At 47.8% G+C, this 115,548-nt stretch overlaps 2 protein-coding genes across 12 annotated transcripts; one reads left to right on the top strand and one right to left on the bottom strand.

The window, feature by feature from the left end:
* Positions 1–45,907: 45,907 nt before the first annotated feature.
* Positions 45,908–83,784, bottom strand: SCARA3 (scavenger receptor class A member 3). 5 transcript variants are annotated; one of them, XM_032634066.1, is made up of 7 exons: positions 82,907–83,706; positions 71,120–71,187; positions 62,827–62,928; positions 61,483–61,602; positions 60,074–60,172; positions 58,054–59,097; positions 45,908–47,583 (listed from the first exon to the last, which is right to left on the bottom strand). In XM_032634066.1, the coding sequence occupies exons 2-7, from the start codon at positions 71,136–71,138 to the stop codon at positions 47,132–47,134; spliced, it is 1,836 nt and encodes a 611-aa protein (XP_032489957.1). In that variant the 5' UTR covers positions 71,139–71,187; positions 82,907–83,706; the 3' UTR covers positions 45,908–47,131. The 5 variants fall into 5 exon arrangements, with proteins under 5 accessions (XP_032489957.1, XP_032489959.1, XP_032489956.1 ...); XM_032634068.1 differs by lacking the exon at positions 71,120–71,187 and adding an exon at positions 64,291–64,348 and having other exon boundaries at positions 82,907–83,703; XM_032634065.1 differs by lacking the exon at positions 71,120–71,187 and having other exon boundaries at positions 82,907–83,784.
* Positions 82,413–113,060, top strand: CLU (clusterin). 7 transcript variants are annotated; one of them, XM_032634072.1, is made up of 12 exons: positions 82,413–82,522; positions 82,613–82,673; positions 84,826–85,138; positions 97,508–98,153; positions 101,606–101,722; positions 103,043–103,191; positions 105,493–105,663; positions 107,165–107,576; positions 108,641–108,745; positions 111,446–111,675; positions 112,393–112,562; positions 112,814–113,058. In XM_032634072.1, exons 5-12 carry the CDS (start codon positions 101,644–101,646, stop codon positions 112,821–112,823), a joined length of 1,326 nt encoding a protein of 441 aa, XP_032489963.1. In that variant the 5' UTR covers positions 82,413–82,522; positions 82,613–82,673; positions 84,826–85,138; positions 97,508–98,153; positions 101,606–101,643; the 3' UTR covers positions 112,824–113,058. The 7 variants fall into 7 exon arrangements, with proteins under 7 accessions (XP_032489963.1, XP_032489965.1, XP_032489962.1 ...); XM_032634074.1 differs by lacking the exon at positions 97,508–98,153 and having other exon boundaries at positions 82,443–82,522; XM_032634076.1 differs by lacking the exons at positions 82,413–82,522; positions 82,613–82,673; positions 84,826–85,138 and having other exon boundaries at positions 97,997–98,153; positions 103,043–103,060; positions 103,169–103,191.
* The last annotated feature ends 2,488 nt before the right edge of the window (positions 113,061–115,548 follow it).

Genomic DNA, 115,548 nt, shown 5'->3' with positions numbered 1-115,548 from the left:
CTGTCTGGACACAGAGGTGCAGGACAGGTTCTCTCTCAGTAACCTCCCGAGTTCCAGTTAAAATCTGAGTGCAGTGGAGAAGGAACAAAGGAAAAGAAAACTGCTTACTTTCATCTCAGTTTGTGCTTGGGGGTGGAGAGGGGGTGGGAACAGGACTGGTCTCAGGCAACTCGGGATGTCAGCACCCCAGCCCCCCTTCGGTTCTGTCTCCCCACCCCAGCTTGCTACCTTAGCTACCCTGCATCCCAGCGCCTCTTCTTACTATGGCAGAAAGGGCGGGAGAGAAGATCTAGCGTGGGTGAGGATATGCCCGTAGCATGAAGGAACTGGAGCTGTACACCATTTTCACCCTAGATTTTACCTTTAGGAGTGTACATTTTAGGATGTAACTCAGCTCCTTTACTATGTGACTTAACGACAAGTCACTTGACCCCTCTGGGCCTCCTCTTGCCCACTGGAGAAAGGAATAGGACTAGAGGAAGGATTATAAATCCCAATGCTACGGGGGGGCAGGCTGGTGATGGGAATGAGGGCCCGTGAGGCGAGGTGGGCAAGCGTGTGCGCACCACGTGTGGGTAGCTCTTCTAAAGGGGGCAGCTGCCGCTGAGCTCCAGCTGCGAATTGCTCCAGGGAAATCAAGTTCCATAGGACAAGCCAATGAATAACATTCTTCGAAGGAGCTGAACTTGACAGGACGGGAAAAAGAAGAGCGTTTTAATTTCACCTTCCTTCCCTACCCTTGGATGACATGTTGGATGAATAGGTCAGATTCCATGAGTTTCTGACCGCTTCCCAGGATAGGAACAGTTACATTTTTAGATTACAGTTTCCTTTTATGTATTAAAAATTCCAGTCATATAGAATGGATAAACAACAAGGTCCTACTGTATATAGCACAGGGAACTATGTTCAATATCCTGTGATAAATCATAATGGAAAAGAATAGGAAAAAGAAAATATGTATGTTTAACTGAGTCACTTTGCTAAACAGCAGTAATTAACACAACATTGTAATTCAACTATATTTCAATAAAAAAGAAATTTAAAAAAAATTCCAGTATCATTTAAATCCAAACTTTAACCACAAATAGGATTCCAAACTTCAACCCACCTTCTGGTTCAGGTCTGATTCTTCACTCTGCCTCTTCCAGCTCTCCCTGGGCTCCCCTTGCCCCCCAGCAGCTGGCTCCTCTAGGGGTGGGGCAGAGGCTAGAAAGGTAGGTTTAAGGAGGGTTACCACTTGGTCCTCCTTTACAAGAGCCAATGGGAGGGGTCCGTTGGGATAAGCACTGTTGATCTGGCTGTTGGTGTGTCTTGCAGGTAGAATGTGGATATACTCAACTACTTACTGCTCTCAGTTTTGAGACTTCACGAATATCTGATAGCAAATTACATTACAAATCTGGCTTTTAAGTCAAATTTCCAAATGTGTATATGGTAGCTCAAAATTATTCAGCACTGCTAGATCCAATCAGACCTGTCCATGGGCTGTCCATCGCCCATGGGCTATCAGTTTGAGGGCTCTGGGTCAGAAGAGTTCTGAGGTCTCTTCCAGTCATTGTCATCTGTGAATTTATGCTTTTTCTAGATTTAGTAAGAACCACTGAAGTCCTCCAAGCTTTTCCCCTTATAGGAAGGGTCCCTCCCGTCTAGGAATTCTGGGTGGCAGAGGCCTCCTGGAAATGTTTTATCCTGAGTAGACACCTCCAGCATTCTGAAGAAGCAGGAGATGAAGGGAAGGGCCAGAAGGTGGCAGGAGAGAACAGCATGAGTCAGCTTCCATTCGGTTGTAGTTCCAGGTGTCCCTCTGAGCCCATATTGCATTCCTGCAGTTGGATGGGAGGTTGACACAGGACCCCAGGGACCCCTCCAGCGCCAAGAATCTTGAAGCACATCAGGAAAAGAGATGCTTCTATTGGTGGGGGTGGGGTCCCAAAGCTCTTGGCCATTGAATTCTCAGAAATGCGGGGTAGAAGGTGCCCGAACCTTCTAAACCAATGCCATGTATCGATCTAAAAAGAAGCTGGGGGAATTCCCTGGTGGTCCAATAGTTAAAACTCCACATTTCCACAGCAGGGGACGCGGGTTCGATCCCTGTTTGAGATGCCGCATGCCACGTGGTGCAGCCAAAAAAAAAAAAGTTGTCAAAACATAAGGCTTATATTTGAAAACAAATCTCTCTTGTTTCAGAATCAGCCTCTCGCTTTCCTTCCCAGGCATAATGCACAGGTTGCACTGAATCGTGGAATTTCATAGAACCGTAGCCCGTGGAGGTTGCAAGGGACCTGAAAGATTATTTAAACCAATCGTACTCTTCTTTGTCCTTTCCAACCACCCATAACAGAGCTCCTCCATTCTCGGCGTGAATGCATCCAGAGACGGGAAGCTCATGAATTTTTAAAGCCATTTGACTATTAGAAAATTACTTGATTGCGTCCCCCGCACCGGTAGGTGGACTCTCAACCACTGCGCCACCAGGGAAGCCCCTAAAGGGAATCTTATTGTGATTTTTTTTCTATGACTTGCCTCTTTCACTCAACATTATGTGTTTAATTAATTTTCCCTGTTAAAGATACCTTGTTAGAGTTGAGTTAATTCTGGCTTTAATTATCTCCTCTAACCCTTTATAAATATTATCTACATATTTCTAAGTATTCCTTCTATATTATCATCCAAAAAATTTTGGGCAATGTTGAATGGGTAAATCTCAGGGTAGTACCTTCAGCAAACTTCTAGAAACATCCCTTCTGACTGAGATTAATGGATTATTTAGCACTCTTTGGGCACAGTCACCCAGTAACTAGTTCTCCTAGTTTTACTTTAATTCAGACGGTATTTTCCTACTTGCTCACATGATTATCAAAAAACACCTTGCTACTATATATAAAATAGATAAACAACAAGGACCTACTATATAGCACAGGGAACTATATTCTGGAAAAGAATCTAAAAAGGAATATATATATATATATATGTATAGCTGAATCACTTTGCTGTATACCTGAAACTAACACAACATTGTAAATCAACTGTATTTTAGTATTAAAACCCCCCCACACAAAACCTTGCTTGAAATCCAGATAAACTATATTTATGGCATTTTCCTGATCTACCAGTCCAGCAGACTTGTCAAAATGAGGCTTAGAGAACGTGTATTGGCTCCAAGTAATTGCTCTACTGTTTTTTAAAGAGCATAAAGCAGCCTTTTGGTTTCCATGATTTTGTCGGAGATTGAGGGCAAGCTCACCAAGCCTATAGTTGTGGGAAATCGCCTTCGACCTTTGAAAAATCAGAACTATGTTTTCTGACCTGTTGCTTTCCATGATTTCTCATAGTTATCAAACAGCATTGAGAGACCCCCCCCCCCCTTCGCAAGTTTTCAATACCTGGAGTGTCCTTGATCTGGACCAGGAAGGTAGGACTTGGAGGAGGACAAAGCTCTTAAAGATTGGCTTCCAGAAAGTGGTAGGTGAAGTAATTTTAAGAAATTGGCAATAGGCGCGGTATTAAGAATTTGAGAGCGGAAGGCCAAGGTTGAGATAGTCCCTGGAGTAATGAAAAGCGTGCTATTACGGGAAAAGGGATCAGATTGCCGAAGAAGTGGCAGAGTTAGAATGATTTCGTAGTCGGTCCATTTAGCATGGAATGATAACTTTCTCCACCAGCCAACTCCCAGCCAAGGAACAGGAGAGGAGAGAGAAGACAGGACAGTCTGGGGCAGAGGGGTAAATTGAGAAGAGTTGAGGCCATTGGCAAGGGCAGCATCTAAAGGGCTGAGGGGCTCCAGCCCTCAGGGGAAGGAAATCAGATGGCATGAAAGTGGAGTGGGCAGGGGAGACGGGACAGGTGATGTGACTGGGGGTCTGCGGAGAGCTGAGTGGGTTATGGTTATGGTAGGAAAGGGAAGCCACCGAGCATGAGGCCGGGAGGATGGACACAGAGTAGGGTGATGACGTGGCCTGGGGAAGGGGTGCTGTGTGCTGCTGAAGACGGACCCAGGGGTGATGTCAGGGTGGGAGCAGGCTCAGGGGGGGCATCCCCAGGCAGGCGAGCACCACGGACCACGTCAGGGCGCCAGGCCCACATTAGGTGCCCGAGCCACTGGAGTTGAAGAGGAAAGTGCCAGAAACAGATGAACTTCAAAGGAGGAGCGGGGGATGGTGATGCGTTCGTGGCCTGGAGGTCTCAGCAGGGAACGAGGCAGAGTTCCCTGCATGGCCATAGAGTGTGACGGCAGTGGGAGATGACCCCGTGGGACAGGGGAGAGCCACTTTGGCTAAGGAGGAGGGTGAAGGAGGGAAAGGGTTTGAGAGTGAACGAAAATTCGCTTTGACCAAGCTGGAAGGTCGGGGCTTCGTGACAGCAGTTCCAGGAGTCAGCCTTTCAGGAGGGGGGCGGAGGCCGGTTGGTGAGTTGCAGGATGTAGCAGGGGAGCTGATGGATGGTTTTTCAAAGAGAGCTTTGTGGATAATAGAGCTGAAGGCACCAAGAGTTGGGAGGCCTGAGACTTCCCTGGTGGTCCAGTGGTTAACACTTCGCCTTCCAATACAGGGTGTGTGTGTTCGATCCCTGGTCGGGGAGCTAAGATCCCTCATGGCCGAAAAACCAAAACATAAGACAGAAACAATATTATAATAAATTCAATAAAGACTTTAAAAATGGTCCACATCAAAAAAAAAAAAACCTTTAAAAAAGAGTTGGCAGGCCTCTGTGAGGGCCAGGAATGACCTTGCTGAAACCTCAAACTGCTCGATGGGGTAGTTCATGAATACAATCTCCCTTTTAGAGATGTGAAGTCCAGGGTAGATGTGAACAAAAACAATGGGCGCCCTGCACCCAGGGCCTGCCTGTGTCTTTATTCAATTTCACGACCAAAGAGCACCTGCCCCAATGGGAGGAGGTCATTACCAGGGCAGGTCACCCATTCAGCACAGTTCCTGCCAGCTTTCCCAGGGCAGACGAAATGTCTAAGACCTTTAAAAGCATGGATGGGCTACCAAATTCAAATAGAAACCAGCACACAAATACATGTTCAACTACTGTCTACAAATGTAATAGTAGTCTGCCATCCTTATGCTTAGATTTAGCATAGAAACATTTCACTTCAAACTTCTAAGTTAGCAATGCATATTGATTATTGAGAAATTGTACTCATTTGTAAACTATTTGAGTTAATCAAAGCCAAAGAACCGCTGAATCATCCCTGAATTAAGGTTGAGCTCCAGAGTCCTGAGTATTCCTGGCAAGACACCCAGTCTCAGTGACTTTTGTCTCATCAGAGGCCACCACTAATCCCAATTGTCTTTCATCAGTCATTGCCAAAGGTCAGAACTGACCACCAAACTCCAGGGCCTTTATGAGCAATAAGCCAGCCCTATCCCCATCCGTGCTTTATTTTTTAATTTATTTTTTGCTTTTTTTTTTTTTTTTAATCTCTTGCTTTATTTTTCTCCACAGCACTTATCACCATCTGCCACACTATCTATTTTTTGTATCTGTTTCTTGGGCCCCAGCCCACATAGGCTCCATAAGGGCCAATATCTAGAACAGGACCTGACTCAGAGTGGGCATGCAATGCATATTTGCTGAATGAATGACACTTCCCAAAGTGAAGTTTAAAAACAGCTTCCAAATTTTACAGCAAATCCAAATATATATTTAATGGGTTTATGTTTAATTAAATACATTTTACTGCATTTAGGAAATTTCCTGGACGTCCAGTGGTTAGGGCTCTGCGTTTCCACTGCAGGGGTCATGAGTTCAGTCCTTGGTTGGGGAACTAAGATCCCATAAGCCACGTGGCATGGCCAAAAAAAAAATTTATTGCATTTAATGTAAGATGGGCTGGAGCTTCCAAAAAAGGTAACAGGGACTTGGATGGTTTTTAAGTGGCCTTGTTTATGAAGCTGGGAAGTACCTTAGAGGTCAGCCAGAACAGAGATATGCCCTGATTTGATTATCCAGGGCAGAGGCTGGACTGAATCAGGGTCCTAGGCCTGTACTCTTTCTGCAGCCCACCCCCACTCCCAAAGCGGGTGGAGGATGTGGTGAGTGTCTTAGAGGGCTTGCCATGAAACCAATGATGCTTAATGTGTAGGGTCACCTCACTTGCACAGACCCCCTTCCAAGGTCTGTGTCTAATTTTGCATTTGTAATGTTATGCACCTTTTCCTAAAGAGGGCCTCCTGGTAAATGGTATCAGCTTCAGGCTGCCCCAAACTGGGAGCTACCCAGTCGTAGGCACAAACAGAATGGCCTACCCTCACCCCCCCTGCCACACACATCCATACATGACTGACCTGCCTCCCAGGCCCACCAGGCCCCAAACTTGGAGAACAAGACAAGATTCCCAACCAGGGCTTAGGAAGGACCTGCAACGACCTGATTGGAGAGGTTGAAAATGGGCCTGTCTTGGGGGAGAAATCCCTCCTCTTCCCAGAGGTTTGGCGCGGCGGGCGGGGGCGGGCGGTGACGACCTTTGGCCTTGCTGGAGAGATCCAGGAAGGGGCAGGACCTGACTAGGGCTGGGATTGAGACAGGAGGGAAGTGGGCAGGGCACAACCTTTAAAAGAATGACATATGAATAAACTGTTGAGAACTGAATAGGCGCAAGGTGGCGGAAGATTCGACTTCCAGTAGACCTTGAGCCTCATTATACGCTATCGTAATACATTAGCATATGCTAAGTGACACACCCAAGGGCGCTGTGACAATTCCAAGGCCTACCATTAAAGGCCAAAAAGTGGGCGGTGGCCCAATTCCTGGAAATTCCTATCCCTTCTTCAAGGTAGTTGGAATAATCCTCCCACTCATTAGCCTATGAAATTACCCAGCCCATAAAAACTAACCACCCTGGGCTTCCCTGGTGGCGCAGTGGTTGAGAGTCCGCCTGCCGATGCAAGGGACACGGGTTCGTGCCCCGGTCCGGGAAGATCCCACATGCCGCGGAGCGGCTGGGCCCATGAGCCATGGCCGCTGAGCCTGCGTGTCTGGAGCCTGTGCTCTGCAACGGGAGAGGCCACAACAGTGAGAGGCTCGCATACCGCAAAATAAAACTAACCATCCCATATTTCAGGGCCTCTCTCACCTTCTAAGATGACCCACACTCTGTCTATGGGGCATATATATCTCTCGATAAATCTACTTCTTATCACTTTACCTCTCAGTGAATTCCTTCTGCGACAAGACATAAAGAAACTGAGCTTCATTAAGTCCTGAGACCAGGTGTGCAGTTTCAGCTGGGAGATTGTGAGTTTGAGTCCCAGTCTGGGGTGTGCAGTTTCAGGATGGTGGGGAGAGAACAGGGTCCTGCCCAGGGTGCCTATTCCCTCCATACACACCCCAAAAAAGGGTCTGGGAAGACCTGGGCCCGGAGAGCGTGTGCACGGCTCTGGCTCCACCCAGTTCCTGCTACTTCTCATCCTTCAACCTCACTGGACTCTTCTGCTGCCTTGGGCAAGGCTGGAGCCTGGGCCTCCAACATCAGGACCGTCTGGCCCTTCTTGATTCTCAATTGACAGAGAGGGTTAGGTGTCCTTCCTTACCCAGCTGAAGCTCAGCCTTTGAGCACCAAGTGTCTCCTGTCACCTCCATAACCTCCCCAGCTGCTGCTCTCTCCTGGGGAAGAGCCCTGGCCCCTCCCTTCCTTTGACCTGGCTGACTCCTGCTTATCCTTGAAGACTTAGCTCAAATAGCTCCAGGAAGCCATCTTTAGGCTGAGTCACCTGCTTTTCCTCTCTATTCCCTGGTTCTTTGCAATGACCTGTATGTTTCCACTTCTCAAAGTAAATTGTAAGCAATTACTCGTTCCTAGAGAGTAAGGACTGTGTCTTTTATCTTTTATCTCCCAAGACATTTTGATGGCAGAAATCCTAAATAAGTGAGGAGGGTTGGCTATTTAAAGGCAGCTGGGAATGGAGACAATTAGTTTGTAATTGACTACATTTGCTTCTCCAATTGCAAAGAGAAGCTACTTCACCTGCAAGAAGAAATGCACATTGTTCCATTCTGGGAGATTTTTAGGACATGGAGTTTTTGAAGACAGAAACGGGAATAAACAACATTTACTAAGCACCTCCTATATGTAGTGCCAGATATAGTGTTGTTTAATCCTTAAGGCCCCTTTGCTATTATGCACATTAAACAGATGAGCAAACTGAGACCTTCAGAAGTAAAGTGGTTTGCTCAGCATCACCCAGCCTAGGCCTCATCTCTGTTCTGAGGAGTATCATCATTACCCCTCCCGTCTCTCCCTGTGTGGATAGGATCAAGCTTGCTGCTGTCTCTGTCTTTAAAAACTCCACGTCCTGAAAATCTCCCAGATTTTCAAATTCCCAAAAAGTATTTGAGGGTTATGGGACAGAAGTGTTTTATACTTCTTAAATTTGGTTTATTTCTCGAGTAGTTAATACTATCGCATGGTTTGAAATAAAAATTACGTTAAAAGATCTACATTGAAAAGTCTTATCCTCTTGCCTGACTGCATCTATTCTTTCTCCCATGCCCAGCTGCCCTAGGTTACCCCTTTTATTAGTTGTTTTTTTATGGGGGGGCGGTATCATTCTAGTGTTTATCTATATATCCATCTACATCTCTATACCTGTATCTGTGTCTACATCTCTATGGAGCTCTGTAATTTTATCTTGGACCACTTTCAACCTTGCAGAAAGGTTGCAACAGTACTACAGAGAACGCACATGTACCTCTTCATCTCCGTTTATTTTTTTTATCTATTTATCTTCCATCTATCTATCTGTCTGTCTGTCTATCTACCTATCTTTCTATCTACCCACCTACCTATCTATCTATCAAACCATGAATTCACACTGATACTTCAATTTCAATCCGTACTACAGGATTTATTCTTGCATTTCCCATTTTCATATTTACACCTACTTTCTCTGTCAGTGAGAAACCTGACTCCCATTACCATCGATTTATTTACTTATTTGCTCAGTCTTATGCATATAAGCAGCCACTGGGTTTTCCCTGCCATCTGCTCTAAATACCATTTTTGTGCGACTCACCATTACTGGCCATCTCAGCCAGTGTACACACACACACACACGTAAATATTTTTATATTTCTTTTTAAGGAATTGGCTCATACAATTGTGAGGGTTGGTTGGCAAGTTTGAAGTCTGCAGGGCAGTCTGGCAGGCTGGAGATCCAGGCAAGAGTTGAAGTTGCAATCTTGAGTCAGAAGGAGACAAGTTGGTAGAGGGGGTGGGGTGAGGGAGACGGTGAGACTAACTGGCCAGATGGTGTTGCTAGGAATGTAATACGTTTCCTATTTTTTGTGAGGTTTGGGCTAATTTGGGGAAAGTGTGTGTATGGAGTGGAGGTGAGGGAGCGGAACCCTAGAATGGAATTGGTTGGGAAGCTGCGTTACTTACCATTCACCTTATCGTGCCTGTCTACTATTATCTTTTGAACTATAAAAACCAAATTATGTCATAAAGTAAATAAGACGGGCTTATCTTGTTCCCAAAGGCGATATGGAGCTCCCCCAAATCAGGATGTCAAGAAGGACATTAAGGGGACAGAAAACAAAAAATACAAGTGACCATGAAACATATAAAGAGCTGATCAACTTTACTCATAATATAAGAAATGAACATTTAAGCTGCACAGAGGAATCATTTCTGTTCCACAGAAAAAAAGCCAGAAGTTTGACCACATTTTTTTTTTTTTTTCTTTTGCGGTACGCGGGCCTCTCACTGTTGTGGCCTCTCCCGTTGCGGAGCACAGGCTCCGGACGCGCAAGCCCAGTGGCCATGGCTCACGGGCCCAGCCGCTCCGCGGCATGTGGGATCCTCCCGGACCAGGGCACAAACCCGCGTCCCCTGCATCAGCAGGCGGACCCTCAACCACTGTGCCACCAGGGAAGCCCTGACCACATTTTTTAATTCTAATAATTCTAGAAGACAAAGCGTAGAATATACAAAAAGGCAGATCTTATCTCAACCCCTGAGTTAGATTTTGGATCCCAGGAGACTTTGCATCAAGCACACTAGAACGTGGTGGGCTGGCTGGGAGAGGAAAACCTGCTCACTTAGTGTCCTTTCTGTGCCCTGCATGGTTTTCTGTTCCTGCGTCTCTCTGTCAGTGCTACTCTTTCTCCCCCACCTTGCTACCTTATTCATTTATCAGTATATTGATAAATATTTATTGATCACCTACTGTGTGCCAAGCACCATTTTAAGTGTTTGAGATACTCCAGCAACTAAAACTGAGAACGATTCCTGCCTGGCCTCATGAAGCTTCTAGTCAAATTGATTCTTTTCTCCTCCCTCTCTCTCTTTCTCCCTCGTAAATTCTGTTTCCTCATGGTTTCTGCTTCCTCAAACTCTGGTTTATCAGGCCCCTTCACGGCCCTATGTCCTCATGAGTCTCTCAACATCCTGATGGATGTTAGTGTTATCCCTAATCTTCTACTGTTACAAATAGTGCTGCATTGAACAGCCTTGAACACGTTATCTTTTCATATTTATGCCAGTGTGTCTTTGGGATAGATCCCTAGAAATGGGGCTGCTGAGTCAAATGTTTTTACATACAGACTTACATGCTAAGTCTACAGTAAGTGATAAATATTACATGGTAGTAAAGTATCAAATGTATGTTGGTAGATATTGCCGAGTTGCTCTCCAAAGAGGTTATATGATTTTGGGGCTTTTCGGTCCTCTTCTATGACCCTCTCATAACTTTTTGGACCTCTCCCCTCTATCCTCCACCCATCCTGAACTAGTCTCCTTCAGAGTGTTCTTTCTGCCAAAATTTATTACCAACTCGAATCTCTTTTCTCTCTCTAGTTATCCTGAAAATACAAAAGCAAAATGAAACCTAATATACAACTGCATTTTGAGTTGGAGGCTTAACCACACTGAGAGTAATTATTTTAAATGACCTAAACATAGTAATTTGACTGTACACCCTTAGTGGGGAATACCTTAGGATAAAAAGAACTCTAAAAGATCTTAAACTCTTTTCACCAATCATATTGTTTGCAATAGTATTGGTTTTGTTAGTCTGAAGCTATTAAACATATAGTAAGGTAGAGTAAATAATCATTTTGATGTGGTTAGGAATCAAGATCTTTAGCTTAAGAGAAAAAGGATAAAAATATGAAATCAAAGAAATTGAGTAAAATTATATACTTCTAAATTTGGATTGGAAGTATATATACTCCAGAAGTTTTTCCTCTCTGTTAAAAACAAACAAACAAACAAAACGTAACTGTTCTTTCTTTCTTGTCCTCTCTTTCCTTTGTCTTCTTTTCTCTTGTTCAACAATTCATCCCTGAGGCCATGAGGTACAGCTGAGGAAGAGGTGCACGCTTGGGGGGGATCAGGATAGGGGAGCCCTGGGGTGCAGAGGGTGTCCCTGCGGAAGAGTGAGCTGCCAGTGTGTGGTCAGAGCCAACTGGCACGAGGATGGTGCCTGTGTGGAGGAGCAGCCTGGCGCTGGGTGTTGGAGCGTGGGCAGATGAAGAGGGTGCCCACGGGGACAGTCAGTGGCTGCAGCCTGGAACGGGTGTCAGAGCCCCAGTAGGGTGGGGAGAGGGCTTGCCATAGGAGAGGAGGTGGCAGCAGCTATGGGACGCTGTGGGGAATTGGCCAAATGAGTAAACATATTATGGATAATGGGAGTGATTGCCTAACCCCCCGGAGAAAGATGTTACAAATACAGAAGGAGAGAAAGCAGAATGGACCCTGTAGTGTTGGACTGGAATTGAACTCATTATTTCCCACAAATAGATATAGATATAGAGACAAATATAGATGTGTGTGTATGTGTACAAGTTTAATCTCCCCGAGCTATGTCCACTGATAGAAGTCCTGAGAATGAAGATGCCCCATAAAGCAATAAGCTGTTTTAGCATCCTGATCTTGGTTTCTAAGTATTATTCTACAATAAAGGAAACTGTGTTCTTTGGAGAAATGACTTATTTCACAGCTGGGACTGGCAAAGTACAAGATGAGCCTGGAATACAATGGGTACAAGTCAGAGAGACACAGAAGCTAGTCTGAAGGGGCACGTACTGGCCATATCTGGGACAATTTGAGCATCAAAGTCAACAGTGATCACAATGGATAATAACCCATGGAATAAAATAGGAAATCTAGAGTCCATATTGATATAACTATGTAAATGAAAGAATTGAAAGTTTGGCAAAGAATAGGGTATTTACATAGTTTCAAAGTACTTTTCCAAGAAATACTTAGTAATTACAAAGACGGAAAGAATTATTTTACAATGGAGAAGCCTAGCAGCTACCACCTTAATCAAGCGATCAAGATGAACATCATTTGTAATGCAACAAACTGAAGTTGTGTGTCACCTAATAAGATGCAATGGGAACCCAGCCTCACTTCCATGATGTTTTTGCCCTGGATGCACAACCTGAATCTAATCATAAGGAAGCATTAGACAAACACAAACTGTAGGACATTCCACAAAGCAGCTGCCCTATAGTTTTCAAAAATTCCAGAGGCCTGAATTTTGCGGAAAGATGGGGAACTGCTCTAGACGGAAGGAGACTAAAGAAACATGAGAGCTAAATGCAACGCGTAATTCTAACCTGGATCTTTTTGTTTAACCCTGGTAAAACAACTTGAATGTGGTATGAACACGGCATGGTAGTAAAGATCAACGTGCATTTCCTCATTTTGATGGTTGTACTGTGCATATGGAGGAAAATGTTTTTGTTTGTTGGAAATACCAACAAAAAGTATTTGAGGGTTATGGGACATTCGTGGTAACAATTTACTCTCAAAAGGTTTTTGCTGGGGGGTGGGGAGTTCTTTCTACTTCACTTGCAACTTTTTCATAAGTTTGATTTGTTTTCAAAAACTAAAACAAGATAGCACATATATAATAAATGCATAATATGTATATGTGTGTGCATATATATATAAATATATATATATACATATACATATATATATTTCCTAGTTCTACCCATTAAAGAGACTCAGAAGCAAAGCTCCACCAGTAGCAGTGAGTGCCTCCTGTGTGCAGATTATGAATTCTAAATACCATTTTCCACCAACAGGAATCAGAGTTCCTAAAAGAGTGTTGGATTACAGATCCAAGACAGGAAATATACAAGATAAGCCAAGAACATTTTATCATTCCTGAAAGCAAGGAAACTATCAAAGATTACTGAAGTTGGGGCAGAAGAATTCAGGAACTAAGCTGGGGAGGCCCAAAATGGGACCATTTGAGCACAAGTAAGAGTAAAAAGTGCAATAGATTGAAACACATCAAAATTGTTACAACCCATGAGTTCATGATAATAATAGGAATAATAAAAAGAACTCACAGATCATTTTTGGGGGATATAGTGGGGGAACCAATTCATTCTGAAAACATAAAAGGAAGGAGATCAAGAATTCCATCTGCCTTTCCTATAGGAACTATACCTCCAGGTAATCATTATTTGAGGAGAAAAAAATTCTCTCTGAAAGAATCCAGCTGGTAAGTGAAGATGCAGTATTAGAATCATGACTCTGCAAAGCCCTTATGAGCCGATGGACCTACTCATCAGTGTTCAGTCACATCACAGCAAGAGAAGCCGGGAGACATTACATATCTCCTAATGGCACAACATCACCTCCGAAGTATTCTTGCTTAAAAATCGCACCTTGTGGGCTTCCCTGGTGGCACAGTGGTTGGGAGTCCGCCTGCCAATGCAGGGGACACGGGTTCGTGCCCCAGTCCGGAAAGATCCCACATGCCGCGGAGCGGCTGAGCCCATGAGCCATGGCCGCTGAGCCTGCGCGTCCAGAGCCTGTGCTCCGCAACGGGAGAGGCCACAACAGTGAGAGGCCCGCGTACCGAAAAAAAAAAAAAAAAAAATCGCACCTTGCATCTATAGATCTATCAATTTACAAGAAATAACTGGAGCAGAGGAATGATTTTTAAAAATATGACCAGCATAATCCATAATGTGGGAAACCCTATAGGAAAAATGACCTGGCTTCTTCAACAAAGAACGTTTACAAGGAAAAAGAAGGAGCAGGAACCTATAGATTCAAAGAGACTTAGGAGACATGTCAATCAAACGCTACAGGCACATTTGGGGGAAATTTGAACACTGACTGAATATTTGGTGATACTATGGATTTGCTTCAAAACGATCCATTTGTGGGGATGAAAGAAGTGTGGCCATGAGTCAAGTTTTTTAAAAGGTCTGGATGATCAGGTCTGAGTAGTAGTTCATTGCTCTCTACTTTTGTTATGGTTTAAATTTTCACTGTAAATATTTCTAAATGTCACTAAACTCCATAGTTTCTGCCTAGGTTGTTCTGGCTCTGGTCCCTCCCCTAGCCTGCCGCCTACCACATCCAAGGAGAGCAGGAGGTCCTCTGTGTCAGTAGTGTCTCCTTTAACAGAAAACCTTCCTCTCCCTCCGTCCAATGATAAATGAGCAGAAACAAGAGAAGAGGTGGATGAGGTGGGTAGTGTAGGGTCTTGAACTTAGAGCCTCCAATAGCAAACATGGGGTGGGGGATAAATTGGGAATTTGGGATTAACAGATACACGCTACTACATATAAAATAGATAGGCAACAAGGACCTACTGTACAGCACAGGGAACTATATTCAGTACCTTGTAATAACCTATAACGGAAAACAATCTGAAAAAGAATAGATATATGCAACTGAATATATATATATATGTATAACGGAATCACTTTGCTATATACCTGAAACACTGTAAATCAACTATACTTCAATAAAAACAATTTAAAATAAATAAATATAGCGTTAACTGCTCCCCCCTCCCCCTGCCAAAAAAAAAGTAAAGAGTGCTTGTGAGGCTCAAATGTCTGAAAAATTACATACGAAAGAGCCTGTATGTAGAAAATGATATGCAAATGTAAGGCGAGATTGTTTTTATTTTCAATTCCTTCTCCTAAACAGAATTTTTCTTGGCCACATGCTATAGAAATATAGGAACAGGAGGATGGGGGAGTTGTTCAGGCCTAAGAAAAGGCTCTCTTCGATTTTCTGCAATCACATACCACTGAATTTGCTGACCTGGGGATCCTGGCATCTGTGTCCTAGGGTGGAGCTGCCTGGACCAGCCCATCAACCACGGGCAGGGAGAGAGACCTGGAAGGAGGAGAGGAAGTGGGGGCAGGGGGTGGGATCTTGTCCGAGTGATGAAGTATGTGAATCAGAGTTGGCTGGAACCAGGCGTCAGCACTAGGTTGGCCACGCCATTGACGCAGCTGGACTCTGTGGCTCTAGCCCTGCGCCAGCACCCCACGCCTCTAGGCACATTTTGGAGGGCATTTTGGGAAGCCGAGCGGCTGCCCACCTGACAAAAGTGCTCCACTGCTCCTCTGGGTCTGGGGGAATCCGAGGTCAGGCAGGTGAGTCTGAGCTGGCCTCCGTGGGACTCGAAGCACCCCCTGCCCCAGCACTGAATCTCAGCACTGTCCAAAGAGGTACATGGTTGGAGCTTCTTGGACCCAATGGGGTACCTTGAAGAGAAAACCGGGGTGGCGTGCAGCCCAAGTGGGTGTGTGGAGGCCACAGCACCTGGGCAGGAGGCCAGGCCCTTGTCCAGTCCTGCTTCTTCCTGGCCTGGTCACTTATTCCGCTTCCCTGGGCCCCAGTTACTCTAGGTCTTGAATAGGGTCCAGAAACCTTTTGTAAAATCTTCTCAGGTGACTCTGACGATCACACAGGTTAGAAACCACGAACTCATCCAAATGGTCAATAATCTTCTGACTTTGGTTTTTGGAATCTGTTCCTGATCTTTTGCTTTTCTCTGAACTGTGTTCATTAAAAAAAAAAAAAGTGTGTATATATGGATATATATATCCACCTATATATATGTAGATGGATAGGAAGTGTTCATTCAAGGGGGGAAGAAAGGAAAACTGACATCTCTTGAGGAGAGAGTCTGTTCTGTGCTGGGTACTTTACCAACGTCATCTCTGTGTTGCCTGCCCAGAAGACAACTGTAGACTATAGACGTACTTTCAAGCAACTTGCCTTTCTCCCTTCTCCTGACTCTGAAATTCAAGGGCTACTCCGCTAGGGATCTCCTCGCATTCTAAGAGGGGGAAATGAGAATGGGAACTCACATCTAGTTTTTAGTCTTTTATTAACATTTAATTTTTTTATGCTAAAACAATGTATAAAATGAATATCTGTATGTGTTTTTTTAAGTCTGCAATGAAAAATAGTGAGAGTTTATCTCTCGCCACATTCCAAAAATTGTCCCCCTACCCATTGCCCAGACAACCGCTTTCACCCACTTCTTTTGGTAGTTATCCTTATAATATAAAACGTATATGCTAACACTGCATTTTTCTCAATGTATCAGTTTTAGGCATAGTGTATCTACTGACTTTTCTGTTATGATAGTATGTGAAGTATTACCTTTCTCATTGCCACCTCCACCTGTTGTCTCCCCGTCCTCTCCATATGGTTGAATCACTATTTTTTTTTAATTTTTAAAAATTAATTAATTTTATTTTTGGCTGTGTTGAGTCTTCATTGCTGCGTGCAGGCTTCTCATTGCGGTGGCTTCTCTTGTTGCAGAGCACGGGCTCTAGGCACTCGGGCTTCAGTAGTTGTGATGCATGGCTTATTTGCTCAGTGGCATGTGGGATCTGCCTGGACTAGGGCTCAAACCCATGTCCCCTGCATTGGCAGGAGGATTCTTAACCACTGTGCCACCAGGAAAGCCCTGCCATTTTTAAACTTTATATCTGTAATCAGGGTTTACATCATTAAGACTTATATAAATATTGTTTATGACAAAAGTCAGGTGGCACACTATGAATGCATTCTCTTTCCTGTATAGTTTTTCATTTTTCCTGGAGTTATTAATTGCTCTTCTTTTTATTTCCCTTCAACTGTATGTTTTATTTTATCTGTTAATTTCCAAGAACTCTTTCTTGTTAAATGATTGTTCCTTTTTCATAGCACCTTGTTCTTGTTCCATGGCCTCTCATATTTCTGTGAAGATATGAGATTAGTTGCCTGTTCATATTTAAGAATGAGGAACTACAAGAGTTGATTGGAAGCTCTGTGTTGCTTATCACTTTAAAGTGACTGGGATGAGACTTTGCCATTTCTTTGGAAGACCACTTGCCCTGAATATTAGTATCTGGAAGATTTTTCCTTGGGAACTATTCAGTTTCTCTAAAGAATCCTATTTTCCTGTTGGAGAAAAGATGTGCAGCAGCAGGTAAGGCAAGAGGAAGGGGCTCCCTGCCTGCTCCATAGTCAGACTTTCAACTGATACTTCCTTTTTAGCCCTGAATCTCACCCCCACTATTTGGTGCCTGGAGCCCCCACGTCCATCACCTCTTCTGTTCTCTTTCTCCTAAGAATAAACCCTGCCTCCTGCCTAAGGAGTAAGAATCTGGTGCTAGTATTCTGAAGGTAGATAGGTTTCCTACTTATGTCCTCATTTTCCTCCCATGCCTCACCCTACCCTCCTCCCTTCCTGGTGCCTTCACATTCTGAGCCTCTTCAGGGTCTACAGCATGGATCGGCTCTTTTCTCATAGATACCATTCTCAACTCGCACATTTCTCCTTGGTGCTAAAATCGTTACCACTCCTCCCAGCATCGACGCCTTGTCTTCTCCTGCGAGACCCGTTGAATCTCCACGTTCCACTGCTTCTTCGTCTCATCACCTCTCACACTCACCTGCTCTCCCCTTCTCTGCCTTCACTTCACCTCCACAGTCAGACCCCTGTTGTCTCGTGCCTGGCTCATGGCAACATCCTTCATCTCACAGTCTCTTTAAGCTCCTTCAGTCAGTTCTGCATCCCGTGGCCACACAAGGCTGATCATCTCTCTCCCCTCCATTGAAGTGCAGACTTAGGATAAAATCTCAACTTGAGCATGAATACTCAGCCTCCACTGCTCTCTTCAACCTCTCCCTCCTGGATCTTCTTCCCACTGCACACGCCCTCTCCAGCCATACTGAATCCCTCTGCTAAGCCATGCTCCTGCTTAATGCCAAGCCCACGCCCATGTTGCTTTTTTGCTTTTGTTTTTCTTTTCAAGAACTCCTACTTAGACCCTGCCAGTCTCAGCTTAGATGTCATTTCCTCTGGATAGGTTTTCCTGGCCCCAAGACTAGTAGCTTCTCCTCTATACATCCCTAGGGTAATGCCACTTGTCTTCATTAAGCTACCAGCTCCTCCTCCTGAGTCGTCAAGCATAGTTTGATGAATATTGCTTCCCCAGTGCCTAGCACAGTGCCTGACACATAGTAGATACTCAATAAATACTTGTCAAACAAATGAATATATGAATAAATGGTTGGATTCCCACGTTCAGATGCAGAAAGTGAGGTGGGAGAGGCCAAACGAATTACTGAAGGTCATCCAGCAGGGATCTGCACAGAGGTCCCTCTGGCTTCAAAGCCTATTGAATGATGGGCACCTCGTCCTTCAAGTGCCCTTGCTTTCCTAGTCCCAGGCCTCTGACTCAGAGATGTCAGCCTTGGCGCCCCTGGGGATTAAATTTCCAGGGCCCTCTGGGGTGGTTTACCGTCGGCTGATCTCCAGCATCTCCTGCCTGGGTCTACCAAGGTCCTGCAGAGGTCCCTGCCTGCCAAGTGCCTGTGATAAAAGACAGCAGCCCCAGAGGGAGGCGGGTGGGGACCTCCGGTTCAGCTCCAGGCTCCTTGGACCTGCCCTCCTTCCCCCTCCTCTCCTTATCCCCCTCAACGCTCGTTTTCTCTGGCCCTGGTACCCGGAGAAACTCAGACTGCGAGGATTTTCATGGGGGATGCGGTGGCGCCCTCACTAACTGCTCCCTTAACGAGCAGAGGAGTGAGTTCCATTTTGGCCCAATTCAGAGGACACTGCCCTCCGGGGACCAGTCCGGGCTGAAAGTTCAGACTATTTTGCAGCTTTTGAAGCAAACATCCACTCCAAAAACATGATGTCACCAGAGAAGGCTTGACTACCCTGTGGGGTGCTGGCAGCAAAGACACCCCTCTCCCATCTCCAGCACGTCCTCCCTCAGGGGAGAGACAAGAACACTCATTTCAAAGCAGGACTGGTGCTTCTGAGGGGAGTTGGCCCGGTGTCGTGGGTGTGTGTGTGTGTGTGTGTGTGTGTGGGTGGGTGAGAGAGAGAGAGAGAGAGCGAGAGAGAGAGAGAGAGAGAGAGAGACACCCAGAAACCAGAGATGGGAAACAAAGCCTATGCAGGAGTTCTGAAAGGCTTTGATGAACTGTCTCTGCAGCTCTAAGCACAGCTAGTTCCGGAAGTTTCCCTCTAGTCCAGCTCAGGCTAGGGTCTTTACTATTGACCTGGAAAGTGAAGGGGGCTCCAGCTAATATTTCTTCTGCTCCCCTAATGCCTTCCTCTTTGAGAGGCCAGCACTGAGCCCCAGGAATCTGCAAGGTGAACATGAACCCCTCATGTCCACACGTTTTCCCTTCCTCCCTTCCTTCATTCACTCCTTTTCGTTTTGCTTCTATTCTTTCCTCATTCTGCATGTTCCTCCTTTTCCTTTTTCCTTTCCTCTGCTTTCTCTTCTCATCTTCTTTTCACGTTAAGCTAATAACATCTAACCTTTATATATCCATGATGAGAGGCCAGCCCCTCATTTATCTAAACATCTTATGGGTAGTGTGTCATTTCATAAAAATTTTTTCCTTTAAGTGTTTTACAAGAGTAATCTTGCTTGTTGTAAAAAAAAAAAAAAAAATTAGAAAGTACAGGTGAGCTGAAACCGAACAAAAAACAACAAAAAGTTAAAGTCCCACCATAATCACATCTTTGACATTGTGGTGTACGTTTTCCCAGATTTCGCTTAAGAATGGACCCTTCCAAATCTACTAGGAGATTCTTTAGAAGTCAGGAGTCCTGGGTCTGCAGTTGAAGCTCGGCCTTGAGCAAATCACAGCCCCTCGGCATGTCCCTGGGCGGCACCTGCATTGCAGGAAGAGGCCTGCCCCTGCCAGCTGGTAGCACGCCCAGGTCAAGAGACCAGATTATTTTGCTCTCAAGAAAGCCCCAGCCCGTTGCCTTTTGCCACCATCCCGAGAATCAGAGCCGGATTCCGGGCATGGCCACACACCTCTTCACATCCCCTTGGGCCCACCCCGACTTCTCAGCTTTCACTGTTTCTGCCAATGCGTTGGAAATGGCAGGGCTCCTGTGTTTCCTCCACCTGCACTAACAGAGGAAAAGTGCTGCCCCAGCACCCCTTCCATGTGCTCAGCATCCTCTGCCAGGCCCAGGTGCCCCACAGATGCAGGTGCCCCCCGGAGGCTTCTCTCCTGGATGGCTTGGGGCTGTTTCTTCCCTGGAGCGTCATGGCCAAGTTTCCGTGGCCCTGCATGCGGGGACCCTGGGCCAAGGCTGTGGGTGTGGGCAGCTTTGGGTTCCATGTGGGTTCTGAACAGGAAGGGCTTTCATGTGGGTGCCATCTGGACTCCTGGGCCTGGCCCCGGCCCTGGCAGTGCCCAACGAGGGGGAGCTGCAGTGAGAAAAACATTTTGTGTTTGGGAGCCTGTTGGTGGGATGGGAGGACGGCAGGGCAAAGCGTTCGTGCAGGATGAGAGGACAAAGACCAGTGTGACCCTGTGGAAATGAGACGAGAAAGCCTCTTCCACCTAAGAAGCAGCCTCGGCAGAGACACCGGGAAGAAGAGTCCATCGGGTGGTGATGGAAAACAATTTTTCGAGCCTGCCTTTGCTCTCTCCCTCTCTACAGGCTCACTGAGCCTAATCAGGTCAAGCGTCCAGCTCCCGCTGCCAGACATGGTGGCATTGTTTCAATCCCCCGCCATCCCCTCCACCCCTGAGAACCGAGTTCTGACAAAGGAAGCCCTGAGGGACGGGCCTGGGAGGACAGAGGCCAAGGGCTGGGGAGGCAGGGTCACTCCTTCTCTACTCCCTCCTGCTGGCTATTTTTCTCCCTGGGACTTGAGGGAGAAAACAAGGCTGCCTCTGGAAGACCCGAAGGCTGTTTTTGTTTACATAAAGGCACTTTCTGAGCAAACTGCTCCCTGAAAGGTCAGCACTCATCCCAAGCAGCGCTGGGACCCAGGCGGGTTTGGGAGATGTGGGGAGAAAGGAAACCGCAGGCCACTTGAGGTCAGATGCCTTCACCGGAGAGGGGAGGGGAGCTTCCTGGAAACGGGACTCTGGGAGACTCTTGCTGCTCCATAGAACTCGAATAGGGCTTGTTTATCTGTCTTCCAGAACACCCCACAGCGTGGCAGAAAGGCCAGAGCCATGGGCAGGACACAAGGGAGCTTGGCATCTGGGCCCGTATCCCACAGCCTCTGCCTTCACCTCCCTAGGCCTGAGTTTGCATGAGGGCACCAAGTAGAAGAACCTTGAGAACCCCCCAACCCATATATTCTAGGTGTTCAGCAAACATTTTCTGAGCAAACACCCTGCACCTGGTATGATACTAAACCCAGGGGCCCGGGTAAGGTGACCGATAGCCCTGGTTTGCCTGGGATTCTCCCACTTTTAGTACTGAGCACCTGGATGTTAGGTCAGGCCAGCCCCAGACCTCAAGCAGCTCAGGATCTGGAAACAATAGCAGCTGTATAATAGCATGTGATGAGCGGCCTAATAGAGGGTATACAAAGGCATGGAACGTGAGAGACGCAGAGACTAGCTCTTGGGAGGAGAGCTGGGAAATTGCACTACGGTGACACCTGTTAGCAATGAGGAGCTATGGCTGGATTTCTTTTTTTTTTTTTTTTTTTTTTTTGCGCTACGCGGGCCTCTCACTGTTGTGGCCTCTCCCGTTGCGGAGCACAGGCTCCGGACGCGCAGGCTCAGCGGCCATGGCTCACGGGCCCAGCCGCTCCGCGGCATGTGGGATCTTCCCGGACCGGGGCACGAACCCACGTCCCCTGCATCGGCAGGCGGACTCTCAACCACTGCGCCACCAGGGAAGCCCTTACCACAATTTTTTTATCCATTTACTTATTGATGAACATCTGAGTCCTTTCCAGTTTTTTTGCTATGATGAATAATGCTGTATGAATATTACATACAGATCTTTGTGTCTCTTGGGTAAATGCCTAGATGTAGAATTGCTGGATCATTTGTTAAGTAAATGTTCAAATTTATAGAAAATTCCCTGACTTTTCCAAAGTGGTTGTGCCATTTTACAGTCACACTGTCAACGTCTAAGAGTTCCAGTTGCTCCACATCCTCCCCAACATTTAGTTTTGTAAGTTTAAACAATTTTAGCCATTCTAGCAATATCTCATCATAGTTTAAATTGCGTTTCCCTGGTGATTAATGAAGGTGAATACTTTTCATGTACTTACATATCATTCATATATATCTTTTTGCAAAATGTCTGTTCAAGTCTCTTACCCATTTTTAAGTCGGGCTATATGTCTTTTTAAAATTGAATTGTAGGAGTTCTTTATATATCCTGAATACATATCCTTCGTCTGATACATACATTGCAAATATTTTCTCCCAGTCTGTGGTTTGCCTTTTTATTTTTTTAAAGGTATAGTTTGAAGAAGAGAGGGTTTTAACTTTGATAACATCCAACTTATCAAGAATTTTTCTTTTATGGCTGTGACTTTCATATACTAAGAAATCTTTGCCTACCACAAGGTTGTGAAAATTATCTCTTATATTTCCTTCTAGAAGTTTTATAGATTTAGTTCTTACATTTAGGTCTGTGGTCAATATCAGATAAATATTTTGTGGAAAAAAATCATTTCTGTTGAAAAGATTTTCAGAATTCCCTGTCTGTCCAGTGGTTAGGACTTAGCAGTTTTACTGCCAGGGACCCAGATTCTGCAAGCCCACACAGCCAAAAAAAAAAGACTTTTCTTTACTTATTGAAATTCTTTGGTGCCTTTGAGGAAATTCAGTTGATAGTATATGAGTGGCTCTATTTGTGCATTCCCTGTTTGGTTCACTTGATCTATATATTTATCTTTACACCATTATCACACTGTCTTGATTACTGTTACTTTAAAGTAAGTCTTTTTAAAAAAAAATCTTTTTTCGATTCTATACATTTTTTAAGTAATAGAAACGTCTTTATTTTATTTATAAAATTTATTTATTTTTGGCTGCATTGGGTCTTCGTTGCTGCATGCAGGCTTTCCCTAGTTATGGTGAGCGGGGGCCAGCGCGCAGGCTTCTCATCACGGTGGCTTCTCTTGTTGTGGGGCATGGGCTCAGTAGTTGTGGCTCACGGGCTCTGGAGCGCAGTCTCAGTAGTTGTGCTGCAATGGCTTAGGTGCTCCGCAGCATGTGGGATCTTCCCTGACCAGGGCTTGAACCCAGGCCCCCTGCATTAGCAGGTGGATTCTTAACCACTGCACCACCAGGGAAGTCCCTAGAGTAAGTCTTGAAATCAAGTAGTATAAGCCCTCCAACTTCACTCTTCTTCAAAATTCTGTTGGCTTTTTAGGTCCTTTGCATTTGAACACACATTTTTGTCATCAGTTTATCAATTTCTACCAAAACAATCCTCTGCAATTGTGTTGGGAATGTATAGAATCTACAGATAAATATAAGGAGAATGGACATCTTAATATTGTCTTCTTATACATGAAAATAATATATATTTCCCTTTGTAAAGATTCTATAAAATTTCTCTCAGCAATGTTTTGTAGTTTTTCAGCATAGAAGTCATGCACATGTTTTATTCAATTCTTCCTATGTATTCTATGTTTTTATACTATTACTGGATTTTTTTTTTTTTTTTTTTGCGGTACACGGGCCTCTCACTGTTGTGGCCTCTCCCGTTGCGGAGCGCAGGCTCAGCGGCCACGGCTCACGGGCCCAGCCGCTCCGCGGCATGTGGGATCTTCCTGGACCGGGGCACGAACCCGTGTCCCCTGCATCGGCAGGCGGACTCTCAACCACTGCGCCACCAGGGAAGCCCCTCTTTATTCTTTAGTTTGGATAATTTCTATTGATTTGTCATCAGGCAAATCATTGCTAATGTGCTGTTAATTCCATCCAGTGAATACTTTATTTCAGTTATTGAAATTTTCAGTTTTAAAATTTCCATTTGTTCTTTTTTTTATAGCTTCCACTTCTCTGTTGAGATTCTCTGTGTTGTCATTCATCATGACCATATTTTCCTTTAGTTATTTGAACATGTTTATTATCATATTTTTAGTCTTTGATCTGCTAACATTTGGGTAACCTCTGAGTCAGTTTCTATTGCCTAATTTTTTTCTTGACAATTGTCACATTTTTCTGGGTTTTGCTGGGCTTTTTTTTTTTTTTGCAGGGGTGGGACACATCTAGTAATTTTAAATTCTCTATTGGACATTGTTGATGACATATTTTAGAGACTATGGAATCTGTTATTTTCCTTAGAAGAGTGTTGAGAGACTGGATTTTTGTTCTAGCAAACAGTTTGATCACTGGTTGATACCCTTAAACTTGGCTTGACTTGATTTTATTGCTTTGTTATGGTAAGTCTGTAAAGAGCCCAAGTTATTTTCTAAGCCCTCTAACTTCATAGGACTCAACCTCCAAACTCTGTCTCTTAGACATTTTTTAGAGTTTGGCTTTAGTTTTTTTTAGGGTGTGCCTATGAGAGGCCTTCCCCTAGGGTATAGTCCTTACTCCTAAAACACAGATTTTCTTATATCTCAGCCTGATGTCCAAGATGTTAACAGGGTGTTAATGACATCTCTCCACTCTGGCTGGTATGGATTTCTAATACCTCTAAGACTTTCTGACCTCTTATATCTCTGTTCTATTTTTAAGCCCCTATCAACCTCACAGGTAATTCTTTGTAGTCTTGATCTGTGCAGGTACAGTCCTCATCCAAGGACTCATGGGTGACCCAAGCACAATTTTGGGGTCTCTTATATGCACGTGTCTCTCTTATTCAATGCCTGGCTCTGCAGATTCCAGTTGCTTCAGCTGCTGCAAACTCTGAACCCTGACTCCTCAGCTCAGCAAAACTTCTATGCTTAGGTTAGACTTCAGCCCTCTGCCTTCAGTTACAAAACTGTCTCCAGGGTGATCATGGTGTCTACCTCGTGGGTTTTCTTTCTCTCGGAAACCATAGTCTGAGATTTCCTGTTATCCACTATCTGAACACAGTTGTGTCATATAATTTTTCTAGTTTTATGGTTGTTTATGATGGAAAGACTATACCTGTTATCCTGTGATATCCAGAAGTGGAAGTCACCCAGTGGATTTCAGACAGGCAAGTCTCAAAATCACTTCAATTTGTATCATATGGTAAGGTGTTGAGGGAGACCACTTAGGAAACTCTACCTCATTTTCTACTCCCTTTACATTCCTTCCTTTCTCTGTATCTTTTTTTTCCAGTTATAGCCCTGCCCTCTGATGATTTGATCCTGCTGGGACCTGAAGTGATAAACAGATGTGTTTAATTCCTTTGGGTCAGTATTATGTCCTGGCAGTTCATAAATCGGCACAAGTCTCTCTCTTTTGTGGATAGCTTGCATTCCTCCTCCATGTCACGTTCACAAATTAGATCATGAATAACCTGTACTGACCAAACTATCAGGGAGGTAAGCTTCTTATTGATCAGAGCCCCATTTACTTCTTCCCACACATCCCTCCCCTTCTCCTTCTGAGAGGATCATTTCCTCGATTATCTGCTCATTCGTTTCTTATTCTATATGTGTTTTTCCTCTCTCTACATTATTTCTTATTAAAAAAGTTTTTTCTGGGGTCATATGAATATGTATATATCTTTGTATAAACTCATATACATATATGTGATTTACACAACCTGATGGGGGATGTTCATGCATATGTTAGTGAGAATGTGTGTGGCATAATTTCTGTGGAATGAAGTTCACAAGGTGAGGCTGGAGAACATCCAGAGGAAGAGAACTATTTATTTACTAAGCATTGGCTCTGAGTCAAGGCACTAAAATATACCCTAAGCTGGGGTTCAATGAGGTAAATGTAACTTGCCTCAGACACAGCTGGTAAACAACAGAGCAAGGAGCTAAATCAGTGTTTCTCTGGCTCACATCTGGGCTCTTTTCACTATACAGTGCTTTCTCCCTAGAAAGATGTCTGTTAAAAAAAGGGATCAAAGGGCGTGTAGTTCCCTGACTTGTGAGGGTGGAATGAAGGGAAGAAGATGTACGGGGAAGTAGACCTGTGGTCCAGTATTGCCTTGATGGAAATGGTCAGATCTTAGGGATCCTCTCTAATAATCTCCCACCTGGAATCAGAGTGATCTGCGAGGGTTTGTGATCAGGCACTGGCGAATGAAGAGGGTGGGAGAACTTAGCCGAGGGGATCAGAGATTTAAGTATTTGAAAACTGCAGAAAAGGAATCATAGGATTCACAAGGAAATGGGTCCAAAATCTAGGAGGAGAAGGGATTGAGGATGAGGTCAGAAGGAGAACGGAACCCTCAGGTGACAAAAAGGTCATTCTGCCCTGAAACTTACAGGAATCCACGGGGGCAGGATTAATGAAGCCGACAGACAGCCTTCCCAGAAGTCACTCACACATGAAGAGACAGGAACTGGGTGAGTGCAACCAGCCTCCCCTGGTCTCAGCAAGGGGTGCCAACATCATTTATTAGATAATCAGGATGAAACGGGTGGTCTAGTTAGAAACCTTAGCATGTTATGAAAGTATATTGAAATGAAGCATAATGTCATGACAAATGCAAGAAGAAGGGAAGGAGTCAGAGAGTTTGAAAAAGAGAAGAAAGTAAAGGAATGTAAGGATTGCTCAGAGATTCTGCCACCCTGGCCAAGGGAGACAGACTGAACTGGGTGGCGTTCAAAAACGGGGTGGCTAGAAAGCTGTGCTCTGATGAATCCTGATGATTTGCTAAGTTCTCCCCAGTCTCAATTAGATGTAAACACTCCTTGCTTTGGAAAGGCAGCGTGACATCTTTACTTTTCCATATTTTAAAATAAAAATAATTGATTAACACATTCACAAAATCCAAAAGGTGCAAAAGAATATACAGGGAAATGTAGGTCTCCCCTGACCTCTGTCTCCCACTTCCCCAGCCCTCCTTTCCAGAGGAACTCCTACTATCAGGCTTACGTGGTTCCTTCCAAAGAGATTTGCAGCATTTAAAACCAGCTGTGAGTATATTGATAGCTTTCACAAAACGATAGCACACTGTACATGTTCTTTTGCACTTTGCTTTTTATAAATTTTAACTTTTTGAATATTTTTTGGAAATTATTCCTTATCAGTAACCTAGACGACTGCCTTATTACTTTTTAAGAGCCACGTACTTTTTCATTGTAGAAGCTGTATCATAATTTAACTAGTTTCCTACTGATGGGAATTCAGGTTAACTTCCAATCTTTCGCTATTACATACTGCATACTCGGCAATAAACATCCTTGAACATACATCCCGGTGCGTGCGTGTGTGTGCGTGTGCGTGTGTGTGTGTGTGCGTGTGTGGTATGAGGGAGCAGGGAGGACCTAGGAGTGGAGGTGCAGTGTCAGAGGATACGTGCATTTTGAACAATGGAGAATGGTTGTCTCCCTTTTTAAAATGAGTGCTGGCTGCTCATTTGTGAAACCACCTGCCTGATGGGAGGAAATCGATCAGATATACCACTACATATGCTCTTTGTTTCAGTTCTTCCAACAATGCCGTGAAGTACAGAGGCAAGTCATTCCTATATTTTGTCCAAGAAAGTCAAGCTCAGCAAGGTGCTGGCAATCCCAATGTAACCTGGCAACTTCTGATCAGTCTCTTGGGTACCCTAACACTGGGAAAGGTTGCAACTCTCTGGATAAAGGATAGAGATGCTAGGTCTCTAGAACTATGTGTCTTTCATGATAAATAACTGAAATCAGCTTTCTGGTCCAAACCAGTCTTAGCTGTGGGCCTGGGGTCTTCTGCTGCATCCAGCTTAGCTTGAGCAGAGCTAAGAGAGCACAACTGGGCCTGCTCCCAACCCACCAGGTTCTGTGATGTCTTGGGGTCCTGAGACAACGTGGCCGGGCCACCCCCAGACACAGGATTCCCCAGATCCTAGAGCATTTAGATGCCGTTTTAGTGTCCGCATACCCACATCCAAACACAAGAGGACTTTTGTTCTGAAATGGGGCCTTGGGGAGCCTGCCCTAGCCACCCGAACCCCTCCTCTGCGATGTGGGAAGAAGATGAGCTATAAACAAGATGCGGCGCAGTGCGTTACTAGCATCGCTTTGGGTCACTTGGTTTAGCTTGGAACCACCACAGAAAAATCACACTTTTGATGGGCAGCCCCATTTCACTTCCTTGTTCCTAGGGAGTTTCTACCCCCAGCCTGGCCTATAGCCCTTTCCCTCTTAGCTTTCCAGGTTTTGAGGGAAAAAAAGCTCTTCCCAGTGTCCCCCCAAGTCAACCCCTTGGTTGGAACTGGGGTGTCTACAAGACGCCCCACCCCGCCAAGCCCAGAGAATGTCTCCCCTGGGCACTGCCAGAACTGGTTTATGAAATTTCTCTCTTGGACCTTTCGAGTTGCCTGGGCGCACACTCCTCTCAGATGCTGTTTCTGATTTCAGGTCTTTTCTGACTGACTGGTTCGGTCCTAACGTTTTCAGAGTATTTCCCAAGGAATTCCAAGTTCTAAGGAAGGGCCTTGGGGCTGCTCAGGAAAGCCTCTTTAACTAAAGAGTTCCCCACCCCCTTTTAAAAAATTGTGAACTATATCATACTTTCAGAAAAGTACAAAAACATATATGTACAGTTTAAAAATAAAATGAAAGCCAACACCCATGGAACCATCACCAGGTACAGACATGGAATATTGCCAGTACTCTAGAAGCCCCCTTTGTGGCCCTCCCTAATCTATTTGATACGTTGAAATTCAGGTGAGAGTTCTCCTTCTAAGCAAGTCTGAAAAACAATGAGTTACTGTCCTGGAATGCCCCTCCAGCTATACTCACAGCAACCACTCACACACAGTGCTGTCTTCTCCCGGGCCTATGAAGCTCTAGAACTTTGCTCACACCCAGCCCTGCCTCCCAGCCCACCAATGGGTTAGGAAGAAATATTAGTAGGTAAAAAACTTCACAAATGAATGTATTCGTGAGGGAGAAGTGGCTTTTTACGGTCAATCTTCCTTTGCCTTTTCTTTGTTTTGAAAGTCTTTTTGGGAGGTTGGTTTGTTTTAGGACGCTATCAAGGACTTTGGTGGTTCTTTCCCCTTCACCCTGTGTCTTTTCTATCGCTTTCCTTCCTTCCTCGTCGTTAGTCATCACTGACCATCAGTCATCGTGGGCACAACAAAACATTCCCTCCTGTAGATGGAGAGTACAAACCACGCATAGGTCACTAATTACAGGTACAATTACTGGTCACAGAATCAAGTTCTGTCCATCATTTTTAGTTAGAATCCCTGAAGGACAGGAATTCAATAAATATTTTTAAACCAATGAAAGTTTCCTGGGTTGCTGTATCATTCGGGATCCACTCAGAAGTAGAAATCACACCAGTTATTCAGATAGAGAGTATTTAATACAAAGAAGTGTGGACTGGGGTAAAGTGGTCCATCAGAGAAAAGGCAAGGAGGGAACCCTCAGGGATCACAGAGGCAGGAAGCAGTCACCACCCCTAGGGCCAGTAGAACAAAGGGTCAAGACTGAATTATTGAAACTCAGAAACTTGGAAGAGGGGCCCACAAGGCTGAAACTCAGAGGTCTGAGGAGGGGCCTCGGCTCAGCTGACCCTGGTATCTCCGAGCTCGGAGAGGGGGATCAAGCCCTGTGATGAGAGGCATCAGCCATCTGGTATCAGTGTTTCCAACGGGGCGGGGGCGGGGGCGGGGGGCGTGCAATCAGGCTACTTCTGTGTTTGACGAACTTCGAACTGGATTCAGCTGCTGTTATAGGTGAAGAAGGGAGGTTGGGGTGATGCTCACAAGAAACAAAAGCCCACAGGAAGCAGATGGGAAGGAGTGAGTCTCTCCTCCTCCTCCTGGCTTCAATCTCTGTCTACTAACCTGTCTGGGCAGAGCGTAACCGGAAGGCAGGTGAGTGAGAGAGTCCTGGCATCACGAAGCAGTCATTGAGCAGAGTGCAGAGTTTGGGACAGAGAGACAGTAGCTTAATAACTGACCCAGTAGGTCTGACAGGTAACCCAGGACTGGCTCCCCTGAGACCACGAGCCAGGGGCTGTATTTAGTCCGTTTCCGCTCACAGGGTTGGAGCACTTGATTCTGGAGAAGCAAAGATAAGCGTATGAAACACAGCGCCTGCCATCAGGAACTCACAGACTGGTGGGAGAGCACGTATGCCTACAGGTTATTACAGGGTGAACAGTATGTGTGAAATGCTTCCTATTTACAGTTCCCCCACCATCACCTATTTATTTATCCTCCTACTTGCAAAGAGATGATCAGGGAAGGCCCCCCTGGGGAGGTGACATTGAGTGGAGTTCTGAAGGATGAGGCAGCAGCCATATGAAGGTCATGGGGAAGAGAGTTCCAGGCGGTGATATCTACGGTGTTCACACCCTGAGGCTGGCACCTGTCTGTTCTGTTTGAGGAAAATCAAGGCCACCATGCTTGGAGGCAGGTGGGGGGCAGAGGGACAGTTAGAGGAGCCAGCAGGGAGCAGAGCAGGGGAACCTCCTGAACCTTGTTAAAGAGTTGGGATTTTATTCTAAGTGCAGTGGGAAACTATTGGAAGGATTTTAGGCAGGGAATAGATGAGATCTGATTTATGCTGAAACAAAACGAAAAACTCTGGTTTCTTTAAGGAGAACAGCATCAAGGATGGAAGCAATCTACAGATTCGGGGCAATCCCTATGGAAACACCAATGGCATTTTTCACAGAACTGGAACAAATAGTTCTAAAAGTTATGTGGCAAGTGAAATAAGTCAGAGCAAGACAAATACTGTATGATTTCACTTATACGGGGAATCTAAAAAACAAGACAAATGAACAAATGGAACCAAACAGAGACAGAGTCCATATAGAGGCCAAACGGTTGGTTGCCAGGGGGTGGGGGTCAGGGGGAGGAGAGGAAAAGTTGAGGGAGCTTCAGAGGTACTAACTTTCAGTCACAGAATAAATGAGGGCCAGGTATGGAATGTACAGCATGGGGAATAAGTCGATAATTATGTAATATCTTTGTATGGTGACACATGGTAACTAGACTTATGGTGATGATAATTTTGAAATGTACAGAAATAATCGAATCACTATACTGTGTACCAGGAACTAACATGGCATTTTAGGTCAATTATACTTATATTAAACCATCAAACTCATAGAAAAAGAGATCAGATTTGTGGTAACCAGTGGTGGAGGTGGGGGAGGGTGGATTGTATGGAGGTGGTGGAAAGGTACAAACTTCCAGTTATAAGGTAAGTAAGTACCAGGAATGTGATGTACACCATGATAAGTATAATTAACACGGCTGCATGTTATATGTGAAACTTAAGAGAGTAAATCCTAAGAGTTCTCATCACAAGGAACAAATATTTTTTTCTATTTCTCTAATGTTGTATCTGTATGGCATGATGGATATTCACTAAGTTTATTGCGATAATCACTTCACTGGTGTACGTAAGACGAATCGTTATACTGTACACCTTCAACACACACAGTGCTGCGCGTCAGTTATATCGCAATAAAACTGGGGTGGGGGGGAGGATGGAAGCAGAAAGACCAGAGTGTGCTGGAAAGTGTGCTGTGGACCTTCACACACGGTATCTCATTTAGATGGCTCAACAACCCCATGGAGAGCTATTATTATCGTCACTTGATAGATGAGGAAAGTGAGGCTTAGAAAGTCACATGGCTTATTGGAGCTGAGATTCAGATCTGAACAGCAGGCACGTGCTTTTTCCACACCCCTGCCACGCTGCAGCCTGCTTCTGCTGCTGCCCGTTCAGTAGGGAAGAGAAGGGGTAAAGAACACCTCCTCCAAGTTATTGTGGAGGTGAGGCGTCCGTGGGAGGAGGGCTAATAATCCTCTGACTGAAGGGCATATAATCACGGGGAAGCCAGATTATTAAACTGAGGGCGAAAATAAAGGGTGCTGATGGAATTAGCACATCGTTATAGAAAGTAAGAGGAGAAAAAAAATCTCAGACACCATATGCCTTTTACCATTTATTACCATATGTCAGCCCCTTATGCCTTTTACCATTTATTTCTATGTCTCACTTCATTGAAATTTACAGGATCACCAATTCCTTGTTGAATACAAGTAATGACAGCAGTATCATCTCTCGTTCTTGATCCTAAAGCGAATGCACTCTCTCGCCCTCTCCCCACCCCCTTCTCTCTCCTCCCTCTTTCTCTCCCACTTCTCAGCAAAAGGGTATTTGGCTCATTAATGCGCAGGAGGAGTGCAGGGGGTGGGAGGAGAGACTGCTTTGACGGCAGGGAGTGTGGCTCTGTTCAGGGATTTTGACGTTGTCGCCAGGCTCTGAGTCTCTGCTGTCTTACGGTGGCTTCTTTCCTAGGCAGAGTCTTCTCTCAGTGTTAGGCAAACGCCCAGCCATTCCAGGCGTTTCGGTCTTCTGACCTTGCTACCCCATAAAGAGGAAGTGTCTCTTTTCTCATATTTCCAGCACAAATCTGGGCGCTGATGCTCTTTGGTGAATGAGTCCCGCCTGGGTAACACGTCCATTCCGGCAGAGGGTGTGGCCAGAGCAGTGGTATTCTCACTGGTCACCCCTGAGTCACTGGTCCACTCTGGGGGAACGTGAGTGGTGAGGTCAACACTATTTGAGCCGCATGAAGTGGTTAAAGATATTTATGCAAAGGAAAATACGGGTGTTGTTACCCGAAGAAGAGACAGTGATTGCTGGGGAAACTAACACAGCAGCTATCGCTGTAGGCAGCACGGGTGCTGAGTTTGCAGGACTGAAGCCGACAGATACCAGCAGGAAGGGAATTCTGGGAGAAAGAAACGGTACAAGAATCAGCCGTGGAGGTGGGCTGGAGACAGTTTATGCAGCAGCCTGGGCCCCCAGGGGGTCCCATGATGGCCAAGGAGGAGACGGCCCTCTTGCCCTCTGTTTTCTTTTTAAAGTAACAGTTTTCATCATCATCATCATCATCATTATTTGTCCTTTAAGTTTTGATTATCGAAGATTTCCTATTACTTATCCATAAAAAAGAAGGAAATAATGCCATTTGCAGCAACATGGATGGACCTAGAGATTGTCATACTAGGTAAGTCAGACAGGGAAAGACAACTATCATATATCACTTACATGTGGAATCTAAAAAACTGATACAAATGAACTTATTTACAAAACACAAATAGACTCACAGACATAGAAAACAAACTTATGGTTATCAAGAAGTTTGGATAAATTAGGAATTTGGGATTAAAATATACATACTACTGTATATAAAATAGATAACCAACAAGGACCTACTGTATAGCACAGGGAACTCTACTCAATGTCTTGTAATAACCTACAATGGAAAAGAATCTAAAAAAGATTCTATATATAACCGAATCACTTTGCTGTACACCTGAAACTAACAGAACATTGGAAATCAATTTTTCAAGAATTTTTTTTTTAAATTAAGTAAAAGAGAAAATTTCCAACATACACAACGGTAAAGTGACTGGATAACGAACCCCATGTCCCCATCATCCAGTTTTACAATTATCAATGTTTTGCCAGTTGTGTTTGATTTGTCATGGAGTACTTTAAAGCAAATCCCAGACATCAAATCATTTCCCCTCTAAACATTTCAGGTGTGTATCTCTAACATATAGAGGCTTTCAAAAAACCATAATCACAATATGTTATCACACTTAATTTCTAAAATGGTCTAATCATAAATCTGTGTTCAAGTTTCTAAGATTTTCTCAAAAATGTCTTTATAAGTTGGTTAGTCTGAATTAAAGTCCAAAGTTCACACGTTGCATTTGGTTGATATGTCTCTTGAGTTTCTCTCTTCAATACACTTTGACTTGAAGATGAATTTTAGGTCTCTTTTAATCTATAACATTCCCTCTTCTTTTTGCTTTTCCCATGCTATTTATTTGCTGAGTCATTCTGGGTTTGACCAGCCGACACCTCAAGCTCATGCAGATGGTATTAACATGTTTCTTTGGAGCCAGTGTATGTCAACTGGAAGACAGATCTAGGGGCTGGTTTACAGTCAGTGTCAATTTTCTTTTCTTTCTTTCTTTTTTTTCGGGGGGGGGGGAAGTTTACTTACTAGGTGGAACTAGGTACTTTCTATTGCCTCATATCAGGAGGTATGTAATGTCTGGTTCTCTTAAAGGAAATAATTTCTCTTTTTAAAATTTTTATTGGAGTACAGTTGATTTACAATGTTATGTTAGTTTCAGGTGTACAGCAAAGTGAATCAATTGTACATATACTAAAGGGAATAATTTCAATTCACCTCAATGAAAGATTTTGCTGTGGACTTTTGGGGTAGATAATATATTTCAGGTTTAAAAGTTCCCTTTTATTCCTAGTTGGAAAAGATTTCTTAAGAGTCATGAATGGATGCTTCATTTACTAAATGCTTTTTCTGCATCTGTCTATGTATTTTCTTTTCTGGTTTTGGTAACAAGATTTTCTCTCACAGGATAAGTTGGGGAATGCTCCCTATTTTTTTCTGTTCTCTGGAGGAGTTTGTGTTGGATTAGAATTGCTGTTCTTTGAACGTTTTCGTAGAATTTGCCTTTAAGTCTTTCTGCATGGGCCTGGTGTTTCTCTTGTGGGGCTATTTTTAATCACTGATTTAATTTCTTTAATGGTTTCTAAATATTCAGGTTTTAGACTTCTTGAGTCAGTTTTGGTGACTGCACTTTCCTATGAATTTCTTTGTTTCATCTAAGTTTTCAAATGTATTGGCATCAAATGTTCATATTATTTCCTCTTAATGTCAACTTTTTCATTCCTAATGTTCTTTATTTATGCCTGCTTTCATTTCTTTTTTGATCAATATTGCCTGAAGTTTATCAGTTTTATTAGGCTTTTAAAAGAACCAGCTTCTGGCTTTTTTGATCCTCTCTATTCAAAACGTTCTTTTTCCCATTTCATTAATTTTTGTGCTTTATTATTTCCTTCTTCTATTTTCTTTATATGTGTTCCTCCTGTTCACTTCCTCAAACTTTTTAAGTTGGACACTTACCTCATGAATTTTAGCCTTTCTTTTTTTCTAATTAATATGAGTGTTTAAGGTTATTAATTTTCTCTCCAAGTATGCCTCAGCTACACTGCTCAACTTCTGAGACTTAGTCTTTTCATTATAATATAATTTTTTTTTTTTTTTTTTTTTTGTGATACGCGGACCTCTCACTGTTGTGGCCTCTCCCGTTGCGGAGCCCAGGCTCCGGACGCGCAGGCTCAGCAGCCATGGCTCACGGGCCCAGCCGCTCCGCGGCATGTGGGATCTTCCCGGACCGGGGCACGAACCCGCGTCCCCTGCATCGGCAGGTGGACTCTCAACCACTGCGCCACCAGGGAAGCCCCGTTATAAGATAATTTAAAAATACTTTCTATATCTATTTCAGCCTAATTTTTATTATAATTTCTGACTCACAAGTTTTGGGAAGTGAATTTCTACTTTATGATTTAAAAAAAATTGAGTGTTAGTTTATATTCAGTGAAACACCCAGATCATGTGTATAGTTTGAGTTTTACCAAATGCATAACTCTGTATAAATCACATCTATCAATACGTAGATAGTTGCATTATGCTCTTTCCATCAACCCCTACTCTTCTTCTGCACAGTCTAAGGCAGCAACTATTCTGATCCTGAGCATCACAGAGTAACTTTGCCTCTTCTAAAATTTACTATAAATGGAATCATACTGTATGTATCCGTTCGTGTCTAGCTTCTTTCTCCAGTATAGCGGTTTTCAGTGCTGTTGCGTGTATCTTTTGTTTTTCTCTTCCTTCCTCCTCTTCTTCATCCTCCTGCCACTCCTTCTCCCCGCTCCCTCTTTTGAGTAGTTCATATTCCATTGCACAAAAATACCGCAATTTATTCATCCAGTCCCCTGTTGATGGATAGTTGGGCTGCCTCCAATTTTCAGCGATTATGATGAAAGCGGCTGTGAATGTTTTTGTGTAAGTCTTTTCTGTGGAATATGTTTTTATTTCTCTTGGGTGAATACCTAGGAGTGGAGGTGCTGAGTCATAGGGTGAGTGTTGTTTACCTTTACAAGAAACGGCCAAAGACTTTCCCAAAGACGTTCCACCATGTTCACACACCACGAACATCCTCACTAACACTGGACATTTTAAGTCTTGTGTTTTTTTTTTAAGTCTTTTTAATTTTAATTATTTTAGTGAGGAAGCTGTGGTATCCTAGTTCTTTTTTAAAAATCAATTTTACTGATGTATGATTTACATACAATAAAATGCACACATTTTAAATATATAATTTGGTGGGTTTTGACAAATGTCTACCACTGTGTCACCACCAATCCTAATCAAGATATAGAACATTTCCATCACCTCACAAAATTCCCTCATGCTCCTTCACAGCAGATTACACCCTACTTCTGCCCCAGGTAACCATTAAACTTATTCCTACCACTTTTGATTTGTTTTGCCTGTTCTAGAATTTCATATAAATGGACTCATACATGAGATACTTTTTGTTTTTTTGGTATGGCTTCTTTCACGCAGCATAATTATTTTCTTTTTTATGGCTGAGTGGCATTCCATTGTATGGATGTGCCACAACTTGTCTATCCAGTCTCCTGAGGGTGGGTATTTGATTTGTTTTTACTTTTTGGCTATTATGAATAAATCTTCTATGAATATTCTTGTACAAATTTTTTTGAATATATGTTTTTATTTTTCTTGGATAAATTCCTAGGAGTGGAATGACTGAACCATATGACAGGTGTATGCTTAAATTTTTAAGAAACTACCAACCTGTTTTCCAAAGAGGTTGTATCATTTTACATTTCCACCAGTGGTGTAATTGAGTTTCAATTGCTTCTCATCCTAACACTTGGCATGGTCTGTCTTTTTTTTTAAAATAAATTTATTTATTCATTCTTGGCTGTGATGGGTCTTAGTTGCTGCGTGCGGGCTTTCTCTAGTTGTGTCGAGCAGGGGCTACTCTTCGTTGTGGTGCGCAGACTTCTCATTGCAGTGGCTTCTCTTGTTGCAGAGCATGAGCTCTAGGCGCCCAGGCTGCAGTGGTTGTGGCACGCGGGCTCAGTAGTTGTGGCTCGCGGGCTCTAGAGCGCAGGCTCAGTAGTTGTGGCGCACGGGCTTAGTTGCTCAGCAGCATGTGGGATCTTCCCAGACCAGGGCTCGAACCCATGTTCCCTGCATTGGCAGGAGGATTCTTAACCACTGTGTCACCAGGGAAGCCCTGGTCTGTTTTTTTAATTTTAGCTATTCTAACAGGTGTGTAGTTGTATCTCATGGTGGTTTTAATTTGTCTTTTCCTAATCACTAATGATGTTGATCATCTTTTCATGCGCTAGTATATTTTGTGAAGTGTCTGTTCAAGCATTTCACCTATTTTTCTGGGTTATTTATCTTCTAGTTACTGAGTTGCAAGAGATATTTATATATTCTATATATAAATTATTTGTCAAATATTTTCTCCCAATGTGTGATATGCCTTATCATTTACTTAACTGGCTCTCTTAATGTGCAGATTTTAATTTTATGAAATCTACTTTATTATATTTTTCTTTTATGGTTAATGCTATTCTTGTTTCAGCTGAGAAATCTTTGCCAGTCCAGGATCATGAAGGTATTTTTCTGCATTTTATTCAGAAGCTCTATATTTTAATTTTTAAGTTTAGGTCTTGACCCATCTTGAATTGACTTTTGTGTATAGTATGAAGTAGGGGTCAAGATATATATTTTTTCCTGTTTAGATATTCAATTGTTCCAGTACCATTTTTAAAGAATCTTTCTTTTTCTCATTGATTTCTTTTGATGCCTTTGTGAAAAACAATCAGTTGACCATTTAGTATTGAACTTTTTTCTGACTCTGCTCTGTTCCATTTGTCTATCTTTGTGCCAATACCATACTGTCTTCATTAATATATCTTCTTATTAACCACTGAAATCAGGCAATGTAAGTCCTCCAAATTCGTTCTTTTTTCCAATAATTTTTTTCTTTTCTCTTTTTCTATTCTATGTCATTTATATTTCCATGTATCTTTTAGCATCAGCTTCTCCATTTCTACAAAAAAACATGCAAGAACTTTGTTTGGGACCGCACTGACTATATATCAGTTTGGGAAGAATACACGATATTGAGTCTTCCAGTCCATGAACATGTGTATCTCTCCATTTATTCTGGTCTTTCAAAATGTCTCTGAGCAGCATTTTATAATTTTATATGTAGAGATTTTATTCCAATTTTGTTAAATTTATTCCCAAGTATTTTATGTTCTTTGATTGAAAAAGCTTTCTTCTTTCTTAATATCGTCGTTTAAAGCTCTATACTTCCTTCTAAGCACTGCTTTATCTGCATCCAACAAACGTTGGTATGTCGTGCTTATGATATCAGTTTAGAATGAATATTCAACCGTTGCTGGGTGCAGTGTTCTCACATCATTAGGTCAAATCGGTTGCCAGTATTGTTCAAATTTCTATATCCTCATGGCTTTTCTGCTTACTTATTCTGTTTCAAATACTGAGAGAGGGGTGTTGTTTTTAGGCCTTGTTGCTGTTGGTCTAGAATTAGTTCAGAGTCAGTTCACAGGCCTGCACAGATTCTTGCCCTGTATATTTCAGCCAACCACTCAGGGGAGCTCTATGCAGATTTCTGGGGATCCACCTCTGCACAGCTCCCTCCTGCCCAGTACCCTGTCCGGTACCCAATTCCAGCTGCCTTGGCAGCCCTAAACTCTGACCTCTATTCCTTCCAACCCGTGGGACCAATGATCTCTGAGTGAACAAACTCAGTGGGATGCCCACACTGCCTATTCAGTTTTTAAATGTTTCTATGTCCAGAAGAAGGTTGTTTTGTGAAGCTGAAGTAAGAACAACGATGGATGATGGGGAGCAAGCAAGTTCCAAATTATAAACTTGTGGGTCAGGCTTGTTGGAGGCATTTAGAGGTTTGGGGAGTTCAGAAAAAGAAGCAACCATCAGGTTATAAATCTGGTTAAAATCATCAAGTGGAGATTCTTTCTTCCTTTCACATGGGGGAACTCTGCTTTATCACAAGGGACAATGTCAGAAGAAACAGAGTTGGCTTAGGGCAGTGGTGTTCAAATTTTTTGTTGTTGTTGTTTTGTTTTTTTGCGGTACGTGGGCCTCTCACTGTTGCGGCCTTTCCCATTGCGGAGCACAGGCTCCGGACGTGCAGGCTCAGCGGCCATGGATCACGGGCCCAGCCGCTCCGTGGCATGTGGGATCTTCCCGGACCGGGGCATGAACCCGTGTCCCCTGCATCGGCAGGCGGACTCTCAACCACTGCGCCACCAGGGAAGCCCTCAAATGTTTTGATCACAACCCCCATTCATAAAAAAAAATTGGGGGATTATTTCTTTGATCTCCTAATATATGTAAATTTATTTATGAATTACTTTCTGTGTTTCTATTATCGGTTAGTGTCTTAAAGCAAAATTGCACTTAGAATGATGTTGATCATGAAGGATAATAAATATAAATCTATTTTCAAGTCATATTTTTGATCAGTCCACACTTTTTTGGCTGACTTCATGTCAGATCCGATTATGTGAAAACAAAGTGTGACCTTGCATGAATAAAACACAACAGGAAGATGTTTTAATATTTAAAAGTTTGTTCCTCCCCGCTGCACAGTTTGGCTGGGCACCCGTTTTGGAGACCTTGGGTCTGGGGAGAAGGACGTAGGGAGGTTAGCAGCCTGGCTAAAGGTCGGCCGGCATCTGGCTTCCTTGTGGAAGCCTCCAACTTTCACAGCAGGAAGCGCACTCCTGTCTCCAAGTCCTGCACTGTTCTCACTAGTCCATCGTCATGTTTAGTGATGAGGCAGCCAGGATGGGGAAGTCTGGTAGCCCTGAGACTTGGGGCCTTGTCACAACTTTGTCACTAGCTTGCTTTGGGACTTTGAGCAAGTCTGTTTCTGTGTATCTCGGTTTTCTCAGGCCCCATTGAATTCCCAATCCCACCGTTCTGGAAGAAGTAACTCTGAGACAGGCTGGGACCTGGGGCCCTTTGCTACAATGCTTACACCTGGACAAACATCTCCCTGAGCAACAAAATACAAAGAAGCTATAAGGGACTAAAAATAACTGCATGCCTACGCAGTTGGGGCAAATTCTGGACAAAAAGGTACAAAAAGACCAAAAAAACCCCCAACTGCCACTTCTGAAGAACAAGGAGCAAAAGCAGGGTACTGTGCATGCCACCTGCATCCAGCACCACCTAAGGGGTGGGCAAAACTCCTAAGCCACCCCTCCGGCCTGACCCCCGGACACATCCCTACCCTCACCCCATATAAGGGACCAGCTCGTGCCCCTCCTTGGGGAGCAGGGGCTCCAATAAACACTTGCCTGAATTTCTTGTCTGGCCTCTTATCAATTTCTATTGACTGGGGAAGGCCAAGAACCCTGGTCAGCGTTAGCTCGGCATAGCTGGCTTCCATTAATCCTGGGTTCAAATCCACATAATATCTACATGGCCTTGAGCAACTTACTGTTTTGAGCCTTGTTTTCTGACCTATAAAATGTAAATACATTTAGTTCATGAGGATTAAATGAGATACTATACATAAATCGAAAAAAATATTTTCCTTTCTCTGTCTCTTATGCCTGTGGTTCTCAAGTTTTACATGGGGCGTTGGAATTCCCTGGGGAATTCTCCCCCTCACTCCTCCTGTCCCACCCCATCTCTGTGGTCCTGAAGCAGTGGGTCTGCGGTGCAGGCCCGCAGTCTGAATTTTTGTGGGTTCCTGGGTGGTTGCCCTGCTGAGGGCACTGCACCAGCCTTTACACCTCTCCCGTTACATCAGACACAGAGCCTTGCCCTTCGAAGCATTCAAAAGAAAACAAAAGGACTGGACAGGTGAAGGCAAGGAAAACAAATCCCCAGGGAGGTTGCTCAGTGCACCGCCAGCCTATGTGTCCAGGCAGCTCCTTGTCAGCCCGGCCCGCCCTATTGGAAAGCACAGCATGGTCAGAATATATTTGTCAGTTCTTCACTCTCCTCTCCTGTGGCTCTGTTTTGACAGGTGTGTCCAGGGCTGGCATGGCAGGTGTTGCCAGCTCAGCCCTGGCTGGGGAAAAGGAGCAGGAAGAAGGCGTGGAGGTTCTGCCCAGCTCACTGTCCTGCCCCAGCTGGCAGGGCACTGAGGCTGCTGGGGAGGAAGGGTGGGCAGGTTGGGGGTCGTTAGAGGTGCTCAAGGACGTGCCCCAGGCCTGTGACCTCCAGGAAGCCCCTTGCTCTGCTTAGAAGAAGGCTCAGGAGCTCCTCAAGATTTTGCACATCTGGTGGAGATGAACACAACCCAACAGCGAAGGCCATGATCCTAAGCCACTGACTGCATCCCGCTGCTGTCACCTCTCAGTCTGGATTCAGACTTTCCTGCCTTGGCCCTGGCCGATTCCAGGAAAGCCACCAAGCAGGGCAGGAGGAAGAGCACTTGGTTAGAATTGTAGGACAGAGGGGTCGGGCACATCCGATGACTCCCACATGGAGTCAAGACCAGACCACTCTCTTTGTTTCCTGATGAAGAATGTAAAGGTTAGAGAGGGCGGTGCTGGGCCGACTTTGCCCCGATAAATGGAGGACCCAGCAGGGAGCAAGAACGACGCATCCCTATTCCATGTCCACCGAGGGTCTCTATCGTGAAGCCCACCCGATCTCCCCACTGGATGCGGGTTGGATCCATTTCCCAAAGTTTATGCACAGAACAAGATACTGATTCACAGAGTTTGCTGCAAACTTTACAATTCTGACTGCCGGCCCTGCTAACCCCTGTGGTCAGCTCTCAGGATTTTCGGCAATACCTACAATGGTCCAGATGCCCTGAAGGGCTGTGTTAGTACCAGGAGTGTTTGATGACATGAGACAGAGAGCGGGATTGCAGGGGGAGTACTTTCTGGGGAACGTGCAGCGGTTGGTGCCCGTTGGTCCTAACCAATAGCAAACTGAAATTGCGGCAAAACCAGAGACATGAGAAATTGCTTTGCCCAGGAACCGAGACACCAGAGTTCTGGTCCTGGTTGGTCAACGAGCCCTTCAGCCCCTCTCAGCCTTTGGTTTCTTACCTGTAAAGAGGTTGAGCTGGGTGAGTCACAGCTTGTTCCAGGCTCTAACCATGCAGGGAATGTGGGTGGGAGTGTGCAGGACCTGGAGTTCTGGCCACTCATCTCCAGAGGAAAGTGGTGAGTAATTGTTGCCACCCAGGAAGCCTGGGTCTGTAGGATAAACACCACCATGATGATGCCTGATGTTTACGGGATGGTAACCCTTGCCGGGCACCAGACACCGAATTGTGTCCCCAGAAAATCCATATGTTGAGGCCCTAACCCTCAGTGTGACTGTATCTGAAGATAGGGTCTTACGAGGTAATGAAGGTTAAATGAGGTCATAAGGGTGGGGCCCCGATCTGATAGGACTGTGGCCTTCCAAGAAGAGGAAGAGAGCCTTCCCTCTGCCTCTCTCTCTCTGTCTCTCTCTCCGCTTCCCCCACACTTCCTCTCCCCCTACCATGTGAGGGCAGGGCCAGAAGGCAGCCATCTGTAAGCCAGGAAGAGCTGGTGCCTTGATCTTGGACTTCCAGCCTCCAGAACTCTGAGAAAATAAGTTTCTGTTGTCTGAGCCATCCAATCTGTGGTATTTTGTTATGGCAGCCTGGGCTGACTAAGACACTGGGAAACTGGCCAAGAGCATCATCTTACTTAATCCCCTCAGCAACCTCATTTGGTAGGTCCAGTTGTAATCCCTATTTTACAGGGGAGGAAACAGAAGCACAGAGAAGGTAAATCACCCAAGACTGAGGTTCAATAGAGAGACGTCTAAAAACTCATTATCGGACTTCTCTGGCGGTCCAGCGGTTAAGACGCTGCGCTCCCAATGCAGGAGGCCTGGGTTCAATCCCTGGTCAGGGAAGATCCTGCATGTTGCACGGCATGGCCCAAAAAAATAGAAAAAAGAAAAGTGGGATTGTATAAATAAGTAAATAAATAAAGTGTCCCAGATTTGACCAGTGGGAACCCCTTTAGGCTGGCTCCTGTGTCCTCTAAAAACAAACAAACAAAAAGACACAAAAACAACAACAACAACTCACTATCTATGTGACTTTGAGAAGTTAATCTCTTCAAGCCTTAGTTTCCCCATCTACATAGTGGGAATAATAATAATATATGTAGCTACAGTATAGAGAGACATTATAGATTTATAGACATTATGGCTGCATTACAAATTGTAGTGAGGATTAAATGAATAAATATATGAAAAGCGCTTAGAACGGTCTTCTGTTGCATAGTAGCTCTCCCATGGGTGTTTGCTATTATCATTACTGTTGAGGTTATCCTCCCGTTCCTCTGTTGCCAAACACAGAGTCTGTGGCCAGCTTTGCTCATCGTTGCTCTGGCTCTCGTGCCTCTAATTTTTTACCACGTGATCCCTCTCCCTCCGCCTCTTCCTCTGTGGTCACAGCCCAGTGGATCAGGGTAGACCCCTGACCCACAGGGTGAGCGATCAGATTGCTCTCCTAGGGCTGGGAACTAGAGATTGTAGGACCGGGTCCTTTGGTGGTCAGCCGTCGCCCTGTCATGCTGGGCCTCGTGCAAACAGAAGATGCTGGTCAACAGAAAGGGTACAAAGAGTAGCAGGAAGGGGAGGTCAGGGGCCCCTGAGAGAAGAGAGATAGGAGACTGGCTGGTGCTCTGGAGTGAAGACGGATGCTTGAGACGCTGGCAGCTTTCCACGTTTAGTCACCCTGAGATGGAGTTGTACTTCAAGTTTCCATAGCCTTGATTTTCCCCGCTGCATCCTTGTCATGACTGCCCCCTCCTGATCTCCTTGCTAGAGCTTGAGAGGGCTTCTGTGACCAGGGAAACCAGAGGTGGTGGTGGCTGCCTGGATGGACCCCAAGGGCCCGTCTCCACCCTGTGCCTGCAAATCAAGCTGATCCCCCAAAACCACATGGTCAGGGATGTGTTGGTGGCCATTGTCCAGGACCCAAGAGTTTTTCTTATGTGTGTTTGCTTATGTTCTGAAATCAACTCAGTTTTCCATCCTTGCAGCCTTGTCTCTCATTCTGGCCCCCAACTCATTCCTTGGAATTCATCCCAGACCTAACTTTTCTGGATTTGGACTCTGGGACGTTGGCTTGCTCCGACGTCCTGCTCTTGTTTCCCTGGCCCAGCTCTCTGGGTACCTGCGCCCATGCCGGCCCCTCCCACCCAGGGGTACCCCTGCCAGGCCTGTCATCCATCCCACACGGGACAGTGAGTAGTGAGAGTTTCCTGGGGACCCAGACTGTGAAATGACACCACTGGATGGTCCTCACTGCCTCCCCCAAGGCCCATTACCTCTGTGCCACGACCCCTTCTTCTCCAGCCCCCACCCTGCCCCACACGAGGCGGAGACGTATCTTTCACTACTGCCCCCTCCTCTATGAGAGGCGAGCCCCCAGGCAAGGCGGCTTCAGCCCTGTAACCCCGCAGTACCTAACTCACTGCCCAGCACATCTCAGTTGTTGATGGGAGCAGGTGGGGCAGGGACCCTGAGCCACCACGGGGAGTAAGGAAGTGGTGGGCGCCTCGTGCCATGGTCCCTGGGGCCCCATCCCCATCCTTCCACCTCTCTGCTTGCTTCCTCTACCAAACACCCTATGAGGCTTAATTTCAAGTGCTGACTTGACCAGGCCATGGGATACTCAGATGTCGGATTAAACATTATTTCTAGGCGTTATCAGTGAAAGTGTTTCCAGAAGAGATGAGCATTCGAATTAAGTGAGCATTTGAATGGGTGCACTGAGTAGAGAAGATGGCCCTTCACTAAAGCAGATGGGCAGCCTTTCAGTCTGTTGAGGGCCTGAATAGGACAAAAAGGTGGAGGAAGGGAGAATTCTCTCTGCCTGACTGTGTGAGCTGGGACATCTGTCTTCTGCCCTAGGGCTGGAACCATACCATTGACTCTCCTGGGCCTCCAGCTTGGGGATGGCAGATCATGGCACTTCTCAGCCTTCCTTTCTCTGGAGAATTCTGACTAATGCTCCCCACAACCCCTGCCCCCCCCTAAAAAAAGTAAAAAAGCAAAACAAGGCACAGGGCTTTCACTAGGCCATGTTTTACTGACGAATGCGGTTACTATGCTACCATAGTCTGAATGTTCATGTCCACCCCCCAAATTTCTATATTGAAATCTAACCCCCAGTGTGATGGGTTCAGGAAGGGGGGGCCTTTGGGAGGGGATTAGGTCACGAGGGTGGATGACCCTCATCATTTATGTTGTTTCTGCTGTTTAGAAGCCACCCAGTCTGTGGTGTTCTGTTACAGCAGCCTGAACGGACTAAGACATATGCCTTGAAAGCCAGCCGAGGGCACAGCCCCTTCACGCACCCCTGATTCCTGGAACAGGCCCAGCTGATTCACAGAGGACCCAGCTGTCCTTTGTTTCCTGTGGACCCTGGAGGGCCAGGTCCTTTGGGGCAGGTCTGGTCTCCTCCCCCTTTTCTGTTTTATCTCCTTGTGTTAGGGACAAGACGGGGGAGCAGGGGGTATCACTCAGGTGTCCTGTCTTATTCTCCAATCTCATTCTAGCCCAAGAGCTCTAGGGCCCTGCTGCGAGATTAGTAGGCTCACCTTGCTTCCCCTGGGTTCCTGCTCACTGTGGGTAATCCCTCAGCCACGCTTGGTCCCTGGCCCCTGCAGGACCACTGGGAACTCCCAGCAGAACTCAGTGTTTCCAGAGTGAAGGGCCAGGGGGTCCGACCTGGACTCCACAGTGGGACTGAATATCTAAGGGACCCCTTGTGCACTGGTTCCCCTTCAAAGGCCAGGTGAGGTGGAGCCCTTGAAGACATCACAGTCCCGGTCAAGCACAAAGGACCAGAAGACACCTCCCTCCTGGAAACAGCTCTTTACTGAGTCGGTGATACTACGTGGCATGATATCATATGTAGACAGGAGAACTACACGGCAGTGAGGGCAGCGGGAGTGCAAGCCAGTTGCACACCTGTTACAAGAAGGGGGAAGGCTTCTGGAATGGGAGGGGCCGGTCTCTGGGTCGGGCTGGGGAGGGGACAGCTGTAAGCCCCCATCCCAGGGGTGGTCGTTATCTGTTAGAACACAAAGGAGGGGCAGCTTCACTGGGGATGTCCCAGTCCTCCTGGCTGCTGGCTGTGCAGGAGGATGAAGGTGGGTGAGGGGTGACATCAAAGGGAGCTGGGGCCCCTCCCCCTCATCTGGTCCAGCTGCGCCTGCAGAGAGGCCTGGGGCCATTCTGGGTCACGGTGGGGTGAGGTCAGGAGGAGAGCAGGCGCGGGGAAGGGAGAGCAGCCCGGCGGTCAGCCCTCCCCCAGTTGCCACAAAGCGGTCACCCCCCGGCTCGGAACGGGGCCTTCTACTTTGGCAGAACATTCCAGGGCCTGGAGAGTGTCCCGGTGCAGATGAAGCTCCTGCTTGGATTCCTTCTGGGATGCTCCTGAGAGGTGGACGCAAGGATGAAGCAAGGAATTTTCTGGAGATGTGGAAAAAAATGCTGAACTCCTGGGGGCACAGTGCTCAGGGCCCAGGTGTGTCCCGTGTGAGTTCCCGGGACTCTGCTCCCATGGTTACAGGGAAGGTCTTGTGGTTGCCAAATCCACCTCGTCCCTCGAGTTTGAACCATAATCCCCTGCAAAGCTTTTCCTGGGTCTTTCCAACCCCTGGGAGCCTCAGGGAACTGCCAGCCAGCTAGGATGGGTGTGAAGATGCTAGAAAGACTAGTGCTGGTCACCAACTCAGAGCCAGAATTAAGACCGCTGCCCCAAGGTAGCCACTTCCCCGGCAGGCTCAGCCACAGGCGAGGGGGCTTCTCCTGCCCTCTCCTCCCGCCCAGCCACGGAAACCCAGTCAGCCCCCCGGCCAGCAGGGAAATGTGGGTGTGCATGTGTGTGTGTGTATACGGGGCTGCCTTCTATGGTATAGTCACTACTGGGAAGCCCGGAGGTGCAGGGGCAGGCCTGGGAGAACGCTCTTCGGGACCGAAGGACCACAATGTCTGCAGGTACGGCTTTTCAGGGGTCTCTCCTCACCCAAGCACCCTTCCCCACCTTCTGCGTGGCAGTGTCTGGGACCGGGCCACTCCTTAATAGCGGCTCTGGCTTCCTGGTGGGCCTGGGGGCCCAGGGAGGCCAGGGGGACCCTGGATTCCTGGTTCGCCCTTTGGCCCCATGGGCCCCCGCTGGCCTGGTGACCCTATCTTCCCAGCGATCCCTGGTTTTCCCTGAGGCCCCTCTGGCCCTGGAGACCCTGGGGGCCCCTCTGGCCCTGGGGGCCCCACGTCCCCTTTGGGGCCTGGCTGTCCTCTTGGGCCTCCAGTTCCAAAGCTGCCCTTCAAGCCTTTGAGGCCTGGGAAACCTCGCAGGCCAACCGGCCCCCTTTCTCCTACAGGCCCAGTGTCCCCTGGCTGCCCTTGAGGACCCTGAGGTCCTGGGGGGCCCAAGCTGCCGAGGTCTCCTTTTGGTCCTCTGCTGCCAACAGGCCCTTTCACGCCCACATCTCCCTTGAGTCCTCTCGGTCCTGGAGGGCCTGGGGCACCTAGGGTCAGAGAGAAGAGGCGAGAGATCAGTCCAGGAGGGCAGGTGTCCCGAGGCTGTCCCCTGAAGTGGACGCCTGGCAGTGGGCACTGTGACACCCGAGGGTCCAAAGCCACAGGGCCCAGGTCTGCCAACTGACTTGACCCTCTAAATCGGCTTGGCCACCGGTGAAGTGGGGCTGAGAATCTCACCTGCAGGCTGTGAGCCCATCCCGAGCTGACACGCGTTGGCATTCGGCATGAGGCCTGCGCCTGGAGGGCACTCATTGTTTTGACTTCAGGGCTTGGCCGTAGTTCCACACGTGCACTCAGGTTGGGAGCTGAGAGAGCTGGACAGCTCTGGGCAAAGGCCACAACTATCCAGGATCATCTGTCCTACTCTGGAGAGCAGCCTGGATGCCTACACTCATTATGGACTTTGACTGCTGTCCTGACCTCCTGCCCCACCCCCATCCCAACCCCAGGATTTGCCCCTGACCTTTAGGCACCTGGGACCAGGAATGGAGTCGGGTGACATGGAGGAGAAAGCCAAGAAAGTGAAGCCTGAGAAGTGCATCCCTCCCAGTGTGAGTGAGTGAGTGGGAACAGCTACAACCCAGAGAAAGGGCAGCTCCTCCAGGAAGTCCACCCTGACTACTCCAGCATCTTCTCTGAGCTCTTGGAGCTACTACTTCCTGAATCTTTTAGTTGATACATAGAAAGAGAAGTCACAATATAGTGAAAGCAAATCCTTGGTACCTCTCTGGTGGACTCCACTAGACTGTAGGGCCCCAGGAAGATGGGCGGGCCACGGCTCCCATCCCCTGCCCTGGGCTCGGAGCCCAGGCACACGGCAGGGTAAGCTCAGTATACACTTTAAGAGCGTGATTCACCAAACAGCTGTGGACCCCCCGCTTTTGCTCAACTCTGGCCTAGGGCCTGGGAGAGACGCCAGGATGAAGACACTCTTCTCTTCCTTAAAGAGCCCAGTCTAGCACTCAAGCCAGGGGTCAGATGACCTTACTGCCTTTCCTGCCTGCCATGTAGGTCAGAGTCACCACCTCTCAGAGCTGTACCAACCCTGAAGACACAGAGCAGAGCATGGCCGTCACTCTGGCCAAGGCACGTCAGATGCCCTGGGGTCAGAAGAAAAGAACCCTCTGGCCTAATGAGAACAGGAATTGTGGAGAACAGCTTTAGCCCCCGCGGGGTCAAGGCACCGCAAAAGCCTGGCTTTCTTCGGTGGTCTAGGCACCGGGTCACAGGCTGCCCCCCAGGCCTGGCCTGGGAGGTGAATTCTCACCCCCATACTTGGCTCTCCCCGAGAACTCTGCTGTTACACCATCCCCTTTGTAACAGAATCCTGGAGTTTTTGAGCTCGGTGGGAGCCAGTCCAACTGCTCCATGTCAGAGAGGAGGCATCTAAAGCTCAGAGAGGTGACGTGACAGCCCCAGGGGGCCCTGAGCGGAAACCAGAAGCTGGGTGGGCCTCTCAGAGAGACGGGATCTTCTATGTGGGAGCCGGGAGCCCTCCCAGTGGCCGTGACCCAGTTCTGCAGCCTCGGGGCCCCGTCCCCGCTAATGCAGACACCACTGCTATCCATCCTGGCCAGGGCTACCTGCTGCCCGCCCCCAGCCTCCCCCCACACTCCCACCCCCTCGGTGCCCCCTCTCACCTCCCTCCCGGAGTGTCTATAAGTGGAGCAGAGAGTCAGTGAACCCCATCCTCCAGTGACGATCTAAACTGGAGCCCAGACAAACTCAGCCCCACCAGGGCCAATAAAAACCTTCCAGCCATTCCCTGCCACCTCCTGCCCATGCCCGCCTCCCACACACAGCGGGGCTGTGGCCTGCGTGGGCTTGGCTCACGTGGCCTGCCGGCAGCACCGGCTGAGATGCCTGCCGTCATGGGCTGGCTGGGGTCTGGGAGCAGCTTGACCTGCCCTTGTGTCTGCAGCACAGCAGCCAGAACAACACGGCCCAACGAGGGCACAGGGCGACACCGGGCAGGGACCACCTGCCCCAGCCCGGCAGGCATGGCTGGGAACCAGCAAAGCCACTGCGCCTATCCTCACCCCAGCTCTGCCCTTGGCGCCTGGGCCAGCCGGGGCTGGAAAAGCAGAGCCATTTGGAGGTGGAGAGGCCCCCGTAGGCTGTGCAAGTGGAAGGGAATCAGAGGGTGTGGAGTGACGCTGGGCAAGTCGCTGCCCATCTGCGCTCAGACCATCTATAACATTGAGGTTGCACTTGAGCGTCCCCAGGGCCCTGTGGCTCCACAAGGACCCCTCCTCCTGCCTCTGTCCCTCCTGCTCTAAGAACGTGGCTCCCAGGGCTTGCCCCAGCTCCCTGGTTCTTCTCTCTTTCTCTATAACCACTGCTGTGGCTTCCACTCTTGTCCCCTGGATGGATGGTCCCCAGGCCCAGCCTGGACTCAGGAAAAGCCTGAGAAATCTCATCTGGACAAGGATGCCCACGGATCCAGTGGGAGCCCCTCCCTCCTTCCGTGGGACCCCTATCCTTCCTGAGCCACCATCTTCGTCGCTCGTCCTCTGCTCCCTGGCCCCTAAGGGCACGGCGGCTGCAAGGATTTCTCACGGTTTCTACGCCAACAGCGGGGAGAAAAGGCAGAGAGTAAAGGCCTCTCTTTTGCTTCTCCCCTCCAGCCCCCTCGGGCTCCTCTTTCTGGGCAAGCTCTTGGGTACCTTTCGCTGGCTGGGGAAGGCTGGGTGCCCACGGGCCCAGGGTGTCGGTTTGCGCAGAAGCCTGGGTCGCACTGTTCTCCTCACTCCCCCAGGAGCTGCAGCCCCTAGTGCAAGTGGAAGGAGGCCCGGCAGGAATGGGGTCACCTCCCTCTCCACTGCCGCTGCTGACCCCGTCTCTGAGAGCCCACGCAGGTCTCCCAGTCAGTGGCCTGGAGGGCATCCGGTGGGGTGGCTCCACCTGGGGCAGGACCTGTGTTGCAGGCATTGGCCTCTCTCACTGCCCTGTCTCGGTGTCGGTGTGCCCACGATGGCCCCGGCTCACCCTAACTTCTCTGTGACCTGCCTTCTCTTGGGTCACGGCCACTGGGAGGGCTCCCTGCTCCCACATAGAAGATCCCGTTTCTCTGAGCAGTGAACGTTTGCCTGCCTAGTCTCTCGTACGTCTCCAGCACCGTACATTGAGATCATCGCCCCATTTTACAGATGAGAAGTCACGGTGCAGAGAGTGGCGACTTGCCCACCATCTCCAAGCAGGAAGGGTGGAGACAGGATGCCAACCTAGGCCTGAGAGGCTCCTGGTCTGGTCCCTAGACCCCCTCCCACTGCCAGGACCTCCTGCCCTCGTGCCACTCGGAGGAGGTAGAGGGTCGCCACAGAGCTGGGAAGGGGTCACCTGAAGGACTGTCTTCCTCCTGGTGAGCCGAGCCTCTGCCTGTCCCTCCAGAGCCAGCCATGAGTCATACAGTCAGAGAGGGGAGAGCTGGCAGGACCTGGGTCTTGCCCGGGAGGAAATCAACAAGCAAAGCTTAGCGGTTAGCATGGGGGGAAGGGATGCAGGCAGAGGCTGACCAGGGGCTCTCCACAACAGGAGGCCCTTCACCCAGCCTGTAACAAGATCTGGGTGTCGGAAGGGCTAAAGGGCAAAGTGGGGGGCAGGGAGCTAAATGCTTCTCTGAGCAGCGGGGGCACATTTGAGACAAAGGAGGAAACGTGATGGGGGAGAGGAACGGGGCACTGTGGAGTCCCAAGAAGGCCCGCAATTACTCAGGAAGCCCTGGGCTGTAATTAGGCCATCCCGGCCCATTAGCGCAGAGCCACAGCTGACTGCATGTCTCGGACAAGTAGGTGGTCTGCTCCTGGTCTGCACTGGGAGTGGGGAGAGGGTGGGGGCCTGAGCAGAAGCACCGAGTCCTCAGGGTACCAACACTGCCCACCCATGGGTGAGGGAGTGCATGGGCGGGGAGGGGGTGGGTGCAGTCCATCTCATAATCCAAAGCAACGTGCCAGCCTACAAAGGGAGAGGGAGACAGAAACAGAAGGGGAGGCTCTCAGGAGACTGGCCTGGTGCCATGAAGGCACATTAGCCTGTACTTCAGAGGACCTGAGTTTGAGTCCCAGCTCCCCTATTAACAAATCGGGTGGCTGGGTAAGTCATTTGGCCCTCTTTGGACTGCAGGCTCCTCTTTGTTCAGTGAGAATATCAGCCTGGGTCAGGGGCTCTCAATCCTGGCTGTTGTTACCTGAGGAGCATTGAAAAAATGCCAGTGGATTTCCACGTCTGCCTATGATGGATTAATTTGTACAGACTCAACCTCCCGCTGAGAGCAACCAGAATCATTAGACAGAATGCCAAGGCATCCTTCTGAAAGCTTTGGAGAGCGATCAAGGTCCAGACTCCCAGGGAGAAGGGAGACTCATTGGAGAAAGCCAGACCTTCTGTGCCTCTTTCTCCTCTCAAGGCGTTTGTTGACTAGTAATTGGTTTGGGCAGAGACGCTGAGAAGCTGAGTAGGGTTTTCAGCAGCTTCACTGGGGCTGGGGCTCAGGGCTGCCAAGGTCCAGGGCTGAGATTCAGGAGAAAAGGAAGAAAGGAAACTGTGTGGGCATCTGCGGTAAGGACCAGGGGGTGGAGAAGCTGAACAGAGAATCAGGCTTCATCCCTTCAGTCCTGTGGGGCTGGGGAGACAATAACCTGAGTTCAAGGCCAACAGGTAGTAGTGCCCTGTAAACACTCCTCAAGGACTATGTCCTGGAAGTAAGAATGTATCAGAAATAGGCCAGGTGTCATGGTAAGCTCTGTCGCAGGCACCAACAGAAGCTGGTATAATTCTCCTTTCCATTAATCCCCCTTGCTTCTCAATAACAAGCGAACCTACTAATCCTCCAAGCAGGCATGTTCCTCCCTGCCTCCCCTCCAGGTAGCTCCTCCGCCCTAAACCACAGAATAAGTCAAAGTTCTCTTTACAACATGTAAACTCCTGGACACTGTCTGAGGCAGGAGGAAGGAGGTTAGTGTTTAGGGAATGAATTGGTAGGTGTAATCCCTCGTCCTCAGCTTCTGCCCTGTGGTCATGCTTTCACTGATGCACTCAACGAGCAAATGTTTCCTGAGAACTTTCCAAAGGTCAGGCACTGTGCTGGGCACTGATGAACAAGACAAGGAGCCCACCATCAAGTGAATTAGATTCAGAATCATCCCTTCATTAGGACACCCTTTTATATTTTACCAAGAACTGTTCACACAGTTAACATTGTTACTCAAAATCACCCATGGGATATAGGCAGGGCAGATATTATATTCCTACTTACAGATGAAGAAGCTGAATTGAAAGTAGCCAAGAGGGCTTCTCTGGCGGCGCAGTGGTTAAGAATCCACCTGCCAATGCAGGGGACACGGGTTCGAGCCCTGGTCCGGGAAGATCCCACAGGCCGCGGAGCAACTAAGCCCGTGTGCCACGGCTACTGAGCCTGTGCTCTAGAGCCCGTGAGCCATAACTACTGAAGCCCACGCACTTAGAGCCCGTGCTCCACAACAAGAGAAGCCACCACAATGAGAAGCCAGCACACCGCAATGAAGAGTAGCCGCTACTAGCCGCAACTAGAGAAAGCCCGCACGCAGCAACGAAGACCCAAAGCAGCCAAAAATAAATAAATAAAATAAATAAATTTATATATAAAAAAAGAAAGTAGCCAAGAGTCTTGTCCAAGGCCACTCAGCAAATAAGCAATGATGCTTTCTTGGCTCCAATTCCCAAGCGATAGTCTTAGGGTAGGCACTGTCTAGCACACACACAGAAATCCTCCTATAGAATAGGAAGAAACACTCTATGAGAGGCACAAACACTATAGAAGTACCACTGGCTTTCCGTTTGGCAAATGGAGACTCAGAATTAATCACAGAGCTGGAAGAAGTCTCAGAGAACAGCTGGTCTTATCCATTGATTTACATACGAAACAAAACAAAACAAAACAAAAACCCCCCAAAAAAACAGAGGCCCTGAAAGATTAAGTGATTCTGCCTTAAGACCCAGAGCAAATTAGAATCCAGGCTCCTTCCCCGGACAGTTTAAGAGCCCCAGAGCTTCAGTCAGCACTTGGCACCTTCCACACTGGCTGTGGCCATCGCTGTCCCTCTTCCTTTATTCTGGAGAGCAGCTCGGCTGCAGCCAGAGGGAGACATTGCCAGCCCCAGCGTGAAAGCCGATCGGCACCTGTCTATGAATGAATGAATGAATGACATGTTCCTGTAGGAAGGGATGTTCGTTTTGTCCCTGGAATTTTCTTTCAGATGTGAGAGGCTTTATATGTGGTGATTTAACAGCCAAGAGAAATATTGCCCAAAGACACAATTTAAACAAATATGCTGAGAGTCAAATGTAGCTCAAAGCGATGTCCCACCTTGCTCTCCGGTTAGGATGAGGTTCTTTGATGAGAACCCTGCCATCATTAGGACAGGAGCAAATATAAAGTCCCATGACTATTGTTGGGTTATACTTAGAGTGAGGTTCTCAAATTGTTCCCTTACGAACACTCTTGGTACCATTTCCTTCTTTTCCAGTCTGTCCCACACATGACACCTAATCAGGACTGAGTGGAAATGCCTTTTCGATATCTGCTCTCAGTGTCTCCTCTTCTGGCTGGGCACTAGACGTGTGCGTCTCAGAGCCATGGCAAGGGGTCAGGATCTTAATCATAGTGTGACCTTGAGCTATCCCTTAACCTTTCCCAGTCTCAGGTCACCTTTCTGTAAAGGTGCACCTGCAACACGTCTTGTCCACAAAGGTTGTCAGGCTAGGGGAGGGACGGATTGGGAGTCTGGGACTGACATGTACACACTGCAATAATTAAAATGGATAACCAACAAGGACCTACTGTATAGTACAGGGAACTCTGCTCGTTATTCTATAATAACATAAATGGGAAAAGAATTTGAAAAAGAATAGATACACGTATATGTATAACTGAATCACTTTGCTGTACACCTGAAACGTACACAACATTGTTAATCAACTATACTCCGACATCAAATAAAAATTTTTTTAAAATGTTGTGAGGCTAAAATGAAACAAAGTGCGTGAATGGGCTTCATCATGATTGAACGCAACCTAAGAACAACAAGGTGACCAGAGGATGAACCACGAGAACTGCCTGCTAATGCCTTCTCTGGAACACTGCATCCTAGAAGTCACACAGATACGTATTCTAGATGAAATGCTGTGGGACTGTTTCAGTTACTAAGGAAATACTCAGTACCGGGCTTTGTTGCCAGAAATGACAACAGGCAAACGAGATCTTACCTCACCTCCATCCCCTGCAACACCGCCAATCTAGAGTAAAGAAAATATTAGCAGAAGTGCTCACTGATATAAAATGAAGGCAACACAGGTTTGAAACCAAATGGTTAAAGAGAACCAGAGAATCAGAGAGGTTGGCTCCAAGTCTGAGCTCTGTGAAGAAAACAGCGCTGTGTGGGATCATGGGGCCCTCCCTCCTGTCTCCTGCAGCTCTCTGAATGATCAGGTCCAGATTTCTGGCCCCCACAAATGTGACTATACATTCTAGAACCTCCAGATCTCAGTGGCTACTTATTCTATTCTCTAGAGCCAAGAGCTGCTATATTTTCAGGTTGAACATACTTCCCACAAAGACACGCACTTCCTGGGGAAGGGTCTAGGAAATTGAGTATAGCCATACAAATTCCTGTATGGAATCCGAATTAGGAGTCTTCTGGGCCATTTTCCAGGAGAAAAACTGTTGGAAATATTGCTGTGAAGGACTAAAACGGAAAGGTAACGGTGTTTGTTATGGGCTGAATTGTGTTCCCTCAAAGTTCACATGCTGGAATCCTAACCCACTCTGAATATGACCTCACGTGGAGCCAGGGTCTTGACAGAGATCATCAGGTTGAAATGTTGTCATTAGGGTGGCCCTAACCCAATATGACTGGTGTCCTTATAAAAGGGGGAGACTGGGACACAGAGACAGACACACGCAGAGAAGATGTTATAAGGAGACACGGGGAGAAGATGGCCGTCTACAAGCCAATGCCTGGAATAGATCCTGCCCTTATCACCCTTAGAAGGAACCAACACTGCCAACACCTTGACTTTAAACTTCCAGCCTCCAGAGCTGTGAGATAAGAGATTTCAGTTCTAAGCATCCCCAGCCTGTGGTGCTTTGTTACAGCAGCCGGGGCGGACTAGAAGTACTCATAAGCAGAAGCCATAGAGCATTTCAAGTCAATTAAAAGAGTGGGCCAGGGCTTCCCTGGTGGTGCAGTGGTTGAGAATCTGCCTGCTAATGCAGGGGACACGGGTTCGAGCGCTGGTCTGGGAAGATCCCACATGCCACAGAGCAACTAGGCCCGTGAGCCACAACTACTGAGCCTGAGCGTCTGGAGCCTGTGCGCTGCAAAAAGAGAGGCCGCGATAGTGAGAGGCCCGCGCACCGTGATGAAGAGTGGCCCCCGCTTGCCACAGCTAGAAAAAACCCTTGCATAGAAATGAGGACCCAACACAACATAAATAAATAAATAAAACTCCTACCCCCAACATCTTCTTAAAAAAAGACAAACCAAAGAGTGGGCCAGGTAACCAACATTTGATGTGGGATCTAAGGGGAAACTGAGGGCAGAGCTGTCCCAAGGGGAGAAGTCAGTCCCTTTCGGGGAAATGGATGGACGGTAGACAGGAATAGAGCGCAGAAACTCCACCAGGAAGCCCGTGCTGTCAGCAGGGAGCATCTCTCGTGTGCTCAGGTGCTTTTAGGGGAATGCGGGTCTTAGGTGACTTTGGAGGGGGAGGCCACTCGAGGCAGCTCGCACAACACTGGATCTGAACCACCTTGCATCTGAATCCCATTTCCCTTCCTCGCGAGCTGCGTGAGCTTGACTAGACCTCATCTGGCAGCCGGTTCTTCAGTTTCAGGGACCATGGGAATTCAAGGCGGTAACGCGTGTGCCCAGGGTCTTTGCATGTCTGCTTCTCCACCTGGAGCGCCTCTGCTCATCCTTGCCAACCGGGCTCTACCTGACTTTCTCCCCTGTTCTCAGGCCTCATTTCTGATGTCACCTCTGGTGGTTGATTTCATGTGTCAGTTGGGCCGGGAGAGCCCTGATATTTGCTGTGGACCTGCCGTATCCGTAAACAGAGGATTCAGGATGGAATAAAACAGGATACTGGCCCAAGATAGTGGAGGTGCCTGTCAAAGGAATAACTTCATTAAGCCCAGACTCTTGCATCTTCCCATACACAGAAGAGTGCTAAATTCTTTAACTTGAGATGTCTGGTTTTTCTTTAATTAGGAATAATCTTCTGATGTTCAACTGCCTGGATTTTTTGGCAAAAACATCTATATATGCTGGCTCTTCCCTTAACTCTTCGGAACGGTCCCTTAGAGCTATCTGAGAGGCTGTCTCCTGGGCTTAAGTCCTCGGTATAGCCGCTGAGTAAAACATCATTCTGGGTGTGTCTGTGAGGGTGTTTTGGACAAGATTAGCATTTGAGTTGGGGGGCCAAGTAAAGCAAATTGCTTTCCCCAATGTGCATGGGCCCCATCCAATCAGCTGAAGGCCTGAAAAGAACAAAAAGGCTGAGTAGGGCTTCCCTGGTGGCGCAGTGGTTGAGAGTCCGCCTGCCGATGCGGGGGACGCGGGTTCGTGCCCCGGTCCGGGAAGATCCCACATGCCGCAGAGCGGCTGCGCCCGTGAGCCATGGCCGCTGAGCCTGCGCGTCCGGAGCCTGTGCTCCGCAACGGGAGAGGCCACGACAGTGAGAAGCCCGTGTACCGCAAAAAAAAAAAAAAAAAAAAAAAAAAGTTAAAAACAAAATCAGTACTGAGTAAAGCAGATTGCCCTCCTCAATGTGGGTGGGCCTCAATCAGTTGAAGCCTGAATAGAACCAAAGGCTGACCCTCCCCTGAGTAACAGAGCATCCTCCAGCCTGACAGCCTTCAACTGGCACACTGCCTCTTCCTGGTTCTACAGCAGCTTCCAGCCTTTTGAGTTGAACTAGGACATCAGCTGTGCAGATTTTGGACTTGCCAGCCTCCAAAATCACATGAGCCAATTCCTTATAATCTCTCTCTCTCTCTCTCCTATATCTCTGAAGAACTCTCCCTAAGACAGGGGTGAGATGGGAGGAGAAGAGGGCATCAGAGTGACAGGCATCTGAAGGGCAGATGGTTGAGAGCACCAGTAAGGGGGTGGGAAGGGAGAAAACAAAAGGAGACAGAGTTTCCGAAAGATGAGCTCTACCTATATCTCTCTGTGGGCCCAATTAAACAGATCCGCACATAAAAATCCAAATTTGTATGTCGGGCAAAGTGAGGAACCATATACTTTTCCAAAAGAGGTTGGCAAGGACGTAAAAGCCGCCAGTCACCCCAGGAATTTGCTGCAGGATTGTATCAGCCCACTGAGATTTTTGCCCAAAACCAGGTCCTTCTGTGTTTCCCAAGGTCACCGAGGCCCTCTGGGAGCTCCCCAGCAGCCCGGCCCAGATCTGGCTCTCACCTCGTAGGGTGGTGACGTTGTGCAGGATCTCCCCGTGCTGCGTGTCCACGGCCTTCATCTCCTCCATGACCATGGACAGGTTGCGGACGTTGAAGTCCAGGCGGGCGCTGAGCAGGCCGAAGCGCTCCCGGAGCAGGTCGGTGGTGGCCAGCATAAGGGAGACGGTCTTGTTCAGGTAGTAGAGCTCCTCGGCCTGGGTGTGAAAGCCCAGCGTGCAGGAGAGCCGCACGTCATCCAGGTACTTGAGCATGCTGTACACGTGGCTGTCGGTGGCGTTGATGTTGGTGAAGATGGTGCCGATCTCGATCTCATGGGAAGCCATGCGTCCTTCCAGCGTCTCGAACCTCTCCACCGTGCGGTTCTGGGCGTAGTGGGTGTGGTACTGCAGGTCGTGCATGTTCTCCTCATGGTCATCCAGGAAGGACGAAATGTTATCCAGCTGCAGCTGCAAGCCCATGACCTGCAGCAGCAGGTCGTGCATACTCTCAGAATTCTGGCTGATGCGCTGGGAGGAGGCCCCCAGGGTGGCCTGGAGGCTCTTGACCGCTTCTCCCGTCTTGGCCGAGGTGGCGCGCAGGCTGCTGAAGAGCCGCGTGTAGTTCTGCCAGTCGGCGATCATCTTCTGGAGGGTTAGGGTCTCCTCATCTGTCTTCCGCCGGATCCCGTGGATCCACTCAGAAGTCTGCCCCACGGTGAAGTTGATCTGGTGCATCGCAGCCTTGACGTTGTAGCACTCCTGGGTGAGGTCCTTCAGAGAGAGGTCCAGGCCGGCTGTGGTGGCCTGCCAGCCTCTCACCTGGGCCAGGAAGAGCCCCAGAGACTGGTTGATCTGGTGGACGGAGAAGGAGCAATTGCCCATCTCCTGGGAGATCTGACCGCTGGTGGTGGAGAGCAGTTCGTGGGTCTGGGAGGTCTGGTCCAGCTGGACCTCCTGAGCCAGAAGCATCTTCTGAATTCCCTCCAGCTCCGCCTGCAGCTTTCTGATCTCTTGCCCCAGCTGCCCAGCCTCATGGCAGAAAGAGCAGTTGTTCGGGGCTTTCAGCTCTTCAGGAGAAAGGGACAACATTTTGAGTTGCTGAAGGATCACGGGACAAAGGTTGCTTCTTTAATATTTCAGAGCATAATGAATTGGCAAGTGGCTTTCCTATCCCTCTTCCTTTCCTAAGACCTGCTATGAAATCCTTTTTGGAAAAGTCTTGCCACCGCTATGCAACCTTATTTCTACCAAATGTCTTTACTCTGACCTGAAATGTAGGCTTTAGGATATTTTCTCCATCTCACCACCAAATTCTTGAGAGTACGTATCTTCATAACTTTTCTGAGGTTGCCAACAACCTCCCATTTACATAATTCCCCACATTTTAATATTTGTGCTTATCTGAGCCCGTCACAAGCTCGTGGAGAAAAGGGTACAGGGATAGTTTCCCCCCGCGACTGATGAGAAATGAGGCTCAGAAAAGTGACTTGCCAAATGTCACTCAGCTAATTAGTGGCAGAAGAGGACTTCCTCTTCCCACCAAGCAGACCCCCTCTAAACCCTTCTATTATGGCTCCTTCTGTCTCATTCTCAGCATGAGAACGTCCCTTGTGAAAGCAAGAGATAAAGAGACAGTAAATTGTGCAAACTTTAAGGCAGTGATGAGGAAAGGGCCGACTCGTCAAGAGCATAGGGAAGATCTTAAAAATAATTTCAGATACGTGAAGATATTTGGCGAGTGGACTGTCTCCGGCTTGCTTCTCTACCTGGAGGCTCTGGCTAGATCCATGCCACTCACAGAACCCCGAGCCCCATTCCTGGGTGCATCCCAGGGTAGCAGCCCTCATTGGCTGGATGTTCTCCAGCTGGACAGGGAGGGCGGGAGCCATGGCTGTCTTTCCCTCATGCCTTGAAGCTTGGTGAAGGCTGCCCTGCTCCAGGGCACCATGGCATGGGAGGAACCCTGCCCCCCGCCCCGCCCCCTGTCAAGTAATATCGGCCTTCTGTCACGGTCATTAGCACATCTGGACACTGGACACTCACCCAGCCCTTGGAGATTTTCCTGCATAGACACAAGCTTCTTGTCATAAAGGGCCTGGGCCAGGGAGATGTCTTCTGAGAGAGAGTCCACTTTCCTGAAAACTGCAGGGGAAACAGAGATGAGAAAAGGGTCTTAGCTCAGAGAAACAGCAGTCGTTTGTTAAGAAGACAAACCATTTATCAGCCCCTCTGCGGCCAAAACCGTTCATTCTTCTGTGGAGCTTCCCAATGGTCAGAGTCTGTCACACATCTCTTAAAAATATATATCTGTGTGTCTATATATCTATAGACATGGATAGATATAATCTTTTTATATATCTCCCTTCAGTGTATATATGTGTTTATACATATGTGGGTATATATGTATATTAGAATATGTAATAGTACATAAATTATACATATACATATCTAATTTCCACCGCCCTCAGATTTTAGACCTAAGATCTGACCACAGGGTAGAATGGGGACAAATAAGAAAGGAATATAAAAATAAAAATTATTCTTAATCCTATCCATCTCCGTGCCTCACCTGAGTCCCAGCTTTGTCTTTAATATCTAGTACATTGGAGTGAACAAACCTACAGGCTTCCCTTAGTAAAAAAGCTTTTTTTAAAATCTGAAGCTAAGAATGGAATGAGATTGCAGTTAAGAAACTTTCAAATTTGTTTTCACTTTTTAAACATAAATTGTGTTAGTATCCAGAGGCAGAAGCTACCTGAAACTGGCAGCACGCCATCACCTGGGTCAGCCACCACCGTCATACAAACTGCTGAGTGTATGAGAACCACCAAACTTCAGATCCCTGGGCCTCGCTGGCAGGACTCTGACTTAGTAGGTCTGAGGGAGACCCAGGAATTTGCATTATAACAAATCCTGGGGGCAACCCTGACACAGGTACACATCCAACTTCACTTTGAGAAACACAAAGGCCATGGCAAGGGCTTAGACATTGTCCTATCTGGTGATTTCAACCCCGGATGTACACCAGAAGCATCTGAAGAGCTTAACTACTGAATTAATTCCATTATCCGAGGGGGGGCCCAGGCATCCATATTTTTTTACAGCTCCCCGATGATTCTAACATGGGGCTGAAACTGAGAACTACTATCTAGTCCTAGGTTCTCATTTACCAGTAGGAAAACAGAGGTCCTGAGAGGGGAAGTACCTTGTTCAAGGCCACACAGCTAATTATTGACCAGAAGTTACGTGTTAGTCTTTGCAGTTTGAATCAGGCACTAAGAGCCCCTAGTCAGGAAGATGCTGGCTCTGGTCCGTGAGCCACAGAGATGTGTGTTTGTCTTTGTAGGGGGTTTTGGCACTGAAAGGACCCCTGATGAGAAACACCCCCCACCCCCACAGCCCGGGGTGGAGAGCCCCGGATGAGCGGGATGCTGCTGGCAGCCTGCACTCACCCAGAGAGGCCAGCACGGCCACAGACACCAAGAGGAAGGCCAGAAAGAGGTAAAGGATCCGCACCGATGTGTGCAAAGACAGGTTCTTCTGGCAGCGGCTGCAGCGGAGCCCCGGCCGGCCTGTGGAGAGGGGGGACAAAAAGAGGCCGGTGGCAGAGGCCGCGGCCAAAGGGTCAGTTCTCCTGCTCTGGCCTGTCTCATCCCATTTTGAACCAGCCTCAGAAAGGGAGCTGTCCTGGATCCTCGCCTCTACCCACTTCACTGCCTTTTCTGGAGGTCCTAGAGCTTTTAGGAACAGGCAAGACCACAGTGAGGATCTTCAGAGTACGCGCCCATCACACCATCATTCTGTCTCCATGGCTTCGTCATTCAGCCCATGGTGCAGGAAAACACCTCTTCCCGAAACATCAGCCCCCTCACAGGGCAGCCAGCCTTGTCTCACCATTGGGTGACCAACTCCTCCCAGTTTGTCTAGGACTTTCCTGGACTTTAGCACTGAGAGTCTTCTGTTCTGGGAACTCCTTGGTATTGGGCAAACCAGGATGGTTTGCCAAGACTGTCTCAGTTTTAAAGCTGTAAGTCACACATCTTGGGAAACCCCTCAGTCCCAGGCCAACCAGAAGGTTGGTCGCCAGTCCCCAAACTTTGCAGGTAACCAGAAGCTCTCCTGGAAGCCAAACGGATGACTCCAGTGTATCAGTTGGTCCTTATCGTAGAGGAAGGTTGGAAGAAGGTGTTCCTGGCGGCTCTGGGAGGTGACCAATGGCCAGCAGGAAAGCTGTGATGCTCCCAGCTGTGAAATTTTTAAGGTGGATTCAACTTCAGCTTCACGTTATGAGTACCAGGAATGTTTAAATACCCTGATGCCCTTCCACACTCCAGACCGAAAGAGATCAGAATTTCTAAGGGTCGGTCTCAGGCGTCCTTGGGTGGTTACAATGCACGGCCAAGATTGAGAACAGCTGCTCTAACCTCTACTGAAATCCACCGAGAAGCCCTGCTGCAAGTAACCGTTCAGAGGGCGTTGGTTTCTCAGGTCAGCCACATGCCAAGCTGGTCCTGTGGGCCTGAGAATGACGGGCCACTTGATGGGCATGGGATACAATGAAGGGGATAGTTCTGGGCCAGCTGGAAGAGAGGCCCTGGGGGAGATGGTCCCGGACAGGTCTGTGGAGGAACCCTGGGGACAGAGGTCACGTGTGTCAAACTCGGACTTCATCTGTACCGCATAACCCAGGCCCAGGCAATGCTTCCAGGGAGCAGCGGGGAAGGCACAGCCAGGACTTTGAAGCCATGCAGACAGACAAGTCTGTCCCCAGCCTGGGATCAGCCCGGAGCCCTTACCCTCCTGTGAGCACGGGAAGGACGGCATGTCCTCGTCGTCGTCGGCTGCCAGCTCCTCTTCTGTAACACACAGCGCATCTCCGTCGCCAGAGGCCGACCTCACTGTGATGGAGCCAGAGCTGTCAGACCCAGGCTGGGGAGCCACGCCCACCCCTCTCCAGCTGCCCCATTCTTTTACTGTCCCCACACCCTAAGCCCACCCCCGCCCCTGGGTCCAAGTCAGCCCACCTGAGCTCCAGGTGACCTGACAGCAAGCAGAGCAAAGAAGGACGGAGGTCAGAATCAAGTGGCTGAGGAACTGGGATGTCCCAACACCTCTGGGGGAGGAGAGTTCATGATCTCTGGCAAACTGGTAAAGGCACGCAGGCCAGCCCAGGTGCCTTCTCTATCTGTGCCTTGTTCAGACCCCTGGGGTAGAGTCAGAAAAGGTTGCCTTATCTGGCTCAGCACCCTTCCATTCCCTGACACGTTGTAACCGAAGCAGGGTTCTGCTTCTGCAGGGACAAGGGCGAATCTGGCCCCAGCACCGTCCCCGCCAAGACTCTGCATCCAGCCCAGCTGGGGGGCTTCGGAGAGGAGGAGCTGGCAGTGTGAGGACACGGGATGGTCACAGCCTCTGCCTCACACATTGCCTTGTGCAGGACGTGCCAGGGGGTGGAAGGGACCGCGGCAGGAACAGATCTCATGCTGGAAGGCTGATTCCATGCTCGTTCCCTGGGATCACGTGCTCTCTAAATAAGACCTAAGTGATGTATTCCCTCATTCAGAAGATTGCTCCCATTCCCCCAGACACTGCATAGCCCTTCCTCCTTACAAGATCTGGTCTTTTTATGAATGACCAGAAGAAAGATGTCCAATATTGGCAGAATGAGCCGGACCTCCAAGTGGGTGTTTGAGAAATGAGGTGGTCTGCATCGAGCTGACCAGGGCTTCTGTGCTGGGAAGTCGGGGTGCAAGCTTACGATGACAACTAAATTGCTTGCCAGATAGTTGGCGGGGGGATTTTTTAAGCTACGCCTGAACATCCAGAGGCAATAAAAGAAAAGATCAATACGTTTGACTACATGCTAGTAAAACAACGGCCACAAAAGCAAATGACAAGCAGGGAGAAAATATCCACAGCGTACATCACAGATGAAGAGCTAATATACCAAATTCATAAAGAGCTTTTAAAAATGGAGGAAATAAAGGACCAAAAGTCCTACAGAAAAATGAACAGAAGACCCAAACAGGCAATTACGAAAAGAGATACAAAAATGGCCCCTGAATAATTTAAAAGATGTTCAACTTTACTCATAAGACAAATGCAACTTAAAACTACACTGTGATAAAATTTCTCACCCATCCCATTGACAAAGATGCAGAGGACAATACACGTTGTTGGCCTAGGTGGTGGGGGGAGTTGGGGTCTGAATGCAAAATGGCCCAAAGCTTGTGGAGCGGGGGTTTAGCAGATGCATTTACCCTTCAACACAGCAAGCACACTTTTATGAATTTGTCCAGAATATAGACCTCCAACAATCTGAAAATATATGTGACAAGGTTATTCATTACAGGATTACTTGTAATTACAAAATTTGGGAACTATCTAAACGTACAACTATAGGAGATTGGTTAACACACGATGGCACGTATACATGCAATGGGGCTCAGTGCAACTATACAGATGAATAAGGAAATCTCTATTAACCGATGTGGAGTCGTTTCCAGGAGATATTAAATGAAAACAGCAAAGCAGCACATGTGGTATGTCACTTTTTTGTAAGAAGGAAGGGAAAATAAGAAAACATGCATATATCTGCTTATTGTTAAAAGAAGATAAACAGGAAAAGTAAACTGAAAAACAATGAAGTTGTTTTCTACAAGGGATCGGGTGGGGGAAAGGGACATACGAAGGAGTCGCAGTTCTCTGAATATAATTTTTTTGTATAGTTTGACTTCTGAAAACATGTTAATATCTTACATATTCAAAAAATTCAATTTTATTAATAAAAAATACTTGGAACCAACTAAGCCTTGCTTGCTTGAATAAATACAATAAACATACTACGTGGGGAAAAAAAGGAAAGAGGAACTAATCTGAGTAAATTATGACACAGTTTGGACTCTGTAATCTCAGTCTAGGATGTGATAACGTAGGACTGGGGAAGAAGTGCAAACAAATCTTGAGCTCTTAAAGCAATTTCATTTCTTGGTGTAGCATGGGTGAAGCAATTCCGAAGTTATTTTACATTAATTCAAGATTCAGCAAATAGAGTAAATGCATTGATGTGGTTTGGACCCAGGGTTCTCACTGTGAAAAAAGGGATGCAGAAATATACAACGGGAGAGACAAATAAGAACCCCTTGGAGCTGGACTGAAATTTGAAGGTATCAGTGGGGATTAGTAATTTCTAAAATATGTTTATGTGTGTACCTATTTGTTTATGTTCATGTATAGGTATAGATGCATCTATATTTGTAGCTATGTGTATGCATATAACTTCGTTTGTTGAAAGGTCCAGGAAGCAAAGACACCAAAATAGCCCTGAACACCCCTAGCAATCCAGTTGGTCTCTAATACCATTTCCCACTAAAAGGAACCCAGGCTTCTTAAAGAAATGGCTGATTTTAGGGTAGGGGCAGAGGGTAGGTAGAAGATGAATCTAGAACATCTTGCTATTTCAGAAATTGAGGGAATGCTCCAAAAAAAAAAAAAAATGATAGGGGCATATCAAAAAGAAATCGAAACCAGCCTGAAGATGCCCCCACTGGCCAAATCTGGAACAATTTGAGCACTAAAATAATTAAGTATAATAATGAAATTACAAGTCATTGAAAAAACAGGAATCCATACCAATGATAGACAGACAGACAGGTAGGGAGAAGGGAGGGCTCTTCTTACTGCTGGAGTTGGGACTGCAATCATCATGATAAAGACCAGATCATGTTAGAACCGTGAGTGGACGCCACCTCTTGGGAAAATTTTGATGAAGAACAGTATATATGTATGCTTACGTATAAGCCTTTATCCATGGCCTTAAACTGTCTGCTTACAGACTACTTATTAGTTGCAAGGGAGGAAAAAAACCCAGTAATTACACAGTGGGGAAATCAGGCAACGCTGACCAGCACACACCATCATTTACGTAAGTTGCCGGCCGAGAGTGCATAGCCACAATCGAATCATGAAGAAACATGAGAAAAGCACAATGTAAGCATTGTATTTTTAAAAGTTGGGGGGGGCTGTATTTTTCGAAAATATTAGAGTCAAAAGAGACAGTTGAAAGGTGAAGGGACATGACAACCAAATGCAATCCTTAATGTTAAGCTAGAGCCTGCTAGAGCCTGGAGGGAAAAGAAAATCCATCGAGGTTATTATCTGATCAACGAACATCGGAATACATATGGTACATTAGATAAAGAACTGAAGCACATTCATGAAGTTCATAATTGTACCCTGATCATATTCCTGTTCTTAGGAAATCCACACTGAAATATTCAGAAGTAAAGAACCACGATGTATGTAACTTACCCTCAAGAGCTTCAGGAAAAATTTATGTGTCTGTGTGCGTATGCAATAAGTGTGTGTATGGATGATACTGCAGTGAAAATCCTTATACGTAAAATGTTATGCACATATAGGGCTTTCTTTAGACAGTTTTCTAAAAGTGAATTGACTGGAGCAGATTGTAAGAACATTTTAACGTTCTAGAAACCAATGAACAAACTGACATCTAGAAAGGGCATACGAATGACACTTCCACCCACACAGCATATGAATATATACTGATATACTAGTCCTTCCCCAGTGAGTCTTATAAAAAATAAATGTCTTTATGAGTTTAACTCAAAGAATCTCCGTATTTTATTTTGCACATTTAAGAGTTATTAGTGAAATGGAACATTTTCAAGTGCTTACTAACCATGCCTTTCCACGAATTAACTAGATGTAGCCTTTGCCCATTTTTCTGTCGAACTGTTGATTTTTCTTTTCACAGAAGGTTTTCATGAGAACATAACCTATCATCATATGTCTTGCAGATGTTTCATGATATTTATTTCTGAAAATTGTTAAAGCTTGTGTGTGCATAGCTTTGGGGCCACCATAATGCACTCCAGGGGGAGGGAGAGGATGGGGAGGTGTGGAAGGGCATTCATGTTGCAGCCCCTGATTCAACAGTGGATCCTGAGGGGTCTGTGTTCAAGACTCTTTCTTCCAGAGGGCATTTCCTAGACTTTTGCCAGGTGCCAGGGGAGCTACCGATCTGGGACCACTGTGGTTTGATTCCTTAGATTGGATCACCCAAGCGTTCACATAGAATGTATACTAGATCCCCAGACCAGTTGAGGGCAAGCCTGTGTTAACCCAGCACCACCCCCTTCCCCTCACCCGGCTTGTCTGGAGATATCCCATTTCCTTGTCAGCTCTCTAGCAGGTAGATTTCGCATCTAGCCTCTTTCCCTTCCCCTCCCCCCTCTTCAAGGAGCAGACTGGCTGGGGTGAGACTCAAAATCATTAACCACAGGTTTGAGCGCTGACCAAACAGTAGGAAGACCGTGGCCCATTAGAAAACAATGGGGCCAAAAAAAATAAATAACCCCAAACAGAATGGCTGTCCCAGGGTGACAGCACCTGGAAGCAGAATCCTCTAGGGTTGGAGTTTTATGCTGGGAGATCTTTGGTTCAGCAAAGGTCCACAAGTGCCCCTTGTGCCTCTCACAGCCTTGTCTCCTGCTGCACCCAAGACTAAAGATTCCTAACATCCAGCTCCTGCGCTTGTGGACTCGTTTGGTTTCAGTCCCTAATTTTAAGGGGTATTTTTGGCTCGGTCCCTAGGGATTTCCCCTGTTTTCTTTCAACTCTAGCTATGCATTTAGCAGTTTGCTTGTCGTTTATCAGGCACTTAAACTTTATAACCCAGGAATATTTTAAGTTGGTAATGCTAGAAGTAGAAGCTCCAATTTTTGTTTTTCTTTGTTCCCTTTTTTAAAGTGCTGAAGGGTTGGATCTTGCCTTGGGGCAATCTTCACAACGATGCTATAAACTTTAGAGTCGAAAGTACCACTTTCATACGCAAAAAGACTGAGGTTCAGGGAAGTTAAGAGCATTGCTTAACAGCACCCGGGATATGTGGTGAAGCTGAGATCTGAACTCAGAAGTCTTCTCTACCGCACCCACTCCCCACTCAGAGTAAGGAGACAAGGTTCTACAAATGCTAAGAATCCTTGCTCCTGTGACTACAAGGTGAGCAGGTAGAAATGAAGGGGGCTGGGCCCAGGACTGGGCATGGTTCCCAGGTTCTCCGGCAATGACCCGGAAGCAGCCTCATTTCCCAAGTGCTGTGCTGTCGTGACCACTGTGACCTACCCGGGAGCCAAGAGGCAGAGTGGGCAAGGAATGCCCGATAAGTGAGGGCAGCCCTGAACGGGCTCAGTCGGGGAGGGACTTGGGTAACCCCAAATTAAAGATGCCACCATCACTGCCACGAGTGCCCTCTGCTTGTCCTCCAGGTCACGACTTACATGGCACCTCCTAGCAGCCTTCCCGGAGCTCCCAGACTGGAGGAAGTCTCTTGTTTGTTACATATTCTTCCACATGGTATTTTCCCTTTGTGGAATGCAGTACACCTGTTATTATTTATCCGACAGCTCTCTTCCTCAGTGTCTAGGATCTGAGGGTGGGGACAGTGTCTGTCTTTTTCTCTGCTTTACCCAAAGCCCCTAGCACAGGGACTGGCACAGAGAAGTGCTCAACAAACACAATTTCGCATGGGACTATGAATGGTTTTGTGTTACCCTTCCTGGTAGGGGGTCTATGCCTGCATGTGTAATCATGGAGAAGCCTGGTGCAAAGACCAAGGTCAGCCCCCTACCCTCAGAGACTCTGAGTTAATGCGGGGGGAAGGCAGAGACCTGGCTTCATACCCTTTATCCCCACAGCTAGCCTGACAGACAGACAGGGTGAGAAGTTATTCTCCCAGTTTTACAGATGGGAAAGCTGAGTTAGGGGGAGGAGGGTTAACTTTGAATGCCTGGCTAAAGCCACAGGGACAGCTAGTGAGGAGACAGGCTGGGACCTGGGACCCTTTGCTGCAGTGCTTGCACCTAGACAAAAACGTCTCCAGCAATAACATACAAAGAAACTGTAAGGGGCTAAAAATAACTGCGTGCATGTACAGTTGGGGCAAATGATGGACATAAAGGTACCGAAGACCAAAAAAAACCCGCAACCGCCACTTCTGAAGAGCCGGAAGCAAAAACAGGGTGTTGGGAGCAAAAGCAGGGTACTGCACGTGCCCCCTGCATGCAACACCACCTAAGGGGTGGGCAAAACTCCTAAGCCATCCCTCCGGCCTGCCCCATGGACACACCCCTTCCCTCACCCCATATAAGAAACAAGCTCACACCCCACCCCCGTCGGGGAGCAAGCAAGGCAACCTGTTGTTTCAGGGGCCCCAGTAAAGCCTTGCCTGAATTTCTTGTCTGGCCTCTGATCAATTTCTATTGACTGGGGAAGGCCAAGACCCCTGATCTGTAAGAGTGGCAAAGCCTCCTGAACTTCATGCTTGAGTTCCCTCTCCACAGTAACAAACTGCAGGTAGCCTCTGTCTGATACAGTTAGTGTGTTCTCGTGTGTGGTGTGTGTGTGTGTGTGTGCACGCTTTGGAGGAGGGTGGGTACAGTAGCAGAAGGAAGGCTGACATGACTGGTACCCTTTATACGTATCCTAAGAAATCAACCTCTTGAGCCCCCCTTTGTGTCTTAAGGCTGTTACCCTATCATCAATCTGCCGACAGTTGAAGAGGATAACGTCGCCTGGAATGTCACCAGGACTGCCATCGCTTCCCCATAAACGAGCGCCACAGGCGAGGCGGTGCCTTCTGTGCTGTGTCAGACCAAACCCTCGCCCTAACTAGCGGAACCCTCTCACCCCCCAGATGATTTCAGCCAGAACCACGCTGTGGGCTGTTGGATTTACCGCAGCCCCGGGGGCCCCTCAGGGAGGTATTCCTTCCACTCCTCGGAGCAGAGACTCCTCCTAGGCCTGTGTTTCTCATCTCTCTCCACCCCTGGTGGTGCCTGCGTGCCCGCCCCTGTGACTAGGCCTCCTCCTTCTTCTGGCTCCAGGGTCAATTTCATCACTTCCCTGTTTATAGCCTTTGCAGGGAATCTGGGAAGACTTAAATCAAGCAAGATGGACACCAACCTTCAGCAAACACTCCCTCGGAAAAAACAGCTCTGTCATAACTCTGCTCTCCCACCGAGAGCCCCTAGATTGGCAGTCATTAGCAAGTGAGAATTCACCGAGACCCGTCCGATACTTTGCGGAGCCGCCCGCGGGAAGGGGAATGATGGCCAGCGCGATCTCAGCTCTCTTTAGATGAGGGGCTTCGCAAATGTTTAGCCCTATTCCCTTTTTCCCTTTGCTGACGTCACAGCTCCATAACTCACAGCCCCACCTCTCCCCGCCGCCCCCCCTCCCCGGGTCCCATCCCCAAAGAGCTCTTCTCTTTCTAATCCTTCCAACTTCCTGTTTACTAGCGCTGAGCCATGGACCCTGGGGACCCCTAATTTACCTATGGCTGGAACGCTGTAGCAACTGTTCCACTTCAGCCTTGTTCATCTGAATGAGGACATAATCCAAAGCTTTGCGAGGCTCTTAGAAGCCAAACCCTGTGCAAGCACGCACTCATCATACTCGCATCACACCAAGACTGAGCCAGTCAGAGGAAGGATGAGGAAACAGGCATAAAGAATTGAGAGGAGCTGGGCTTGAGGGACAGAGGCTATGACTGATGAGAGGATGATCGATGAGACAGGATCTGTACTCTCCCCTTGCACTGGACCAAGTGGGGTCAGCAGAGACAGGAAAAGAATTTTCCACCCGCCTCGGCATCTCCCATGCTGCCTGTTCCCATGCCTTCTGGGGCCATGTGACTGTCGGCTGCCCCAGCTTTCCAGAGCTTTCAGAGAGAGGGAGTGGGAAGAGAACTTACAAGTCACAGAGCCTACCTGTCATGTTACAAAGACTGTTAGAGGTTAAGTGATCTGTCAGCTAGTTAGAGGCTCCGAAATGCCCAGGGATCTGAAGATGCAAACACACATACAGAATGCTTGCAGAGTTACACACACCCAGTGCAGACAGGCCACGGAGCTCGGAAAGGCCTCTTCCATCCAGGCTCAGCATATGTTTACACGTCTGGCCTGCCAGTGGTTTGTCATCCCCATGAGGTCAGGAAATCTTCCCTCAGCCTCTTTCAGCACAGGGCTGACCTCATAGTGGGTGTTCAAAAAAGATGGGTTTACTGACCTTTTGAGAAGGCCTGCATCCTTAGTTAATTGTTAACTTCTGCCCTTTTAATTAAGAGCTCAGTTTTACTAAAAAAAAAAAAAAAAAAAAAAGATTAATGATTTAAAATATGGTTTAAATATGGTTTATTCTTAGAGTTCTCCCTGGCTAGGGAGTGTTGGGGAGTTCTGATGCATTGAAGATGCAAAGGCTTAAAGCGGCAGAGACTTAAAATGAATATACAGGGAGGGGCCTAATGTCTGGATTGAAAAGGAATGAATGGCTAGGTTGGGGGCGGTACAGCAAAATTTAGCATCTTCTTCCCCTCCCTTTCTCAGAGCTGGAACAAAGGATATGATTTTCCTCTCCTAAAGCTAAAAGGCCTCCCTGTTTTGGGGGGGTGGGTGGTGGTTAATTTTTTCCACGTGTCCAGTTAATCACTTTAGAATACCACCAGCATTTTTATGGCCCTCTCGAGTCAGGCTGTGGTTCTTTCCTGCATCATACGTAAACCATCCATGAAACTGAGCACTTCTTGACATGCTGAAAACTGGGAAGCACCTGCATGTCAGTATGGGCTGCCCGGTGCCTGGAATGGTTGAAGATGTCGCCACAGTTGTCTGAAAAGAGGCCACCTTTCCAGGAAGGCAGAAGTAGCCTCTGTTGCCTTCTCTCTGTCTCTCTTTGTGTACTCTTCTTTTTTTTTTCATTTTGCTGATTCCAGGAGAAAGGCCACTGGGACAGGAGGGGGTGGGCTTGGGAAAGGGCACCGGCAAAGCTAGGGTAACGCCTGGAACCTGAAGTATTCAGGAAAACCCCTCTCTTGAGACAAGCTTGGGACAGCCTGCTGCCTGGGTAGCAAACATCGAAGACTCTGTGAGCCAGTTTCAGCCTCCCCTGTTCCAGAGGCCCCAAGGGACTGGAGCTGTCATGAGGGAGCATTCTCATCCCTGTCATGAAGAAGCCAGGCCCATGAATGACCTACTGGAGGCACAGCCGGGCCCCACTCTTCAGCTAGCGATTTCTACCCAAATTCCAGGCGGTGAATTTAAAAAAAAATTAGCCTTCAAAGACAGCGCTGCAAGCCCAGACTCATAAAGTAGTGGCAACCACTGGAGACTTGAAAGAACCTCTGTTTCTCCCATACCTACGGTCATATTCTCCAACTCAAATATCAGAAAGGCCGCCACACGGGAACTCCCTTGTTTTTTTCAAGCCTCAGCTCCCACAGAGCCACGTTGTAGAGAGTTTGATTTGAAGGTGCCACAGAGTCGGCACATGGCTGGGCATGACTTCTGGCTCTGCTGGGGCTGAGCCGGGTTCACTTGTCCCTCTGGAGGTGGAAAATAGCCCCAACGTGTTAACCAACTGCTAACTCAACTGTGGTCGCAGAATCCAGCTTTCGGTTGACTGAAAATGCGGTGTTGATTCACTCTTTAGCCTTTCAGGGATTGCAATCTTCCATCAGAGTCAGCAAGGGGGGAGAGATTCGAGGAACTGAATAAAAGGTCTTTCTCTGGGAACTTCAAGGAACATATTTTGATGATTATCTTCTACAGAGTTCACAGAGTGGGTTTTCAAAACAGCCAATTGGGTCAGTAAAAATAAAGATTTCAGAGTCTTCTCAGGAGCCAATGCTATATTTAAAGTTGCAGAATAATTGTAGTTTATGGTCGGAGAATGCTATAATTAAGGTGGCAAAACTGTTTTCATTGGAACCCTTCTGCCATGACCCCCTCCCCACAGGCTTCCGCTGAGGGTACGTTTATATTCGGATGGGAATCAGTCTGTCCCTCTCTGCTCTGATGATCTGGTCCTTCCCTTTCAGATTCTCCTGCTCGGCAAGGTGTCATGATTTGCTCCCCTGTGACTGTCGCCTCTTTTCTGCTCCTTCATTCCTAAAATCCACATTCGATGCTCTTGGGACAGGCATTTCCTCTCCTTGCTGCCACCCCTGTCTGTATCCTCAAGGCCAGCCCCCAGCATCTGCTGCCTTCCACGGTTCCTGTAACCACAGAGGTTGTGGGCGATCTCCCTCTTTATCCTAAATGACTTTCCTCCCCTTTCTTGCCCTCAGTATTGTAACTGGGGCACTCCTGGCATTTGAGTGGCACAGGTCTCCATTAGACAGGATTTACCCACGCCGAGCAGACATCTGGCGTTCTGACCCACTGAATGCCAGTAGCAATCCCTGGTTATCTGCGACGACTCCAAATGCCAACCCGTACTCGTGGGTTCCACGTCTCTGCGGATTCAACCAACCGCAGTTGGAAAATATTTGGAAAAAAATTTCCAGAAAGTTCCAAAAAGCAAAACTTGAACTTGCTGAGTGACCAGCAACTATTTACATAGCATTTACAGTGTATTTACAACCGTTTACATTTACACTGGCGTTTACAGTGTATTAGGCGTAATAACTAATCTAGAGATGATTTAAAGTATATGGGAAGATGTGTGTGGGTTATATGCAAATACCATGCCATTTTATGTAAGGAGCTTGAGTATCCTTGGATTTTGGTATCCGTGGGGGACCCTGGAACCAATCCCCTGCAGATATAGAGGGATGACTGTACCCCTTCAAGGGGTTGTATAACCTCTATTTGAGAAGAGAACCCCGGCTATCCACTCAGTACAACAGACCCTAACCCTCCCCCATCACATATACAATGGTCTCCTCTGTGGAGACAGCAGCTCCTCCATCGATCCTGAACCCCACAAACCCAGTAGGGTGGGAGGGGTGGGAATCGTGAGTTTCTTGATCTTGATCGTTACCTCTGGGCCTTCAAACCCCTCCCTTCTGCTTTTCACCACTTCCAGTCATGCGTTCCCTCGCAGGGGATTCCCCTTCCCCTCTCTGGGCTCCGTGTGCAAAATAGTGAGAATACCATCTCCTGCACAGAGCTGCTGTGAAAATGAGACAACATGCAAAAAGTACCTGGTACACAGTAAATACTTGATAAATGGTAACAACAGCCATTTTTATTAGGATTGTTTTTCTATCCCACTTGAATTGCTGCTGTCATTTCTCTCTCTTTCCTAATGCCTGTCACTCTCGGGACCAATTTCCAACTTTCAAGAAGTTCAGTTTTCAAAAACACGTCCTACAGAGCACTAGTTCAAAATATTTGTGTAAAGGGGTTCTTTGATCAAGTAAATCTGGAAAATGCTGCGTTTTCCATCACCCTCTCGAGACTCGCATTAACATAGTACAAATTTTGAAAAGTTCTGCAAAAAAAGCCCATCTCTATCTGTGTTTAATTCTGTGTTTCTCAAACTTATTTCACCGTAGAATTTCTTGCCATTCTTGAAAACAATGATCTATTAAATCCAATGGAACTGGTAGTCAGAGGTGCACCCCCATTGGGGAATACTGTTCTGGATAAATGCATCACCTGGATTCGATGATTTCTTCATCCTGTCTCCCGCCACCAGCTTTAATGGAGGGAACACGTTGAAAGCCCACTGGGTCTCTAGACCGCAGGGCTCCTTGACCTGGAATCTGTAGGTCTCATCTCCACGTTGGCCGCAGCTCAGCCTGCACATCCTCTGGGGTAGACCTAACTGCTGTTCTGTCTGCATGATCGCAAGCTCCCTTCTTGCACCCTCTCCCGCTGTTTTTCCTAATCCCCTGCACTAAGTCTTTATACTCCTGCTTCTCACAGGCAGTCAGTCTGGACCCCAGGATCACCTTCGGCTCCCGGGAGCCTTTAGCTTTCTCTCCTGGCCCTGGTGCCTTTCACTCCCCAGCCCTTTCTCTCTGCACTGCACTGGGGACCCAGCCCCGTGGGGGCATGTCAGACACTGGTGTGGCTCTGTCCCCGGTCAGATCTTCCCATCTGCATCCTCACCCACTATTCCTCTTCTTCTCAGCCCACCTCATGCTCCAAAGATGAGCTCACTACCTCCCTTTCTGAAAAGATCAAACGCATTAGGTTTAAGCTCGTCATCTTGCCCTAACTTCCTCCAGGTGCCTACCCCTTAAACCCAGTGTAGATGAGGGTGTGTGGAGATGGGCCCTCATGCCCTGGGAGCATAGTGTGGACTCTATTTCCAAACTTCATTTTTTTTCGATCGAAGTACAGTTGATGTACAATATTATGTAAGTTACAGGTGTACAGCATAGTCACTCACAACCTTTAAAGATTGTATTCCATTTATAGTTACTATAAAACACTGACTATATTCCCTGTGCTGTACAATATATCTTTGTAGCTTGTTTTATGCAAGTAGCTTGTACCTCTTCATCTCCTACTCCTGTCTTGCCCCTCCTCCCTTCCCTCTCCCCACTGGTAAGCACTAGCTTGTTCTCTATATCTGTGAGTCTGTTTCTTTTTTGTTATAGTCACTAGTTTGCTGTATTTTTTAGATTCCACATATAAGTGATGTCATTACAGTATTTGTCTTTCTCTGACTTACTCACTCAGCATAATACCCTCCCGGTCCATCCATGTTGCAAATGGCAAAGTTTCATTCTTTTATATGGCTGAGTAATATTCCTCTGTGTATATATGTGTGTGTACATGTGTATATATATGTACCATATCTTCTTTATCCATTCATCTGTTGACAAGACACCTAGGTTGTTTCTTTTTCTTGACTATTGTAAATAATGCTGTTATGAACTTTGGGGTGCATATATCTTTTTGAATTAGTGGGGGTTTTTCAGATATATACCCAGGAGTGGAATTTCTGGATCATATGGTAGCTCTATTTTTAGTTTTTTGAGGAACGGCCATACTGTTTTCCATAGTGGCTGCACCAATTTACATTCCTTTCAAAAGTGCACAAGGGCTCGCTTTTCTCCATGTACTCACCAACATTTGTTATTTGTGTTCTTTTTGATGATAGCCAAACTTCAAAAGAGCATGCCTTTTCACTCAGCAACCCCCTTCTAGGAATTTTTTTCTAAGGGGATACGTATACCACTTGGCAAAGATGGAGATGTAAAGATTATCACTGCGTGCTACGATAAACCTGAGGATAAATGTATATACCTTAAATGCCCATTGATAAGGGACTGGTTAAATAAATTATTGTAAAGCCATATGGAATATTATGCAGCCAATAAAAAGAATGCAGATCTATACTTACTGCCTAGGGAAGATATCTAGGTTCTATTGCTGAATTTTATAAATACATACATAGAATAAGCCATGTTATTAGTAGTATAATCTTACTTATGTGAAAAAAATCCATGTGCAAATAGACACTGAAGGATATCTGGAAGAACTCTCTTCCAAATCTTGTCAATTATCTCTGAGGGGTAGGAGTTCAGGTGAGTGTGATTTTTTTTTTTCCTTTTCTGAATTTTTCAAAATTTTTATAATGGGGATATATGGTAAAAAGATTAAATGCAACTAGGAATGCAAAGAGCCTATGTCTACATCCTTCCTGGGGCCCCCATAAAGACAGCTTTTCTTCTTTTTAAAAAAATATTTATTTATTTATTTAGGGTGCTCCGGGTCTTAGCTGCTGCATGTGGGATCTAGTTCCCTGACCAGGGATCGAACCCGGGCTCCCTGCATTGGGAGCACGGAGTCTCACCCACTGGACCACCAGGGAAGTCCTAGCCTTTCTTCTTTCTACAGCAAAGCTCAGCCACTCCTATCTCCTTCATCCCTGGCCCCCATCTCCCCTTCTCTTCTCTCCCTCCACCTTCCAATGGGCAGGCCAGCACCACCTTGTAAAACCATTCACGCCTGGCCCCGCTTCTTACATCAACTCCTTAGCTCCCTTTTCCTGAAACTTCTCTAACACAAGGTCTTCCTGTGCCTTTGCCTCAAATCCACCCACTCCCCTCTAGGTTTCTGCAGCCTACTTTTTTCAGAATCAAATAACCCTTAGCTAAGCCTGTCCATCAACAGTCACACTGTTGACCATTTTCTCCTTCTTGGAACTTTCTCCTCTTGGTTTCCATTACATTACATCCTCCTTCTCCCCCCGTGTCCCCAACCGCTCCTCTTGGCTCTGTTACAGGCTCATTTTCTTCTTCCCTCATTGCTTTCTCTGAAAGTAGAGATTTCCCAACATGGGGGAAGGGCATTAGAGAAGTAGCAACCAGGCCATCTCCTGACAAACCCTTCTAGGGCTTCTCCAAAGTCAACAGGAGTCAACAGGACACAGCTGGAGTCCTTGGCGTGTCACTCACGGCCTCCCGGTCCTGTGGCTCCCTGCATTTCTCTGCCAACCCTCAGTCTCCAGGCAAATCTCTCTCCCATCACCGGTGAACACACCCAATGACAGTGCCCAGCTTTCACCAACATGCTTCCTGCTCCTGCTGTCTCTTGGATGACCCCATCCAAATCTTGTTCACCCTCTACTCCTCCCTAAAGCCTTCCCGACCTGCCCCAACTTAAAAGGCTCTTTCTTTCTGGGGATTCCTATGCAATCTACTGTATATACCACTCCCTGGTTCCTTCACATCATCCCCCTTGCTTACTTGGTTCTCTTCTTTTTTTTTTTTTTGCGGTACGCGGGCCTCTCACTGTTGTGGCCTCTCCCGTTGCGGAGCACAGGCTCCGGACGCGCAGGCTCAGCGGCCATGGCTCACGGGCCCAGCCGCTCCGTGGCATGTGGGATCTTCCCAGAAGGGGGCACGAAGCTGTGTCCCCTGCATCGGCAGGCGGACTCTCAACCACTGCGCCACCAGGGAAGCCCTGGTTCTCTTCTTAAGTGTGTATGTTTTGTCTCCACCGGAGGGCATCCTTGCTCCCCTTTAGACTAGCCGCTTCCTCCCCCAAAGTAGGTATTGATACATGTTTGCTGACTGAAAGGTGTGAGGCAACATCCCAGAATAACCACTATTTAACCTGGGTTCGGTTGGATGTGAAGGCATCCCATCTGCACCTTAAAAGAGTGTCTGCAGGTCTCCAGCTAGACGTTTAGGACACTGTCGGGTAAGGGTCTGGGGCTCAGAGGATTAAATCCGGTATCACCAGCCTGTCCCGTGTATCACATCCTTGAGACTAGGTGGGACTGTTCAATGAATGGGAGTCCACGGCTGAGACCACAGACTCTTCCAGAGGTGGAGCAGCAAAGGAGGAGAGACGGGAAAAGGACCAATAACTCCCAAACTCTCTCCTTGGGACCTCTCTTATGCACTTACCAAACTTTTTTTGAATGATTTGGGCACAAGTCGTAAGTGTCCCAGGAAAGGGTGCGCTCCTGGAGAGAAAGGACAGTGTCCAAACTCTAAGCCCTTCTCTGCATCTTTTTTGGCCGTTAGACAGACATAGACACACAAGCCTGGGCACTTGGCAGTTGGTAAAAAAAAAAAAAAAAAATGCCGGTTAAATAGAAGCATGAATCTTTACCAAATACCTGTGTTAGGTTCTGGGGACACCATGGGGTGTCCTTGCCTTTAAGGACTTCAGCCCAGTGGGGGACTCAGATGTAACCACTGAACAAATATAACGGACACCTCCTAAGTGGCAGGCCTTGTGCAAGAGTAAGACAAGAAAAAGGCAGCCAGGGTCCTCACACTCATGAAACTCACACTTGGATACTACCCTGTGGGCATTACAGTCTTAGTCTGGGGGAAAACTGTGGATAGATAGACAGATAGATAGAAATATACATACCGGGCTTCCCTGGTGGCGCAGTGGTTGAGAGTCCGCCTGCCAATGCAGGGGACGTGGGTTTGTGTCCCGGTCCGGGAAGATCCCACATGCCGCGGAGTGGCTGGGCCCGTGAGCCATGGCCACTGAGCCTGCACGTCCGGAGCCTGTGCCCCGCAACGGGAGAGGCCACAACAGTGAGAGGCCCACGTACCACAAAAAAAAAAAAAAAAAAAGAAAGAAAGAAATATACATACCCTCACAAAAGGAAAAACATTAGAGGAGAATGTCAGAGCTGGAAAGAACTTCAAAGAACATACAGTCTACTTGCAGATGAGACTGAGGGCCAAGGAGCACCAATGACTTCATCATAGTTACAAAGTGACAAAGCTGGTGTGTGACAGGGCTAGGCTCAACCTTGGGCTCAGTGCTCACAACACACACACACACACACACACACACACACACACACACACACATACACACACACAAAATTAAACATGATCAAAACACAGACAGTGAATATATGAGTGACACGGTCCATCATGCTGCCGTACTTGCCAACTCTGTACTTGTAACACCCAGCACAGCTGCCTGTCCTTCACGAAAACTGCCAAGCTGTCCGCGAACATCTACTGAGAACTAGAATTCTTTGTCCTCGCTCCCAAATTAGTTTTGAGGTGGGAGTCTTCAGTTATTAAAATCACCCCAGCTGGATGGCAAGGTGACCAGCTTGTGTGTGTGCGTGCGCGCGCACGCGTGTGTATGTGTGTCTGTCTGTCTGTTTGGAGCTGATCTCCAACATCTGAGCCCCAGGGCACCCCTCGTCCGCATCAGACCACTTATTGGCTCTGTGCACCTTTGCTGTGTCGGCCCCTTCTAGTCGCAGGCCCCCTCCAGTGTCCCGAGGTCTGGTGATGGAGGTCAGGCTTCCAAAAGGGACGCAGTCTGCACATTCATGAGTGGATATATCCCCCCTGCCAAGTTGCAAGAGGTAGATTTTCCTAGGATCACACTGCTGTTTTCTGAGACCCCCTGCTCTCCTGCCTGCCCTTTGCCTGTGAGCTGTAGGCACTGCTCCCTGATTCCGTGGGGAGGAGTCATTTCCCACAGGTTTGGGGAACAGCAGGGTGTGGCTCTGCCCGTCCATGGCAGCTGAGGCCAAGTCTCCCAGGGACATAGTGGCCCATGAGGTAGGCCCGCTTCCAAGCATCTCTTTACCAAGTCACTCCTGCTCCCTACGTGGCTCTCAGGCCCGGAGCTCCTGGGCTGAGTCACAGTGCATCAGAGCAAGATGGTTCTCAGGGACCACCCAGCAGGGGAACGAGGCCCAGAGAGGGAAACACTGACCAGAGCCTTACGCGGGGCCAGGACTAGAGCCTCTGTCCTTGACTCTCAAACCAGCCATCTTCGCAGGGAACCAGGCCGCTTCTGGAGGGGTGACTCACATGTCTGGGAGGGGATCTCACAACAGGACCCTCTCGCTGGAGATGTGGGAACAATTCCACAGGTGGCTGTTAATGGCTCAGACAAGCCAGTGGGCAGCTCCAAGGTGGGCCCATCACCAGGGGCTGGTGGCAGCTGCGTGCCCCTCAGGTGTGAGAGGGGCTGGACCCGGAGCTGGACCCTGCTTGCATCAAAAGATGCGGCTGCCTGGGAGGCCCGGCTGCCAGCCAGTGGGCAGGTGGGCAGGAGGCGCCTCAGGGTGGAAACAGCTTGGCTGGCAGAGCGGGCCCTGGCGCCTGGCCACTGGTGGCAGCGCGCCTTAGCAGACCTGTTTTCTTGTTTAAGTATCGTCCCCGCCAACCTCCACAAAACATAACATCACCGTGTTTTGCTTTGAGCGGGGATAGTGAATCTTTGCCAGCAGATGGCTTCTCAGATTGGTGCGGCCCTCGGAGGACAGTCTGAGGCCAGCTTCCCCCGGGGAAGAGCCATCCTGGAAGGGGCAGCCCACTCTTCTGGGCACTTTATTTTTTTCCACGTGAGTAAAAAAAATCCTGATTCTTTACACTCCACAGATGCCCCCAAGGCCAAATACTGACTGTCTGCCCTGGCTTTTCCATCTCAGGTAGAGGGGGTGGCTCTTCCTGGACCCCGGGGAGGATGAGGGGAGACCCTGCAGGGAGGTGGGCTGGGAATCAACCCCGCCTTCCCCGCAGCTCTGCGGCCCGGGCCCTGGGAGGTTATGGAAGATCCTAGAAGGTTTCCCAAAAGTGGGGGAAAAACACACAAGAGCTGCCCTGAAGGCATCAGCGGACAGGAATTCGGCCCCAGGTGGCGGTGAGGCTGCCGTCTGAGGGAAAAGGAGTGAGAGGGGCAGGACTTCGGTTTCTTGCTCAGAGCCCATAGCCTCCCAGTCAGCAGGCCAGGAAGACGCTGGGACCCGACGACCTGCTTCAGCCGATCCTCCTCACAGACCTCCTCTCAATACCTGTTCACACCAGCTCCTTCCTCCACCGCTTAGAGGAGTCGCATTGCCTCGCTGAGTTTCAGAAAGGTGGGCCGTGTGTTCCTGACTCCCTTCCCGGGAGCTGGGTGTCTCCTCCGTTTCAGGGGACTTCGGCCCCGCCTGGCTTTTCCCCGGTCTGTTTTCCCCCAAAGAGTTCTTCTGGAATGTTGGCGGAGCCAAACCACTCTGAGAATGTGCAGCCTCTTACCATCACCATCAAGGTCCAGAGCGGCGTGGGCCCCAAGCCTGTGGTGAGATATGGCCTCAGACCTTTCCAGAGGCTTCTGGTAATGACCTGCCCCAGGACCGCTGCCTGGGCACAGGACACTGCACAGATGTGGTAGCTGAGAGCAGGAACCTGGTGAGTGAGGCTCCTCTCTGCTGCTAAGGGAACTCCCTGGGGCTGATGATAACTTGCTTGCCTCGTCCCAGATAGATCAAGACTTGGTGAGGCCACCAGGAAGCACAGACAGAGGGACCAGAGGCCAGAGGGAAGGAAGAGGGATGTATGCATTAGCAAGCACACTGGCCTGGAAGTCAGGAGCCCTGGGCCGGTCCCCCTGGAGCTGTGAATCTCAAGCAAGTCCCTTCTCTCATCCACAGCCTCAGCAATGTAATTTGCAGGGCCCAGTGCAAAATAAAACTGCTGGGCTCCCTTGTTAAAAAATTATTAATAATTTCCAGATAGCGACAGCAGAGCACTGAACCTCATGTGGTGCCCTGGGCCCTTGGGGGACTGCACAGGTGACACACCCATGAGGCTGGTCCTACCTGCTTGGGCCTCAGTTTCCGCAACTATACAACATGGAGGCTGTGATCCATCAGAGGTTTACCCGTGGAGCCTTTTCTTCACAGGAACCCTCAAACCCTTCTATGCAAATGAAGCGGCTTCGCCAACGCCAACGCCACCTGACAGCACAGCGGAAAGCCCTGCGGATGACCCCGGAAGTCCTTTACCGTTGCAACATTCAGTTAAGCTATCTGAAGGATTATCGTAAAGCAGGTGAGGGAGCATCAAAACCCCGAAGTTCTCTGCCCCACAGTATGACTCCAAAGCCTGTTTCTCCCTTAGCCTGAGAATGACCATGAAGACCAGGGGTGCACTCTCCCGGGCCTCGAGTAAACCAGGCCCAGGGATGAGCATCAGGGACCCAGTTTGGTTCTTGTTTCCATCCCAAGAACTGGCTGCAAGGACAACTGTGGTGATGCCCACTGGCCTGGGGAGAGCTCAGGCCCGCACCACTGATCTCCCCCTACTGCTCTGCGCCCAGGAGGTCAGAGGACGGTCAGCCAGGGTTCAGAGGTCAGGAAGGGCTGGGCCTGGGCTGAGAAACCCAGACACCACAGGTCTCTCCCGGGGAAAGGGTGGAAGTTCCCGGAGGAGAATCCTGGGCCTGGCACTGGGCAAAAGGCTAGGTGAGGGCCGCAGCAGCCTCAGAGATGGGTCCTCCGGATGGGGTGATGCTGGTAGAAGGTTGGGCTGGTAACATCGTTCTGTGCTGACAGGTTAAAGGGATCAGATACTTCTCTGGATTTACAACGGCTTTTCGGGAAAGAGCAATGGACGGTGAGCACATTCTGCATCCTCCCTCTCCTCTCCCTTTCCTCTGGACTTCAGGGCTCCATCCTGTCTTCCCAATACCTTTCTCCTTTGGATACGAAAGAGAAGCCCACGCACTTCTTACCGGGTGAGTCCTCCGGTCCTCGCCCGCCCTCAGAGAGAGGTGCCCACCGCGCCCGGGCAGGGTGAGGGGTCCCGCAGGGGCTCGCCTCGGAACTCCCGCGCGCGGGCGGTCTTACCTTTCATGGTCCCTGCTCCGGGGCCTCGGGAGGGCCCCGCCGGAAGCGGCTCGGCGGCCGTGCGACCCGGGCTGAAGCCGACGGGTCCCGGGAGGGCACGGATCGATAGCCGCCCTACGCGCCGCCCGCGGGAGTGGGGCTCGGTGCCGGAGTCACGCCGGAGCCCCGGCTGCGGAGGCGGCGCGCCGAGAGGAGGGTCCGCGGGGTCGCAGGCTGGGGGCGCCGCGTCCCGCCGCCCATGCCGCCGCCGCGCTTCCCGTGGAGGCCGGCGAGGCGAGGGCTGCGGCCGCCCCCGGCCCCGCGCACCCGCCCTCCCTCCCTCCTCGTCACTCCTTGGGCCCCGGCCCAGATCAACTTCCTCGCTCTTTTCAAAAGTGCCGCGGCCGGGCCTCTTTGTGCCGCCGCGGGCCCCCGCGCCCCGCACGGCACCCCCGGAGTCCCCTCGCGCGGGGAAGGCCCCGAGCCCCGCCCACCGACCGCCTCCGGGCGCCGCTGCACTGGGGATTGGGGGCGCAAGGAAGGATCTTCCAGAGCAATCGTTCGCGCGGTGGGGGCCGCCTGGTGGCTGGGGGCTCTCGATTTTCGCCCTGGACCTTTTCCTCACCCATCTGCGGGGTAGAGGGACTGTTAAAGTTAGGATCCCCGGGTTCCGGCCCCAGCCCTTCACGTCCTCCGGACTGCCTGGGACTGTCCCCGTTTTAGCACTGAAAGTCCCACATCCCTCGGTCCGGGGCGGACCCAGACGGTTGGTCAGGCCAGCTCTGCCACTCTGGGTGAGTGACTTTGGGCGGCCACTCCATGTCTCCAAGCCTCGGTTTTCTGCAGGAGAAAACTGGGCCCTGAGGCTCCCAACTTCTGTGACTTGGTTCCTGGAGAGGCCTCTGGTATAAACAGTGACATCTGAGGGAAACGGGCCTCAGGCAAAGGAGTGGTGACTCTCTCGTCCGAGGCCCTCCTTCCGGAGCGGGAGTGTAGGGAATATTCCACACTGTCCCGGACTCCCTGAGGTTGCATCCTGTGAGGAAAGACAACAATTTAACAAGTAATGGTGCTGAGGCGTGATGGCCATGGTGGCAGGATGGGGCAGGGGGAGACGGACCACACAGTGGGGACCACCTGGCCTGGCCTCTTTCCATTGCTACATCAGCCCCTTTCCCACATCTCCACACCTCCATGCCCACCCCCACTTGGCCCTTGGAGTAAAGTAGGTGAGGCCAAAGGGGCAGAGAAACTTTCTCCTAAGCCTGGGAGCTGAGAAAGGGCCAAGGACAGCCACCCCCAGCCCCACCCCACCCCGCCCCATTCACAAATCCCAGCCAGTCAGAGAGGGAGATGCTCAGCTCTCTCTAATCTCCTCCCCTTCCCAATGGCAAGTTTCAGTTCAAGGAGTGCATTCTTTCTGTGATCTCAGCAGAACCTCACCATGGCCTTGAGAGAGGGAGCCAGGAACCTACTGCCCATTTTACAGGTGAAGAGACTGAGGTTTAGAGAGGATTTTGCCTACCTGGTAGTAGTCACGAGGTACTCCTGGGGCTTTGAATCTGGATTCCAAGTCTGCCACATGAGCCTCAGTCTCCCAGACTGTGGCAGGGATCAGGAAGCTGCTTTGTAAACACCAGGGAGTTAGCCACCCGCAAAGCATCCTTTAGGCGGTTTACCTATATATTAATTAATTTAATTGTCTTAGCAGCCCTATGAGATAAGCACCATTATAGTCCTAATTTTTCAGAAGATAGATATTGCGCTTAGTGTCACGTAGCTAGTAAGTGGAGATCTTGGGATTTGAACCCAGGGAGGCCGAATCCAGCGGCTTTGTCCTTAGCCACGGTGCACCACCCTGCCTCTCACAGAAGCTACTCAAATATTTGTCAAAGAGAGAACAGACAAATGACCCTTGGTTTTCTCCACGCTTTCTTTAGTTGACTAGATCCAAGATGACTGGTGAGAAAAAGGTCCTAACCTTGTATGTGGGAGGATCCTCTCCCACCACCTCGCCCCCTTGGGATTGGAGGATGTATGTATGTGTTGCTATGGTAAGGCAGATGCATCAGTAGAGAAATGAAATATACTGGCGTCTGGCGGTAGATGGACCCTGGGTGAGCAGAGCTGGACCCAGCCCTGAAGAGGTTCAGAGGATGAACTCCTGCTCGCAAAGGACTGTGGGATCAAGGTCAAGATCACAGATGAAGAAGGGAGGAGACCGGATTTCCTAGAAATTTCACCAGCCTTTGGGTGAGTTTTCAGCTGTAACTTCAGGCAATTTCTATGAACAGCCAGAGGGGTGAACCCAGGGTCAACTAGGATAACTCCCCCTGAGAGACCAGATTATGGAACTGTTAGGATGTGGCTCAGCTGGGACTTGAGTGCAGAGGCATGGACAGCACCAGACAGGGTAGGCAGGGTGGGATGGGCTACAGAAGGTTGCTTAATATTGTTTTTAACTTGAGTTTGGTTGGGGAAGGTGTGGGGACAGTTGATTGCAGCACATACGCCGTACTTACGTTGAAAGTCAAAGGAAATCGGTAAAGAACAGAGGTCATTTAGAGGAAAAAAAATGGAATCACTAGTGGTGGAAACTTCATGTATTAATGAAGGTACAAAGTCCCAACTCAGTCCTTTTTTTAAATTGAAGTATAGCTGATTTATAATATTGTGTTAGTTTCAGGTGTACAGCAAAGTGATTCAGTTATATATGTATATATATGTGTGTGTGTGTGTGTGTGTGTATTATATATATATATATTTCAGATTATTTTCCATTATAGGTTATTACAAGATAGTGAATATAGCTCCCTGAGCTATACAGTAAATCCTTGTTGCTTACCTATTTTATGTATAGTAGTATCTGTTAATCCCATATCCCTAATTTATCCCGCCCCCTTTCCCTTTTGGTAACCATAAGTTTGTTTTCTATGTCTGTGAGTCTGTTTCTGTTTTGTATATAGATTCATTTGTATTATTTTTTAGATTCCACATATAAGTGATATCATATAATATTTGTCTTGCTCTGATTTACTTCACTAAGCATAATATTCTCTAGGTTTATCCATGTTGCCGCACATGGCAGTACTTCATTCTTTTTTATGGCTGAGTAACATGACATATATATGCCATCTTCTTAAGCCAGTTGTCTGTTGATGGGCACTTGGGTTGTTCCACTTCAGTTCTTGAGCACTGTTGTAATTTACTCAGAACAAAGTCTCCTAGGGAGCTCCCCAGACTTTCCTTTCTATTTTCTACTTCAGGCAAAAGAACCCCCCAAAACTCTCTTTCTCCTAAAACTCAATTCCTCTACCAGTGCCCTTGATCCCTTCCCTCCCCCCCCACCCAAGCTCCTCTCCAGCATTAGGGCATTGTTTCCACTTTTCCTTCTTAGAATGTGGCTTCAGCCCTCAATGCTCACTGAAATTGCTCCCTTCCTCCTAGTTGCCAAATATAATAGCCTTTTCAAAATCTGTACCCTCGTTAACCATTTTGTAGCTTTAACACTGTATTAGTCAGGGATCTCCAGAGAAGTAGAACCAACAGCCAGCAGGCTGGAGACCCAGGAAAGAGTTAACGTAGCAGCTCAAGTCCAAAGGCAGTCTGCTGGCAGAATTCCCCCTTTCGTGGGAAAAGTCAGACTATTTCCCCTTGAGGTCTTCAACTGATTAGAGAAGGCCCACCACACAATGGAGGGTGTTCTGCTTGACTCAAGTCTACTAATTAAAATGATCTCATCTAAAATACATTTTCACATCTAGAAGCATCTAGAATAATGACTGACCAAATATCTGGGTACCATAGCCTAGCCAAGTTGACACATAAAATTAACCATCACAAACCATTGGCAGCTCCTTCTTGAATCTCTCTTTTCCCCTAGTTTATCTTATCCTACTTACTTCTGGTTCTCCTTCTGAATTTCTCTGACTTCTTTTTTTTTTTTTACTAATGGCCTTTCCTATTTGGTATATTTTCTGAATGTAGACATTCCTTACTCTTATATTAGTTAGTTGGTGTGAGTAAAATTCACTGCTGTGGCAACAACACACAATCTTAATAAGACAAAATTTATTTCTCACATGACAATCCAGTGTGGGTTGGACAGTTCTCTTCCAGATGGTGACTCAGGGACCCAGGGACTTTCCATCTTGTATTACCACTGTCTTCAACAAATGGCTTTAAGGTGGCTGCAAAACAAGAGAGAATGGAGGATCGTGCATAGGAGAATTTTAAGGGCTGGGCTGGTATACAGCACTTCTACCCCTATTCCATTGGCCAGAGCCCCTCATAGTGAGAGGGCTTGAAAATAGACTTCGCTGTGGGCCCTGGATGGAGGGAGAAGCACAGATCAGGGAGCACGGGCATTCCCCGTTCAGGCCACCTTCGTGGTCACCAAGTACCTGTTTGCTCCTTGCTTTTTGCACATAAAACATGTTCATTCCTCCCCAGGAAGGCAACTCAAAGTATGCCCACCACTGAGCTCTAAGTTCAGGCTCTCCCTGTAAGTCTGTCTTTTCCTTCAGGTCTGGGAGTGGCTCCAGTCCAAATGGAGGAGCCTGGATCAGATCATCACAATGAAAACACACATTCGGAAAAGGGACAGTAGCTATGGGTCTGTGGAAATTTCGAGATCCCACAGGTGCTCTAAAGGTCCCTAATCCTGGGGCGGGGAAAGTTCTTTGCTTAGGCCCTCATTCAACTCTGGAGGAAATCTCTTGTCCATTATGTTCTGGGCTATGCCCTCTAGAAGGTTCTTCCTGCTTACCACCCTCCTGGGGCACATCTGAAGTGGATGCTGCGGGTGGGAGGTGGTGAGCCTTCCCTGAGAGCTGCTTAGTTCTCACAGTCCCTTACCTCCTGGAGCAAGGTTGTTTTTCATCTCCAACTGTCAAGATGACAGGTAAAGGTCTAGGCATGTGGGGTTTTGTTTGTTTCCCAAGAAAGTCCCTCAAAATTTTAGCAAAGTCTCATCTATTTGCTTCGAGTCCGTGTCGTGGGCCAGTGACCACACCCAGAGTTTTTCCCTAGAAATAGTTCTCAAACTGGCTTTATTTCTTTGTTTCCCCTCCCCTGTGCCTCTCTCTGTTTCTCAAAGGGCAGTTAACTACCTTGATGCTCCAAGACTTGACTGGGAAAGTCATCCTTAATCTGACCTTTTCACCAAGTCTAGGTCTTAATGGGTCTTTGCTGCTAGAAAGCTTTCCAATCTTATTTTCTGCCATTTGGGATCTAGAAGCAGTCGATGTTTTCCTCTTTCAGGCTCAAATTTTCTTCTCTCTCCATTCCCTCTTATTTCTCTTTGCAAACCATCCACTTCTCCAGAGCTCATCTCTGCCTTGTATTGCTTTACCAAGTACAGCCAATAGCAGAGAACATACACTATCACTTTGTTTCTTTTCTAACCAGTGCCCCCTGGACATGCCTACTTAGTAAGCATTGTGGTCTGCTATCCCAGATAACATAGGCACAGTGTACCCAATGTTTTGCCACTGCATAATAAAGATTTTCATCTTTTCAGCTTCTGGTACCAGGCTCCTCACATCGGGCTACCCAATGCTAAGTTAATGCTACATATTTATGTTTTTATTACAATGGCATCCCGTTTTAAGATAGCGATTTCCATAGCAGTGAAAGCAAGGAGCACAGGCTCTAAAAAATAACTGCAAGATTTTAATGACAGTATAGTAATTGTTTATTTCTCATTCGTATCACAATCCATTGCAGGTCGGGTAGTTCTCTTACAAATGTTGACTTAGGGATGCAGGCCTCTTCCATCCTGTGATGCTGCCATCTTTCAGGAAGCGGCCTCCGAGGTTGCTGTAGAAGGGGAAGAGAGACTGGAGGGTTGTGGGTTGAGATGATCATGGGACAGGACTTGACGAGGCACACAGTCACTACGAGCCACATTCCATTGGCTGGAACTCAGTCACATGGCCCCAGCCAAAGGCAAGGGACTGCAAGGAAAGGAGGAAACATGGATACTGGTGAGTCCTACCATACATTTACAATCCTCTCCCCAACCCAGGCCTTTCAAAGTTTTTTGCCCTTTCTTCTTCAATAGCATGGATTCCAACTCCATGCAGTGTTACTGCCTTGTTAATGCGAGTGTTTCACCCAAATCATGAATCCTTTGGAAGCCAAAGAGCAAAATATTTTTTGGAAGGCTGCTATACTCACCACAATACCACCAACGGTGCACAGGAGTACCGTATGTTTGAAAGGACGAGAGGGCCAGTCCGGGGTAATTCATAGCAGCACTCCAGCAACGTTGGTCATAAAGGAACATCTAAGTCCCATTTTCCTATTGGCTTCAATTTAAAATAAGAAATAGAATTCCCTGGTGGGGGGGGATCTGTCAACATTCTCAACTGAAGACTTATCCAGAGAAAAATTAAGTTGGCCTCTTTTTGCCCCATTCTCTGAACTATGTGATCCTTTCATGATTTTTAAGTTTCCTATATTTCATTGCTTCCTCCCAGAAATTTCCCTAAGATTCATCCTGTGTTTGGGATTCTTGCCTCACTTTACACTTACCAATACTGGCATTTTTAAAAAATTATTTTTAAATTTTTTGGCTGCGTTGGGTCTTCGTTGCTACGCGTGGGCTTTCTCTAGCTGCGGCGAGCAGGGGCCACTCTTTGTTGCAGTGCGCGGGCTTCTCATTGCAGTGGCTTCTCTTGTTGCGGAGCACGGACTGTAGGCGTGAAGGCTTCAGTACTTGCAGCATGCAGGCTCAGAAGTTGTGGCTCGTGGGCCCTAGAGCGCAGTCTCAGTAGTTGCGGTGCACGGGCTTTGTTGCTCTACAGCATGTGGGATCTTCCCGGACCAGGGCTCGAACCCGTGTCCCCCGCAAACTACTGAGCCTGCACTCTAGAGCCCGCAAGCCACAACTACTGAGCCCGCATGCCACAACTACTGAAGCCCGCATGCCTAGAGCCCGGGCTCTGCAATAAGAGAAGCCACCGCGATGAGAAGCCTGTGCACCACAACGAAGAGTAGCCCCTGCTCGCCACAACTAGAGAAAGCCCACGCACAGCAACGAAGACCCAACGCAGCCAAAAATAAATAAAATTTAAAAAAAAAATAAAATGACATTTAAAAAAAGCAAAACTAGGGTGAGACTGCTAACAAAATTAATGGAATCTTAGATGGCACTAATTGAAAAATTAATTCAGGTAATTTAACAAGTATTTATTAAATGCATACTGCATGCTGAGCTATGTCTTAGAGAATGGGAGCACAAAGCTGAATGAAAGAGGGGAAACGTTTGAACTATCATCTGATCAATTTCAGGACAATATACTTAGGATTTTTCAAACTTTTCCACTGCCATAATGATAGAAGTAGCAAAAATATCTTTGAAATCTTTCTTTTTATTTAAAAAATGATATAAAAGTTGCATGCCATAGCATGATGAAACAATGTTTGTTTTAATATAAAAATAATGGTTTTCCTGGATTGGGAGTGGGTTGGTGGCAGGCTGGAGAAATGGTGAGGAACGTGGCAGAGGACTCTGCATTAGTACTTTTGTACTATTTGATATTTTTTCATTATATGCATACAAGACTTTGATTAAAAAAATTCATTTAGAAATAAAAATAATAGTTTAAATGATTTCTAGAATATGTTATGCTTCTAAATAGGAAGAAAGAATATAAAAATGTGGATTCTTCCCAAACTATTATGTACTTTTAGTGAAATTATAATTACAATATCATTTTTTTTCAACTGGGCAGAATTAAATGAACATTTATAGAAAAGAATTAATGTCCAAGAACAACCAAGAAAATTTGTAAAGGAAGAGTGAGGGAGATTACCTTCTCAACATTAAATGCTGTTTTAAAGTCATGTGATAAAAACAATATATTACATATGAACAAAGAAATAAATCAGAGGAATAAACTAGAAAGTCATTAAAAAATCTGAATATAAAAATTAACACAGTAGAAAGCTAGAAGAAAATTAGAATAACTGTCTATATTTTATTTGCACCTTATTTCCTTTATTGTTCTTTTTCTCAGTGTTACCCAATATCGCTCTCTTTTTACAGCCAGACGATAGCTGACAGCCCCTGGGATCTTTTCCCAAATAAATACTGATTAGTTAATGGGCTATAAACTACAATTAATCTCACTTTTGTCCTGAGTGTATTCATAACTTAATATTTCTTTGACAACCCAGGAGTTGTATTAGGAATTTGCAGGGCCTTACACTTGCTCTCACGTCTGTCTTTTGTGGTGTATTAGATGCACTTGTCTAGGTTAAAATTTTTAGGGACTTCCCTGGTGGTCCAGTGGTTAAGACTTCATCTTCCATTGCAGGAGGTGCAGGTTTGATCCTTGGTCAGGGAGCTAAGATCCCACATGCCTTGCAGTAAAAGAAGAAAACCCAAAACATAGAACAGAAGCAATATTGTAACAAATTCAATAAAGAGTTAAAAAATGCTCTACATCAAAAAAAATCTTTAAAAAAAATTTTAGAGTGTCTTTTGAAAGAATGCTAATGAAAGCATCACTTCCTAATATTATTCTATAACGTTTAATATTTCCACTGCTGTTATATTTTTGCTTTTCTGAGGATGAGGCCCTATCTATCTATCATCTTTCTATCTATCTATCTATTTCTGTTTATCATCTATCTATCGTCTACTATTTATTCTATCATCTATTATATCTATCATCTATCTATACCTATTTATCTCTAACGCTATCATCTATCTTCTGTTTATGTATCATCTATTGTATCTATCATCTCTATTATCTATCTATCTCTAACTCTACATCTAACTATCTGTCTCTCTAGCTATGTGACATCTATCTATCTATATCAACTATACCCAATCTACACTATGCAGTATTTGGGCATGTATTACGTAGTAGACATCTACCTAATAATTTTTTCATTTTAATTTTTTTGTAGTGAAGTATAGTTGATTTACAATACCTTATTAGCTTCAGGTGTATAGCATTAGTATTTTTAACGGTCTATATTTTAGTGAGAGGAAGACATTCTTAAGCAAGATAGGAGACCTAGAAACTATAAAGGAAAAGATAAATTTCACTACTTAAAAAATTTTAAGAGCTTCCATAATCAAAGGTAAAAGACACAAGACAGCTTTGGTAAAAACATTTGCAACACACATAGGATTACCTCATTTATTTAAAGAGCTCCTATACACTGGTAGAAAAAAAAGAATGCATCGTAGATCAACTATACTTGGATTTAAATAAATGATGGATAACCCAATAGAATGAGAAAACAATATGAATAAGCAAGTCACAGAAACAGAAACTTTATTTTAAAATGAATAGTTGAAAACTATAAACAGGCAAAGAGATTAAGGGAGCAAAATGTCATTTTCTCCCACTGGAGTGGCAAAAATTCAAAAGGACAATATCCAGCCTTATGGTCACACAGGAAATGGGTTTTCTCAGAGACAGTGGGAGTAGCTGCTACTTTTTGGGAAAATCATCAGCCAGTATGTATTAACATTAAGACAAAACATTCTCTTCTACCCTCCAGTCCCAATTTGAGAATCTCTTATACCAATAAAGGCACCAACATATTAGGATATATGCAGAAGTCCGTTTATTGTGGTACAGCTTATGGTGACAGAAAAAGTTGGCATGGGAGAATGGCTGAATAAAATATGTACAGTCGTTACTGAAAAGATCTATCTAAGCATTGACTTGGAGGGCTAGCCATAATATTTTATTAAGTGGAAAAGAGCATGTTGCAAAGCAGCATATATAATCTGATTTTATATTTATTTTAAAGAGAAAAGAAAAAAGAAAAATCCCTTATACATTTATATATGTAGCATACATTATGCATATATATTATACATACACACACATCCTAAATACAAATGTAAATAGACATCCATTGCTTTAGAAGCACGAGATTTAGAGGGGAACTGAAAAAAGACAGGGAGAAAGAAAGAAAGAGAGAGAGAGAATGAAGACTGATTACTCACTAAATATTAACTTTTCTCTCTAAATCTTTGAGTAAAACTAGAGCCACTTGCTTCTGTGTCTTTGTGTACAGCCGGCATACCATAGCCTGCCCCGGGGGGACAATATAAACCAATTTGAGGATCACAGTTTGTTAAAACATAATGTAAAAGTAAGCAGAGGGGTTCCAGGAACTTCATATCAAATCACATGTAGTGATAGTCTTTGATCGCTGCCCCCTCAGCTGGCCAACCAAAGCTGGTGTCTTCCGTTTGTTCCTAAAGCCACGCTAGAGAGACGATGACAGGGTGGAACACCCCAGGGGCAGGGACAAGCAGAGCGAGGGTCTGGTGACCTCACTCTATGAAAAGGAAGTACATTTGAGATAGAATATTTGTTTTCAAATACTTAGAGGGCCGTCTCACAGGGGACAGAGAAGAGGTGCAAGGAAGCAGATTTCAACTCGGTGTAAAAACCTGCTAACTAAGATTCCTTTGACCTCCAGTTTTCTCTTCTATAAAGTGAGACTAATACTACACACTCTAGCAATGACATAGAGATGCAGTAGGGATCAGATGGGGCAAAGTGTAAGCTAGGAATTCATAAACTGGAAAGCAGTGGTCCTCAACGTTGGCTGTGCATTAAAATGACTTGGAGGGTTTAGGAAGTCCTGATGCAATCTCCGGCTGCACCCAGATCACTTCAATCATGACTTCTGGAGGCGGGATTCAGGCATGGTTAATTGTTAAAGTTCCCAGGTAATTATATCGTACAGTTCCAATGAGAATCACTGATCTAAAATAATTATCCGTTGGATTCCAGGTGGTTGTGGAAAAAGTAGATTTGACCTGAGGCGGATCTGGGGCCCAATTTTAAAAAACGCCCATTAGTCTAAGAATTGGAGCTAAAGGTTAGCGTTGACCAGCCCTGGAGTGAGATGCAGCTGGCCCTCTGTATCTGCAGATTCCAAATCCGTGAATTCAACCAACCATGGATTGAACGTATTAAAAAAAAAAAAAAATTCCAGAAAATTACAAAGAGCAAAGCTTGAATCTACTGAGATTCTGATAACAATTTACATAGCATTTACATTGTATTTACTAGTATTTACATATCATTACAGTGTGTTGTATATTATAAACAATCTAGAGATGATTGCTTACAATATGTATAAGCAAGAAGTATATGGATGTGAGTAGATTATATGCAATCACTATGCCACTTTTGTAAGAGACTTGAGCATCCTTGGATTTTGGTCAATATGATGAACAGTGAAGATAGTTTAAGAAAGATTTGTCTACTTATAGGTCCATGATAAGCAACTCAGGAGAGACTAGCCCCAGATTTTTCCCAAAGAGATCTTATTTGGGAAGATAAGGGAAACATATCGGATGGAGTGAATGTTTCTGGACTTTAGGTAGGCCCTGAAAAAGCAGTCAGGATGCCTCCACATCAGCTGTGGGCTAATTTTATCTCATCTGATTTGATTATCCATGACTTTTTATCAGCCCATGATTGACTGAATACACCCAAATAATAATTAGAGCCTGGAGAGTGATTCTTTTTTTTTTTTAAAAAAAGATTGTTTTATGCCACTAAATTTTGGGGTGGTTTGTTATATAACAATAAACAACTGTATTAGCTGCCCAAGCTTCAAACATGGGAGGCACAACAGGGTACTTACTGTTCTTGTCCATTTCCAACTTGTTCCACTTCTATCAGCAGTGGTTAAGCTGCCGCCCTGTTGGTGGTGCAGAGCTGGACCGCGGTGGCAAAGGTGGGGTGCATAGCAAAGACATCGCATAGCAGGGGAGGGAGGGTGGGCAAAGCATTAAGAGATGAACAGATAAATGTAAAGCTCTTTACTTTCCCCCAGCCCCCTCTCCGATGGTCCCCGACTCCAAGAAAAACATCAAGCCCCAAACCCCAAACCCGACCGCCTAAGTCCATGATGGGAGAAAAATGATTAAACAGCAGCCTCTGCCAAAATGATGACGCAGGCAGCGACGAGCCCGGGGCACCACTGGGAGAAGTGACTAGCTGCCTTCAAATATCTGAAGGGCCAGCAGCCGGGAGATGGATTGGGTTTTCTCTGTGTGGTTCCAGGGGACAGAGCTGGGCTTGGGATTGTCCCTTGCAGGAGCCAGACTTTGACTCAACAAAGTCTACACACAGCTAACTCTGTAGACGGTTTTACTAGACAGTTGCTCCCATGGAGGTAGTGAGCTCCCTGTTACCAGGGGCATTCAAACAGAGGCAGGATGACCACCTGATGGGAATGTGGCAGCAGTGGCATCAAGTAGTTAAGAATGGGCAGTTAAGACTTAAGTAGTGGAATCTAAAAAAGGGTACAAGTGAACTTATCTACAAAACAGAAATAGAGTTGCAGATGGAGAAAACAAATTTATGGTTACTAGGGGGAAAGTGGGGAAGGGGTAAATTGGGAGATTGGGACTGACATATACAAATGACTGTATATAAAATAGATAACTGATAAGGACCTACTGTAGAGCACAGGGAACCCTATTCAATACTCTGTAATGGCCTATATGGGAAAAGAATCTAAAAAAGAGTGGATATATGTATATGTATAACTAACTGGTTCACTTTGCTGTACACCTGAGACTAACACAACACTGTAAATCAGCTATATGCCAAAAAAACCCCACAAAACAACCAGAATCAAGTACTGGGTGAGGGCTGTACCAACTGGCATCTGTGATCTACTTAGACTACTTCAAATCCAGTGATGCATTTATGGTGAACTTTTTTCCTTAAAGTTTAATCTTCTGAGCCTTGTGTGCTTAGCAGTGAGCTAGAGTCATCAAGTGATCTTTCCCAGAGGACCGCAGTCATGGCTGTGAATCATGTTATTTTCTCCCAAACCCTTCTTCCTCTCCTCCCTTCCCCTACTTCAGCTGACTAAGGCAGATCTCCTTGCCTTGTCCTCCAAAGCCCGATTTTTAAAAATACAATTATTACAGATTTGTGCCTCCTGTGCCAGATGCTGGGGGAGCTGCAGGATAGAAAAGTTACAAGGAGCGTGCTCAGAGAGACTTCTGGCCTTGGGCACTGATAAGATGCTAAGGAAGAGGCAGTTGCCATAGAAAATGTAGCTGTTACTGATAATTCAACTTTTTTTTTTTTTTTTGCGGTACGCGGGCCTCTCACTGTTGTGGCCTCTCCTGTTGCGGAGCACAGGCTCCGGACGCGCAGGCTCAGCGGCCATGGCGCACGGGCCTAGCCGCTCCGCGGCATGTGGGATCTTCCCGGACTGGGGCATGAACCCGTGTCCCCTGCATCGGCAGGCGGACTCTCGACCACTGTGCCACCAGGGAAGCCTGATAATTCGACTTTTTAAGGAAGAAAAAGTGAAGCCTCAGGGGAGAAATATTGTTCCCAATTGTCTATTGATTTTTTTTTTCCTTCTGAGCTGATGACCTTCTCTCACTTGGCATTGCCTTGGGTTAGGGTGAAGGGGACCTCAGAGACGATACATTCCAGATTCCTCATTGTCCAAAAGGAAGAAGCTGAGAACTCAGGAGTGGGGGTTAAAGTCTTTGGTCCAACCAAGGTCACCCAGAGCCTCGGGACAGAGCTGAGACTGTGGTCAGAATTCCATGCGCCCAGCTCAGGTCCTCCCCCCATCCTCTTTTTCTCACAGGCCTAGAAGCTCCCTCTGTGCTCCTTCCTGAAAAGGGTGGGGTCCTAGTTGCCCCTGGACCTTGGGCGACCAGGGACTGGGCCTTAGGCTGTATCTCAAAAGTTGTGACCAGGACAACTCAGCCCCTGGCCATAGAACTCTCCTCTGAGCCCTTCATCTTGCGGGGTTTCAGTCAGCCAGCAAACCAAGCTGCCTATACCTGCCCTGCCGACCCATCTCCCCCAGCCAGTATAAGAACCACCCTCCAGCCCCTGGACCTTTCTCCTGGGGCTCAAACACCCTAGCGTCAGAGTGCGTGGCTCTGTTTCTTCCTCAAGAAGTAGCTATGCCTGAGGGGCTTCTCAGTTAGTCCCCTCCCCACCAGAGCGTGGTGTGACGTCTCCTATCCCTGTGCCACATCAAAGCCCCCTGCCAAAAAAGTCCTTTGACAGGGTTTCCCTGGTGGCGCAGTGGTCGAGAGTCTGCCTGCCGATGCAGGAGACACGGATTCGTGCCCCGGTCCGGGTAGATCCCACATGCCCCGGAGCAGCTGGGCCCGTGAGCCATGGCCGCTGAGCCCGCGCGTCCGGAGCCTGTGCTCCGCAATGGGAGAGGCCACAACAGTGAGAGGCCCGCGTACCAAAAAAAAAAAAAAAAAAAAAGTCCTTTGGCAAGATTTCTCCTGAGCCAGCGGAAGAAACTTGGGGCTGGTGAAGATCAGTGACTCCCTTGTAAGCAGGGCCAGCAGCATAATTTGCGCAGCCCCGTGCATAATGACAACGCAGGGCCCCTTTTGTTCAAAAACTCTTAAGAATTTCAGGACTGGGGCAGTAGCTCCTCAAACCAAGTGTGGGGCGGCAGGGTCCCGTGCTCATGAAGCTCGCCCTGCTTGGCTGGGTCCCTAGTGGATGGGGAAAATACTTGCTTAACGTCCAGGAGTCAAGGAGCCTGGGAGGCCTTCTAGTTCCCCATATGGATGCTGTGTTCATCCCTAAAAACACATTTCTGTTTCCTCCCGGCCAGCAGGTCTGCCAAAGGACCACCAGGTCAGGTGGTGGTTCGGGAAGCCGGCATTTTGTACTTCCTGTGTTTTAGCACGACATCCCTCTCCATCACACCCACGTTATTTCTGACGCTGTTCTACTTCAATGGAGCCAGAGGAGTGGCGCGTGTTGAATGCGAGAGATTAACGTTCAATTGGGCAGCGGAACACTGACGTTCTACTGGGGACGAGGCACCAGCCAGGGGCGCAGAGCATCCCTCCATCTCTGCGGAGCTGGGTGCCAGCTCTGCACGTTAATTCAGGCTCTGCCCTCCTGGGGGCGCCGTGCCCCAGCTCTGAGCCCCCGGGGACGGGGAGCCGGCAGCGGTGCGCGCCCGCACCCCAGGGTCTGTCTCCGCCGGAGCCTTTCGCGGTGCTGATACGCGCCCCCGCGCCCCCTGCCGGGTGCTGCACCGGACATCCACCCGCCCGCACCTCCGAACCCCCTCCCACACCGGCTTCCAGAAAGCTCCCGGTGCTTTCTACCGCATTCTTTGGGCGTGAGTCATGCAGGTTTGCAGCCAGCCCCAAAGTGGGTGTATACGCAGCAGAGCGCTATAAATACGAGCGCCTCACCGTGCTGTGCACGCGGCGTCGCCAGGAGGAGCGTGCGGGCACCGCTGACCGGTGAGATGTCCCCACCTTTCCTGCCCCTGTGCAGAGCCTGGCCGGGACTGATGAGCGGGCGGGGGGGCGGCACCCAGGCGAGGAGAGGACGGCCACTGGGAGTCACAGGGCTGTCAGAGGGGCGCTTTAGATGGAGTCGCGGATCCAGGGAAGGGAAGTGGTCGGAGCCCCATCACCAGACGGCCGAGCCGGGACCGAATTGCCGGCAGACAGGCAAGGGACTCAGGAAGCCCTTTGTTCATCAGCTCCAACCACAATTCTGTGGAGTAAACGGGATAGATGTAAGGATCCTCCTTTTGTAAAGATGTGGGAATTGACACTTGGAGGACTGACGCTGTTGCCCGAGGCCAGGCTAGTGAGTGGCAGAGCTGGCCTGCACTTGCAGCCTTCCTGCAGCATCTTCCTTGGAAAGGTACTGAGCTCCAGGGGTGGTTGTCAGCTTGCGCGCATGAGTCATCTTGTTTGCTCGCGAATTCTCTAGTTCTCTGGATTGTGTGTTTATAAGTAATGATGTTTTGATTTAAGTATATGTTGCAACCACTGAAATCCTACTCTTTCTGCTTCCTAATGCACCAGGGTACATCAGAGAAACATCACACAACCTCCATCAGACTTCAGACATCTGATTCAACTGTCTCATTTTATAGATGATAATCTGAAGCCTGGAGAGGTTTAGGACCGTCTCCAAAGATAGACAGCAAATAGGTATCAGAATTGGGATTAGAACCCAAGCCTTGACCTTCCAGAATTTCTGGACCTAATGAAAAAAAGAAACTTATTATTATTTTTTTTTTAAGAGTGAAGTTTGGAATTTAAGAGTAAGTACAGATACTATAGAAGGATGCTCGCCAGAGTGTTCACGATAATAATAGTGGGAAATTATAGACAATTTAAATGCCCGGCCTCGTGGGATGGCAAAATAAAGTACATCAGAAAAAGGACTCTATTACACAGCCACAAAAGTGTGCTTTTAGAGAGTATTTGAAGATAGTGGATGTAAAGGATCCGATTGTATGCAAATGCATAGAAAAGAGGAAATATACCACAGTGCTAATGTTTGCCTCTCCATGGTGTGAATTACAGGTGAATTATTTTCTCATTTTTCTTTTTGTTTGAGTTTTCTGCATTTGGGGAGGCAGTAGGAGAGGAGCTTGGGCTTTGGGCTTTAAACCCTGCAGCTTACTAGCTGTGTGACCATGTCCTCCCCACGGCTTCCTCTGGGGAAAGGAGGGCCTTGGAGTGGCTTGTTCAATCAGAGCAGTTGGCAACCAGGCACCCTGGCCAGGAGATGGGTGGGGAGGTGAGTCAGTGCAAAGGGAGGGCAGTTTGGCCACGCAGCCGCTGTTCTCCTACTGGCCTTGGACTAGTATCGATATCACCTGCAAGCTTATTAGAAAAGCAGCCTCTGAATCAGAATCAGCATTATAGCAAGGCTCCCGGGTGATTCGTAGGAGCTGATCACATCACTGAGGCAAAGCCCACAGTCGGGGAGGGACCACAGGTGACCTTTGTGTACCTGCTTCAGTTCCTCTGTCCCTCTCCCAACACACCATCTCCTCCCACTTCCCCGATAGATACTGCCCATGCCCATGATTGATCCTACGTCAATTTTGAAGGAGTCGGAATTTCCTATGATTACATGAGACCCTTGGGTTTACAGAACACATTCCCATCTCTAAAATCTCTATTAGGTCCATTTTACAGGTGAGGAAACGGAGGCTCAGAGATTTAAGTGACTTGGTGTCAAGGAAACCACACTGGACTGGGGTTTGGGAGGGCTGAGTCCTCATCCTGGGGTTGTCACCAGCTTGCTGCAGGCCTTGGGAAGCCCCATCCTGTCTCTGGGTTCAGCCTCCCCTCTGAGGTGGAGGGATTGGGCAGGAGACAGGTCTCTCTCCCAGCTTGGAACTCGATGGCTCCCATGGCCCCCAGGCTCTTGGTGGGAGATCCTGTACTGACCGCTGGGATTCCAGGCTTCTCATCCAGAGCTCTTGCCTTTGGCTGTCCTGTCTCTCTTTTCCTCAGGACCCAGTGCCCTGTCTTCTGGTCCCAACCTATTTCAGAGGCTCGTGTCTGGATTTCTCAGAAGTCTTTGCTATCGGGGGCCTCTTGCTGGAGGGGTGTTTCTCGCCAGCTTTCGCTCTCTGGCGTGACAAAGGCTCTGTCCCTGTTTGAGGCGTTTCAGGCTTCAGTGAGCAGCTAGGACAGAGCCACGCAGACCTGAAATAGCACCCTGGCTCAGCTGCCCGCTCACCATCTCTGGGGAAGGCGGTGACCCGCTCTCTTCTCCCACGCTGCTCGGGAACCACAGCCTGGCTGCCTTACTAATTATGTCTCAGGAGGGACTTGCCTCATTAATATTCTCCCAAGGGTCCAGATGGGCCTGCTGAGCGGAGAGCAGCTTCTGGATGTGCCTCATTTCGGGAAGGGGAGACCCCCTTCCCATTCTCTTAGGGGAAACGGGTGAGTTCAGATGAGCATTGGGGTGAAGGGCAGTGCAGGGGGAGGGGTTTCTGTTTTGCAACAACTTCAGCTTCTGGGAAAGGGTCCATTGTGTAAGACCAGCTGGTCCAGGGCTCAAGGCAGCTAGCCGAGTGGTGGTGGGAGGACCCTGGCACACACCCTGCTGTGGGTTTAGAGGGACTGGCTGCGTGAAAGGGAGCTGGTACAGCAGAGTGGCACGTCCTCCCACAGGGACTTTTCCTGGGGAGGTTCCTTGCCCTCCCCCCCCCCATTCCCTGAAGACAACTGTCCTCCCCGCCTTGCTCTACTCTCATCCACGCTAGGGATGACAAATGGATTTATTTCCCTGTAGCAACCCAGAGGCTGTCACTGCCTCAGACCCTTGAAAAGCAATTTCAGGAGGTGTCGAGCCTTGGTGGGGACAGTGCTGTGATTGATTGGTGATGCCTGCTGTGGGCAGGATTCGTGATGCAGACAGCAAGGGGCTGTCTGTGCTGTGGGCTGCAGTGCCCACTTTAGGGGGACGGCAGAGGCCAGATGAGTGACCCAAGAGAGGTGTTTTCAGGGTTCGTTTGATGTGAGCAGGTATCATCAGATAGATGGCCTTTCTGGATGCAGAAAGCACATGTGCCTTTTTTAGGCATAGTCAGCTATTATGGGGGACAAGGAGAAGGAGGAAGGAGGAGGGCGGCTCGGACCAGAGCCCAGTGGCTCTTACTCTGGAGTTCTTGTTTCTTCTATATCAGGCTGCTGTCCTGTGGTTCCTCCCCGTACCCACTTCCTCCACTTTCTTTTGAAGGGGCCCAGTGGCAAGTCTGATACTTTCTTGTCACTTCCCTGGGATAAAAAGTCGGTGATGCCAGCTGCGGGGAGAGTGGAGGGCAAGGCCTCGGCAGGGTTCCTGGGAAGCCGCACAGGCAGCAGGCTGGGCCCGTAACCAGCGGGCTGTCTAGCTGTTACCATGACAGTCCCCTGTTCTCTGCAAACAGAGGCGTGCTAGGATTCCAGAATTGGAGAAGGAGGCGAGATGAAGACTCTACTGCTGCTCGTGGGCCTGCTGCTGAGCTGGGAGAATGGCAGGGCAATCTCGGACAAAGAGCTTCAGGGTAAGTGACCAGGCGTGCTCTCCTGGCATGCTTCCCTGTGTCAGGGCCCCAAGGGTTAAGACCACCTTTGTCCTGTGCATCGGATCGGGTTTGCTCTGCCCGGGCCCCTCTCTGAGCCATCTCTCGCCGGCCTAGGCTCTCAGTGGTCAGGTGGGCTTCCAGGCAGTTTCAGGTAGACCCCAAGCCCTTTCTGGCTGCTGCAGCTCGTTGGGCTATTCCCCTCCCCGTTTGCTCGGTCCGGCGTCCACACCTCTTCCACGAAGCTCCATGAAGCCTGGACCATTGGAGCCTCTCTGGATTTCCCCTTGAGTTTCCATAGCACTTACTACCTGTATCCACCACCTTTCCACCTAGAAAACCAATGCTCCGGATTCAGGTAAGGCGGAATATCGTTCACTACGAGGGCTTGTCATCCTTCAGAGCCCAGCTGGTGGTTCCCCTCTGCTGCCAGGCCTTTCCTGAAACCTATCTTCCCTCTGCCCCACCCTTGTCCTATGAGCTGACTGACTCTCTGGGGTAATAGTTAAAAACCCAAGCGTTGAACTCAGAGCTGGGTGGAAATCTGGCTCCGCCCTCCCCAGCTGTATAACCCTGGGTAAGTATCTTGATCTCACTGTGATTCTTTATCCTCGATTGTGCAAAGGGGTGAAGACAGTGTCAAGAGTATTAAATAAAATGCACGTGAAGTGTCCAGCTCAGCATTTGGCCCAGGATAAGAACCAGAGAAGCATTGGCTGTTACTTTCGGTACTTTGGTGACATTGTCTCATTACATTTGCCACGCGGTGTGGTGTCTGATCACAGTCTCCTTGAAGGATGGTGCTGTTAAGTCACCTCTGTGGCCCTGTCACCTGACACTGCCTCGGAACAGCGAAGTTCAGATGTTTGCTTAAACTGCATTGCAGAAAGACGTGTATCCACAATAACACTAGTTTATATTTTGATGCTTAAACAGTTACGCTTCCAGGATTTTTTTTTTTTTTTCCTTGAAAAATTTCTTCTCCAGCTGGGTAGGCTGCTTCTCCAGAGCTCCAGGGGGCAGACTGGGTTGTCCCTCCTCTGGGGCGTGTCCGCTCCCATGGTTTGCATTTCTGAGCAGCTGGGTGTAATCGATCCTCTGGCCCTGGGTCTACAGTGAGCCCTGGGATGGAACCTGTGTCAGGGCAAAGCTGGGGCCGGAAGGCTGCCTGCCAGGAGGATCCCAGCCATCGCAGCCCCTGGGCCCACTGGCCTTTCTGACCATTCCAGCTGGTTCCAGGGTTATATCCCCAGCACCATCCCTTCCTCTGGCCTCATCTACCTCCCTGCTCTTTTCTTGCAGAAATGTCCACCGAGGGGAGTAAGTACATTAATAAAGAAATTAAAAATGCTCTCAAGGAGGTGAAACAGATAAAGACCCTAATAGAACAGACCAACGAAGAGCGCAAATCATTGCTTGGCTCCTTAGAAGAGGCTAAGAAGAAGAAAGAGGTAAGAAGAGCCCGGGTGACCCCCACCTTGATCCACTGTGCTGGAGGGAGGGAGGGGCCCTTGCTCTTCCGAATGCCCTGCCAGGTTACTATGGTGACCCACAGGCCTTCTCCGGTTGTGTCAGCTGATACTGGGGCTGTGGTTAACAAATAGGGAAGGTTTATTTGCTTTTCAAAGCTTCAAGCAGTGAGATCTTGGATCTGGTTTTGTTACAAGCCTGGCCCAGGGCCTGCCGCCCAGATTCACTTCAGTAGATTTTTCTAAACCCAGACTATGTGCAAGGTCCAAGGCAGGCTTTGGGTAGGGTCTGTCACTGTCACAGGTTAGGAGAGGGGTGGCACCCTACCTTCAGGAAGCTTATCTAGTAGGGTCAATAGCTTTGGGGGTACGGCAGGCGCATGCTGTATTGCCCAAGTCTCTATAGAGTTCTGGACTACTTCGTAGAGAGACACCTAGGTCCAATGGTGAACATACAAAACGAAAACACAATAATTCAATAGGGAGCTTATTTAAAAACTCAATAATGTCCTTCAGGGTCTCCTCAAAGCCTATTCCCATTGCCACCCTACCGCTAATGACAGAGATGCTGAGATGGGGCCCCCTGCCACCTTCATGATCCCTGATGCATAGAGTAAAAGCATTATAAAGACTCAGAAAAGTTGTGCGGTAAAGGAAGCACGTGTAACTTCATTTAATCCAAGTGTTTTCCAAATCGAATTGACCATGGAACCATTTATTTTTTTCCTGATAGCTTGTAGCACAATTCCATGGAAACCACTTAAGGAAATGTTGGCCTGGGTGCAGCTCTAACTTTCTTTGAAACTTAGTGCCTTTCTTGGCATCAGTATTAGTTCTCGTCACACTATGAGAAACCTAGAGCCCGTGCAGAAGTAGCAAGTCTTGTTCTTGAATTATTTTTTTTTTTTTTTGCGGTACGTGGCGGCCCTCTCACTGTTGTGGCCTCTCCCATTGCGGAGCACAGGCTCCAGATGCACAGGCTCGGCAGCCATGGCTCACGGGCCCAGCCGCTCCGCAGCATGTGGGATCTTCCCGGACCGGGGCACGAACCCGTGTCCCCTGCATCGGCAGGCGGACTCTCAACCACTGCGCCACCAGGGAAGCCCTTGTTCTTGAATTTTTGCGCTTCTCATTGAGTTTGATATTTGACAATCCAGGTTCTATGATAAAGCATATCAAGTTTGGAAAAAGGCTCCATGACTTCTTAGTTGAGGAATATGCGAACCGGAAAGAAAGGAATTGGGCAGCAGAGTTGACGCCTGTGAGTTGGCCCAGTTGGAGGCGTGGTGGCCTTCCCCATCTCGGACGAGGGGGGCAGGGGACACAGAGCAAGAGAAGACCTCACATATTCAGATATTCATAGTGTAGCTTTGCTTTGGGGTATGGATGGTCTACTTAATTCTTTGAAGAGTAATACACATTTATCAAGATTTTAATATAGAAAAGCAGAAGTTTTTCCATAACCCTTTTACCTAAGGACAATTCACTTAACATTTGATCTATTTCTTACTACACTTTCTCCTCTATACTTTTTGGACAGTGACTATACTCAAACTCCTGAATTTTTAACATGAAAAATGCTTATTATAATACTTAAAACTTACTACAAACATCCCTTGTAATGCTGTCCTATCTACCTTTTGTAGGTACCACAGTTTCCTTAACTTGTCCCCTAGTTTTGAGCATTGGGGTTGATTCCAGTATTTTTGTTGCCACACATGAATATTGTAACAGATATCTTCAAGCATATGGATTTTTCCTTTATTGCAGGAATTCCTTGGGATAGATTCTCGTAGAATTACTGGATCAAATGTCATGGTCATCTTGGAGAGTTTCGGTAGTAGTGGTGATTTTAATTTCGGAAGCTTACCTATTCCTGTGGCATGCCGGGGACCATGGTTGCAATAGAGAAATAAGATTCAGGGAAGCTTTGAAAGATGACGTTTAAATTCCAGAAGTTGAGACTAGGAAGTGGGGTATTAGTGAGAGGGAAGTCCTGGAGTAGAGACTGTAAGTGCAGCGTCAGAGAAAGGAGCTGTCCAGATGAGCTCTAATGGCTGGAAAGGACTAAGGAGCAGTTGGATCTTGAAGACGAGAGGATGTTTAGAGCCAGATGGGGAGGGAATTCCAGGTGGGCAGATTTGGGAACACATGAGCCAGAGCAGGGGTGGAAATAAGCACCCCATGTGGCCAGGTTGGGCCGGGGGGCCAGCACCACGGTGCCTGCTTGGGGAAGGGAAAGCCATGGTTTCTGTTGCTAACCCAGCCTCGGTCCTCCTGTAGGATGCCCTGAATGACACCAAGGATTCTGAAACAAAGCTGAAGGCGTCCCAGGGGGTGTGCAATGAGACCATGACGGCCCTCTGGGAGGAGTGTAAGCCTTGCCTGAAACAGACCTGCATGAAGTTCTACGCGCGTGTCTGCAGAAGCGGCTCGGGACTGGTGGGCCAACAGGTGACAAGGGGCCCCGCTTCTTCAGCACAGCCTGGGCTCTGGTTGGGCAGTGAGGAGGACTGAATATGCTTCTTTGGTTCTGCACCCAATTCCAAGTGTGGGGATTTCCCCATCAAGAATTTCTCCTACACCGGCTGGGTGTTCTGCAGTTGAACTCCGCTCTGACCCCGTCTACCCAGAGACAGCGTCGGACCCCACGGGCTCAGGGCTCAGTCCCACAGGACGCCTCCCCATCCCCACTGCCAACTTCAGCCGCCGATCACAAGTCCAGGTGGTCACCTGTGTTTCTGACGGACTGGCTGTAGATTAGAGTTTCCCATGACCGCCCCCTTGGGTTCAATTAATTTGCTAGATGAGCTCATAGAACTCGGAGAAGCATTTTACATACTAGATTATTGGTGTGTTATAAAAGGATATAACTCAGAAACAGCCAGATGGAAGAGATGCCCAGCGGGAGGGATGGGGAAAGGATGGGGAACTTCCATCACCTCTTCGAGTTCAACAGTCTCCTGCATCTCATTGGCACATGTGTTCATCAACCCAGAAGCTCCCCAAGCCCATCCTTTTGGGTTTAATGGCGGCATCATTACATAGGTACGATTGATTAAATCATTGACCATTGGTCATTGATTCAAGGTCCAGCCCCTCTCCCCTCCTTGGAAATCAGGTGGTAGGGCTGAAAGTTCCAACCCTCTAATCCTAGGGTTGGCTCACCAGCCCCCGTCCCTAGGTGCTTTCCAAAAAGTCACCTCACTAACATAACAAAAGACACTTTTATTGCTCTTATCACAGGAAATTCCAAGGGCTTTAAGACCTCTTTATCAAGGACCAGACCAAATATATATTTCTTATTATAAATCACAATATCACAGCTTCATTTCACATGCCGGATGCAATTGATTAGTTCTGGCTGCATTGCGGCCCAGAGCGCTGTGATCAATTGGTAATGTCTGCTATGAGTGCAGTAATGTGGAGTCATGAAAAGCACCTGTGCCAGGTATTTGCCATCTTCCGAAGACTCTCATTCAGCAATTATTAGCTGCCTAACGTAACAAATGGCTCCACGGTATGGCAGATCCCTGCATCCACTTAAACAGAAGGAATTAAGAATTTTTAGTACCCTATTATTGATCCTCCCTGTCCTGCAGGCCTTGCTCAGCTAGGGCTCATGAATTTTGCCCTTTCCAGGAATCCCGTCAGTTGGCCCTTGGCTGAGCAGGCTTGGGGATCACCAGTGGCCAAAGAGGACAGCAGACTAGTCTCATGTGACGGGCCTTGTGACTCTCTCGGCCTCGCAGGTCTTCCTAAGCTCTTCCCCTCGGGGTCGGTAGAAAGGAAAGGCACTGACCTGGACAGTTCAGAGATGGGGAGCCAGTCCCAGCCTGGCCTTCTGCCGCCTGCTGTGACTCTGAGTTGCCCCTGGTGCAGGCAGGAGGGGCCGGGCCTGGCCCGTCTTGACAAGGGGGAAGCACCCCTGACTGTCTCCTGTCTCCTGTCGCAGCTCGAGGAGTTCCTGAACCAGAGTTCCCCCTTCTACTTGTGGATCAATGGTGACCGCATCGACTCCCTGCTGGAGAACGACCGGCAGCAGGGCCACGTGATGGACGTCATGGAGGACAGCTTCAACCGTGCATCCAACATCATGGACGAGCTCTTCCAGGACCGGTTCTTTCCCCGGAAGTTCCAGGACACTCAGTATTACTCGCCCTTTGGCTCGTTCCCAAGGGGATCGCTCTTCTTCAGTCCCAAGTCCCGCTTCACCCGGAATGTCATGCCTTTCCCCTTGTTGGAACCCCTGAACTTCCATGACGTGTTTCAGCCCTTCTTTGACATGATCCACCAGGCCCAGCAGGCCATGGATGACCACATGCATAGAACTCCCTACCACTTCCCGATGGCGGAATTCCCAGGAGGTTAGAAGGATGGGATGGGAAATCACAATTCATTGAGATGCTAACCCGTTAGATGCTCAGAACTGTGGCCAGGGCTTGGCATGTGTCATCTGAATTCTACCCCCAGAAACCTGGTGGGGGGGCGCTCTCATCCCGGTTTGATGGGGAGAAAACTATGACAGGATGGTGAAGGAGCATATCCAAGGGTTCACAGCTGATAAAGTGGGAGCCGGTCAAATCTAGCCCTGCAGGATTCAGAACCTGTGTTCTTTCGAGTGTACCAAGCTCCTTCCAGCACCTGGAGGGCATGACATTGACTCTTTCCTCTAGAGAACTAGACCCCTTTGTCTTGGGAACTCAGGTGGCTTTATGTGGACGCCATGCATATATTGGTGACAAATTATATAATCAGCTCATGGTACAGTTAAGAAAGCTGTTTGTGGCTGTAACCTTAGGGTCTGGTAGAGAATGGGCACACAATGAATGTATTTTGAATGAAGGAACTCTAACATGGACACGAGAAGCCGAAACTTTTCAGAAGTGATTTCCTTCATTGAACCAATAGACACTCGTTGGCCAACCCCATCTCCTAAATGCTACAGTTTGACCAGCACGGTGCTGTGGCTTGAAACGGATTGGAAACACAGGAGGGTACTGAGCAAGGAGTTGACTGCACATCCATAATGGGGGGCTCCCTGTGTCATAAGGAGGTTCTAAGGTGGATCCTATTCCTGCCTTCAAGGCGCTTGCTGTCTGACCCAGGGAGAGAAATGAGCCAGACAGAATGCAGAGCAGAACGGGTTATGATGCCAAAGAGAAGTACAAGCAGGCAGGAGACGTGCCAGCAGGTGGGGGTGGTGGGGGAGGGGGCCGAACCCAGCTCAGGGGGCCCTGGGGACCACCTGCGTGTCCCGCTGCAGGGAGCCCCGATCCGAGCCTGTGTCTGCAGGCAGACAACCAGAGTCCAACCTGCTCTGCCCGCAGAACCATGTCAAAGGGCCAGACAGTAGTGTGGACGGGCTCTGGGAGATGGCGGTGATCCATCTCTGTGTCGCTCTGTATGACTTGCCCTTGTGTGTCTCCAGAAGACAGCAGTGACCGTACCGTGTGCAAGGAAATCCGCCACAACTCCACGGGATGCCTGAAGATGAAGGACCAGTGTGAAAAGTGCCAGGAGATCTTGTCCATGGGTGAGTCGGGGGGCCCCGTGGTCTCCTGTGTCCTCGGGTCTCCAGCACCTCACTAGGGCTGCTTTTATGGGCTCAGACGGATGGGAGTTCAAATGCCAGCCCTGTTGCCTTCCAGCTGTGACTCTGGGTGGGGGAGTCCTTTGCCCAGCTCTGCTTGGGTCCCCATCTGGGGTCGCGGGTTAAGATGAGGGGCTGTCCCTGAAGTCGGACAGAATACAAGGTGCTTACCACATGATCCAGCTCACGGTTAACAGGCTGACGGTGGCAGGAGCTGCCGTGCTTTTCTAAAGAACTGTCATCCTTTGACTTCCCTCAGTTCGTCTGTTCCCAAGGGCCAAACCTAATAGACGTCCTCGTGTTTTGCGCAGACAGTGAGAGTTTAGGCAGTGTGGATTCTGTTAAACAAACTCTTCCCATGTGTGTGTTACTAAACACTCTTGTAAACACTTTACAAACATTTACTCTTTTTCCTGGAACAACCGGGGTGGCCACAGTTATCATCCCTGTCTTACGGAGGAGGACACTCAGTCAGAGAAGGTTTGGTGACCTGCCCAAGATTATATGACGCCCTGGGGGCGTTTGTGATGTGTTCCCAATCAGTGCTGCTGTGTTCTCTACCCTGAAGACGTGGGTCTCTCCTAGTGGTACCCTAGCTTCCCGGCAACTTTACCTTTGGTAGGTTGGTCCCTGAGGCAGAGGAAATACCTCCCTTCTGCTGTTTCCTTCGGTTTTATCAGGGGGACTAAATTCTTCTTACTTGGAAATAACACCTATAAAAGCGGCGAAACACTTCCTGGCCCACAACAGTCTATGCTTGGAAAAAGTTAATTGTTTCCCTTGTACCGAGTGGATCGATCTTACGGCTTTGCTCTTACGTAATACTTTTTGGGTTTGCCCGGGCAGGCCTTCAGAGTCTAGCTAAATATTCCTAGTCTCATTGCTGTGATTTTAGAAGCTACTGCAAAAGAAATACAAGTGCTGTAAGAGGCTGACCTATGAAGAAGCGAGAGGTGAGTACACAACCTCCTGGGTTTATCCCATAAAATACCACGATTAGAAGAGTGTAAATCACACCATGAGAGAGTCACGTTAGGGCCAGAAGAAGAGACCTACAGATCCCCAAGCTCAGATTGGCGCCCCTGGCACTGATCTTAATGTTCACTGATCACAGCTTCCTGAAACAGCGGTTTTCTTTTCTACATTGAAGAAGACTTATGACCCCTTATCTAAGGTGCTTGCAGCCATTTGAGCAGGTGCTGCCGGGGACCTCCAGACTGGAATTTCACAACTTCGGTACTACTGGCATTTTGGACCAGGTCCTTCTTTGTGGCGGGCTGTCCTGTGCACTGTGAGATGTTTAGCAGCATCCCTGGCCTCTACCCACTGGAGGCCAGTAGCCTCCCACCCTCACCCCAGTTGTGACACCAAAAAGGTTTTCAGACCTCATCAAATATCCCTGGGGACAGCACTGCCCCAGGTGAGAGCCACTGCTCTAGACTGCTACCCAGTTCTCAATGACAGTCCTTATTTTCAATGATTCCCTGGTAAGAAGAGTTAAGTTTCGTCATTATGTACCTTTTTCAACCCAGTTTATTGTTAATAATCCTATGTCTTGCCCCACCTGACATTTTATTTTATTCTAGTGGAAATCATTAAAGCCACCATGGTGAAGTGTGCAAAGAACGCCCCCTTTCCCCTGACGTGCTTGGGTTTGATGTGCTCTTTTGGGGAATATCTTTCAAAAATCAAGGGAGAGAAAAACAGTAGTTTTTAGAGAGAGAGAGTGGGTAGTTCCCAGCCCTTATCCACCTGACAACCTGCAGTGGGCACTTGGTGACCAAAAGCAATGAACTTCCCCGCTCTCTGGTGAGCTTGGCGACCAGCCATGGTGGGCAGGTGGGCAAAGCCCGGATGCCCAACCCCAGGCTACTGTGCTCTGTGGCCCGAGGGTCCTGACTGGCTCTTCTGCTACCCAGGCTCCTGGGGCCAGAATTTCCAACTCTATAGATATAGGCAAGCTTGGAGAATTTTCCAGAGCCACAGACTCAGAGTAGGAAGAGCCCAAGTTTAGGAGTTAAAGCCCGGGGTTCAACATCCTGCCCTCACAAATCGTTCATCCTATGACTTTAGGCAAATGATTTACCGCTCTGGTCCTCAGTTTCATTCTTGATAACACTTAACATCAGAATACATCTGACCATTAGAGATCACGGCTATCCAGTGTACTTGGTGGTGCCTGGTACATAGCAGGTACCATGGCAGCTACAAGTAACATCCACCGTTTCCTGCAATGACTAACGGAGGGAAGGAGGGCAGTGAGGTCTGAGCACATGGAGCCCTGAGGTCCGTGCTTCTTGAGGTGTGGGCAGTGCCCCTCATTGCTGGTCCCCAAGGGGACAGGGTCCTGCACCCAAAGAGAAATCAGTGATGTCACTGAGACAGTTTAGTTCAGATGACATCGTCTCCCAGGGCAAGACATTCTCAATGAAGGACGCACATGCTGATTTACATGCGGGGCGAGCCTTCTGTTTTGTCTTGGGCTGCTAGCAAACGCTTGGTGGACTGGAGCTTGGAGTAGCTCTGCCTTAGCTCTGCCTTAGGTCCTGGCTGCGTGAACTGGTTGCCATTTGTTTTCATCCCTTTTTAGCTCTCCCTTCACGTTTCTGTCGTTTGTCTTTTTTTCTTTTAATCTCCGGGCAGACTGTTCAGCCAACGACTCCTCTCAGATGCAGCTGCGCCAGCAGCTGAACATGTCCCTGCAGCTGGCGGAGAAGTTCAGCAAGCTGTACGACCAGCTGCTCCAGTCCTACCAGCAGAAGATGCTGAACACATCCTCCCTGCTGAAGCAGCTGAACGAGCAGTTCACCTGGGTGTCCCAGCTGGCCAACCTCACGCACAGCGACAGCCAGCACTATCTCCAGGTCTCCACGGTGAGTCTGTCCTGGCCACACACTGAAGCTGGGCTCAAGGTGTTGTCTGGAGCTCATGTGATCCTCCCCCAGGGCTGAAATGGGGTGAAGATGTTCAAGAGCGCATGTCTGCTTTTCACTGAGCGTTTGTCATATGGCAGGAAACAAAAACCTCAGGTCCAGTGGTGCATGGAAACCTCATCACTCAGTGACGTGGAATGTCATGAACCCATTTTACAGATGAGGAAACTGAGAGGTTCAGCATCTTACCCAGCGTCTCCTATCTGCAGGGTGATCACCTGGGTGTTTGAACCTGTCTGCCCGGCTGCAGAGCTAGTGCCCTTTCCGGGGAGCTGCCTTGCTGCCCTGTCCTGCCTAGGATGGCTCATGAATTGTCCCATCGTTCTCCTCCAGTGATAAGAAACTTCCCTCTAGTGCTGGGAACCTTTTCTTTTTCCTTCCCTGATTCCTCTTCTACCACCACGTGGCCAGTGGCTCCCCAAAGGAAACATGTTTTACTTGGTGGGGCTCCCCCAGGTTGGTCCTTCGTGAATGACATTTACACCCACAAACGAGGGTCTCTGAATTAGGGCATTTCTGTTCACCAAGTTGTATAGGTGTCGAGGTGAGTAAAAAGCAAAGGGGTCAACTGATCTGAATTAATAAGCCTGACTTCAGGTGCCAAATGAGTCCGTGTTGACCGTTGTTTCCGCCCTCTCGTGACTTTTCTCCCTTTAGGTGAATTCCCACAGTTCCGACCCCAGCGTTCCCTCTGGCCTCACTAAGGTGGTTGTGAAGCTCTTTGATTCCTACCCCTTCTCTGTGACGGTCCCACAAGAAGTCTCCAGTCCTAAGTTTATGGAGACTGTGGCAGAGAAAGCGCTACAACAATACCGCCAGAAGAGCAGGTGAGTGTGCGGGCCTCACCTGCGGTCCCTCTGGGCCCATCAGGTCCCTGGGGACTGAGAAGAGGGCAGAGGACCTGGCCTGGGAATCGCTGATCCTGTAGCCACAGCGCAGGCAGGGAGCCACGAAGTTACTGGGAATTTTCTCCTTCCTTTGGAGGATGTTTCTTCTGGGTTGATAAGAATTGGAGCGTTGGTTGCTGCCTCTCGGTGAATATCAGGCCTCACCTTCCCCTCCCCGCCTTCTTTTTCAGGGAGGAGTGAGACGTGAGCGTTGCTTTTCCAAGTAGGGGGGTGTCTGCGTCCTGCTGCCCCTGCGATGAGCCACAGCCCCCTCTAGAGAGCTCTGCACGTCACCAGCTGACCAGGCCCTGGGCTCGAGGCCCTCCTGACCGCACCCAGCTTCTCCCTCTGGATTTGCACTGTAATGCCTGCATTTGCTGATCACGGGAAGAACTTCCCCGCATGCCACTAACTCAATAAACCGCCTTGTAATCTGAATGCTCTGCTGTGTCCTCTTTATGCTATTTTTGTTTTGTTTTTTTTAAATCTCCCACACACTTTCATTTGGGTGTGGAAGAAAAAAAGGAGAAAAGAAAAAGCAATGGCTAAGATGGTATGTTCTCATATAGTTGAGCATAAAAGGAGTGGGACAGTGAAGTTGACCCAGTTCAAAGATTTCTTGCTTTTAGGAAGAGAGATGTTCCCTATAGCCAGCTAAAAATACGTTTCTGAAAAATGAATCTTTTCCATTCCATTATAAAGCAGATACATATTCTGATGGGGGCAGGGGTGATACCCTGAAGGAATACATTGAAAATTAGGGTGCAGAAGGGGTAAAAATAAGGCATACCAGTTATTTCCATACATAATTGATATTTTCCTTATGGAAAAAGTAGTGCCCCCCAAAACAAAACGAGGTAATTTTCTTTTAGCTGTAAGAGCCTAGAATCCCCTGAGGTACCTTCTTGACTGTGGCATTGATTGGCCACTGTCTGTCTATACAAACTTTACATCTTTCCCTCAACCCCAGGAATTTCTCCTCTGCCTGGGTTTCTCGTGATGACTATTCACCCCTCACTCTGAAACATAGCTGGCCTGCAGGACCTTACGTTGCCAGCAGGTGGCAGTGACTAACCGTGGTACTTCACATTAAGAAGCCTCTCCATTTATGAATCTTCTCTACAGAATTCTGTTCATCAAATACGCTTCAAGGTTTGTAGCAAAGTCCACATGTAAATTAGAAGCTTAAAATATTCTTAGTTTACCATTCCTTGTTTCTCCAAGTTATCAACAACCCTGCCACACAAACTCTATGGCTCAGTATATGTTCACAGAAGCTAGTACTTTAGTATTGCTATCAAGGAAGTTCAGAGTAAAGTTAGGGTGATTCATTTAAAGATATACCATAAACTTAATTAGGGTTATGGTTCAGAAGGCATTTGCTAAAATGACCATAACTGTAAATTATATATTACATCATTGCCACAGCTTATGTTTCAAAAATTATTTTCTGTTTTCCATTATGTTGCTGGATGCTGGCAGTCACTACACCAAGTTGTTGCTTCTTTTTACGCAACCTCCTTTAAACTCTCCTAGACCTGCCCCTTAAAATTCAGAGGCTAAAGCTGACTCAGTTTCACTGGGACCCCTTTCCCCCACCCTCTTCCTTCTTTGCACAGTGGCCTGGTTTGAGGGTCCGTGGACGTCCCTCCATCCCCAACAGAAGTTCCAGCCTGAGGCCCTAGAAAGTCCGAGGCAGGAAATGAGATGTTGGTTTCTGGCTTCCAGGATCATTGCAGCAGAATGGGAGCAGGGCTTGATGTTCTGAGAAGAGAGGGCTTGTCCTCTGCCTGGCCAAGGGAGTGGCACAAATCCACTGTCAGCCTCTACGTTGACACTTGAAAGCCTTCTGCTAGAAAATTGTAATTAGATATCATCTCTGATGAGGTGCAACGACCCCAGAGTTGTGCCGTGTGCCGCTTGGGCAACTGTAACTAGCAGCCCTGGGCCAACCACCGTGCTCTAACCCCTGGGCTAATTGCTTTGGGCAATCCCATTGGGTCCCTGCAGTTCCCCTCAGGGCAGGGGTTATTTCCCCCCTGCACAGCACAAAGGCTTCCAGGAGTAGCCTTCATTAGAGAAGTGCCCTGTGACAGGAAGGCCTAGAGGGGAGAAGACCCCACCCCAGTTCCTTGTGGTCCACAGAGACTATAGGCGGGGACCCCGGGTTGCAGCCCTGCACTCTGAAGGGGTGGGGAATAGGGGAGCCGTGGGAGCCCGGAAGCCCCGCCAGAGTGAGCCGAGCAGAGCTCGCCACCTAGTGGTGAGGGTGGGCTTGACAGGGGCCCCTTGGTTCGGGCTTCCCTTCCCCCAAAGGCCTCCAATTAGTCTCCTTTAGGCATCACCTCCTCTGGGGTTACAAGGTCACAGAGTCACAGTGACGGGATTGGAGGAAAATGCTCACCACGGAAGAGAAACTTTGTCCCACCCCAAGGGCGCTGGAGGCTTAGACTGCTGGCAGGGGCCTAAGGAGGACACACGCACCAAGTCCAAGGCTGGCCCAAGGACAGCGTCCACTTGTCTAGGAGGAGAGGAGACCCCTTGGTAGTAGCGGCCCGGGTCAACAGACCAAGCAAGACCCCGCCTCACCTCAGAGGAGCTTGACCAGGAGCGAGGAGGACGTCGGGGTCCAGCGTGGGAACACGCCCCGCCGCTGGTCTGCTCAGAACCGGAGGAGGGCAGCCTGTGTGCCCCTCACCTCCTCCAGCCCTCCTCCTCTGATGCGGGAGGGGAAGAGTTTGCTTTGGATGCAAGGGTGACGTTCCATAGTAAACTTTGGATCGTTTTAGTAACTGTGACCTTTTCAGGAAGAAAAAACCCAATCTGCATGAGCTGTTAAGTGACGGGAACAGTGGTCAGAGTGAATCAAATTGTTTCATGTTTGTGCCTCCAAAGCAACTGAAACTCCACCATAAACAGATTCCCG

The sequence above is a fragment of the Phocoena sinus genome, chromosome 6 (assembly GCF_008692025.1).
Source record: "Phocoena sinus isolate mPhoSin1 chromosome 6, mPhoSin1.pri, whole genome shotgun sequence".
NCBI lineage: Eukaryota > Metazoa > Chordata > Mammalia > Artiodactyla > Phocoenidae > Phocoena > Phocoena sinus.
This window is presented reverse-complemented; position numbering and strand designations above follow the sequence as displayed.

Bases quoted from the DNA above. Each gene is read 5' to 3' on its own strand.
- SCARA3 (XM_032634066.1), bottom strand. The intron at 61,603-62,826 runs GTAAGGGCTCCG...CCCTCTCCACAG, and splicing joins CTTCCCGTGCTCACAGGAGG to GCCGGCCGGGGCTCCGCTGC. The intron at 47,584-58,053 runs GTGAGAGCCAGA...CTCTGACCCTAG, and splicing joins CAACGTCACCACCCTACGAG to GTGCCCCAGGCCCTCCAGGA.
- CLU (XM_032634071.1), top strand. From the start codon at position 101,644: ATGAAGACTCTACTGCTGCTCGTGGGCCTGCTGCTGAGCTGGGAGAAT. The intron at 103,192-105,492 runs GTAAGAAGAGCC...GTCCTCCTGTAG, and splicing joins AGGCTAAGAAGAAGAAAGAG to GATGCCCTGAATGACACCAA. The intron at 105,664-107,164 runs GTGACAAGGGGC...CTCCTGTCGCAG, and splicing joins CGGGACTGGTGGGCCAACAG to CTCGAGGAGTTCCTGAACCA.